At 42.7% G+C, this 144179-nt stretch overlaps 2 protein-coding genes and 2 pseudogenes across 3 annotated transcripts; 1 reads left to right on the forward strand and 3 right to left on the reverse strand.

Annotated features, from left to right (window-relative positions):
• Nucleotides 1-599: 599 nt before the first annotated feature.
• CAGE1 (cancer antigen 1) lies at nt 600-63144 on the reverse strand. Its single transcript, XM_054492786.2, has 14 exons — nt 62624-63144; nt 60810-61027; nt 59605-59692; nt 52420-52829; nt 46597-47655; nt 43435-43584; nt 42214-42324; nt 39327-39407; nt 38991-39098; nt 29607-29711; nt 28626-28696; nt 7939-8007; nt 3770-3809; nt 600-848 (listed from the first exon to the last, which is right to left on the reverse strand). Exons 1-14 carry the CDS (start codon nt 62787-62789, stop codon nt 807-809), a joined length of 2718 nt encoding a protein of 905 aa, XP_054348761.2. The 5' UTR covers nt 62790-63144; the 3' UTR covers nt 600-806.
• On the reverse strand, nt 12696-13513 carry LOC129039214 (small ribosomal subunit protein uS3-like; annotated as a pseudogene).
• On the reverse strand, nt 14723-16714 carry LOC129039213 (probable inactive 1-aminocyclopropane-1-carboxylate synthase-like protein 2; annotated as a pseudogene).
• Nucleotides 63145-63184: 40 nt separating the features above from the next.
• On the forward strand, nt 63185-91625 carry RIOK1 (RIO kinase 1). Of its 2 annotated transcripts, none has more exons than XM_054492784.2 (17): nt 63185-63921; nt 66952-67159; nt 68913-69003; nt 70556-70625; nt 72544-72586; nt 74818-74910; nt 76473-76585; nt 76687-76767; nt 77811-77897; nt 78298-78435; nt 78799-78902; nt 79127-79233; nt 84114-84179; nt 85059-85178; nt 86620-86673; nt 87989-88125; nt 91057-91625. In XM_054492784.2, the coding sequence occupies exons 1-17, from the start codon at nt 63851-63853 to the stop codon at nt 91121-91123; spliced, it is 1650 nt and encodes a 549-aa protein (XP_054348759.1). In that variant the 5' UTR covers nt 63185-63850; the 3' UTR covers nt 91124-91625. The 2 variants fall into 2 exon arrangements, with proteins under 2 accessions (XP_054348759.1, XP_054348758.1); XM_054492783.2 differs by having other exon boundaries at nt 63191-63921; nt 87973-88125.
• Nucleotides 91626-144179: the final 52554 nt, after the last annotated feature.

Genomic DNA, 144179 nt, shown 5'->3' on the forward strand with positions numbered 1-144179 from the left:
CTAATGTTTCTGATTTTTAGTAGAGATGAGCTCTTCCTATGTTGCCCAGGCTCTTTATTTATTTATTTATTTTATTTGAGACAGAGTCTCACTCTGTCGCCCAGGCTGGAGTGCAGTGGCACAATCTCGGCTCACTGCAAGCTCCGCCTCCCGGATTCACTCCGCCTCCCAGGTTCACACCATTCTCCTGCCTCAGCCTCCCGAGTAGCTGGGACTAGAGGCGCCCGCCACCACACCTGGCTAATTTTTTGTATTTTTAGTAGAGACGGGGTTTCACCATGTTAGCCAGGATGGTCTCGATCTCCTGACCTCATGATCCACCTGCCTCGGCCTCCCAAAGTGCTGGGATTACAGGCATGAGCCACCACGCCTGGCCGCCCAGGCTCTTTTATCTGGGTTTTAATTCCAAAGGATTTCAGAGTTGGTGTCTTTTAAAATTTGGCTGGTATTATGAAGAATCTGCCTGGACAGAAAAAGGATGTCCTGCAGAGGAAATAAAAAGTTGAAGTGAAATCCATGACGATTTTTGTGCATCATTAAAGGCCTGATAAAATGGGAGTGGTATTCTGTGACAATATTTGACCAAAAAAACCACTGTATTCTTCTGTTTATGTTAAATAGAATATATTTGATTATTCACAGGAAGAAATTAGAAGAAAAGTAATCACATTTTTGGAATGTAAAACTTTACCCTTTATACAGATTTTAATATATCATCTGCATGGATTGATTTGGCTAGCATATGTAGTAATGACTCTTCCTGGAGTGGTTGACAACAATGATTACTGTTTAATCTTCAGGCTTGTTTAATCTAAATCATTTCTATTTTCTTTAAAAATAGCTGGCATCTAAAAATGAAAGGAAAAATGTTTCGTAAGTTTTGGGGAAAGACTAACATTCAGTGACAGAACCCCTAAACAGCCAATTTTTGATTACATATGGAAAAGGGGTGCAAAGTAAGCCTATAGATAGATGAATTCCACAGATAATACCAACACTATATTTTGTTTGTTTGTTTTGAGACAGAGTCTCGCTCTGTTACCCAGGCTGCAGTGCAGTGGTACAATCTCGGCTCACTGCAACCTCTGCCTCCCAGGTTCAAGCGATTCTCCTGCCTCTGCCTCCCAAGTAGCTGGGATTACAGGCACTCACCACCATGCCTGGCTATGTTTTGTATTTTCAGTAGAGACGGGGTTTCACCATGATGGCCAGGCTAGTCTTGAACTCCTGACCTCAAGTGATCTGTCCACCTCAGCCTCCCAAAGTGCTAGGATTATATTTTTGATAGAGACGGGGTATTGCCATGTTGTCCAGGCTGGTCTCGAACTCCTGACCTCAAGTTATCCACCCGCCTCAGCTTCCCAAAGTGTTGGGATTACAAGTGTGAGCCACCACACCTGGCCTCCAACACTATATTTTAACTGATATTTTTGTTTGTTTGTTTGTTTCAACCTTTTTCCCACTAAGGAACACCATGAAGAACAATGTGGATTGAGTTTCATCTTCCTTGGTTTGGTTGGCAATTGACAGACGTAGAAAAAGGAATAGAAGCAAGAATCTGAATAATCCAAAAGTGACTTACCAGCATGGCATAGTTAAAAATTGATAGTACTGGCTGGGCGCGGTGGCTCACACCTGTAATCCCAGCACTTTGGGAGGCTGAGGCAGGTGGACCACCTGAGGTCAGGAGTTTGAGACCAGCCTGACCAACATGGAGAAACCCCATCTCTACTAAAAATACAAAATTAGCTAGGCGTGGTGGTACCTGCCTGTAACCCCAGCTACTCGGGAGGCTGAGGCAGGAGAATCACTTGAACCCCGGAAGTGGAGGTTGCAGTGAGCCGAGATTGCACCATTGCACTCCAGCCTGGGCAACAAGAGTGAAACTCCGTCTAAAAAATAAATAAATAAATAAACCATTGACAGTATTAAGGCACCCTCTTAGTTCAACTATGAGAAAAGCTGGGTCTCAATGGCAGCATATGGAAGCATGCCCTATTGAGTGTCCCCTCATCCCCAAAGCTATGTTACAAATAGGCCATGGCATTTATGAACATACCCATGTCCTGGAATGGGACAGAGGTGGCAGCAGCTGTGTCTGGTCTTTGGGATCACTCCAGCAAGTGTAGCATTGGTCCTGGGTCCCAAGTCTAATATTCACTCCTACTTAGTATCTTTTATGAGATAGGTACTTGAGGATATCAAAATGAATATGAGACAATTCCTGTACTCAAAGAGTTCTAGTCAAGTCAAAGGACATGCAAGCAGAGAACTGTAATGCTGTGTCATAGGTGCTATCATGTCAAAGGGTATAGTGTGGGCACATGGGAGGAAGCAAGTCAGTTCCATTTGGGAGACAGAGCAGGAAAAGCTTCAGAGAGGAGGCAGAGCTTGAGCTGACAGGCGTTTGTGAGGTGGGAACTGAGTAAGTGAGAGAAAGAGTCGGGGAAGAACATACCAACTAGGAGAAGCTGCATGAGCAGTAACAAGAAAGCACAGAAATGACATACCATGCATAGAGGTAGGAAGTAGAACCATGGTTAGTAGAGGCTGAGAAGGGTAGTGAGGGGAGGATAGGGAGAAGTTGGTGAATGGATACAAAATTACAGCTAGATGGAAGGAATAAGTCCTAGTGTTCTATAACACTGCAGGGTAACTAGAGTTAACAATAATTTATTGGATATTTTCAAATAGCTAGAAGAGAGGATTGTGAATCCTCCCAACACAAAGAACTGATGAATGTCTGGAGTGATAGATTTGCTAATTACACTGATGTAATCATCACACATTGTGCACATGCATGGAAATACTACTCTGTATCCTATAAGTGTGTGTGTGTGTGTGTATATATATATATATATATTTTTTTTTTTTGAGACAGAGTCTCTCTCTGTCGCCCAGGCTGGAGTGTGGTGGTGAGATCTTGGCTCACTGCAACTTCCGCCTCTTGGATTCAAGCTATTCTTCTGCCTCAGCTGCCCAAGTAACTGGGATTACAGGCACACATCACAACATCTGGCTAATTTTCTGTATTTTTAATAGAGACGAGGTTTCCCCATGTTGGTCAGGCTGGTCTTGAACTCCTGAACTCAAGTGATCCACCCGCCTCGGCCTCCCAAAGTGCTGGGATTACAGGTGTGAGCCACTGCGCCCAGCCTGTATCCTATAAATATGTACAAGTAATATGCCAACTAAAAAGAAAAGAAAAAAAATCACTTGTTTAGAAAGCTGCAGTTGGTTAGACGTGGCCAATATGCATGATGAGAAGGAGAAAGCAGTGAATGGTAAGAGTGGATAGGAGGGCCGGAGCCAGATCATAGGCGACTTTATACCATAAAGGAGCTCAGATTTGATCCAGAATGTGATTGGGAACCACTGAAGGGCTTTATGCAACGGAGGGGCATGAAAATATTTTGCTTTTTAAAGATCACTCTGTCTACTCTATGGAGGATGGCATGAAGGGGACCAAAACTGGAGGCAGAAACAATAATTAGGAAGTGACTGCAACAGGTCATATGAGAAACGACAGAGGCTTGAAGCAGTAGCAGTGGGGATGGAGTGAAGGGGGCCCTACAAGGTTAGAGGGAGGGGTTTCCAATTATAGCACCAGCTATGACAGGAGATGGAAAAGCCCTCATCTGAGGACAGACGGGAAGGCTAGGTTGCACAGTATGGAAATGTGACTTCAGGAACTCCTATTAAATCTTGTGTTATTGTCAAATTACATGGAAATGTAAGATTCTTTATCATGATCATCAAGGTGACCTACCATGGTCATGGACTTTGGATGATTTTCTAAGCTTTTCGATCTGTAAGAAATAGAAAGAAAATAATGTAAAAAGGAGGAAGGGGGGACTGAAATAGTGAACGTGGTGAGCAAGTGTGCCATTATTTAGCATATTTTCCCCTCACTTTCAAGGAGAAATTGTCATTTAAGATGGAACTACGAGACCCTCAGAGATTAAGATCAAGCTTTTTGGTATATAACATGTGAATCATTCTCAGTGCATTTAAATAAAAACAATGAGGCAGGCTGCGGTGGCTCACACCTGTAATCCCAGCACTTTGGGAGGCCCAGGTGGGTGGATCACTTGAGGTCAGGAGTTCAAGACCAGCCTTGCCAACATGGTGAAACCCTGTCTCTACCAAAAATACAAAGATTACCTGGGCATGGTGGCACGCACCTGTAACCCCAGCTACTCACAAGGCTGAGGCAGGAGAATTGCTTGAGCCCGAGAGGTGGAGGCTGCAGTTAGCTAAGATCATGCCATTGCACTGCAGCCTGGGTAGCAGAGTGAGACTTCATCTCAAATAAAAAAATACATAAAATAAAATAACGATGAGGCACACTCTCACTACATTTAACATTTTCATAGATTTACTTAGGATATGATTCTGACTTGAAAACTTAACGAATTTCCTTGAAAGTCATGAAGAACTAGAGGCAAAAATAAAACATCTGAGGCTATTAAGATACTCGCTTTTATATCCTTATTTCCCACTATTTCCACTACTGAAGACAACTGGCAAAAGCAATGCCATAATTTTGAGAGGCTGCAGAGTAAGCTGAAGCTTGTTTGAGTGCCGAATATACTGAGATCAATTGGGCCAATCATCACAGGCTTCACAGAGGGTGGTGGCTGAAAGCTGATGTAGGTCTGGAGTTTTCTAACAAATGTCCTTCTTGGCTGGAAAGGGCTTTGAGAGCTCTCCTGCCCATCTCACCCCCTGGCTTCTAGGCCAGTCTAAATCTATATAAATGGGCCTAGACTCCATTGTGAAAATAGGCCAAATATAAGTAAACAGAGGTCTGAACTGGTGAAACACATGTAAATTCATATTTAAATTTTCTTATTTTAAAATAAGCCTAGGAAAAAAATTCCATTGTTTCTCTCAGCAATTCAGAGAAGATCCATCTTCAGTATAAATTAGCATTTACTGAGCATCTGTGGTATGCCAAGGATCAGATCACATTTTTTCATTCTGGGGAAAAAGTCATAGTTAACTTATCACTTGCAAATGCTAGTTTAAATCTGCCAAGGGTTTTCTATTTTCTTTCTCTCTTTCTCTCTTTCTTTTTTTACATCTTTAATGAAATGACCTTGGAAATAACAAAGATTTCCATGACACCAACACTATGGTTTTTGGGGTCGCAGTAAGAGACACAGAATTACATCTGTAATTAATATGAATACCAACATGTCAAGCCGTGGTTTATTACATGGCAAACAAAATCAAGAAAGCAACCATCAAACAAAAGAGACCTGTTAAGTCTGGACAAGGCAAATCCCAGGATAGCATATGAGAATAGCTGCTACTTCAGTGCAGGGTTTCTGGCGTAACCAATTATAAGGCTACCAAAGACTGTTCCAATATCAGCACCAGAACCAGCCACTCCTAATGTTGCAGTGCCTGCACCATTATATTTCACACCAGTCTCAATGTCTCTGCTGATTGCACTGGTTTGAAACTCCCTTTGGTTTAGCTGAGACACACCATTCTGGGCCCCATTAAATACTATAGAGCCCTCTCCAGGTCTGTATGCAACTCTACGGCGTTTAAGATAGAACTTCAGAGCGGGGGTGCAGGCGAGCTTGGCATAGGCAAACATCTTAAACTCTTTGAGGTGGTGCGGCTGGAGGACTTGGGTGACAGGAGACTTGGGCTCCTCTCCCGCTTCCTCTCCCCCTGGGAAGTGGCAGTGGTAGCGGTGGTGGCAGCAGTGGCAGCAGAGGTTGAAGGAATGGGCCTCCGATTTTCAAAACAGTTGTATTTGCAAATGGTATGTTGAACAAACGTGACTTATGACAAAATCAAAATGCAACTTTAATTTTGGTCTTCCATTTCTACTTTAAGCTTTTTGCACTCAGAGAAGCTTTTCCTTTGCCCTTCCTTGGATGAATACACAGCAGGGCCAATGCTTCTTTTGCTTACTCTAAAGTAACAGTCTTCACCGTGAGGCATAAACAGTCTCAATTCATTAGGTATACTGTACTCTCTTAATATTAATCAATCCTTTACTCTTCACTCAAAAGCAGGGCTTCTCCTTCCCATCTATCAGTTCAGATCTGTAGCTGATGGACACCACTGTCTTTGGAGGCCAGTTTCCTCTTTTTGCTCATTTCCCTCTCCATTTGTAGGAGGAGGGCAAAGGCCACAGGACAGCTCATACTTGGCTGGGTGGCTTCAGAGTCTCGGCTTGGCAATTGGCTAATGCTGATTCTTTCTCTTTGGAGCTTGCCGTTGCTGGGGATCTCTGTCCTGCAGTTCCCTGGACCTACGAAGAGGCATTTCTCTTCTGGGTGATCACTCGATACTCTATCAGCCCCGAAGAATCTGGCATTCTCTTCTAGTTTCTTGCTTCCAGGCCTCCTTGGGCAGAGCTGAAGATAACTCAACTCTCAACTGCATGGTTCTTAAGGGGTTATCACACCCATCCTTTGTCTCAACAAGCTCAGAGAGAAAAGCTATCCAACACAGCCCCTCTGCTGAGCAGCCACAGCTTGCCTTAGTTTTCTTAGGCATGAATGAGTCACCAGTCCTCTGTGTTTCTCAACTTTTAGGGAACACGTTTCAAAGCTCTCTAGGTGATTCCCTGGAAACTCCTCATAAGGCTTTAGGTAAAAGAGGTAGAATTACCTGGGAGACAGGAACTCATGACACGACGGATTCGAAGAAATCCTTCTCCAATCTTCCCTACTCTCCATACTTTTATATCTTGGATCTGGCCAAGAGATAGGAGTCATGGAAGGGGTTCTCTGAAATCATTTATTTCAGAAACTCTGCACATGGGAAAAACTCACTCTCACTTTGGGAACTGGTAACAGTTTTATTAGCACCTAAGGAACTGGGCTAGAAAGAGTCACATTTTAACATACTGCTATGTTCTTTTTTTTTTTTTTTTTCTTTTCTTGAGATGGAGTTTTTGCCCTGTTGCCCAGGCTGTAGTGCAGTGGCACGATCTCAGCTCACTGCAACCTCTGCCTCCCGGGTTCAAGCGATTCTCCTGCCTCAGCCTCCTGAGTAGCTGGGATTATAGGTGCCCACCACCATGCCTGGCTAATTTTTGTATTTTTAGTAGAGACAGGGTTTCACCATGTTGGTCAGGCTAGTCTTCAACTCTTGACCTCAAGTGATCCACCCGCCTCAGTCTCCCAAAGTGCTAGGATTACAGGCATGAGCCACCGTGCCCTACCTATACTGCTATGTTCTTAATCAACCACACAGGGTTTATGCATACATCTTGTAGCATCAGATATTGAGCCTCTTCTAAAATAGCAGACTGTAAGGCTTAATGTTACTGTAAGAAAATATGGTGGTAAAATACAGAGCAGGGCAAGTAGTTTTGTTGTAGACAAAAATCTTAGCCCATAATCTTTATAGTTTCTTCCTTAGAGTGACTGTACATTCCATGAAAGCAGGGAATCTGGCTTTCCATTTCAGGTTCTACAAAAAACATTAATTAAGCAACTACTTTATGCTAGGCAAAACATGAAGCACTTTCATATAATTATCTTGTTTACCTTAAATTGAGATAAGAAAAAGTTTTTTTTAAGTATTATCTAACTATCTATCTATCTATCTATATATACATTTTTTTTTGAGACAGAGTCCCACTCTGTTGCTCAGGCTGGAGTGCAGTGGCACGATCTTGGCTCACTGCAACCTCCGTCTCCCAGGTTCAAGCGATCCTCCTGCCTCAGCCCCCCTAGTAGCTGGGATTACAGGCACGTACCACCATGCCTGGCTAATTTTCGTATTTTTAGTAGAGATGGGGTTTTGCCATGTTGGCCAGGCTGGTCTTGAACTCCTGACCTCAGGTGATCCACCCACCTTGGCCTCCCAAAGTGCTGGGATTACAGGCGTGAGCCACTGCACTTGGCCGTATTACCTATATTTTAAAGACATTATTAATTTAAAAAATAAAGGGAAACTTACCTTGGTTTTCTGGCTTTTTCTCTGGGCTTTCTAATTAAATCCTCTAAATGTTTATTTCTCTCTTCCAAACTGAAAGAAGAAACAATTGAATTTTATGACTAAAATTGACTTTTCTAGACCAATATTTTGTTAGATTCACTGGAGGATTTTAGTAGATAAAAATAGGTAATCTAATTATCTATATGCTATCCAACCACCTAACCATATAGAAACTTGGGATTCTTTCCTAGCAACTAAAAATTATTCTATCAGTTTTTCCCTTTATAGGTTCCAGTGGAGAAGAAGGAAAGTAGACAGTAGCAAATATATAAAGCAGCATTCAGATATTCTCCCATTTGCTTACACAGTGGTTTACTCATACTGATCCTTCTATATGAGTAAATCCAATATGATCCTGGGAGTAACATGTTAAAAACAAAACTCCTGGCTAGACATGGTGGTTCACACCTGTAATCCCAGCACTTTGGGAGGCTGAGGCAGGTGAGTCTCTTGAGCCCAGGAGTTCGTGACTAGCCTGGGCAACATGGTGAAATTGTGTCTCTACAAAAATACAAAAATTAGCCGGGCATGGTGGCACATGCCTGTGATCCCAGCTACTTGGGAGGCTGAGCAGGGAGGATTGCTTGAGCCCAGGAGGTGGAGGTTGCGGTGAACCAAGATCGCGCCACTGCACTTCAGCCTGGGACAGAGCTAGACTCTGTCTCAAAAAAAAAAAAAAGAAAGAAAGAAAAGAAAATAAAAAACCCAAAAAACCCTGAGCTAGAAACAGCTTAACATGGGAAAATATGATAGCATTACAAGACCGTCACAAACCCATTTTTCCATCCAGGGAGGTTGTATGAGCTTCCTGTGGCTGCTGCAACAAATCAACACAAATTCTGTGGCTTAAAACACCATACGTTTATTGTCTTCTGGAGGTCAGAAGTCCAAAATAAGCTTCATCGGCCTGAAATCAAGGTGTTGGCAGGGATGTGCAGCCTCTAGAAGCTCGAGAGGAGAATCCTTTGCCTGGCCTCATCCAGCATCTGGAGGCCGTCCTCATTCCTGAGGGGGCTCGGCCCCACATCACACCACCTTTTCTCCCCGTTTCCACTGCATGTTGACTCTTTATCTTCTGTCATCAAATCTCTCTCTGCCTCCCCCCTCTTATAAGGACCTTTGTGATTGCATTTAGGGCCCACTCAGATAATCCAAAATAATCTCCGCCACTCAAGATGTAATCACATCTGCAAGGCTCTTTTGTTATATAAGGTAACGGTCACAGGTTCTAGTGATTAGAACCTGGATATCTTTGGGCCATTCCTCAGCCTACTGTAGAGGATAAATAGACCTGAGAGGATATGAAATTCTACTGCAGAGGTCTAAACTCAAACGCCTATAGAAGGGTCAGGCAGGTATGTGAAATTAGCGAAGCCAGCTAAATGGTGATTCAGACAAACCAAAAAGCATACACTCCTAGGCCCTGCCTAAAAGAAGCTGCTACTTAGCTCTTGACAAATGTTGCCATGTGAGAATGCTGCAGCCATGAGATCAGATCTTCTTGTTTTATTTATTTTTAAAGTTTTATTATTTAGAGACAGAGTCTCACCCTGTCATTCAGGCTGGAATGTAGTGGTGCTATCACAGCTCACTGCAGCCTCAAACTCCCAGGCTGAAGCAATCCTCAGCCTCCTGAGTAGCTAGGACTGCAGGTGCATGCCACCACACCTGACTAATTGTTTTAATATTTTGTGGAGACAAGAGTCTTGCTATGTTGCCCAAGCTGGTCTTGAACTCCTGGCCTCAAGCTATCTTCCCGCCTCAGCCTCCCAAAGTGCTGGGATTGTAGGCATGAGCCACCATGCTCAGCCTACTCTTGTTTTTAAAGAGGAGATATAAATCTATATTTTTACAGAATTATCTTCCCTTTTCAATTTTGGCAATTAATTTAAAAAATACGTTAAATATTATATGGACAAAACACATATACCCCAGAATATAACTTGTAGGTTGTCATTTTGAAACTTATACTCTTTCTTTCAGAGATATCAGGCTTTTGTCTTAAAGGGATAAAGAGAAGTTGTCAAACCCAGGAACAGAAGATAATGTGAAACAGACTCTGTGTATACCAAAAGCCTGAGTCTATCATGCTTTATTATCAGAGAAACAACATGGAATAAGTCTTCTGTATTTCTAGAATTGAAAAGAATGAGCCCAACTCCTGAAGGAGGGAGATATCCAAGGAAAGAAAGTGAAAAGTTTTTCCAAGTGTGCAACAAGGCAACAGTGGAATATATTGACACTGTGCTCCCGTTTGTAGAGCTGCAGGCAAAAAGCTATAATCTAAGCCTACCTAAATGGAGTCCTTCGTTTATTTTGGAGGAAATCATGTCCTCTGTAGAGGCCACGGGAGAACTCTGCTGAGAGCTAGGCAAGCAAAGCAGCACCACTGAATGGAGTATAATGAGTACTTTGATTTGCATTTAATGACATGAGTGTATTTCTTTCTTTTTTTCTTTTAAGACAGAGTCTTGATCTGTCGCCAAGACTGGAATGCAGTGGCACAATCTCAGCTCATTGCAACCTCCGCCTCCCTGGTTCAAGTGATTCTCATGCCTCAGCTTCCCAGGTAGCTGGGATTACAGGTATATGCCACCATGCTTGGCTAATTTTTGTATTTTTAGTAGACATGGGATTTTGCCATATTAACTAGTCTGGTGTCGAACTCCTGGACTCAAGTGATCCTCTCACCTTGGCCTCCCAAAGTGCTGGGATTACAGGCATGAGCCACCACGCCCAGCTGACATGAACATATTTCATGTGCTTATTTGCCATCCATATACTTTCTTGGTAGAATCTCTACTAAAATCTTCGCCCATTTTTATTGGGTTATTTGTTTTCTTATGACTGAGTTTTGAGAGTTCATTACATCTGGATAGAAGTTCTTTATCAGATACACGATTTACAAATATATGCTTCCAGACTATGGCTTGTCTTTTGATCTGTTAACAGTGTCTTTAGAGAGCAGTTTTAGGCTGGGCGAGGTGGCTCACACCTGTAATCCCAGCACTTTGGGAGGCCGAGGTGGGCAGATCATGAGGTCAGGAGTTCAAGACCAGCCTGGCCAACATGGTGAAACCCCGTCTCTACTAAAAATACAACCAAAAAAATTAGCCTGGTGTGGTGGCGTGCGCCTGTCATCCCAGCTACTTGAGAGGCTGAGGCAGGAGAATCACTTGAACCCAAGAGACGGAGGTTGCAGTGAGCCAAGATTGCACCACTGCCCTCTAGCCTGGGTGAGAGAGTGAGACTCTGTCTCAAAAAAAAAAAAAAAAAAAAAAAGAAGAGCAGTTTTAAACTTTGATGAAGTCAAATTTATCAAAATTTTCTCTAATGAATCATGCTTTTAGTGACATGTCTAAGAAATTGTTGCTTAACCCAAAGTTATAGAAATTTTCTCATATGTTTTCTTCTAGATGTTTTATGGTTTTAGCCTTTATCTTCGGGTATATTATCCATTTTGAGTTTACTTCGTATGTGGTGGAGTGTATAAATCAAAGTTAATTTTTTTGAAAATCGGCAATGATTTCAGCACCATTTGTTGAGAAGGCTATCCTTTTTCCACTTCGTTGCCTTTGTACCTTTGTCAAAAATCACTTGTCCATATATGTATGGGTCCAGGTCTGCATTCCCTGGTCTGTTCCATTGATTTTTATATTTTTACACCAATGCTACACTGTTTTGATTATTGTAGCTCTATAAAAAGTCTTAGAATCAGAGTTTCCCTCCCATTTTATCCTTCTTTATCAGAGTTCTTTCGGCTATTCTATGCCTTTGAATTTCCATATGAGTTTAGAATCAGCTTGTTAAGTTTATTTAAAATTAGAATTGCACTGAATCAATAAATGAACCTGGGGAAAATCTTAACAAAATTGACCCATGAAAGAGATATACCTCTCCATTTATTTAACTCTTCTTTACTTTCTCTCAATGATGTTTTGTAATTTTTAGTTTATGAGTCTTTTACATACTTTCACCAAATTTATCCTTATGTAGTTCATATTTTTGATGCTATCAGAAAGGTGTCTTAATCTCTGATTGTCTGTTGCTAGTATATAAAAATACAACTTTTACATATTGATATTGGATCCTGCAACCTTGCTAATCTTAATAGTCCTAGTAACTTTTTTGTAGATTCCATCAGATTCTCTACATAGATGATCATGTGTCTGTGAATACATGCATTTTTGCTTCATGTCCTATCTGGATGAGTTTTATTTTTCTTGCCTGATTGTACTGGACAGAACTTCCAGTACAATGTGAATGTACTGGAATGTCTTGTTCCTGATGATGAGAAAGCATTTAGTATATCATAATTAAGTATAATGTTAGTAGGCTTTTTGTAGGTGCTCTTTGTCCTTATTGAGACAGTTCCTTTCTTTTCCTAGGTTGTTTAGGTTTTCTCATGAAGAATGATGTTGGATTTTGTCAAACGGTTTTTCTGTCTGTCAAAATTATCATATGCTTTTTCTTTTTTAGTTTTTCACATATGCTAACTAACATTGTGTGGATACATAAAGCTGGCCCTTTTTTGCTATATAAGGTAACATTCACAGATTCTAGGGATTAGAACATGGATTTGCCATTTACTTTTACCTGCCATTTTTAGCAGTATACACTGTACCCAATTTGTAATCTTTTATCCCTCACCCCCTTCCACCCTTTCCCCCAAGTCCCCAAAGTCCACTGTATCATTCTTTCTTTTCTTTTCTGTCTTTGTACAGTATTTTATTAAAGGTCTTTACAGAGCAACATCCAGACTCCAGAATACAGCTGCCAAGGAGATCCTGTTATGCTGTGGGGACTGGCTGGGGCACGGCAGGAGGCTCTGGCTTCCCACCCTTCTGTTCTGAGATGGGGGTGGTGGGCAGTATCTCATCTTTGGGTTCCACGATGCTCACGTGGTCAGGCAGGGGCTTCTTAGGTCCAATCTTACCAGTTGGGTCCCAGGGCAGCATGATCTTCACCTTGATGCCCAGCACACCCTTTCTGAGCAACACGTGGCGCACAGCAGTGTCAACGTCGTAGTTAACAGGGTCTCTGCTGTGGATCATCAGGCCATCCACAAACTTCATGGATTTAGCCCTCTGTCCTCAGAGTTTCCCAGACACCATGACCTCACAGCCTTTGGCCCCACTTTCCATGATGAACCACAACACACCATAGCAGGCCCTCCACACAGCAAGCCCTCCTAGGAGTTTGTAACGCAGAGACTCTGCCTGGGCAATGCACACAGACCCCTAGTGGCCACCTTTTCAGCATAAAGCTCTACACTGCCCTCTGGAGAGCCAAACCTCTTCTGAACTACAGCAGTCAGTTCCCGAATCCGCCGGCCCTTCTCACCAAGAACATTCTGTGTTCTGGTAGCTAAGATAATGATTTCTGTCCTGGTTGGTGTAACTCGCACCTCAACTCCAGAGTAGCCATCTTCAGCCAGCTCCTGAGTAAGAAACTCATTCATTTCAGCTTAGAAGATGCCATCAATGACAAACTTCCTCTTCTTGGAAATTTGTATGGCCATCTTGCCGCCATGCTCCGCTGAAAGGAAAGGCACTGTATCATTCTAATGCCTTTGTGTCCTCATAGCTTAGCTCCCACTTACGAGTGAGAACATATGATGTTTGGTTTTCTATTCCTGAGCTACTTCACTTAGAATAATGGTCTCCAATTCCATCTAGGTTGCTGTGAATGCCATTATTTCATTCCTTTTTATGGCTGAATACTATTCCGTGGTGTATATATATACCACAATTTCCTTATTCATTCATTGATTGATGGGCATTTGGGCTGGTTCCATATTTTTGTAATTTCAAATTGTGCTGCTATAAACATGCATGTGCAAGTATCTTTTTTGAATAATGACTTCTTGTCCCCTGGGTAGATACCCAGTAGTGGGATTTCTGGATCAAATGGTAGTTCTACTTTTAGTTCTTTAAAGACTCTCCACACTGTTTTCCATAGTGGTTATACTAGTTTACATTTCCACCAGCAGTGTAGAAGTGTTTCCTTTTTACCCCATCCTTGACAACATCTGTTATTTTTTGATTATGGTCATTCTTGCACGAGTAAGGTAGTATCACATTGTGGTTTTGATTTGCATTTCCCTGATCATTAGTGATGCTGAGCATTTTTTCATATGTTTGTTGGCCATTTCCATATCTTCTTTTAAGAATTGTCTATTCATGTCCTTAGCCCACTTTTTGATGGGATTTTTTTTTCTTGTTAATTTGTTTGAGTTCCTTGTAGATTCTGTATATTAGTCCTTTGTCAGATGTACAGAGTGTGAAGGTTTTCTCCCACTCTGTGGGTTGTCTGTTTACTTTGCTGATTATTGCTTTTGCTGTGCAGAAACTTTTAATTAAGTTCCACCTATTTATCAGTTTTTTTAAGAGAATATAGAACTTATTAGATATTGAATATAAAAATCAACCATCTAAATAGGGGCCCAGGGAGCTTCCTTTATTTCTTTAGGTGCCTCCAGGCCTTCCCACCCCAACCCCAATAAAAAAATTTTGCATATATAATGGCTAGCAAAGACTAAAAAGATGCAAAGCTTCCAAAGACAGCAGGCACTCAGCTTAAGGAGGGTGATGACTGGGTCAGATGAGATCTTCCTGGAGGAACCCACCATTTTCTTAGTCGCAGCACCGACAAAAATACACCCCAGCCTTCTGAACCAGGGGCTGACATTAGGGGGTCCCTGAGCAAGTGACGGGCTGGAGCTACTCATTGGGAGGCAGACAGTCTACTCCCTCAATGCATCCTCCAACTGCTTCACTATCAAAGCCTGCTTCTGTTCCTGTAGCACACCACAGAACTGACGCATGGCCAATTTTAGCCGGGGGAGCTTGTCTGCAAAGATGAGGTGGAACCGGCCTGGCTCCTTATACATGCAGGCTTTGCCACGGGATAACAACAGCTTGTTGTCCAGGAAGCAGAGAGAGGAGCTGTTGCTCTTCAAATGTACAGGGATCCAGGTACTTTTTCAAGTTGATCCAGATATAGAGGCCAGAGCTGCAGCTGTGAAAGGGGATCTCCAATGCCTTTAGCTTGGCAGTGATGTACTTGTGAGCTTCCCACAGCCGGTAGTTATTGGTGGGCAAGTATACTTTGTCAATCCATTCTGTGTTCTGGAGCAGTTGACACAGCTTGTGCTGGGTGAAGCCAGAGATACTCTGGAGGTAGCCAAAGATGCTCACAGCAGAAGCCATCTCCTTGTTGTGGGTGTAAACAGAGCACCAAAGCAGAAGCCAGAGATGCCAAAATCCTTACTGGTGTCCCAGATCACATGGGTCCTGTTGTGATCAGGCAGACTTTTCATGCTTAGGACACTGTGGAATGTGATGGATTCATCAAAAACACAGACAGCATGTAAATCTCACTATGATCACATGTAGGTTATACCTCTTGGCAAATTCCAGGTATTCCATCGCGAGTCTGAGGAGTAGATGTCACCCAGAAGATTCTGAGGGTTGATTAGCACAAGGCCTCGGACCTTTTTCCCCTCAAGCCTAGCTTCAAGCAGGGCTTCCTCTAACTTGTCCATAGTGAGGTGGAAAGGATGGGTGTTTGTAACAGTGATCTCACTCTCCAGGTGGACAGGAATCAACTCAACCTTCACGTACAGGCAGGAGCTAAAGTCAAAGCCACTATAGAAGGGAGCAGGGACCAGGAAGGCCTTGCCTGGATCACACAGAACCATGGCCAGTGCAGAGAAGACAGAGCAGCAGCCATTTAGAACAACCACATTTTCTGGATCAAGTCGGGCAGGTGCCTTGCACTAGTAGGTCAGGAACTGGGCCACTTCTTCTTGCAGGAACGGGTGCCCTCTCCAATCAGGGTACTGCAGCAAGATGTCCTCAATGCAGTTCATGTCACTTTCTTTCAATCTTTCAGTCATCAGATCTATGCACAGCTTGTTCTCACTGGTGCCAAGGTTAACGAAGCTCAAGGTGTTCTTGTCCTTATGCTATTTGTCTTTTTGGTAGGCATTGTAGTCCTGGAAGCTCGACTAATAGAAGACAGAGATGTCAATCCCACAGTTGGATAGGTCACGGCTGATGAAGGCAGCTTCACAATCACTCAGTTGGGGAACTGGATCAGGCTGCCTGGACAGTTGGGCCCCCTGCCCATATCTGACATCACCCCTAGAGTCCTGGGAAGGAAGAGGCACTTGGAGCTCCAGGCCACTTATGGTCCCAGACTATAGGAGCTGGATCATCTGGCACATTAAGCGACCCAGAAGGGCTTCATGCTCACGGATGGCCTGAGTGTGCCTCCATTCTTCCAGCGGCAGGCCCTGCCTGCTCACCAGCTGCACGAAGTACTCCCTCATGGTCTGCCGCAAGTGCAGCATCATCTCAACAGCTGGGTATAGATGCTCTGGTATCTGAGGACCTGGCCTCTCATCTGGCCAGACGGCACAGGAAGGGTGTCTGACTGATGACTCATACTCCGGGTATCTGTAGTGGCCCCTGCAGGCTGGCTGGCACCTCTGTCTCTGTTTTCACTTATTTTCTCTCCAGTCTAAAGCCTGACTGAGAAACTATCCTTGACTGTCAGTGCTCAGGGACCTGCTCTGCCACCCTTCTCCTCAATGAATGTGTTAATCATTGTTTTTGTTGCATTTGCTTTTGGGTTCTTGGTCATGAAGTCTTTGCTTAAGCCAATGTCTAGAAGGGTTTTTCTGATGTTATCTTATAGGATTTTTATATTTTCAGGTCTTAGATTTAAGTCCTTGATCCATCTTGAGTTGATTTTTGTATAAGGTGAGAGATGAGGATCCAGTTTCATTCTTCTACATGCGGCTTGCCAATTATCCCAGCACCATTTGTTGAATAGGGTGTGATTTCCCCACTTATGTTTTTGTTTGCTTTGTTGAAGATCAGTTGGGTGTATTTATGCCAACCTTTTTTTCATTAAAAAAGAAGCCTGGCCAACATACTGAAACCCTGTCTCTACTAAAAATACAAAAAAAATAGCCAGGTGTGGTGGTGCACACCTGTAATCCCAGCTACTTGGGAGGCTGAGGCAGGAGAATCGCTTGAACCCGGGAGGTGGAGGTTGCAGTGAGCTGAGATGGCACCACTGCACTCCAGCCCAGGTGACAGTGTGAAACTCTGTCTCAAAAAAAAAAAAGAAGTCAAAGAAATACAATGGGATTGTGACTATAAATAAGGGCAGTACTAATGTTATTTTTACTATATACTGAAATGCAGCTTTCCGTGGGGTTTACAAGTTTTAGGGGTAAACAAATGTTCACCTTATTCTCTGTGATCAAGGTATAAAATCACACGGATTTTTAAAAGAATGTTCAATCCAATCAAACTTTTTGATCATCCTGTACTCAAACTATCATGAAACTTAGAAAGAAAGGTTGTGGATTTACACTGAAATTTTCTGTGATTTTTGATATGGTTTTGCATGGAAAAACATTTACAGGGGCTTCATGTGGGTGGAAAGCACAGTTGCCATGAGAGGGCAGTGAGTTGTCATTTATGAATTCAGTGTTGTCTGTAGGAGATATGGCATGGAAGTATCCTTCTAGGACTCTGTTGGTATTCTGTGGATGGTGAATAGTAAATAAGTTAATGCAGAAGACTTTGATGAGTGACTTCAAAAACTACAGATTATGATCAGGGATCATATGATGGGTAGGAATGGAATAGAAGATCACCTTGAATAACAAGGTAGCAGGGCTTGATAAAATGGGAAGCCAGGACAGGAAATGAACTGGGACATTTTTATAAGAGGATCCATCTCTCACCAGGATGATGTAATGATTGTGATGGGGACAAAGATAGAACAAGTCTCACATTTTGTAGGCAGGTGTTCCTTCCTACAAAGGAAGGAATGGGATAGATTCATCAAAAACACAGACAGTACATAATGTTGTTTGGAGCAGGGACTTCTACATCTGAAACAGACAGATCTGCACATAAGTGTTAGAGAGAAAGTGGTGAGAGGTGACAGCGTGCTGGCAGTCCTCATAGCCCTTGCTCGCTCTCGGCGCCTCCTCTGCCTGGGCTCCCACTTTGGTGGCACTTGAGGAGCCCACCGCTGCACTGTGGGAGCCCCTTTCTGGGCTAGCCAAGGCCAGAGCCGGCTCCCTCAGCTTGCAAGGAGGTGTGGAGGAAGAGGCACGAGCGGAAACCGGGGCTGGGCGTAGCGCTTGCGGGCCAGGTGGAGTTCCGGGTGGGCGTAGGCTTGGCGGGCCCCGCACTCGGAGCAGCCAGCCCTGCCCGCCTGGGCAATGAGAGGCTTAGCACCTTGGGCCAGCGGCTGCGGAGGGTGTACTGGGTCCCCCAGCAGTGCCAGCCCACAGGCGCTGTGCTCGATTTCTCACCTGGCCTTAGCTGCCTTCCCGCGGGGCAGGGTTCGCGACCTGCAGCCCGCCATGCCTGAGCCTCCCACCCACTCCATGGGCTCCTGTGTGGCCCAGCCTCCGCGATAAGTGCCGCCCCCTGCTCCACGGAGCCCAGTCCCTTGCTCCACAGGGCCTAGTCCCATCGACCACCCAAGGGCTGAGGAGTGCGGGCGCACAGCACAGGACTGGCAGGCAGCTCCACCTGTAGCCCCCGTGCGGGATCCACTGAGTGAAGCCAGCTGAGCTCCTAAGTCTGGTGGGAACGTGGAGAACCTTTATGTCTAGCTCAGGGATTGTAAATACACCAATCGGCACTCTGTATCTAGCTCAAGGTTTGTAAACACACCAATCAGCACCCTGTGTCTAGCTCAGGGTTTGTGAATGCACCAATCAACACTCTGTAACTAGCTACTCTGGTGGTACCTTGAAGAATCTTTGTGTTGACACTCTGTATCTAGCTAATCTGGTGGGGATGTGGAGAACCTTTGTGTCTAGCTCAGGGATTGTAAACGTACCAATCAGTGCCCTGTCAAAACAGACCACTCAGCTCTACCAATCAGCAGGATGTGGGTGGGGCCAGATAAGAATAAAAGCAGGCTGCCGGAACCAGCAGTGGCAACCTCCTCGGGTTCATCTTCCACACTGTGGGAGCTTTGTTCTTTTTCTCTTTGCAATAACTGTTGTTATTGCTGATTTTTTTGGGGTTTACACTGCTTTTAGGAGCTGTTAATACTTACTGTGAAGGTCTGCAGCTTCACTCTTAAAGCTAGTGAAACCACAAGCTCATTGGGCAGAACGAATAACTCCAGATGCGCTGCCTTAAGAGCTATAACACTGACCACGAAGGTGTGCACCTTCACTCTTGAGCCAGCGGGACCACAGACTCACCAGAAGGAAAAAACTCTGAACACATTCGAACATCAGAAGGAACAAACTCCAGACGTGCCACCTTAAGAGCTATAACACTCGCCATGAGGGTCTGTGGCTTCATTTTTGAAGTCAGTGAGACCGAGAACTCACCAATAGCAGACACATAAATGACATATTTATATTTCAGAAAGCACTCTGGTTGTTTATACAGAGTGGATCATTACCAAGTAGTTTTTTCTAGTCTCTTAGAAAAATAAAATGTAACTAATAGCTTTCCTAGTAAACAGCTGTTTCTATAAGTCCAAAGCCTATGGATGGAAAAATTACAGGCCTGGTGGGTTGGCTCATTCCTGTAATCCCAGCACTTTGGGAGGCTGAGGCGGGCGGATCACAAGGTCAGGAGGTCGAGACCATCCTGGCTAACAATGAAATCCCATCTCTACTAAAACAAAAAAATTAGCCAGGAGTCATGGCAGGCGCGTGTACTCCCAGCTACTTGGGAGCGTGAGTGAGGCAGGAGAATGGTGTGAATCTGGGAGGTGGGGCTTGCAGATAATTTTTTTTAAATTTTAGGTGAACCTATAAAGTGAGAGCAAGCTTATCAAGAAAGTAAAGGAATAAAAGAATGGCTACTCCATAGGCAGAACAGCCTGATAATTTTTGAAGCAGTGTATACCTTTTAATGAGACTAAAGCTAATTCACTATAATTAAACAAAAATACTGTTCTTCATGGATATAACAGACTAGATTTGATTTTTTTAAAAGTAAATCAGGGCCGGGTGCAGTGACTCACGCCTGTAATCCCAGCACTTTGGGATGCCAAGGTGGTAGGACTGATTAAGTCCAGGAGTTCAAGACCAGCCTGGGCAACACAGCGAGACCCTGTTTCTAAAATAAATTTTAAAAAAAGTCACACGTGGTGGTGCATGCCTGTAGTCCCAGCTACTTGGGAGGCTAAGGTGGGAGGATCATTTGAGCTCAGGAGATGGAGATTGCAGTAAGCCAAGACTGCGCCACTGCACTCCAGGCTGGGTGACAGAGCCAGACCTTGTCTCAAAAAAAAAAAAAAGCCGCGCACGGTGGTTCACTGTAATCCCAGCACTTTGGGAGGCTGAGGTGAGTGGATCACTTGAGGCCAAGAGTTAGAGACCAGCCTGGCCAACATGGCAAAACCCTGTCTCCACTGAAAAAACAAAAAAAAAAAAAAGAAAAAAAATAGCCAGGTGTGGTAGCGCACACCTGTGGGCCCAGCTACTCAGGAGGCTGAGGCAGGAGAATTGCTTGAGCCTGGGAGGCAGACATTGTGCTACTGACTCCAGCCGAGATTATGCCACTGCACTCCAGCCTGGGCAACAGAGCAAGACTCTATCTCAAAAAAAAAAAAAAAAAAAAGAAAAGAAAGAAGATTCTAATAAGCAGTCACAGTTGACAATGCTTATGATAAAGCCTAAATTCAGATTCTGACCTATGGTCTCTTCTTCAACACAAATTGGATCAACCACTCAACTGAAATACACATTAAAAAAAATTTTTTTTTTCACCCAAGCCCTGCAGAACATTTACATTTTTTAATTTAAAAATAACTGGGACAATCATCATGGTGGACGGGAGGCAGGACTATATTGCAGTTCTGACTAGGATGGACAGACCAGTGTGTGGAGGCTCGCGTCATGAATTTTAGCTCCAGAATGACTGCAAGAACAAATCAGGAACCCTGAGAGGACTCACAGACCCTCTGAAGGAAGCGGACTGCTCCTGCAGGAGCTGGGAGACACCCCAAATACTGTGAGTGCCCAAACTGCAGAAGTGGGAAAGGGAGACCCTCTGCTCCCAAACACACACCCCAACTGAAGAAAATGAAGGTCTAGTTTGCGAGAAGTTTCCGACCTTACCTGGAGCTGAGTCAATTTAGAGAGCCAAGCAAAATACAGGGGTAGAGGAAGCAGCGGGAAAGGCCCTGGGAGCTTGCTGGGTCCCCAAGCAGGCCCTTCCTGCCTGGCCCCACAGGGATCCAAAGTGGGGGGTTGGGGGGGTGGTGGGGGAACTTTGTAACAATTTGAATTGAGCAAGAAGCCTCCTGGCCAGAACGTGGGGGAGGGTGGGAAATCTATCTGGTTTGCAGACTCCACAGGAGGGAAAAGAACCAAAGCCCTGTTCTTTCACAGCTGGGAGGCGGGTAGCCTGGGGCAAGTTCTCAAGCCCTGCTCACCCACTGCCTGGAAACAGACTGTAAAAGGGGGCATGGTGAGAGTGAGATAGGCCCTTTGGATTGTGTGGGAGTTGGGTGAGGCCTGTGACTGCAGGCTTTCCCCCACTTCCCGAACAACCTGCATGACTCAGCAAAGGCAGCCATAATCCTCCTAGGTACACAACTCCAGTGACCTAGCAATCTCAACCCCATCCCCCACAGCAGCTGCAGCAAGACCTGCCCAAGGAGAGTCTGAGCTCAGACACATCAAGCCCTGCCCCTACCTGATGGGCCTTCCCTATCCACCCCTGGTAGCTGAAGACAAAGGGCATATATTCTTGGTAGTTCTAGGGCCCTGCTCACCACCGGTTCCTCTCCATACTACCACAGCTGATGCTCTCTGGAAAGTGCCACCTCCCCGCAGGAGGCCAACCAGAACAAAAATAAAACATTAAACCACCCAAGCTAAGAACCCTCACAGAGTCCATTTCACCCCCCTGCCACATCCACCAGAACAGGTGCTGATATCCACAGCTGATATCCATAGACAGTTCACATCACAGGACTCTGTGCAGACAACCCCCAGTACCAGCCTGGTGCCAGGTAGACTTGCTGGGTGGCTAGACCCCAAAGAAAGGTAACAATCACTGCAGCTCGGCCCACAGGAAGCCACATCCACAGGAAAAGAGGGAGTGCACCCCATCAAGGGAACACCCCATGGGACAAAAGAATCTAAACAACAGCCTTCAGCCCTGGACCTTCCCTCTGACAAAGCCTACCCAAATGAAAAGGAACCAGAAAACCAACTCTGGTAATATGACAAAACAAGGCTCTTTAACATCCCCCAAAATCACTCTAGCTCACCAGCTATGGATCCAAACCAAGAGGAAATCCCTGATTTACCTGAAAAAGAATTCAGGAGGTTAGTTATTAAGCTAATCAGGGAGGCACCAGAGAAAGGTAAAATCCAATTCAAGGAAATCCAAAAAATGATACAAGAAGTGAAGGGAGAAATATTCAAGGAAATAGCACAAAGAAAAAAATAAAAACTTCAGGAAACATTGGACACACTTATAGAAATGCAAAATGATCTGGAAAGTCTCAGCAATAGAATTGAACAAGTAGAAGAAAGAAATTCAGAGCTAGAAGACAAGGTCTTTGAATTAACCCAATCCAACAAAGACAAAGAAAAAAGAAAAAGAAAATATGAACAAAGCCTCCAAGAAGTCTGGGATATGTTAAACGACCAAACCTAAGAATAATCGGTGTTCCTGAGGAAGAAGAGAAATCTAAAAGTATGGAAAACATATTTGGGGAATAATCGAGGAAAACTTCCCTGGCCTTGTAAGAGACCTCAACATCCAAATACAAGAAGCACAAAAAACACCTGGGAAATTCATCGCAAAAACATTATCGCCTAAGTACATTGTCATCAGGTTATCTAAAGTTAAGGTGAAGGAAAGAATCTTAAGAGCTGTGAGACAGAAGCACCAGGTAACCTATAAAGGAAACCTATCAGATTAATAGCAGATTTCTCAGCAGAAACCCTACAATCTAGAAGGGATTGGGGCTGTATCTTCAGCCTCCTCAAACAAAACAATTATCAGCTAGGAATTTTGTATGTAGCAAAACTAAGTATCATATACGAACGAAAGATACAGTCTTTTTCAGACGAACAAATGCTGAGAGAATTCCCCACCACCAAGCCACTACTACAAGAACTGCTAAAAGGAGCTCTAAATCTTGAAACAAATCCTGGAAACACATCAAAACAGAACTTCTCTAAAGCATAAATCACACAGGACCCATAAAACAAAAATACAATTTAAAAAACAAAAACAAAAAACCAAGGTACACAGGCAACAAATAGCATGATGAAAGCAATGGTACCTCACATCTTAATACCAACATTGAATATAAATGGCCTAAATGCGCCACTTAAAAGATACAGAACTGCAGAATGGATAAGAACTCACTGGCCAGGTGCAGTGGCTCATGCCTGTAATCCCAGCACTTTTGGAGGCCAAGGCGGGTGGACCACCTAAGATCAGGAGTTTGAGACCAGCCTGGCCAACATGGTGAAACCCCATCTGTACTAAAAATAAAAAATTAGCCAGATGTGGTGGTGCATGCCTGTAATCCCAGCTACTCAGGAGGCTGAGGCAGGAGAATCACTTGAGCCTGGAGGCCAAGGTTGCAGTGAGCCAAGATCTCACTGTTGCACTCCAGCCTGGGTGGCAAGAGTGAAACACTTGTCTAAAAAAAAAAAAAAGAAAGAAAAGAAAGAAAGAAAAAAAGAAGAAGAAGAAAAAAAAGAACTCACCAACCAACTATCTGCTGCCTTCAGGAGACTTACCTAACACATAAGGACTCATATAAACTTAAAGTAAAGGGGTGGAAAAAGGCATTTCATGCAAATGGACACCAAAAGCAAGCAGGGGTAGCTATTCTTATATCAGACAAAACAAACTTTAAAGCAACAGCAGTTAAAAGAGACAAAGAGGGACACTATATGGTAAAAAGCCTTGTCCAACAAGAAAATATCACAATCCTAAACATATATACACCTAACACTGGAGCTCCCAAGTTTATAAAACAATTACTAATAGACCTAAGAAATGAGATAGATGGTAACACAATAATAGTGGGGGGCTGGCTTCAATACTCCACTGACAGCACTAGACAGGTCATCAAGACAGAAAGTCAACAAAGAAACAATGGAGTTAAACTATACCTTGGAACAAATGGACTTACCAGATATATACAGAACATTTCATCCAAGAACTGCAGAATACACATTCTATTCAACAACACATGGAATTTTCTCCAAAATAGACCATATCATAGGCCATAAAACGAGCCTCAATAAATTTAAGAAAACTGAAATTATATCAAGCACTCTCTCAGACCACAGTGGAATAAAACTGGAAATCAACTCCAAAAGGAACCTTCAAAACCATGCAAATACATGGAAATTAAATAACCTGCTCCTGAATGAGCATTGGGTCAAAAATGAAATCAAGAAGGGAATTTAAAAATCCTTTGAACTCAACTACAATAATGACAGAACCTATCAAAACCTCTGGAATACAGCAAAGGCGGCAATAAGAGGACAGTTTATAGCCCTAAACGGCTACATCAAAAAGACGGAAAGAGCACAAACTGACAGTCTAAGGTTACACCTCAAGTAGAGAAACAAAAACAAACCAAACTCAAACCCAGCAGAAGAAAGGAAATAACCAATATCAGAGCAGAACTAAATTAAATTGAAACAAAAAATACAATACAAAGATAAATGAAACAAAAAGCTGGTTCTTTGAAAAGATAAATAAAATTGATAGATCATTAGTAAGACTAACCAAGAAAAGAAGAGAGAAAATCCAAATAACCTCATTAAGAAATGAAATAGGAGATATTACAACTGACACCACTGAAATACAGAAGATCATTCAATGCTACTATGAACATCTTTACACACATAAACTAGAAAACCTACAAGAGATGGATAAATTCCTGGAAAAATACAACCTTCCTAGCTTAAATCAGGAAGAATTAGATATCCTGAACAGACCAATAACCAGCAGTGAGATTGAAATGGTAATTAAACAATTACCAACAAAAAAAGTCCAGGACCAGATGGATTCACAGCAGAATTCTACCAGACATTCAAAGAAGAATTGGTAGCAATCCTTTTGACACTATTCCACAAGATAAAGAGAAAACCCTCCGTAATTCATTCTATGAAGCCAGCATCACCCTAATACCAAAACCAGGAAAGAACATAATCAAAAAAGAAAACTACAGACTGATATCCCTGATGAACACAGACGCTAAACTCCTTAACAAAATACTAGCTAACTGAGTCCAACAACATATCAAAAAGATAATCCACTATGATCAACTGGGTTTCACACCAGGGATTTAGGGGTGATTTAACATATGCAAGTCAATAAATGTGATACACTACATAAAAAGGATTTAAAACAAAAATCATATGATCTTCTCAATAGATTCAGAAAAAGCATTTGACAAAATCTAGCATCCCTTTATGTTTACAATTCTCAGCAAAATTGGCATACAAGGGACATACCTCAATGTAATAAAAGCCATCTATGACAAACCCACAGCCAACATAATACTGAATGGGGAAAAGTTGAAAGCATTCCCTCTGAGAACTGGAACAAGACAAGGATGCCCACTCTCACCACTCCTCTTCAACATAGTACTGGAAGTCCTAGCCAGAGCAATCAGACAAGAGAAATAAATAAAGGGCGTCCAAATTGGCAAAGAGGAAGTCAAACTGTCACTGTTGGCTGAAGACATGATCATTTATCTTGAAAACCCTGATGACTCCTCCCAAAAGCTCCTAGAACTGATAAAAAAATTCAGCAACATTTCCTGATACAAGATAAATGTACACAAATCAGTAGCTCTTCTATACACCAATAGCGACCAAGTGGAGAATCAAATCAAGAACTCAAGCCCTTTTACAATAGCTGCAAAACAAAACAAAACAAAACAAAACAAAACAAAAACCTAACCACAGAGTCGAAAGACCTCTACAGGGAAAACTACAAAACACTGCTGAAAGAAACCACAGATGACACAAACAAATAGAAACACATCCCATACTCATGGATGGGTAGAATCAATATAGTGAAAATGACCATACTGCCAAAAGCAATCTACAAATGCAATATAATCCCCATCAAAACACTACCATCATTCTTCACAGAATTAGAAAAAACAATTCTAAAATTCATATGGAACCAAAAGAGAGCCTGCATAGCCAAAGCAAGACTAAGCAAAAAGAATAAATCTGTAGGCATCACACTACCTGATTTCAAACTATACTATAAGGCTATAGTCACCAAAACAGCATGGTTCTGGTATAAAAACAGGCACATAGACCAATGGAACAGAATAGAGAACCCAGAAATAAATGCAAATACTTATAGCCAACTGATCTTTGACAAAGCAAACAAAAACATAAAGTGGGGAAAGGACACCCTTTTCAACAAATGGTGCTGGGATAACTGGTTAGCTGCATCTAGGAGAATAAAACTGGATCTTCATCTCTCGCCTTTTACAAAAGTCAACTCAAGATGGATTAAGGACTTAAATCTAAGTGCTGAAACTATAAAAATTCTAGAAGATAACATTGGAAAAAACCCTTCTAGACATTGGCTTAGGCAACAATTTAATGACCAAGAACCCGTAAATGCAATAAAAACATAGATAAATAGTTGAGACTTAAACTAAAGAGCTTTTGCATGGCAAAAGGAATAGTCAGCAGAGTCAACAGACAACCCACAGAGTGGGAGAAAATCTTCGCACTCTATACATCTGACAACGGACAAATATCCAGAATCTACAAGGAACTCAAACAAATCAGTAAGAAAAAAAATAAACAATCCCATCAAAAAGTGGGCTAAGGACATGAATAGACAATTCTCAAAAGAAGATATACAAGTGGCCAACAAACATGACAAAATGCTCAACATCACTAATGATCAGAGAAATGCAAATCAAAACTACAATGCGATACCACCTTACTCCTGCAAGAATGGCCATAATAAAAAAATCAAAAAACAGTAGATGTTGGCATGGATGCAGTGATCAGGGAACACTTCTACACTGCTGGTGGGAATGTAAACTAGAATGTAAAGAGCCACTATGGAAAACAGTGTGGAGATTCCTTAAAGAGCTAAAAGTAGAACTATCATTTGATCCAGCAACCCCAATACTGGGTATCTATCCAGAGGAACATAAGTCATTATATGAAAAAGATACTTGAACACCCATGTTTATAGCGTCACAACTCAAAATTGCAAAATCATGGAACCAACCCAAATACCCATCAATCAAAGAGTGGATAAAGAAACTGTTATTATATATATGTATAGACACACACAGACATATATATGATGGAATACTACTCAGCCATAAAAAGGAATGAATTAATGGCATTTGCAGTGACCTGGATGAGACTGGAGACTATTATTCTAAGTGAAGGAACTCAGGAATGGAAAACCAAACATCGTATGGTCTCACTGATATGTGGGAGCTAAGCTATGAGGACGCAAAGGCGTAAGAATGATATAATAGACTCTGGGGACTTGTGGGGAAGTGTGGAAGGGGGATGAGGGATAAAAGACTATAAATATGGTGCAGTGTATACTGACTGGGTGATGGGTGCACCAAAATCTCACAAATCACCACTAAAGAACTTATCTAACCAAATATCACCTGTACCCCAATAACCTATGGAAAAAAATAAAAAATAAAATAAAATAAAAATAAAAATAACTGAGGCAAAGCAATATCAGCAAAATGATAGTTTGATATTATTTTTTAAATATTAATTTTTTAATTTTGATATTTCATTGGCCTATGATCATTGAGCATTGGCTGAATTTCCTTGGTTATAAGCTGAAGAGGAATCAAATTTTATATTTCCTGAGTATACAACATCCTCTCCCCTCTTCAAATTTAAAACTTGCCTGCATTAATTTGAAAAAATGGAAAAACTGTTTGACATTTGTTCTGCTTAGAAACAATTGTGAAAACCAAAAGCAAACTTTCTAAGATACAAATGCATGCACTTTTAATTATTTTGGGTGAGGCAGGCTTATAGAAAGCTCATATTTTGGGGGCGCTGTCTCTATAAAATTAGACTTTTTGTTAAGCTCCAGTGATAGCCAGCACAGCATAAATGAAATTGGGGGAAGGATGGAAGAAGCAGCATATTAGAAACAAGTATAATGAATAAATAAGAACTATGCGGAGTTTAGGAGCACAGATTTTGCAGTGTTTCATGCTGAATCCCATTCTCATGAGTTTATTTCCTTCTTGATATATGTATGAATATGTTTAATTTGGTGTGCATTCAATATCTTTTTGTGAGTAATTTCTAAGCACTACAAGATTTTACTTGAATACTACGATAATGTCCTCTAAAATTGTTGAATGTTTTTTATTAATTCCTTCATCACCCCTTTAAATCAAAGGGAGCTCTGAGAAAGGAAGATGAAAATCTGGTTGCTTCACTGTTGAAGTAGTCCAGACATTAAGCAGTCTACCTATATTAATAAAGAATGAACTTAATTAATAAAACTGCACATTTTTCTTCTTTCTAGGAGTCTGAAAAAAAGAATTTAGAATCCAGAGAATAAGGTATTAGTAAATATTCACAAAATTAAGGATTCGTTTTTTCAACTTACTGTGCAATCTGGGAGTGGGATATTGCGAGCCTTTGGTCAGCACATTCAATGATTTCTTCATATGATGTAACCTTGAAAAAAATAAGCTAAACCAATTATTTTTCATTCTAGAATTTTTCTTTTTTCTTTTTTATGACTACAAGTTGAAGTTTAATTATCTGACTATTAATGAAAGTTTCATAAAAGGCAAAACACCTTCCTTACATTTTGAAATCAGGAACATGAAAAAAATAATTATAACATGCCCATTAATCATGCAGAAAACATGAAGTACCAAAAAATGGACAACAGTAATGAGTCAACTATAATCCAGTTGTCTTCTAAAAAGTACTATATGCATCAGCTAAGGATTATAGTTCATTTGGTTAAAGTTAATGCAGTTTTAATAAGGTGAACTAGAACACTAAGTTGGCAAGATTTAGAATTATCCTGAAAGTGAAGTAGCAATACTAAGATTTTAAATTGCCAACAGCAGAATGGATAGACACACACAACAATCTTTGATAGCTTTCAGCTAAAAGGATAATGGGGGTGTTTTATAATGTCATTATGAAGTAAAAGGGATCAATATAAATGTGCTACATCATCCCACAGACCCTTTTTAGCTCTAAAATTCTATTAATATTTGGCATAGTTTTTAAAAGGCACAAATATTTCCGTAAGACAGTTTGTACCAGGCCGGGAACTGTGTCTCAGGTCTGCAATCCCAGGATTTTGGGAGGCCGAGGCAGAAGGATTGCTTGAGACCAGGAGATTGAGACCGGCCTATGCAACATAGTGAGACCATGTCTCTACAAAAATTTTTAAAAATTAGCCAGGAATGGTGGCACATGCCTATAATCCCATCTACTCATGAGACTGAGGCCAGGAGGCATGCTTGAGCACAGGAGGTTGAGGCTGTAGTTAGCACTGCACTGTACTTCGGCCTGGGTGACAGAGTGAGATCTTGTCTCAAAATACAAAAGAAAAAAAAATTTGTACCTTCTTTATTAAGTTGCCTAAATGTCTTTGATACTTGTCATTTTCTTCCATGAGTCTGCTGCAGTGGTTTTCTTTTGACTCTAGGAGATGTCCCAATTTTGTGATCTATGGAGAAATATCAGTAAACATACTAACCTGGAACCTGCCAGGAAAGCTATGCATGGATGCCAAGAACAAATGAGAAAACTGAGCAATACTTTATTCCAATATTCTTCTAAACTGAGTTGTACTGTAGGTGAAGCATGAGAGGCTATGAACCAGATAATGGTTAGACTGCACTTAGAACAGATAAACAAAAATTATAATGCGGTTTTACCTTTCCTCTTTATACTATAAAACAGCATGGCAAATAACTGAACACCTATTGGTACATACAAATATTTATCAGCCCCAAATCTTCCTTATCGTCTTTCCATATATAGCCAATGGGTAGACATATTTGACTCTATATGAAGCACTGATTTTTCAGGTTTGAGAAATACTCTCCCTTGCATAAATGATCGCAAGTTTTTAAAAAGGTTCAGCTTAATGTATTTCATTTTCTGACCTATGGTCCAATTTTTATTTGCAAGAAAGCCATTAAAAATGAAAAATTATGTGACATCTAAAATTAATTATCAGGAAATGGTATTCACAAGTTCCCCTAGCAGTTACCTTAATTTTCAAAGCAATTATAGAAGAAAAACTATAAACATGAAATAACAATGTTACATGACTTTTAATCATCTAATGTTTTATTTTTTAATTATTTATTTGAGATGGAGTCTCACTGTCGCCAAGGCTGGAGTACAGTGGCGCGATCTCAGCTCACTGCAACCTCTACCTCCCAGGTTCAAGCAATTCTCCTGCCTCAGCCTCCTGAGTAGATGGGATTACAGGTGTGCACCACCATGCCCAGCTAATTTTTGTATTTTTAGTAGAGATGGGGTTTCGCCATGTTGGCCAGGCTGGTCTTGAACTCCTGAGCTCAGGTGATCCGCCCCCCTCGGCCTCCCAAAGTGCTGAGATTACAGGTGTGAGCCACCGTGCCCGGCCTAATGTTTTAAATATACTTATGTGTCTGTGGTGAAGAACCCTAGAGGAATCAATAACAGAGCAAATTTTCAGCAGAAATAGCAACTTTCTTTCTCTTATATGAATAAATTAATGAGGACAATATCAAATCAGTGGTCCCACTTCTCTAACAACATACATTATTTAAGGTACTTAATCCAGTTATTATTACCTCAATTTAACAGTTGGAACCAAAGTGAAGAGAATTTAAAAGATTTTTGAAGTAGAAAATGCTAGAATCCCTATTTCTCAGCTATTAATGTTAGGCTCTTTTCATCCCATCTCCTCACTACATCCTGGAGTGGGGGTTGCACTCTGCTTCATGGCACTTGACTGAAGCAATGTGGAATTCCCTCTCAGTTTCTCTTTTTCATTATAGATTTCATGGCACGCTTTGAATTCTTTAATAGCTTTCAAGATCAAAATAACAACCCTTTTAAGTCTGCAGATTGATTTTTTTTAATTTGCTAACCTCAGATTAAAGAAAGAATAGCAAAAGCTTCCTTACAGAATAATATTTATTTTAGAGATAAAGGAATTGCTCTGCAGAAGCCGGGTTTTTAGATTATTATGAAAAGAAACACAACACTTTAAGTTTCTGCTAACATACACATTTTAACTGCTTTAAGGGTATAAGTGACATACGATTAATAACACATATTTAAAGTGCACAGTTTGGTAAATTTTTGTTGTTGTTGTTTGTTTTTATATTTGTTTTTGTTTTTGAGATGGACTATCGCTTTGTCACCCAGGCTGGAGTGCAGCGGTGCAATCTCTGCTCACTGCAACCTCTGCCTCCAGGGTTCAAGTGATTCTCCTGCCTCAGCCTCCCTAGTAGCAGGGACTACAGGTGCATGCCACCACGCCTGGCTAGTTTTCGTAGTTTTAGTAGAGATGGGGTTTCACCATGTTGGCCAGACTGCGGTTAGGTAAGTTTTGATATATATATATGCCTCCAAAACTATCACCGCCATCAAGATAATGAGCCTGCCCATCACCCTCCACAACCAAAGTTTCCTCTTGCCACTCAGCAATCCCTCCCTCCTGCCTGTCTGCTTTCCTTGACCTCCACACTGTCTGCCAGTCCCAGGCAAACACTGATCCACTTTCTGTCATCATAGATTACTTTGTATATTCTAGAAGGTTATATAATGGAACCAAACAGCATTTACTCTTTTTTTGTCTAGTTCTTTTCACTTGGTATAATTATTTTGAGGTTCTTCTATGTTGCATGTGTTTCAGTAGTTCATCCCTTTTTTATGACTGAGGAGTATTTTCATCGAATGAATATATACAATGTATTTACCCATTCACCTGTAGACAGACATTTGGGTTGCTTTCTGATTTGGGCTATTTATTATAAATAAAGCTACAAAGACCTCATACATATTTGTATGAACATATGCTTTCATTTCTCTTGGGTAAATATCTAGGAGTAGGCCAGGCACAGTGTCTCATGCCTGTAATCCCAGTGCTTTGGGAGATGGAGGCGGGAGGATTGCTTGAGTTCAGGAGTTTGAGGCTGGCCTAGGCAACATAGCAAGACTCCAGCTCTACAAAAAAATTTTTTTTTTAATTAGCTAGGGCTGGTAATGTGCACCTGTAGTCCCAGATATTCTGGAGGCTGAGGTGGGAGGCCACAGTGAGCCAAGATTGCACCACTACACTTCAGCCTGGGTGACACAGCAAGTGATACCCTGTCTCTTAAAAACAATAACCCAAAAAAACTAGGAGTAGAATAACGGTAGGTGTGTGTTTAACTTTTAAAGCCATTGCCAAAATGTTTTCCAAAATGGTTGTACCATTTTACATCCCAACCAGCAGTGAATGAGAGTTGCATTTGCACCACATTCTCTCCAAGCCTTAGTATAGTCAGTCTTTTTAATTTTAGACATTCTAAAAGGGGTGCAGTGGTATTCTTTGTGGTTTTAATTTGCATCTTTTTTTTTTTTTGAAACAGAGTTTCGCTCTTGTTGCCTAGGCTGGAGTGCAATGGCACAATCTCAGCTCACTGCAACCTCCACCTCCCAGGTTCAAGCGATTCTCCTGCCTTGGCCTCCCAAGTAGCTGGGATTACAGGCATGTGCCACCACGCCTGGCTAATTTTGTATTTTTTAGTAGAGATGGGATTTCACCATGTTGGTCAGGCTGGTCTCAAACTCCTGACCTCAGGTGATCCACCCACCTCGGCCTCCCAAAGTGCTGGGATTACAGGTGTGAGCCACCTTGCCTGGCCTAATTTGTATCTTAATGATGTTAAGTATCTTTCCCACCTCTTCAGCACCTCCTTTCCTGAGTGGCCTGCCCATGTGTACTGCAGCACAGAGTGCAGACACAGACCCACAGAAGTTGTGATGGGCCTCACTGACTGCCTTGAAGATGTAGGCTCTAAGGGCAGGGGTGAGTTAGGCAGAGGCTGAACACCCATGTTGGGTCATGTTCACAGCAACAGACATTTGACATAGCAGAGGAGGAAGTCCTTTTGGAGAGCTGCTCCCCTGGCAGTGTGGACTACAGCCAGCAAGAGGCAGAGAAGCCAAGATGAGGTTCACTCAGTCCAGGTGGGACTGCTCAGTCTTGAGCCCTCCAAAGATATCCTGGGTTTGGTCCTCTCTGTATCCCAAATTTGTGGACACAGTTCCAAGTTAATAATATATTAACTTGCTTCAATATATTATGAGGCACTGAAATCCAAATCACTAAAAAACTGAGGTCACACATCTTATATTCACTTTCTGTCGCTGCTGTAACAAATTACCACAAACTTAGTGGCTTCACACAACACAAAGTGATTATCTTATAGTTCTGTAGGTGGGAAGCCTGGCACAGGTCTCACTGGGCTAAAGTCAAAGTGTCAACAGGGCTGCGCTCCTTTCTGGAGGCCTTAGGGGAGACTTTCCAGCTTCTAAAGGCTGCCCACATCTTTGGCTTAGGTCCCCTCTCTTCATCTTCAGAGCCAGCAAGTGTTGTAGCTTTGAATATTCTTCAGTAGTCAAATCTCCCTCTGACATGTCTGGGAAAGATCCTCTACTTTTAAGAACTCATGATTATTGGACCCACCCTGACAATCCAGGATAATGTACCCCTGAATCTCAAGGCCCTTGATTTAATCACATCTGCAAAGTCCATTCTGCCATGTTCTGGGGACTAGGGTGTGGGAATCTTTGGGGGTGCCATTATCCTGCTACCACACACCTGTTATGAGGGTTACTGAGGCCCTCCATGATTTGAGGTGCAGGTAGCCTGGCCATGAGGTGAAGCCAGGGTATTTAGCTCTATCTAGGTCATAATTCAAGGTTTCCTAAGAGGCTTTTACTTGCATTAACACACTTTCCTCATATAGGGTTGTCTTACACTCTGGTAGTGTCAACTTAGAGGGAAAGTATGTCAAGGTAGACATAACATTCACCATGAACAGTGAATAAATCAGCCATCATTATTAATAGCCTTGCAGATTGAGATATGAGAAGAAGATTGGCTGATTGAGTTTCCAATTCTCTACACAAAGGTTTTGAGGTTGTGTACATACAATACAATATAAACCTGGCTGGGAGAGATGGCTCACAGCTGTAATCCCAGCACTTTGGGAGGCCAAGGCGGGCGAATCACCTGAGGTCAGGAGCTCAAGACTAGCCTGTCTAACATGGTGAAACCCCGTCTCTACTAAGAAATACCAAAAAATTAGCCAGGTGGGGTAGTGCATGCCTGTATTCTCAGCTACTTGGGAGGCTGAGGCAGGAGAATCACTTGAACCCCGGGAGGTGGAGGTTGCAGTGAGCCGAGATCACGCCAGTGCACTCCAGCCTGGGTGACAGAGCAACACTCTGTCTCAAAAAACAAACAAATACAATATCAATCAGAAACTAAACATTAAGCCAGAATACATAGAGCAAGTGAGAAACAACATGCAGATATGAAGATAGCTAAGACCTACACTCCAGTGTCATATTTGCTAATAAACTTCTTTGTAGCTAGAACGAAATGGAAATCTGGTCAGTCACATAAATAATGACAAATCTGGTTGTCATTATTTATGTGATGAAAATATACCTGCTTCTAAAAGAGAAGCTTGTCCTAGTGGGCCCGAGATCCTCTAAGGAAGTTCTCATCCAAGTGAAACAACCATGTCTCTGTAGCAAATGAGAAGGACGTTTCCTAGGATTGTTGAGGGTCTAACACCAAAGCACAACTCAGTAAAAGCAATTCTGCAAGGGCCGAGATAGTATGTTCCAAGCAGCAGCTTTCAGATCATGAACATGATTCAGGTTATGACTCTTTATGAAGTGGTAAAATGAATTTATAACCAACATAAAAAATGAAATGGAATAGAACAGAACAGAATTTTAAAACCCAATGTTTTAGCTGTGTGTGTGTGCATATAAGTATTCCATCAAGATGTAAAACGTATTTTTTCTAAACTGAAGATTACTACTAGAGGAACAAAAGAACTGCAAAGATAATCCTTCAGAGATACAAGAGCTCTTAAGCTCTTGCTAAGAGCTGGTCAGGAAATAGATTGATGTGATATCCTTCAGTAAGGACCTGTAGTGCAAATATCGTTTCCCACCCTTGCTTTAGAATGGAAATTCAGAAAATCAGAACCAGGAAGGTGAGAGATAGGGTCAGAGTATCAGAAGCACTACTGTGAAATGCCAGGATGCTTGAGAGAACAAGAAAACAGCTGGTAAGGTTGACATCTATGTAAACTAAGAATGTAAGATTCCACCTGGCTGGACAGCCCTCTCACCTGTGTGACCCAAGTTTTAGTGATGACCCTAGTCTCTTCCTTAGGAGGCTGATCAGTGGCAGAGAGGCTGGCAAACTATAAAGTATACTCAAGGTAATACCGTGCCAAATCCAGACACAGGTGGGTCCGTTTCATCATTCAGGTGGACCACAAGATACTGGGTTTTGATTGTTTTCTTTTGGCTCACTTGGAAAATTTTTCCTAAAGCAGTAATTTTCTACTTTGCCTGTTCCTTTCTTATTCTTGTGACTTCTTTACAATTTAACAAGCTGTTAATTTTAAAGGCTACCAAAATAATAAATTAGGTAAATGTTTTACGTAATATATGATTGCCATATTGAAGTGGTATGTTTTAAGACAGATTTTGGTTTTTAAATTTTAACTACTCCGTAATACTGGTTAGAGATATCTTATCTGTATTAAAAGTTATCTATTTTACTGAAGATGGGATCTAGGAGGAACTTACTATGAGCCTCTTTCAACTCTGAACATCAATACCGTTAAGTGGACTTTTGCCTTGTTCCCAGTGATCAAATCCCTGACTGTGTCAGTGTCTTTCTGGACCAGGAGACATTTTGCACTTGACAGTTAAACTCCCAGGATGCTTGAGTCAGCAGGAAGGCAAAGCTGAAGTTAAGGACCCTGTCTCAGGATGGAGGAGGTCAGGCTGTGAATGGACCAGATGGCAGGGTCAGAACCGGGAAGAGGAGCCAGTGGCAAGGGGTCAGAAGGACATGAGAGAAGCACACAATGATGTGCCAAGGGGAGCATGAGCATCACCCTGCACTCCAGCGGCCACACCTTGCTGGCCCAGAGTTCCTTAGAGAATGAGGTGTGAATCTTCTGGAGTACATTCTGCACATCCAAAAAATAAAAACAAAATCCTTTTTATCTTGAAAATTTTCACGCAAGTCTAAAGAATAACATAATGAACCTCCATGTTTCCATCACATAACTTCAACAATTATCCACCTTTTCCATTACTGTTTTATCTTTCTCCAACCCTGCCCCTACCCCTACTATGCCACCTATTTGCTCTCCTGGAGTACTTTAAAGCAAACCTTGTCATCATATTAATTCACTCATAAATACTTTTCAAAATGTAATACTAACAGGCTGGGCATGGTGGCTCACACCTGTAACCCCCAGTACTTCCCAGAGACTTTGAGAGGCGGGCGGATCACCTGAGCTCAGGAGTTCGTGACTAGCCTGGCCAACATGGCAAAACCCCGTCTCTACTAAAAATACAAAAAATTAGCTGGGTGTGGTTGGTGGGTGCTTGTAATCCCAGCTACTTAGGAGGCTGAGGTAGGAGAATTGCTTGAACCCCAGGGGCAGAGGTTGCAGTGAGCCAAGATCGTGCCACTGCTTCAGCCTGGCGACAGAGCGAGGCTCCATCTCTAAAAACAAACAAATGTAATACTAACAGATAAGGGCTTTTAAAAACACAATGATACCACTATCACATCTATTAAAATCAAGAATAATTTCTTAATATTATCTAATATGCTGAATTCAATTTCCTATTATCTCACAAATGTCTTTTTATAGTGGTTGGTTGAGTTTCATACACTGCCTCTGGCTGATTTGTCCTTTAAATCTCTAGCCTCTCTTAGTCTATAACAGTCACTCCCTGTCCTTCCCTTCTCTCGTGCCAATCATTTATTTATGAGAGGCCTCCACATTCAGGGTTTGTCATTATGGTGTGACCGAGTACCTTTCTTTACCTACTGTAGTTCCTGTCTGCTGCTAGTTAGGTCTAGAAGCTAGCTTTTGGATTCAGCAGTTTTGGTAAGAAGCCTTGTGGAGGGTGTTGTGTGCTTCCTCTGCACCATGTCAAGGGGCAGGGGTCTGCCTGTCTCACCATTAGCGGGGTTGAGATTCATCGGTGTGTTCAAGTATTGGTCAATATGACTCATTCATTAAAAACTCCTTATTAATCTTGAACCTAAAGGTTTTAGCAGCCATTATAACTGCTTACATACCTTAATTTATTCAGGAGTGCAAAATATAATTTTCTAAACTTATCTTTTCTTCAGCTTTTAATAGCTTACATTCTTCAATAAAGAACTCTCCCTCATCAATTATTTGGATACTCTGAGATAGGGTTTGTACATCAAAGCCTATAGTGCATTTTAAAGGTGTGTCTGACACTCTGCCATTTGTGGCCTTGTTCCCATTCCAGCTCCCACTGCTGGGAACACTACTGTTCACTCTCATCATCTTTGCATCACCAGGGCCTGAAGCATAGGTACTGCTAATGGACAACAGAATGTATTGAGTGCTGTCCTCTTAGCTCCCTATGCCCAAATTTTACTGGTCTTTAAGACCCAACTGCCATCTCCTTCATAACCTGCACTTAGAAATAATCTCTTCCAGTCCTCAGACAAGTATCCACTCTGTTAGATGCCAGCTATTGTACCTCTTCTCTAAAAACTTTCCCTTTCCTCCTGATAAACAGTTATTTATGTATCTTATCTTCTTTTCTAGATTCCTTAGTACCAGGGTTTATGTTTTGTTTCGCTTTCTAGCTCCTTAGTGATTAGCTTGTTTAATCTTTTCTGGGAAGTCAATAATAATTACTGTTGTTTTTTTTTTTTTTGAGACAGAGTCTTACTCTGTCACCCAGGCTGGAGTGCAGTGGCACGATCTCAGCTCACTGCAACCTCTGCCCTCTGAGTTCAAGCGATTCTCCTGCCTCAGCCTCCCAAGTAGATGGGATTACAGGTGCCTGCCACTGCACCTGGCTAATTTTTTGTATTTTTAGTAGAGACGAGGTTTCACCATCTTGGCCAGGGTGGTCTTGAACTCCTGATCTCATGATCCACCCACCTCAGCCTCCCAAAGTGCTTGGATTACAGGCATGAGCCACCACGCCTGGTCAATAATTACTTCTTAAATGAAAAAAAAATTAGAAAAGAGGAAAGCTTTGAACCTTCACGTTATTAGACACTTTTCTATTAAAGGTGAATTGTATGTAATGAATTTAGTATAGAATGCTGCTTTTTAATCATTTAAAAAATATGATGGTAGACTTAGCTAATTAACTTCTATAAAAATTCATTATGTTAATTAGTCGTTTTCATTTTAGTGAGATCCAACTGAATTCCTAAATTGCTCTATAACTATCTAGATTCTAAGATCACATTTTCATTTTCTTCTAACATATTTTTCCTATTTTATCTGCCTTTATCTTTAAAACACCATCTAAAGTACGTTATGAGTGTTATTGCCTAAAGCACACCTTAACCATGGTTGTTGTACACAGCTATTACTGTAGTATATGCAACAGTATTAGTGTACTTCATCTACTATGAAAAACAGCACTTTTTAAATTTCTGCATTTGGAAGGAAATAAATCTGATTAATCTTAACAGAAACGAGGTAGGACAATATTTAAAATTTCAAAACCCCAAAATGCAAACTTCAATTCTATATTATTGTGGGTAAATAATAATGCCATGATGCCAGTGTGTGACCCTTTTTATAAGCCAGTTTTTTGAAGGATGATAACTTCTTAAACTTGCTAGTAAAATAATGTTGTGTACAAAAATAATAGCAAGGTAAGAAAAGGTCTTTCTTACCAAGAAATCAAGCTCCTCATTTAGACTGTGGTACTTATCCAGTTTGGCTCCCAGAAAGGTAGGTACATCTCTGATACTCTTGGCTTCATCTGAATCACAGTCTATGACCTGAGATTAAATATATTTGTTCTTACTTTCAATCATTTCATACTCCTTGGAATACCTGACAATAAATACTTTATTAGTTTAAAAATCAAAGAGATTATCAGTGGCTGGAATAATAAAAGTGCAGAACTTAGAACTAGAAGGACTTCAACAAATTTACCAAAAGAACATAAATACCTGAAATTGTATATTTTTATGTTAAAGATAGTACATAGTAAATATTAAGCTCACCTTAATAGCATGATCTTGAAATGCTTTTTCCTTAGCAATTAACTCTCTAAAGGTTGTGATTCTATCTTTATGTTTCAGTAGCTAAGAAAAGGAAAACATTCCGTATTTTAGAGAAAAAATACAACTATACTCTAATATTTATAATAAAATAATCAAACCGGGCCAGGCATAGTGGCTCATGCCTATAATCCCAGCACTTTGGAATGCTGAGGCCGGTGGATCACCTGAGGTCAGGAGTTCAAGACCAGCCTGATTAATATGGTGAAACCCTGTCTCTACTAAAAATACCAAAATTAGCCGGGCATGGTGGCTGGCACCTGTAATCCCAGCCACTCAGGAGACTCAGGCAGGAGAATTGCTTGAACCTGGGAGGCGGAGGTTGCAGTGAGCCGAGATGGTGCCACTGCACTCCAGCCTGGGCGACAGAGCGAGACTCTGTCTCAAAAAAAAAAAAAAAAAAATCAAACCATGCAGTGTAACAGTCTTCAAAAAACATATAAAAAATATGTTTTTATAGCTCTTGTGAGGAAAAGAATTCACACAGCAGGTCCAAGACTGCTAGGCTTAGAGAGGCCTGCTGGCAAGGCTGCCCCATGACTGGCATTTGGAAAGTTGGACTGCAGGAAGTTTTCCACCACTCTCTGATGTAAATGGCTTATGGTGCTTAACCTACTTGCCCAAAGCATGGGACTTAAGCTGAGCATCTACTTTCCTTCCAGGGGTCTGGAATTTTGGTACGCACTAGGCAGAGGGTGCTTATGTGAACAGCTCCTGATAAAAACCTGGGGCACCGGGTCTCTAAGAAGCCTCGCTGGTAGATGACACTTCCACACCAGTAGTTGCAACTCACTGCTGGGGGAATGAAACGCATCCCATGTGACTCCATGAGGACTCTTGGAAGCCTGAGTTTTGCTTCCTCTAGACGATGCCCCTGTACCTTTCCCTCGGCTGATTTTGCATTGTATCCTTTGCTGTGGTAAGTCATAGCTGTGAGGACGACTCACAGTCCTTCAGCTCAATCATCAAACCTGGGGGTGGTCTTGGGGTCTCCAAGGAGTTATCCTAACATACGATTGTTGTTACAATCAGGCTATTAAAATTTTTCCTTAAAGAAAAAAATTAGCCAAATCTGGGTGTAATTTATAATCATTTCTTATTTATTCCTTCAGTATAATCATCATCTTAATATCCAATATTCAAACTGGTTAGTGAAGTGTGGTGCACAAAATATTTTTTATTCTTTATTGCAAACATTTTCCAATATTTAAAATGGAGAAAAAACTTTAATGAACCCCATGTAACTATCATTCAGCTTCAATAATTAACAGCTAATGGTCAATGTCATTATATCCTCAATCACTTCCCTCTTCCCTCTATCCCCCTTCACTGAATCAAACTGCAGACATCATATCACCTGTCAATACTTCAGTAATTACACAGAAGAAATTAACCAAAAGAACATAAATATCTGAAAGAAATATTTTGGGGATTTTTTTTCTTTTTGTTGTTATTGTTTGTTTGTTTTGAGACAGGGTTTTGAGACTTGCCTCACCACAGCTTCGACCTTTCTGGGCTCAGGTGACCCTCGCACCTCAGCCTCCGGAATAGCTGGGATACAGGTGTGTGCCACCACGCCTGGCTAATTTTATTTTTTGTAGAGACGGAGTTTCCCCATGTTTCCCAGGCTGGTCTCAAACTCCTGGGCTCAGGCCATCCACCTTCCTCAGCCTCCCAAAATGCTGGGATTACAGGCATGAGCAACTGTGCCCAGCCTGAAATTGTATTTTTGTAACAACCTCAGTTGGGCTTATTTTTGAAAGCTGTTTAGAGGAGTAGAGGCCAGTCGTTTCTCTGCATGACTGTGCTCATACTTTGGTCCTGTCCTCTACAGGCTGGCTAGGAGGCAGAGAGATTCTTCAGGATACCCGCAACACATCAGTTCAGATAAGTGTTACAGAATGAATTTGTTATAATCCAAGATTCCAGGTTTGAATACGTTTTGATTCCTTTAGCCAGATAAAATTGTCATGTCTGCATTCCCCTCAGATTCAAAATGGTACAATTTGACATCCTGTTATCACCTTCCTTATTTAATTCTCTTCACTTTATCCTTCAATCTCTATACTACCACACCTAGAAAAGAGTACTTGAGGCCGGGTGCGGTGGCTCACGCCCGTAATCCTAGCACTTTAGGAGGCCAAGGCAGGTGGATCACCTGAGGTCAGGAGTTCAATGGCTGCATTTCATTAAATTCGGCCTGGTCAACATGGTGAAGTCCTGTCTCTACTAAAAATACAAAAAATTAGCTGGACATGGCAGCACACGCCTGTAATCCCAGCTACTTGGGAGGCTGAGGCAGGAGAATCACTGGAACCCGGGAAGTGGAGGCTGCAGTGAGCCAAGATCATGCCACTGCACTCCAGCCTGAGCAACAGAGCAAGACTCTGTCTCAAAAAAAAAAAAAAAAAAAAAATTAAAGGAAAGAGTAACTAAAGACAATCCAAGAACCTCTGCCCTCGTCCTTTACCCACGTGAGAAATAAAATTGTTTTCAATGTTTCTATTATTCCAAAGGATGAAGTTTGAAATCACTATAGGAAAGTCAAAATAAACAACCCTTCAGGAATCAGTAGTGCCGTGCAAAAATGAAAAAATTTATCATACTAAATTTTTTGTAGGTGAATGAGATTTTCCCATACAGACAGACAATAAAACAAGTCAAATGTTGGGACATTTTATCTCTTTAGTGAGGGGCACAGTAAAACTAATCTGGTCCCCCAAAATAATTTTTAAAATGATTCCAACTTTAAGAGTTACTTCTTCACTACCTTTTAACTATTTTTTCACTAAAAATAATACAATTTTTAGATGAAGAATAAATATAGTACCTCTTTATCTAAATTTTTCTTTTTAAGATGGAGGCTCTTCAGTTTTTGCAGCATTATATCACTAACCTTCTCACTCTCTTTGAAATGTTCAGCATCAGAATTGGTGATGTCCTAAGGGTAAGAGTTTCAGAAGCTAGATGAAAAAGTTTTTACTAAAGCTAAAATGAGGCCAAAACTATGCATATGAAACAAAAACAAATCTTTCAATAAGTAAGCAAATCAAAAGAGGTAAAATCATATTGAACTCCATTCCTCAATTACTTATCAGAAGGCATCTAATAAAGGGTTAGTACAGAAAGACTTCATTTTTTTAATTTTAATTTTTTTTTTTTTTTTTGAGATAGAGTTTTGCTCTTTCGCCTAGGCTGGAGTGCAGTGGTGCGATCTCTGCTCACTGCAACCTCTCCCCCCAGGTTCAAGCGATTTTCCTGCCTCAGCCTCCCAAGTAGACGGGATTATAGGCACCTGCCACCACGCCCAGCTAATTTTTGTATTTTTAGTAGAGATGGGGTTTCACTATGTTGGCCAGGCTGGTCTCGAACTCCTGGCCTCAGGTGATCTGCCTGCCTCGGCCTCCCAAATTGCTGGGATTACAGGCGTGAGCCACCGCACCTGGCCGTGCATGTCCCTTAATTGTTTTTTTCATTAAATGCAGTGCTTATAAGCTCCCAGGACAGAGCATCGTTTTCCCATCTTAAAGATAAGGAAACTGAAATGGAGGTTAGGTTACTTGGTCAAGTTACACAGCTAGGAAATGATAAGCCAGCATCTGAACTCATCTGACAGCAACTTCACTTTTCATTCTACTAATGTACACAACTCTACACTGCCCTTCCCCTACTCCTAACCAAACATGGCATTTTAGATTGGGCAAACAGCTCATTAATGTTAACAGTCACTAATCACTAGGCGCAGACTGACCAGAGCATAAGACTACTGATCTGGGAGGGCATCGCTGAAATGTAGGAAGTACTTAATAGAGGGTTCTTTTTATCTTATTACATCTTATCTATCTGTACACTTGTGAGGATTAGGTGTTCAAGAAAGATAAGCAGAAAGAAGACATGGGGCGAAGAAGGGCTGGATGGATGGCTTAGGGGTCTGTATTTTATCTTCAATTCTTCATTTTCTTCTTCCACAACTTAATTCCTTTTATTGCGTCTCTTTTAGTCCAACCCCAGTATTTATTCCTCCCCTACTAAAATATCTATGTTTTATTACCTGGCACGTGAGAAGTCCCACCATCAGAACCAGAAGACTGTGCATTTTGGAGGCCAGCTGAGAAGCTCTTTTTATATCTGCAGGATTCAGGCTCTCTTCTTCACAAAGTGAGCAATCCGGGAGCAGATTAGACTGTGTCGTTTTTGTATCCTACGTGCACATAATTCAGATTTGTCAAAATAATGATGAAGAACCTGAAATATCTTTTAAGTAAAATGCTGGATAAAATGCCACTCTTAAAAACCTTGGGCGATAGTTCTCAAACTTTTTCATCTTAGGATCCCTTCAGAAATTAAAACTGAGAATATTTTAAAATATTTGTTTACCAATTCTTTTAAAGTAGCAATAACTCCATTATGTAGAAGCATAAATAACAATTTATTTATTTATTTATTTTTGAGCCAGGGTCTCACTCTGTCACACACGCTGGAGTGCAGTAGTGTGAACCTGGCTCACTGCAGCCTCAAATGCCTAGGCTCACACAATCCTCCCACCGCAGTCTCCCCAGTAGCTGAAACCACAGGTGCAGGCCACCACACTCGGCTAATTTTTCAAATTTTTTGTAGAGATGGGGGTCTCACCATGTTGCCCAGGCTGGTCTTGAACTACTGGACTCAAGCAATGTTCTTGCTTTAGCCTCCCAAGTGCTGGTATTGCAAGTGTGAACCACTGTGCCAAACCAATAATAATTTTTTAAAAAAACAATTATCACATTTTTCAGAACAAAAAATTTGTGAAAAGAATGGCACTGCTTTCATTTTTTGCAAATATTTTTAATGCTGGCTTAATTGAAGATAGCTGGATTCTCATATTTGCATCACACATTCCATCAGCCATGAGAGCAATTACATCATCACACATCATGTAGCTTCTGGAAAACTCCACTGCACACTTGTGAAAAATGAGAGTAAAAAAGGCAATAATGTCTTAATATTACTATAAAAATACTTTTGACTTCACAGATACTCCCAAACCATACTTGGAGAAAACAGAACTAGAATTCATGAAAAGCAAAACCATAAGCAGAGTAAGTATGAATTCAGAGTGTTAGAGAAATTGATTAATCAAAATATAAAATAAGGAACTTGAAGAAAATTATATACTGTGCTAAATGTGTACAATTAAACTAATTCATTCAGAGCTTACCAATTTAAAATTCGTCATGATTTGGTTAGGAGCTCAAGTTAAGGTGGCTTAGGTCAGTGGTTCTCAAAGTGTGGTCCCAGGACCAGCAGCATCAACAACAACTGGGATCTTGCTGGAAATGCACGTTCTCAGGCCCCACACCAGAATTACTGAATCAGAAACTCTAGGATAGGGCCAGCAATCTGTGTTTTAACAAGCGTTTTAGGGAATTTTGAAGAATGTTCAAGTTTGAAAATCACTGGCTTAGATAATCCTTTTTTCTTAGATCTTAGATTTTTTTTTAATTTAGGAAAAGAATATTTTCCTAAGAATCCTTAAAAACAGTAAAATCATTTACTTGTAAAGAATACTTAAAATGATTACAGATTCATAAAAGAGGGTCCACTAAGGACATCTTAAGGTAACATCAGCTCAGTTCAAGTTATTAAAACAAATATAAACACATCCAGGTGCAGTGGCTCACACTTGTAATCCCAGCACTTTGGGAGGCCAAGGAAGGTGGATCACCTGAGATTGGGAGTTCGAGACCAGGCTGGCCAACATGGTGAAACACTGTCTCTACTGAAAATACAAAAAAATTAGCTGGGCATGGTGGTGTGTGCCTATAATCCCAGCTACTCGGGAGGCTGAGGCAGGAGAATCGCTTGAACCCGGGAGGCAGAGGTTGCAGTGAGAGGAGATCACACCACTGCACTCCAGACTGGGCAACAGAGCGAGACTCCGTCTTAATAAATAAATAAATAAAACAAATACAAAAAATAAACTTACACATTTTTCTAGTTCATATTAGCCTTTTTTCTAAGTAATCAGTTAATAAGATTTTACTATACATACTTTAAGGCAGGCCTACACAACTGAAATAGATGTCCTCTGTCTTCTGAAAATTATCACTTCCAGAATGTGTTTCCAGGTTCTTGGCTGCCAAAAAAGCCTTTTGAACTACATATAATAAAAGATTACAGCTTCTTCAAACATATTGATATGGTTCTGATGCTGTTCTTAAATGTATAAAACTAGTATATCATACAGGTTTGTTTTGCCTTGTAAATCAAACATACAATTGTATTATTTTGTTTTGTTGATGAATAGAATTGAGAGATGACTTAGAAAATCTTTTCTCAAAGGAACCCTGGGGTTGGGCGCGGTGGCTCACACCTGTAATTCCAGCACTTTGGAAGGCTGAGGCAGGTGGATCACTTGAGGTCATGAATTCGAGACCAGCCTGGCCAACATGGTGAAACCCCATCTCTACTAAAAATACAAAATTAGCTGGGCATGGTGGCGCATGCCTGTAATCCCAGTTACTTGGGAGGCTGAGGCAGGAGAATCACTTGAACCTGGGAGGCAGAGGTTGCAGTGAGCCAAGATCGTGTCACTGCACTCCAGCCTGGGTGACAGAGCAATACTGTCTCAAAAAAAAAAAAAAAAAAAAAAAAAGTAACTGCTGGAAGATGCTTTTGATGACTGGCAATGAGTACCCACAAAATTCCCAGGTTAACTGCCACCTCTACCAAAATAACCACAAGAAGGCAGGAATAGCTGTTCTTTGAATGTTCATGAACCAAAAGAAACTTCTCCAAACCTGTGGTGTATTTTCCTTTCCATATCTGATTTTCGTTTTTCTTTTTTTGAGACAGAATCTTGCTCTGTCACTCAAGCTGGAGTGCACTGTCACAGTCATAGTTCACTGCAGCTTCAAGCTCCTGAGCTCAAGCAATTCCCCCATCTCACCCTCCCGAATAGATAGGACTATAGGCGCACACCACCATGCATGACAGATTGGCTGATTTAAAAAATGTTTTGTAGAGATGGGGTCTCACTATGTTGTGCAGGCTGGTGTCAAACTCCTAGCCTCAAGAGATCCTCCTGCCTCAGCCTCCCAAAATGCTGAGATCTGTTTCTTTCTTTAATAATTCTTTCTGCAAACAAATATAAGTGCCATGTCTAAATATGCATCACCAGACCACTAGAAACTCTTGAAATTCCACATTAGAGATTTAGAATGTGTATCAATACCTTGGTAATATCTGACTTCAAGACTTCCTCTAATTGATCCTTTAACTGAGCTGTCTCAAATTTAGGGACATAATTTTGCTCTTTACTCCTTGCAACCTGCTGTTTAAGTTTTGCATTCTCATTTTTTACTTCGTTGATTTGCTGCTGAAGTTTTATATTCTTCGTTCTTTCATTTTCAGACATAAATTGCAAATTTCTAACTTGAGTGAGCAATTTCTCAAGTCTAGATTTCAGTTTCTGTCTTTCTTCCAGGTTTTCCTTTTCACGTTTCTGGAATTCCTCCTGTAAAGACAAGAACTCTTGTTCTTGGGTCTCTTTTTCCCGTTTCAACAAGTCCAAAGCAGAAGCTGTGGCCTTTTCCAGTTCTTTTTTGAGTTGTTGTAGTCTCTCTACCTCTTCTTCTTTCTTGCTTAAGGTTTTGTCCATCTCTAAATACTGACTTACAGATTTATTTTTTTGTTGCATTTCAGTCATGTACCTTTCCTGTAAACGCATATAATTAGCCTTGATCTTCTTAAATTGAAGCTGTAACATTTCCTTGTCATTCCTGGATTCCTGAAGATGTTTTTGGGTGTTAGCTAAAACCTCTTCCAAATTCTGCAATGTCTTTTTAGTATCATTCTTCTCTAGGATTATTTTGTATTTGTCTTCAATTAATTCTTCAACATTCTCCTTTAGCTTATTGATGACATCAATGAACACTTGCTGTTTGGTAATCTTCATCTGTAGTTCTTTAACCCTCTTCTCTAAATACAGGTTACTACACTGGAGTTCTTGGATTCGCGCTTCCTGCTTTCTGTTAGTATGTTTTAATTTCTGCAAGACTTCATTTAAAGCCATGTCCTCTTGAACAGGTTGTAAGCTTTCAGCACTTTGCTCCCGGTCAGGCATCTCACAGTTCTCCCGACATGATTCGCTCCTCCAGGAAATGCCTGCCGAAGACCAACTTGAGATAATTTCTGGCCTCTCCACACCCTCTGCTGTGACTTCCTTTTCATAACTGACTGACATCTCAGGAATCTCCCCATAATTCTGTATTTCTTTTGAAGGAACTGCAGTCTGTAAATTATAGTAAACAAAGTAAGTGTGAACGAGTAGAAAGATCATGAACTTTCAAGTCAGATAGGGCTGGCCTTGAATTCTATTAGTAGATCCCCTATTTGGCTTCTTCCGCTATAAAGTAACAATAGTGTCTACTTCCAATAATAATGCCTATTAACAAAAGTTAATACCTATGTATTAATTGCTAAATGTACAGCACCTAACAGACAGCAGGGCACAGGCAGTAGGTATATGACAGATATACATCCCATTTACTTTGACAAAAGGAAAATTAAACTTTCATCCTCTTACCATTTTCTATTATGCAAACTTCTCTGAACACATATAAGATGCTTTGACTTCAAATGAATTCAGACAAATAAATGTGTCAATTACCTTACAGACTGCAAGGTTGCTCTCTTTTTTTTCTTTAACATGTTATTACTGGGCCAAAAGTTTGGATTTTTAGGTAGGAAAGGTCTCTTCTCTTTTGAATATTTTCTGTTCCACATTTAGACCATTATCTCATTATTCTGTGACTCTCAGGAACATTAGAATGGCAGAAGAACATGTCTCATGATTGACTTTATGCTGCCGATACAGGTTTCGAGGAGGTTATAAAAAGACAGTAGGCTGGGCGAGGTAGCTCATGCCTGTAATCCCAGCACTTTGGGAGGCCGAGGTGGGTGGATCACCTGAGGTCAGGAGTTTGAGACCGGCCTGACCAACATGATAAAACCCCATCTCTGCCCAAAATACAAAAATTAGCCAGGCGTGGTGGCACATGCTTATAATCCCAGCTACTCGGGAAGCTGAGTGAGGCAGCAGAATCACTTGAATGCAGGAGGCGGAAGTTGCAGTGAGCTGAGATTACACCACTGCACTCCAGGCTGGGCGACAGAGCGAGACTCTGTCTCAAAAAGTAATAATAATAAAATAAACAAATAAAAATTTAAAAAGACAGTAAATTGTAAGAAATGGTGAAATGAATATGACATTAAATACTCAGGGCCGGATGCAGTGGCTCATGCTTGTAATCCCAGTACTTTGGGATGCTGAGGCGGGCAGATCACCAGGTCAGGAGATCAAGACCATCCTGGCCAACATGGTGAAACCCCATCTCTACTAAAAATACAAAAATTAGCTGGGTGTGGCGGTGTGCTCCTGTAGTCCCGGCTACTCAGGAGGCTGAGGCAGGAGAATTGCTTGAACCCTGGAGGCAGAGGCTGCAGTGAGCCGAGATTGCGCCACTGCACTCCAGCCTGGGTGACAGAGCGAGACTCTGTCTCAAAAAAACAAAAAACAAACAAACAAAAAACAAAAACAAAACCCAGGCCAGGCACAGTGGCTCATACCTGTAATCCCAACACTTTGGGAGCCCAAGGTGAGAGGATTCCTTGAGACCAGGAGTTCGAGACCAGCTTGGGTAACATAGTGAGACCCTATCTCTACAAAAAAATATTTTAAAAATCAGTCAGGCGTGGTGGCACGTGCCTGTAGTCCTAGCTCCTTGGGAAGCTGAGGCAGGAGGATTTCCTGTGGGCCAATGATCACACTGCTCTCCAATCTGAGTAACAGAGCAACACACCTTGTATCTACAAAAAATAAATAAATAAAAACCCAGTAAAAGGTATCTGTAGTGGTGTGCTGTATAATTCTCTGGAATTTAGAGACAAGGACTTCTGTATTTTGCTTTTTTGGCTCATCCTTCTGCAGAACCTTGTATCTTAATGGTTTTTCATTGTTCTGGGATAAAGACAACTATCATTACTAAGACCTATAAGGTCCTAATACCTTGCTCTTGATATCTGCTATGCTTTAAATGCATCCCCTAAAGTTCATGTGCCGGAAGCTTAATCCCCAATGCAACAGTGTTGGAAGACGGGGCCTAGTAAGAGGTGAATAAAAGTGACTAAATGTTGTTATCGCAGGAGTGTGTTAGTTATCACAAGTGGATTTGTTACAAAAGTGAGTTTGGGGGCTGGGAGCGGTGGCTCACACCTGTAATCCCAGCACTTTGGGAGGCCGAGGCAGGCGGATCACAAGGTCAGGAGATTGAGACCATCCTGGCTAACACTGTGAAACCCCGTCTCTACTAAAAATACAAATAATTAGCTGGGCGTGGTGGCACACACACCTGTAATCCCAGCTACTCAGAAGGGTGAAGCAGGAGAATTGCTTGAACCCAGGAGGCGGAGGTTGCAGTGAGCCAAGATGGTGCCACTGCACTCCAGCCTGAGCGACACGAGCGAGAATCCATCTCAAAATAAATAAATAAATAAATAAAAGTTAGTTTGGCCTCCACTTGCTCCCTCGATCTCACCCTCTTTTGCCCCTTCACCTCCCACCATGAAATGACAGCACAGAGACCCTCGCGTGATGCTAGCACCATGGACCTAGCCTCCAGAACCATGAGCCAGATAAATTTTTATTCATTATAAATTGCCCAGTCTGTGATATAGTTGCAGCAGTATGAAATGAACTAAAGCAGTATCTGACCCATACCACCTCTCTGTCTTCATCTGCTATACCCCTCCTCCTTCCTCCAACTCTTATCTTCCTGGACTCAGGGCTTCCTTCAGGTCCTAGTAGGTACCATGCTTCCTGTGGCCACAGGGTTTGCAGACGTTATTCCTTCTGTATGGAAAGCTCTCCTACCATACCTGCCTAATTAACTCCTACCCATCCTTTAGAGCTCAGCTCAATGATCATTTCTTCAGGGATGCCTTCCCCAGACTCCCTGATCAGGGTAGTATCCTTATCATAGATGCCCATCCTACTTACATGTGCAGCACTTATGATAGTTGCAAGTTTATATGTAACTTTATATAGCATCATAGCATCAATAGAAACTTTATATAACATGTTCTACATATACTTTATATGTAACTTTATTCACCTAACTTATTGATCTTATTATAGTTGCAAGTTCACATTTATTTGTGTGATTATTTGATGAATGACTACCTCCTCTAGTAGGATGTTGTCTTCATGAGGACAACAAGTACATCTTTTTGTCTATTTTCTAACCATTACCTAATATGTAGTACAGACCTGGCATGTAATAGATGCCTAAAAGTATCTATTGACTGAATGAAAAATGGCTAAATGCAATGGAAAGAGGAAAGAACAATCTTGCGAAACCCTATTTAAGCTGATTTTTTAAATGTTGTTTTCCAGAAATCAACATGGACAAATAAAGTTCTTTTAAATGCTGTCATCTACTTTCAAAAAAATGAAAATGCTCATACTTGTAAATAAGACATTATAGTCATAGTGTTTCCCATCAAACTCACATTGAAAACGTATTATTGGCCAGGTGTGGTAGCTCACACCTGTAATCCCAGCACTTCGGGAGGCCAAGGCGGGTGGATCATTTGAAGTCAGCAGTTCAAGACCAGCCTGACCAACATGATGAAAACCCTTCTCTACTAAAAATACAAAAAAAATTAGCCAGGTGTGGTGGCACACGCCTGTAATCCCAGCTATTCAGGAGGCTGCAGCAGGACAGTCGCTTGAATCCAGGAAGCAGAGGTTGCGGTGAGCCAAGATCATGCCACTGCACTCCAGCCTGGGCAACAGAGTGAGACTCCGTATCAAAAACAAAACAAAACAACAAAAAAAGAGAAAAGGTATTACCTATACTATTCTTGAATTTTACCTATTTTCCCATACCAATTCCTAGTATTTTTAATTTTTTTGTTCAGAAAGTACACAGAATATATACTGTCGGTATCTTCAGTGCTCTTAGGATACTACATGTCTGCTCGGAATCAATAAACCAAACGATAAACTAATATTTTCACTTTAGTAGAAAAATTAGTATTTTTTGCTTGTCAATAGAAGTCCAATATGACAGAGAAATCTTGTTTTTCTTGAAAAATGAATTAGTGCCTCTGCACTCCTTCCTCTTCTTAACCTTTCCATCACTGTAAACTCTGCTACTTCCAGCCATTTTGATTCAACAAATTTAAAATATTATATTCAGACTGCTCTGTCTACACAGTAGCCATTCTTTTGTTTCTTTACTTCTCTTTTTTTTTTTTTTTTTTTGAGACGGAGTGTCGTTCTGTTGTCCAGGCTGGAGTGCAGTGGCGCAATCTCGGCTCACTGCAAGCTCCGCCTCCCGGGTTCACGCCATTCTCCCGCCTCAGCCTCCCGAGTAGCTGGGACTACAGGCGCCCGCCACCACGCCCGGCTAATTTTTTGTATTTTTAGTAGAGATGGGGTTTCACCATGTTAGCCAGGATGATCTCGATCTCCTGACCTCGTGATCCACCCATCTCGGCCTCCCAAAGTGCTAGGATTAAAGGCGTGAGCCACCGCGCCCGGCGTTTCTTTACTTCTCTAATAAACTTGTTTGTGGTGAAAAAAAAATTATAGTAAAAAAAGCTTATTATATTCAAGGAACCATATAGACGCTGTGGGGCATAAGAGGGTGAGTAAGACAGTCCTGATCCTTAGAGAAATTACCATTTGGTAGAGCTAATCCTCAAGTATGGACTTGATTTTACTAGAAAAATTTATTTCTGAATTGACTAAGATCTCAGAATGCATTTTCCCCAGAGAAGCAAAGTCCCTCATGCTAACTGGGTGATTTAACACTACTTGGAAAAGTCTCAGATTATATATATATATATAATTTTTTAAATGCATCCTTTAATACTCCACAGGCTTTACTGACCATCACAATCGTACCTCCTCTGCTTTATAATTAACTCTCAGATGAACTAGGTTAGAACTATTCTCTTTATCAAATGGTTTTACAATATGATTGTGTACACTTTCCTTATATAAGAAGCTTGGAGGTTGGCTAGGGTTGAGGGCAGATTCCTTGGCAATACTTTTAGCCAGTGACTTTTCTGTAAATTTCAGCGTCTCTCCACTGCAGTGGATTAGAGGTGGGCTTCTAGGAGGAGGCTGTCTAAAATACTCGTTACCAAGTTGGTCTGTATTTGCAGAAACACTAGTTTCCATTGGATTTTCTTCCTTAAATGAGTCTTGCTTTATATTGTTGTCTTTTGCATAATTATACACTTGACTTTGAAATTCTGGCTTCTCTGTCATTTCATCATCAAATGCTTCTACCCAGTGAAATTTGCAAACGGTTTCAAATTGTCTCAAGGAAGATATGCTGATGGTGTCAACTGGCTGAATTAGTACATTCTTTGAGTAATTTTCAATGTTGTTATCTCATAAGAAAGAGAAAGAAGGAAATAAAAACGAGTAGGCCATGAACTTGGATGGTAACAGTTATATTTATCAAATAAACCGCTGTAGCCACTTAAAAATTATATATTATTTCAACCTTATTTACTGTGTGAATTTTAGCATGGTTTTGTGCTAGCAAACAAAACAAAACTTTTTACATGGGGGAAAGAACTCCCCAAATGACTGCTAGGAAAAAGTGTGTTATATGTAATTCTGGTCAAATACAATTACAATAAATTTCAAGATAACTTCAAAATTCTTTTGTTGTACTGTAATTTTAAGATGTTTTAAATTATACAATGTTCCAAAAGGACAAGGATAGTATAATAGAAAACACATATAAACTTGCTTAATCTCACAAAAATCCCATGATGTCAGTACTGTTATGATCCCTATTTTACAGATAAGGAAACTGAAGTGTAAGAGATGTTAAAGTCACTCGTCCAAGGTCACAGAGCTGCTAAGCAGTGCTGCTGAGATTCTACACTACTACTTCTAAATGCTATGCTATACTATTTTTCAATATGACAAATTATGCAGACGTAATGTTTTTTTAAAATCAGGAGCAAATAAGAAAACAAAATGTTACAAATTAATGATCCCTTTTATCTAACTTTCCTCCTCCCCAGAGATAACCAGTGTACTGAAGCTCATATGTATTCATTTTTCCCATTCCCATTGTACTTTTACTACTGATTTATGTATCTTAAATAATAAAATCAACATAATCTTCCCAAAGAATAAAGTTCTCAGATTTCCTCATTTTCTGACACCCTTAATGTCTCAGTACTTTTTTTCACAGTACCTCTGGACCAAAAGGAGTACTTAAGTTCCATTTAGTAAATAATTAAGTTCAAACTAGTATTTGTCCTAAGTTATTAGCTGTTTGAAAACACACATAAACTAAAAGAAAAATATAAGATTTTATTCTTAAACAACCACACTTTACTACTTGGATGTACACTGTTAGGCACCGTACAGCACCTCAAACCGTGGAATCAGATTGGAGACTACCACTCTCACTTCCTATTCTACAATGATTTTCACACAGGACTTGCTTTTTATTATAGCAACCTCCAAAAACCTACCTTTACAAATAAGACATCATAGGAAGGACTATAGTATGGGTTTATAGTGAAAACTACAGCTAACAGATTGTGGGGGTCTGATAGATGTCCAGTGTCACTGTTTCCCTCAAACTCCAAAATACCCTGCAACACTTTAGGTGAATGATTAATGTATAGTATTGTTTTATGTGCTTTTATATTTTACATAAATAGCATCTCACTCTATTTATAGCCATATAAAAGTCTTGGATGCAGTGGTTTACACCTGTAATCCTAGCACTTTGGGAGGCTGAGGTGGGTGGATCACCTGAGGTCAGGAATTCGAGACCAGCCTGGTCAACATGGTGAAACCCCATCTCTACTAAAAATACAAAATTTAGTGGGGCGTGGTGGTGCACACCTGTAATCCCAGCTACTCGGGAGGCTCAGGCAGGAGAACCACTTGAACCTGGGAGGCGGAGGTTGTAGTGAGCCGAGATCATGCCACTGCACTCCAGCCAGGGTGACAGTGCAAGACTCCGTCTCAAAAAAAAAAAAAAAGTCTTTATTTCACACAAAATTTTGCTTCTGAGGCTTAGCCATATAAATACATATATATGTAGTTCATTTTACTGAAAGATTACACTTCATTCCTTTTTTGTTGGCTATTTAAGTTGCTTCTAATTTTGCCCTTAAAAACAGCACTGCAGTGAACATGTTTCCTTCTATGCCAATGTAAAAATTTTTGGCTAGGCTCTGGGGATACACCTAGAAGTGAAATTGCTGGATTATAGAAAATACATATCTTCAACTTTACTAGATATTGCAAAATTACTCTCCAAAGTGTTTGTACCAATTTATGGTTCTACCAGTAGCCCCAGGGTTCCTTTGCTCTACACATCCCTCCAAAACATGTCAAATTCATATGTATGAAATGGTATGTTACTGTGACCTTCTTAATGTACATCCTTTCATGTATTTAATGGTCTTACAGGTTTCTTTTTCTGTGGTCTGCTTGTTGTATACTGTTATGGGCTCAATTGTGTGCCCCCAAAATTCATATGCTGAAGCTCAAACCCCTAGTACCTTAAAATATGACTCTTATTTGTAGACAGGGCCTTTAAAAAAGTAATTGAGCTTAAAAGAGGTCACAAGAGTAGGCCCTAATCCAGTATGACTGGTGTCCTTATAAGAAGAGGAAGAGACAGCAGCGAGGCGTACACAAAGACAAAAGGCCATGTGAGACACTGCAAGAAGCTGGCCATCTGCAAGCCAGGGAGGGAGGCTTCAGGAGAAAGCGACCGCGCTGGCACCTTGATCTTGGACTGCCAGCCTCTCAGAATGAGAAAATGAATTTCCGTTGTTTACACTACCCAGTTTGTGGTGTTTTGTTATGGCAGCCCTAGCAAACTACTAATACATATACTTTGCCTGTTTTTCTATTACGTGCCTTTTTTTTTTTTTTGAGACAGAGTCTCTGTCACCCAGGCAGGAGTGCTGTGGCACGATCTCGGCTCATTGCAACCTCCACCTCCTGGGTTCAAGCGATTCTCATGCCTCAGCCTCCCAAGTAGCTGGGATTACAAGCATGCACCACTATGCCTGGCTAATTTTTGTATTTTTAGTAGAGATGGGATTCCACCATGTTGGCCAGGCTGGTCTTGAACTCCTGACCTCATGTGATCTGCCCACCTCAGCCTCCCAAAGTGCTGGGATTACAAGTGTGAGCCACTGTACCCAGCCTGAATTATGTGCCTTTTTCTTTTCCTTTCTTTTCTTTTTTTTTTTTTTTTTTTGGAGACGGAGTCTCACTATGTCCCCCAGGCTGGAGTGCAGTGGCGCAATCTCGGCTCACTGCAAGCTCTGCCTCCTGGGTTCACGCCATTCTCCCAAGTAGCTGGGACTACAGGCGCCCACCATCACACCTGGCTAATTTTTGTATTTTTAGTAGAGATGGGGTTTCACCGTGTTAGCCAGGATTGTCTCAATCTCCTGATCTCGTGATCTGCCCATCTCGGTCTTCCGAAGTGCTGGGATTACAGGCGTGAGCCACCATGCCCAGCCATTATGTGCCTTTTTCTAAGTGACTTGTAGTTCGTTATTTTAGATACCAAATCTTTGTCAATTATACATATTGCATGTATCTTCAGTCCATGCTTTTTACTTTATTATACTTTGGCCATACAGACGTTTTCTTAATGTAGTCAATGCATCGATTATGGATTGCATTTCTCCTGTCTTTTTTTTGAGACGGAGTCTCACTCTGTCACCCAGGCTGGAGTCAGTGGCGTGATCTCGGCTCACTGCAACCTTTGCCTCCCGGATTCAGGTGATTCTCCTGCGTCAGCCTCCTGAGTAGCTAGGACTACAGGCACGCGCCACTATGCCCAGCTAATTTTTGTATTTTTAGTAGAGGTGGGGTTTCACCATATTGGCCAGGCTGGGTTCGAACTCCTGACCTCCTGATCTGCTTGCCTCGGCCTCCCAAAGTGCTGAGATTACAGGCATGAGCTACCATGCCCAGCCCTGCATTTCTCATGTCTTAAGAAATCTTAGCCTGGGCGTGGTGGCTCATGCCTGTAATCCCAGCACTTTGGGAGGCTGAAGCTGGCAGATCACAAAGTCAGAGGTTCAAGACCAGCCTGGCCAACATGGTGAAACCCTGTTTCTACAAAAATACAAAAACATTAGCCGTACATAGTGGCAGGTGGCTGTAGTCTCATTACTCAGGAGGCTGAGGCAGGAGAATAGTTTGAACCTGGAAGGCAGAGGTTGCAGTGAGCCGAGATCGCTCCACTGCACTCCAGCCTGGGTGACAGAGCGAGATTCCATCTCAAAAAAAAAAAAGAAAAAGAAATCTTTTCTGTTGTCACAAAGGCATTTGATATGGTTTGGCTCTGTGTTCCCACCCAAATCTCATCTCCAATTGTAATCCCCACTTATTGAGGGAGGGACCTGGTGGGAGACAATTAAACCATGGGAACGGTTTTCCCCATGCTGTTCTTGCGATAGTGAGTTCTCACAAGATCTGATGGTTTCAAAGTGTTTGGCGGTTCCTCTGCCCCTCCTGTCGTCATTTAAGATGTGCCTTGCTTCCTGTTTGTCTTCTGCCGTGATTCTGTTTCCTGAGGCCTCCCCAGCCGTGTGGAACTGTGATCCAATTAAACCTCTTTTCTTTATACATTACCCAGTCTCAGGTAGTTCTTTATGGCAGTGTGAAAACAGCCTAATACAGCATTTTCTACACTTCTTTTATAAGTTAGAACTTTGCAGTTCACATATAGGCCTTTACCCACGTGGACTTTATTTTGTATTTGGTGTGAGGTAAGGTTCTAATCATTTCCTACATTGAGAGAGCCAACTGTTCCAGCACAACGAAATGAACTCCCCCACTGGTTTATAATGACACCTCTATCAAATACCAGGTGTCCTCATATATAAATGGATCTACTTTTGGACTTTGTCTTTTATTTATCCTACTGGTTTGTTACCCTTCTGCCTATAATACATTGTTATAATTACTATAACTAATAACTCTTGTTATCTAGCAGGGTAAGTCTCCACATCTTCTTTTTCAAAATTGTATTGGGTATTTTTTTTTAACTTTTTCACTTCTGAATGGGGATGTTAGGATTAAGGTAGGATACATGAAGTTGCATTAATCAATAGACTTCAGGAAAACTGACATCTTTACAATCTGAACATGAAACATTTAATTATTTTTTATGGCCTCCAGGAAAGTTTTATAATGTTTTTTAATGGAAATCTTACACTTTTTGTTAGATTTATTCTTAGGTACCTTAGTTTGTGCTGCTACTGATAATAGTAAGTTTTTAAGAATTACTGTTTTACATTTGTTGTTGCTAGTACATTGAATGCTATTGGTTTTTTAATATTAATTTTATATCTAGCTTTCTTCTAAACTTTCTTATTAGTTTTAATAGCTCATCTGTAGGTGCTTATGACTTTTCTATGTAGAAAAGTACATATTTGCAAATAATGATAATTACTTCTCTTCCTTTCTAATCCTTATAGCACTTATTGTCACTCAGGCTGGAGTGCAGTGGCGCCATCTCGGCTCACTGCAAGCTCCGCCTCCCGGGTTCATGCCATTCTCCTGCCTCAGCCTCCTGAGTAGCTGGGACTACAGGCGCCCGCCATCATGCCCTGCTAATTTTTTGTATTTTTAGTAGAGACGGAGTTTCACCACGTTAGCCAGGATGGTCTCGATCTCCTGACCTCGTGATCCGCCTGCCTCGGCAGCTCTTATTTTTCTTACACCTGCATGTATTAAATTCCATAATTTCAATAAGCCTTGTCGAATCTTTTCATTTTAGTATTATTTACAAGTATTAAAAATAAAGACATTTGTATACAGCATTTAGATTTACTTTAATAAACATGATCAATGTAGGGCCTGGTGTGGTGGCTCATATCTGTAATCCCAACACTTTGGGGCACCGAGGCAGGAGACTCACTTGAGCCCAGGAATTTGAGACCAGCCTGGGCAGCATAGTGAGATCCATTTCAAAAACAAAACCAAAAACATGATCAATGTATCTCATTATATGATTAAATCCTAAATAGCTTTCATCTATCAATTTAGGATTAGAATAACAGATTTGGGGTTACATCAACACACAGCTCTCTTTTTTTTTTTTGAGACAAGGTCTCACTGTGGTTGCCCATGCTGCAGTGCAGTGGCGTGATCTCAGCTCACTGCAGTCTCAGCCTCCCGCGCTCAGGTAATTCTCCCACCCAGGCCTCCAAAGCGGACCACGACGCCTGGCTAATTTTTTGTATTTTTAGTAGAGACGGGGTTTCGTCATGTTGCCCAATCTGATCTCAAACTAGTAGACTCAAGCCATCCTTCTGCCTTGGCCTCCCAAAGAGCTGGGATTACAGGTGTGAGCCACTGTACCTGGTGTTTTTTGTTTGTTTTGGTTTTTTTTGAGATAGAGTTTCGCTCTTGTTGCCCAGGCTGGAGCGCAATGGCGCGATCTCGGCTCACCACAACCTCCACCTCCTGGGTTCAAGGGAGTCTCCCGCCTAAGCCTCCCAAGTAGCTGGGATTACAGGCATGCACCACCACACTCGGCTCGTTTTGTATTTTTAGTAGAGACGGGGTTTCTCCATGTTGGTCAGGCTGGTCTTGAACTCCCAACCTCAGGTGATCCACTTGCCTCGGCCTCCCAAAGTGCTGGGATTACAGGTGTGAGCCACCATGCCTGGCCCCTCTTTTTTTTTAAGAGGCAGGTTCTCCTTCTGTTGCCCACTGGAGTGCAGTGACATGATCATAGCTCATAACAGCCTTGGACTTCCTGGCTCAAGCAATCCTCCCGCCTTGGCCTTCCAAAGCACTGGTATTATAGATATGATCCACCACACCCAACCTCAATACATATTTAAAGATATTTGTATAGTAGAAAATTTTTGTGTCTGAGTCTGAGACTTGATCACGGCTCATTCATTTAAAGCTACACAATCCTGGGCAAGTTACTCTCTGAGCCTTATTTTCCTTATCTGTAAAATGAAGATAAAAACAGCCCTTACTTCAATTTTTTAAAATCCTCATTTCAATAAGATTTTTTGTGGATTAAGTGTTATGATGTATATAAAGTGCTTAGCACAAAACCTGGCTATTGTTATTATCACGGAACACAAAAAAAAGTTTCTCTCTTTTGCATATTGCTAACAAGTAGATACTTACCATTTAACAAATTGTCTAGTGTGCCATAAGCATCTTCACAAAGTGTGGATTCATACTCATTTTCCCTTTCAAAATTCTTTATTTCATTCTGTATTAATAAAAAAGGCATTAATACTTCAAGCAAACATCACAAGCTTTTTCTAAAGGTATTTGCACATTGCCTAATTCTGCTATTAGAATATTTCATTACACAGGTAAAACGTGCTTTCTAGTATCTTTCCCCAGCATATACTTGGCTCCCTTTTAGTAAAACTATGCTGACAGAGTCCCAATATTAAACAACAATGTAACAAATAGCTTGCTATTTTAATATTTTGGTTTTTTGGTAAGTCAAATCATGTGACTATAAACTTAGGGATACGTGATAGCATATTTATGTATTGATAATTATTTGATGTTTATTAAATCTAGTCTAAACAGCATTAAGATGGTTGTTATTCCAGTCTTTTAACACTGAAAATATATAAAACAGGCATATATCTGTGATGTATTTTTATAAATTCCTATTTAGTGGAATCAGATGTCACTGACTATCAAATGTTTAGCACAACACTCATGAAGATATTGGGACATTACAATCTTTTATTTTTTAATAAAGGGAGGTAGGCATTTTCATGAAGACAGGAAAGTTGTCATTTACATGCAGGGTGCTGTCAATGTCATTACGAATGACAACTGAATCATTTGCATACTGATTAAGTGGAAGATGCATTAGAGTAGAAGTCAGGTTCCTGGGGCTCTTGTCCTGCCTCTGACTGAATTGGTCACGTCCCCTGGCTGCACTCCTGGGACTTCATGAGGCTAGAAAGGATCAGTTTTAACACTGTGTGTAAAAATGTACCTTGCTCTCTCGCATAGGCTGGAGTGCAGTGGCTCGATCTTGGCTCCCTGTAACCTCTACTTCCCAGGTTCAAGTGATTCACCTGTCTCAGCCTCCACAGTAGCTGGGATTACAGGTGCTCGCTTCCATGCCTGGCTAATTTTTATATTTTTAGCAGAGATGGGGTCTCACCATGTTGCCCAGGCTGGTCAAAATGTATCTTACGCTAGTGAAACTGGGAAAAGCAGACCCTGTATTCCCCTCCTTTATGTGTCCACTGAATATTGTTTTATTGTTCCTTATATTTTTGAAGAAATTTTCATATGGAAGACAATGTGAATTCTGAATACATCTGAGCCTCTTGGAACTTATAAGCAATGCACACCTGAGGCAAGTCACAAGTGGTACTGGTGGTTTCCATACAGATTGGAGAATCTGAAAGCGTTACACCTTGAGAAAGATTGCTGACATTCATGGTATCCGATTCTGACATGCTTTCTACTTTTTCATGAGAAGTATCCACTTCAAAATGTACAGGATCTGAAGGTGATGACCAAAATTTTTGATAGTCCTTGTTCATAACTGTTGAACAATGGAAGGCTTCTTTAAAAAAAAAAATTGTGTCTATTAGTAGGTACAAACAAAAAGTTTTTTCCCTATCCCTCTTCTCATTAAGAAAGTAGCAAAGTTCACTGCCCTTATTTGAAATGTCAATTGTCAAGTTATTAGAAAAATTAAAAATTTTAGTCTGAGTATACCGTAATTTGGTATGGTAGTAAATACTGATTTGGAGAAAAACAAACAGTATTGGCTACTATCCAATAACTCCCTAGAAGGCTTTGGACCTAGAAGTAAAGGGATCGCTATGTTATTTAATCAAAGGATATTTACAGAATGTTATCAGAGACCTATTAGTTTCCACAAAATCCTGGATTTTTATTTACTTGATACCTTCCACTTGAACACCTCACTACCAAGTCAAACCCAGCATTGTAACTCAGTTTTCCCTCCTCACTTTCCTATACTGCGCCTATTCCCTCAGGTACATGTGTTTGAAAACTGGACTTGTCTTGGCATCCCTCTACCTCATCATGCATGGCTATTCAGATACCAAGTCCCATCCATGTCTCCTTTAAAAATGTCTTTCAGGGCCGGGCGCGGTGGCTCACGCCTGTAATCCCAGCACTTTGGGAGGCCGACGCGGGCGGATCACGAGGTCAGGAGATCAAGATCATCCTGGCTAACACGGTGAAACCCCATCTCTACTAAAAATACAAAAAAAAAAAAAAAAATTAGCTGGGCGTGGTGGCGGGCGCCTGTAGTCCCAGCTACTCGGGAGGCTGAGGGAGGAGAATGGCGTGAACCCCGGAGGCGGAGCTTGCAGTGAGCCGAGAAGGCCCCACTGCACTCCAGCCTGGGTGACAGAGCAAGACTCTGGCTCAAAAAAAAAAAAAAAAAAAAAAAGTCTTTCAGTAACCTGTGCTTTCTTTCCATCCCGCGTTGCCACACTGGTCCATATTCTCCTGACTTCCTCAGGCCTGTCCAGAGCTGAGAGTGGAAAGGATGGCCACTCACATTGAGTCTATAAATTCTTCTTGTCCTTCCAGGCCATCCATAGCCTGGAGTGACATTACCTACCCAGTACTCCCCTGCTCTACTCAGATCAGGCTCATTTCCCTGCAGACAGATAATGTTCCTTACAAATTAAGCTTCAGTCATCCGCCCTGGCATGTGCTTCTCTCCTAAAACCTTCCCATCTACCCATTCATCTATTTTCAAAATTCCTACAATGTCTTCAGTCTCTAAATCTCCATCTTGTAATTCAGCACTTGGTGATTTCGTTTACTGTTTTAGAGCTTCACCACTGTTTCAAGGGTGCTAGTGTTTGTATTTACAGATCATAAATGTCTTGAGAGGAGCAGACTTAGGGCTTTCCAATATCCCCTACTGCAAATGGACCAGTGCTGTCTACACAGCAAATATTGATTGAATAAAACCTGCATTCCAATGACTTATTTCTATCAAGCTCTCTCAATGTACAGTCACTACTCATCTGCCTGGATTCTTTTACTGAATTTCTGAATGAATAGTTTATTGAAAATTAGTTGTTTTCAAACCTATGTCATCACTTGGTAAAATATAAAAAAGTAAGTCAAGCAGACTAGTCAGGATCAGTGAAAGGCCCAACTTTATGCTCACCTTTCCCTTGTCTTTCAAATAATGCTGCCTGGATTGTGGTGAGATCTGAAAAATTCTTGCTTTGTTTTCCCAATGCAAAAAAAGCGCAAAGGCCTTGTTTCTTGGTTTCCTTGTTTGTGAACCCAGCACTTCCGATTACATTTCTACAACTTTGTTCATCCCTCATGTGGCACTGCACAATCTGCCAGTTTACCTTTTTAATTTAAAGTTAGGCTATTTTTTCCATCTTCCATTTGTCCTTACAGGTTTATGTTAGATTTTTAACGTATTTATCAAATGTTTGAATAGATGTTCCAGAGACATTCTAAAGCTGTTTTAAGATAGGAGTTAAAAGAGGTGTCACGAGAGTTACTGGCAAAAACTATAGTTTTGTTTAAAAGCTTTTTCAGTTGTACGACAAACTTTACCTTTTTAAAAAGCACTTATCTCATCCATTTTTCACCTCGAAACGAGACACCAAACTTTTTAAGACACAAAAGTGTGCTCACTTCCAGGATCCATAGTTTCTTGGACCCACGCTACGGAACTGGCGCTCCCTCCCTCTGCACCGGGTTTTGTGGGAGGGAGAACGCTTTCCAGCCTCCTCCACCGAGGACTCTCACAAACTCTCAATCGGGCTCCCGGAGTGCTGGAACGCCCCTGTGTGACGTCCGCCCGCGCCGGGGGCTCTCCGCAGGGACAGGTGCAGCCCGCGAGGCCCGAGCGACCCCACTGTGGGTGCGGCGGGGGGCGGCCTCGGGTCTGTCTTCCCAGAGAGTGGTGAAGTTAGGAGGGTACGACCCCCTAGGCCGAACAGCTCGTGGGCTAGCTGGCGCCTCCTGCTGCAGTAAACACACAGTGGGGTACGGAAACGAAAACTCCGGGAAGAAACGGCCAGCAGGGGCCTCGCCGGGCCGGCTACTCAACACGCCTGCCTGAGAGCACAGAACATCCACAGGCCTATACAGCGCGCCATCCAGAGAGCTCCGGACTCCCAGCTCGGCGCAGGGGCGGGACTTCCGCTCAAGTCAGACTTCCGGGCGAGGCGTTGAGGGGCTTCCGGTTGGGGTGGCAGGGTGGTGGATCTGTTGGTCCCGTTTTCCCGTCGCACGTGGCGGCCACCGTTGGCTTCTGAATGGTTTGCAAGGCGGAGATCCACGCCAAGGCCGTTGGATCGGCCGTGGGTACATCCGTCTGAGCCGTTCCTTTCCATCGTAGAGCGGCGGCCTCCGGCGGCGCTCTCCAGTCATGGACTACCGGCGGCTTCTCATGAGCCGGGTGGTACCCGGGCAATTCGACGACGCGGACTCCTCTGACAGGTAGGCGGCCGTACAGTGCCCTGGCTCTGGTTACTGCTCTCTCCTTGTCCGCCCCCTTGGGGCGTGGACTCTTGTTTGCGGTTTAGAGGGAGACTAGTGGTTCATCACTCAGCGTCTCTCTTGACAACCCTTTGCCTGTTTCTGCATCCCAGCCGGGTCTTTCTCCCAGTTCACGCGGCAGTTAAGTGAAAGCTACTTGTCAAGGGAGTCTGCGGTTCTCAGGTCGGTTAGCGTCACTGGGAGGCAGAGTTGGGAATAGCGATTAGGAAACATGGGTTTTTGCGTTTTAACCACATTTAGCTTTCAACAAATACTTACTAAGCACTTAATATGTACCACGTTCTGTCCTGGGCTCCGGAGATAACAAGACAAACCAACTTCCTGCTGTCATGGAACTTTACCTTCTACGTGAAAGAGAGGGCACACCATTTAAAAACCAAATAATGATGTAGACTATGCAGATCGTTTGATATACCAAGTGGTGACTGAATGGGTAGGGAAAGGTTAAATCCAGATTTGAATGACAAGGAGCTAATCCTGGCAAGAGCAGAGGGAACAGCATTTCACACAGAAGGGACAGCAAGAGCAAAGGCCCCGAGGCCAGAGTGCCTAGAGCACAGTGGAGGTAGTTGAGAAGATTGGTAGGGTGATAGAGAAGTAAGAAGGGGGGCCAGATCATGGAGACCTTTACAAGTGATGGTGAAAAGTTCCGATATTAATGTGGGTCTTATGGAAAGCCATAGGAGGGATTTTAGCAGAAGAATGACATTATTTGATTGGTGATTTAAAGGAATCATTCTTCTAGGTGGATGATGTTCATGGAGGGTGGGAGTGGAACAGAGAGACCAGTTCAAAAGCAATAAGGTAATCAGATTCAAAGATGGTGGGGACTAGAGCTCAGATCCTAAAGATATGACTTGGAGGTAGAAGTGGCAGGGTTTGGTGGTAGACTGGACGTGGCGTCTGGGGAAAGAGGGATGAAGGATAACTCCTGTCTAAAAGCAAAATGAAACATATTGGAGTTATTTTGGAATTCCAAGAAAACAGTTTGTACTTTATGTTTACAGTAAGGATTCATTACATGCGGATTTTTTTAATTATTGGGGATGTTTTTAATATATGTATGTTGACTGCTTTCTGTGAGTCAGATCTAGTCTTAGGTGGTAGGGAGGCATTGGTAAATACCATCCTGAATGACACAGAGCTTGCACCCTAGCAGGGGAAACCGATATTATTAAATAATTAGACTGTTTGTATTCGAATTGGGTAAGTAGTACAAAGGAGAAGTGGGTGAAAAATAGGGAAGACTTCCTTGAGCAAGTGATAGTGAGCTGATACTTGATGGATGAGTAGGGGTTAGCCAGAGAAAGAGGAAGGGCATTCCAGTTTTATGGTTACACAGAAGTATACAAAAAGCTTTAGGGCAGAAAAGCAGCAGAAGAAACACAGCCAGCATAGCTAGTGGGTAGTTAATGGTAATGAGAGGGCACTAATTTACCATCCACCCCAGGGTATTGTAAGGATACACCAGTGATTTTCCATCGGGGAAGATGTTGCCATCCCGACTTCTACCCAGGGGACTTTTGGCAATTTCTGGAGACGTTTTTATATGTCACGACTGGGGGTGGTGGTGCATTAGTGGCATCTGGTAAGTAGAGGCCAGAGATATGCTGCTAAAAATCCTACAATGCAGAAGACAGTCCCCCACAACGAAGAATTATCTGGCAAAGTTATAACTTTAACATGCCACTCTAGGCAATTATATATCAATCTGTGGAGCATATGTATGAAGTCCTGGTAAATAGCAAGTGTTTGATGATTATCTGTTTTCTTCCTCCACATGTCCATGGGGAACCCTCAGAGCCATGGCTAATTAATAAATTGGGATTGATAATCTGAATTTACTTAAACTCATTGTCTGTTTTTCAGCTGGTATCTCATATTATCAGCTGCTTTTTTATGGTTTCTGTCCTTTTCTGTACATGAGAGGTAAAAACTGAGTCCTCTGTTGAATTTGGCCTGCAGACATGTTTTGTTTGGTATGCACAGTTATTTGTAAAAATTGACTATGCCAATGAAGGGATAGATTTTACACAGAAATTCAGACTTACAGCTTCACTTGAAAAATTAAGATCTGGTAACATTAGGCCTGAATTCTAATATGGCAAAAAAAAAAAAAAAAAGAAAAAGCCCTGACTAGTTGTGCTCCCTTTACCTTGGACTTCTTCTCTCAGTTTGCCAGTCCCCACTTCTATTGTACAGCCTACTTCTCTCATTTGTAGTGCCTGGCCCCTGTATTCACCATTTCTTCCCATCATGAACAGGGATGATTTGGATTTCTTTGTGGAACACAAATCTTGATGTAACTTCTTTTATTGCAAAGTGTTATCGAGTTCAAAGTAAGACTGCCTTAGACTTATTCCCAAATTTTTTGTCAGAAAGCTTTTTTTTTTTGAATTACAATTTTTTTAGAGACAGGGTTGCCCAAGCTGGAGTACAGTGGCATGATCATGACTTATTGCAGCCGTGAATTCCCGAGCTCAAGCAATCCTATGGCCTCGGCCTCCCGAGTAGCTGGGATCAAAGGTGTGAGCCGCTGTACCAGCCTTTTCTCCCCCTGTCTCTTTTTTCTTCTTTTACAGAAAGATTTTCCTAGAGATTTTCTAAAGCAGCTCTGTGAATGATTTTCCTAGAGTCAAGTCTGGTATACTGGTCTGAGTTGTTTATTCAGCAGAGAAGATAACAATGTAATTTCTAACTTCAACAAGGCAGAAGCAGATTTAACTTGATGTGCTTCTTGAATAATAGGCTTTGGGCATGGAGAATGAGCAAACAACTGCAACAGAACTAGAAAACAGGAGAACATGATTTTAAGGAGATGGAGCTTATCGGAAGGTGTATTTTATATAAATATATAATCTATTTTAGATTTATCAATATTTTAATATCTTACATCATAAATAAATATGTGAGATCAGTTAGGGTATGTGGAAATATTGTTATGAAATAATAAAACATTGTTATTTCTAGTGAAAACAGAGACTTGAAGACAGTCAAAGAGAAGGATGACATTCTGTTTGAAGACCTTCAAGACAATGTGAATGAGAATGGTGAAGGTGAAATAGAAGATGAGGAGGAGGAGGGTTATGATGATGATGATGATGATGACTGGGACTGGGATGAAGGAGTTGGAAAACTCACCAAGGGTTATGTATGGAACGGAGGAAGCAACCCACAGGTATTTTATAAAGGATCCTGCACATCTTTATATAGTCTGCTTATGTCTACTTTTTTAAAAGGCTGTTTTGTGATTCTGAAATTGAATAACTAAAAGATTTTCTTCATGTTATATTGTCCTGTAGCCTCAGCCTTTACTGATTTTCACTTTTCATCCTTTCTGTATTTCTGATAATTTCCTGGGTGTGGATTCTTTCCAGAATCTGTAAATTTAAAAAGAGTTACAAAGATTGTGAGCTTAAAATCTTCATGGGAAAGGGCATGGATTGGCAGTTTACTACAAATAGTTAAGAAACATGATAAAAAAGTTCAGCCTCATTGGTAATTAAAGAAATGCAGATTAAATTTGTAGAGATGTCGTTTTTTCACCTGTGAAACTGTTAAAGACAAAACATATCATTGATGGTCGAGTAAATAGGTACACTTACTTGTAGGATAAGCTGGTATGTGATAAGAACTTTAAAAGCTTCAAAATACTTTGACTTAGCGATTCTGTGAGTGTTTCAAGACTTAGTTACAAGAATGATCCTCCAGGATTGTTTATGGTAGAGGAACATTGGAAGCAACCTTGAACTGGATTAAACCTGCTATGGGACTGATTCGCGTTATACAATGAGGCGTTATACAGCCATAAAAGATGTTGTAATGGAAGACTGTATTAATGAGATAGGAATATGTTTGTGATTATTTACCATGTACAAAAAAAGTTACCAAACCACGTACAGCTGCTTTTCATACTGGAAGTACCAAGTGTGTTAGGAGTTTGTAAGGCCATAGGATTAACGTGGTACATCTTCCTTGAGCATAAAGGTTAATCCAGCAGTCTTCCTTTGACCATTAAAATGGCTATATCGGCTGGGCGCAGTGGCTCATGCCTCTAATCCCAGCACTTTGAGAGGCCAAGCTGGGTGGATCACCTGAGGTCAGGAGTTCGAGACCAGCCTGGCCAACATGGCGAAACCCTGTCTCTACTAAAAACACAAAAATTAGCCAGGCGTGGTGGTGGGCGCCTGTAATCCCAGCTACTCGGGAGGCTGAGGCTGGAGAATCGCCTGAACCCAGGAGGCAGAGGTTGCAGTGGGCCAAGATCACACCACTGCACTCCAGCCTGGGCAACAGAGCGAGACTCTGTCTGTAAAAAACAACAACAATAAAATGGCTATATCATGGACCAGAATGTATGCATTTTAAAATAACCACATTGTGAGTGACAAGAAATTTCGCATTTTTATATCGTCTTGTTTTGGTGACTCCTTCATTGATTCGTAATGAGGCTTTGAGCAATTTCATTATTTAAGTTTGCGCATAGCACCAGTGTAAGTGCTAAGCCTCGTACTTAATATTTCCCTCTCTTGAGACATTGGGCCCAAAATGAAATTCTGAACCAGCTTAATGCTGGTCTTAGCTCTTTATTATATACTTTGGGGGTAAATGAACATTCTCAAATTTTAAGTCTATAAACCAGTCAAATTAGAAAACTACATTTAATTTTAATCTGTTACTTATAATAAGATGAATCATAGAGAAGTTAAAAAAACAGATTTTGCAGACTCTTTTAGTCAGTAATTTTAACCTTCTGTTTCAAATGCTCTTTAAAAAATTTTTTGAGCCAATTTGATTGACTCTTATCTTTCCTTAAGATACTCCTCTAAGTATTGATGCTTTAATAGCTAAGTATGAACTAAGGAAATGTGATGATGAATCTTAGGTTTGTTTTCACAACTAGTGCCTTAGACTCTGGAATTCCCTTCTAGGCAAATCGACAGACCTCCGACAGCAGTTCAGCCAAAATGTCTACTCCAGCAGACAAGGTCTTACGGAAATTTGAGAATAAAATTAATTTAGGTGAGTTTACAAAATACATCACTGGGCTAAGAAGACATTTTTCAAAAACAATGAAGTGTTGTATAATTTTATTAGATCAAGAAATGAAGGCTGGCCATGGCGGCTCACGCCTGTAATCCCAGCACTTTGGGAGGCTGAGGTGGGTGGATCACCTGAGGTCAGGAGTTTGAGACCAGCCTGACCAACATAGTGAAACCCTATCTCTACTAAAAATACAAAATTAGCTGGGCGTGGTGGCACATGCCTGTAATCCCAGCTACTTGGGAGGCTGATGCAGGAGAATCCCTTGAACCTGAGGTGTAGGTTGTGATGAGCCGAGATTGCTCCATTGCATTCCAACCTGGACAATAAGGGCAAAATTCCATCTCAAAAAAAGAAAAAAGAAATGAATGTATTCAAGTGTTACTAACTCAATAATGTTTAGAGAAAATAAAAATCATAATAATTTAAAAACATAACTTTAGGAAAAGACTTAAGTTTATGCTATTTTGGTTGTTTTCCCACTTGCCATAGGAATGTAATGTTACAAAAACCCATTTAAGTATTGTCTGTTCTGTTTTAGGTTTTTTTTTTTTTTGAGACAGGGTCTCACTCTGTCACCCAGGTTAGAGTGCAGTGGCACGATCTTGGCTCACTCCAACCTCGATTTCTGGGGTTCAGACGATCCTCCCACCTTAGCCTCCCAAGTAGCTAGGACCACAGGTGCACACCACCACACCTGGCTAATTTGTATTTTCTGTAGAGACAGGGTTTCTCCATGTTGACCAGGCTGGTTTTGAACTCCTGAGCTCAAGTGATCTGCCCGCCTCAGCCTCCCAAAGTGTTGGGATTACAGGTGTGAGCCACTGCGCCTGGCCTGTTTTAGATTTTGTAATAGGGTTATCTCATAGTAGGATGTTGAAAATAGTAGAGTATTGAATATAGTTACATATGGTTTCACTAGAGGTTTTTTGTGTAGGTGTTAATTATTTAGTGACCTGTTCGATGCCAGGCATCAGAATGTTAATTTGAATCATCACCTCTTAGAAAATGCAAGAGGGATGGAGGGAAGGAAGGAAGGCCATCTTTCTATTCTTGTGGATCTTCACTCTAAACCTAGCACAGTGTTTCTCATATAAGCTGTCAATACATGCTAAATTAATATAAGTATTTTAGGGCCTTCTTTGCCTATCATAGACTTATAACTTGAAGTGAAACAAGTTTTTAGAATTAAACTTGAAATTCAGGCAGTTATATTAGTCATGTGGAGTACTAGCAAGTGTCTGAAATATATTATGCAAATTATTATCTTTGAAGAATTTCTGCGTCTAGAATTCTGTGGCTCAAATATGACAGCTGTAGTGATGAAAGTGACACTTACAAAGGAAACACAGTTTAGTGCCTACTTTTAAAAACATTACATTGTTTTCATTACTAAACTGTATTCTATCTACAATAAAATATTTAGAAAGTATAGAAGAGAAGGAAGAGGGGAGAAATACCCTGTTCAGCAACTCTGTTAGTGTCTTTTTGTCTTACGTATTGTTTACATTGTGGGTTTCTTGTATTTTAGATAAGCTAAATGTTACTGATTCTGTCATAAATAAAGTCACCGAAAAGTCTAGACAAAAGGAAGCAGATATGTAAGTAATATTTTAATGATATGCATGGGTGATAAGGGCTAATCTAGATTAAGCAGCACCTTGATCATAATTCTTTTACAGAGCATGTTCATTTGTATACTTAAACCAATCATTATTTTGCGGGGGGTGTGTGTGTGTGTGTGTGTGTGTTTTCCTTAGCTTAAATCAGGATAGCCTATGCCTTTGTGAATTAAAAATATTAATGAATCTTGGCTGGGTGTGGTGGCTCACGCCTGTAATCCCATCGCTTCAGAAGGCCGAGCTGTGGGGATCACTTGAGGCCAGGAGTTTGAGACCAGTCTGGCCAACATGGTGAAACCACATCTGTACAAAAAATACAAAAATTAGCCAGACGTGGTGGTGCACGCCTGTAATCCCAGCTACTCAGGAGGCTGAGGTGTGAGAATCGCTTGAACCTGGGAGGTGGAGGTTGCAGTGAACCAAGATCGTGCCACTGCACTCCAGCCTGGGCCAGAGCAAGACTCCGTCTCAAAAATAAATACATAAAATAAAAATTAATGAATTTTAAGAAATACATAGTAAAACTATAATCTCATGAAATTTACAAATGTGTTCTCATAAGGGGAACAGTGTAGATTTCAGTTTAAACTAAAATGTGCAAAAATGTTCCCTTAAAGTTTATTAAGAATTATTCTTTCCCATGAGGTATTTTTAAAAATTTAAGGGAAGACTATGAACTAATGATATAACTGAGAACTGTTTCTGTTTACACTTCCGTTCTCAAAGCCAATTGTTTAAGATCTGGCTAACTTCTCTTATATGCTAATAACTCTAAAGTATTATCACTATATTATAGAAAACGACACTAAGATCATACAACTAACTGTGAGAATTGAACTTAAAAGCCAACTTTCTTCCAATTTATTGCTATGTCCAAGAGGTATCAGCTTTTTGAGATACACCATAGTCATTTGTTATTTCACTGGTATCTATTTGAATCTTTGTGTTTAAACCTTTATTAGTTTAGGTTAGTGTGCTAGGTGGAGTCACTCAGTGTATAAACAGAAGCAAATCACAGTCTGCATTTGAATACTGTCTTGAAACGATTTTAAAAAACAAAAAACTGCCAGGTGCGGTGGCTCACGCCTGTAATCCCAGCACTTTGGGAGGCAGAGGCGAGCGGATCACAAGGTCAGGAGATCGAGACCATCTTGGCTAACAAGGTGAAACCCCGTCTCTACTAAAAATACAAAAAATTAGCCGGGCTTGGCGGCGGGTGCCTGTAGTCCCAGCTACACGGGAGGCTGAGGCAGGAGAATGGCGTGAACCCAGGAAGCGGAGCTTGCAGTGAACTGAGATGGCGCCACTGCACTCCAGCCTGGGCGACAGAGCGAGACTCCATCTCAAAACAAACAAACAAAAACAAAAACAAAAAAGCTTGTGTCTTAGAAAATGACTGTAAACAGAAAGCCTTGTAAATGACTAACTCTATGTGGAGGCTGAGGCAGGAGGAATACTTGAGCCCAGGAGTCTATGCCTAGCCTGGGCAACATAGTAAGATGCTGTCTCTTTAAAAAAAAAAAAAGACAAGACTTTAATTCTGTGCTAACAGAATCATTAAAGATATGAAGGACAGTACAAATATACTCAATGTTTTCTCTTTTTCAGCATAGTTCACTTTACCCTGGCGGCTCTTTGATGCTTCTGAGATAGGAATAGATTTTTCTTTTTACTGTATACGTACTCCTTTTGCCAAAATACAGAATTGAATTTTGCGTATTCAGGGGAAATGAAGAAAGTTTCACTGAGTAATGAAAAATCTACAATCATATCATAAAATCTGTTATTTAAAGAAACTACCTACTTAGGAATTTTCATGAAATTATCTATATTTAGAAGATTTTGGCTTCTCACTGAATTTTGAATGTGTCAACTATACGTTTTTGTTTTTGGTTAGGTATCGCATCAAAGATAAGGCAGACAGAGCAACTGTAGAACAGGTACTAATTTAAATGTGTTGCAAACTCTTCTTTTTAATTAGCATTTCTTTTCTCTTTGAATTGTAGTTTGCTTTTATCCTTTTTGCTTAATGCTAATGTTACCTAAAATTACTCCTATATAAAATTATTCCTTTTTATAGTTTCGAGTTTAGAGCCCTACATCGTGCTTTTATAGGACTATTGGATGAATTAGAGTCATGGTCCTTCAGTGGCCTTGCAGGGCCACCATGTGATGCTTCCCCTTCTTGGAGAGATTATCAGACCAGCAATCTTTTAGAAAAGGTCCGTAGGAATTTTGTGAGCTTTCCCAGAAGATAGGTAGGGTGTCTGTCACAAAGCAGGAAGTGTGGGTGTAAAAGAGAGAGGGGCAGATAATGTCTTCAAATTTCCAATTAGGAATCCTTTGTTTAGAAATTATGCTTGTTTTATTCTTTCTATTCAAGAATGGGGAAAAATTGGCCCCTAATTTTCCCACATTCAGAAGAATGTGATTGGATATTAGCCTTGGCCCAGATTTTTGATGTGAAGAAAGTGATAAAAAGAGTCAGAACATTTGCTTGCCTCTGCCACCTACCACTCCTCTCCACCACCCCTCTCCACCACCCCCACCCATATACACAAACACATGTTCTGAATTCCACCATTAGACAGAAGCCGGGTCTGGGGTCTGTGTCTTCATTGTCCCTTAGTTTATTTTGTGATTTATTTCTGTAATTGAAAACAAAGTATGGTTCACCTCAGAAAAATGAGATAGCCTTAAGTTTCAAAGACCCTAAATAACTTTAGGGTTATGGCAGGAAATTCTTTTTCTCTTTCAAAATTAATTTTGAATGATAGAGTACATAGCTTGAATCTTCAGCTGTCTATATAAAATATATGCTTGTGTGTAAATTTATCATTTCTCTTTCCCTGTTTTGTTCTTAAGCCATTTGGTTTGTTACTTCTTCCTATGCCCCTTACTTGTCTAACTGCCAACTTTGCAGAAGCACAGTTCTGTACCTAGAGGCCCATACTCAGCCAGCTGACTTCCCCTCTTTGCTTACCTGTGCAGTAGAGAAGGAATGGAAACTAGTGCCTTTTCATTCTTCTGTAGTTGCAATGGTCGTGATTTGGTTTTTAGTCCTGTAGTCTTCCCAGGTGGTTTTGTTTATATTAACCTTAGGTTTCTGGTGTGACCCCAACCACTTCATTGAAGGTGGACCCTAAAGTATAGTTGAGTTTGGCTAGTTTATAATACCGTCTCACCCCATGGGGGATAGAGGGCCTGCCTGAGCCACAAGGAGCTATTGGTTGGTATCCTTAGAAATTGCATACAAATATTTGGCTGCTTTAGTTTCAGAGATAAACAAGAACAGCCATTAAATTCACTGCCTTCTGTGTGTTAGAGAAGACTTTGAAATCCTTTTTACTGAAGATTGACTACTCTGACTTGAAGGAAAAGCTTACCGTGATTTACTCATCTATAATGGCAGGGGTCTGCAGACTCTTGAAAGGGCCATCTAATAAATATGTGTGAGCATTGTGGCCCACATAGAGTTTCTGTTGATTGTTTTTTCAAAGCAATCCTTTAAAAGTGTAAAACCCATTCTTAACTTGCAAGCTAAGGAAAAACAAGCTGCGGCCTGATTTGGTCCATGGGCCGGAGAGTGCTGACCCCTGATTTAAAGCTGCCTGTCCACAGCAGTAGCCACCGGGCACTTGAGATGTGGCTAGTCTGAACTGAGATGTGCTTTAAATGCAAAAGACACACCGGAGTTTGGAGACTTAGTGTCAAAAATAAGGATTATTTCACTGATGACTTTTTATATTGATACAGGTTGAAATGATAGTGTTTTAGATATTTTGAGTTAAATAAAATATATTAAGATAATTTCACCTGATTCTGTTTACTTTCAGTGTAGTGACTAGAACATGTAATACTATTTATGTAGTTTGCATTATATTTCTATTAGCTAATAGCCTAGAGTTCTGTTTCCCTTGAACTTGGTAGCCTTTGATTTCCATGACTGGATGAACTTGTTAGTTGGTTGCCTTTGGTTCCTTTGGCCTTTACCTGACACTTTACTGATTAACAATTAGAGTGAATAAAAGCACCAAATAGTGACTCTCATTTAGTCAACCAGGATAGCGTAGTACAGTTAAGGTCTGCTGTTTATTGATTGTCACAGATTTTAATGAGGAAAATTTGGTACCGTCTTTTGGAACTTTTTAATTTTTGCATTTCTTTTTAGGTGTTGGATCCCAGAACAAGAATGATTTTATTCAAGATGTTGACTAGAGGAATCATAACAGAGATAAATGGCTGCATTAGCACAGGAAAAGAAGTGAGCTCTTCTTTGGATGATTGGATATTTAATTTTCTTATTTCAGATACCAGATGAAACTGGCACTTAGAACTACATTATGCCTTTAAGAAGAAAGAAAAACAAAGCCATACACATTAATATTCATGGTTAGAGAGGAAATTGTACATATAACTATGCCCTTTTCACTACCGCTATTGCATTGGATCATTGAGTCTAACTAGTTGTGCCCAGTAGTGAGTGAGATGGCCAGATTATTACAGGCCTGAGTTCTAATAAAATAAATTACTCATGGGGACAGGGGTTTATGGTTATGTTTCTATGAGTCAGCAAGTCTTTCTTATTTTTTTCTTTACATATGGGTATACTGCCTTCTGTTTGTTAGAGAAGACTTTGAAATCCTTTTGACTTAAAATTGACTACTCTGGCTTGAAGGAAACTCTTACTGTGATTTACTCATCTATAATGGCAGGGGTCTGCAGGCTCTTGAAAGGGCCATCTAATAAATATGTGTGAGTGTTGTAGCTCACATATAGTTTCTGTTTTTGTTTTTGTTTTATTTTAAAGCAATTATTTAAAAGTGTAAAACTCATTCTGCTGGAAGCAATTCTCAGTAAAATTCAACTTATAAATCACTGGATTTTTAAATTTTTTTTAAAAAGAGTCTTGACAGAGTCTTTTTTTTTTTTTTTTGAGACAGTCTCCCAGGCTAGAGTGTGGTGGCATGTTCTCAGCTCACTGCAACCTCTGCCTCTCAGGTACAAGCAATTTTCCTGCCTCAGCCTCCCGAATAGGTGGGACTTCAGGCGTGCACCACCACACCCAGCTAATTTTTGTATTTGTAGTAGAGGCAGGGTTTTGCCATGTTGACCAGGCTGGTCTCAAATTTTTGGCCTGAAGTGATTCGCCCGCCTTGGCCTCCCAAAGTGCTGGTATTACAGGCATGAGCCTCTGTGCCTGGCCTAAATCACTGGATTTAAGAATGTCTATAATTCTTTTGCATATACTTGAGATATAAAAAAGTTTGAAACCACTTCTCCCCTATATTTAAATTGGATTTTACTGTACAGTCTTGCATTGCTTAATGAAGGGAATACTTTCTGAGAAATGCATCATTAGGCAAATTTGTCATTATGCGAAGAACATTATAGAGCATACTCATACAAACCTAGATAGTATAGCCTACTGCACTCTCAGGCTGTATGGTAGTTCCCAATCTGTACAAAAGGTTTCTGTACTGAATACTGTAGCAATTGTAACACAATGGTAAATATTTATCTATCTAAACGTAGAAAAAGTACAGTAAAAATACCTGTTACAGTCTTACGGGATCACTTCATATATGCGGTCTGTCACCTGTCAGTAACTAAAACGTTATGTGGCACATGACTGTATTTGTATATTGGAGCTATGTTTACTGTCCTTTTGATGTAATGTTTTATATTTTAATTCACATATTCAAAAGACAGTGGTATTCCTTATGCATGTTATTTCAGTTCACTTGACTTTTGAGGTTAGAAAAAAGATTGAAAAAGTAGTTATTTAACATAAACTTCATTTTCTTTGTTTTTGACTTAAAATAGGCTAATGTATACCATGCTAGCACAGCAAATGGAGAGAGCAGAGCAATCAAAATTTATAAAACTTCTATTTTGGTGTTCAAAGATCGGGATAAATATGTAAGTGGAGAATTCAGGTAAGTTCACATTTTCCCCTCCAGTTGGTTTAATTTCTATTTCCTAAAACATTAAAACAATAATGGAATGATTGAAATAATAAACACTTTTCTTATTCAAGATTTCGTCATGGCTATTGTAAAGGAAACCCTAGGAAAATGGTGAAAACTTGGGCAGAAAAAGAAATGAGGAACTTAATCAGGTGACTGTCTGGGATGTGTGTATGTCTGTCCTATGCCCTGTATATGAACATCAGCCCTTCCTCCCAGCAGATCCCAGTGTGGTTCTGCCCAAATGTAGGGACTTGTTAGGGCCTTTGTTTCTATTAGGTCTGCTGAAGTAAGCAGAAGAAACACATTTCTGGACAAATAGAGATTGTTTCCTATTCTGTTGTTTTCTATTCTGAGAATCCATTACAAAAGAATACTGCCACAGTTTATATTTATTCCACAAAGCTAGATCATTTGGAAGGCCTTGTAAGCCATTGAAAATGTTTAGAATTTATACTGAGGATAATAAGGAACTGCTAAAGGATTTTAAGCAGGAAAGTGATACAATCAGGTGGTTATAATGCTCTGTCATGTTTTCGTAGGTATTGGAGTTTTCGGCTAATCTTGTTAGGTCGTGAACTCTTTGTTTATCATAGTTTCCTTTTCTTAGTCCAGTTTTGGACACTTTTTTATATTCTTTGTTTGCACTAACACCTTTTTATCAGGTAAAGGCCTCATCTAGTTGAGATCAAGTTTTCTGAAAATTATGGAGTTTTTAAAAATGTCTTATAACTTTTTATATGGTGTACACAGGTGACACATTGGATAGTGTAGTACTGAGCAAGTACTACTCATTTTGAAAGTCTTTTGTGTTCAACAAGCTATTAGGTGTGAGTCCAACTACTTTTATGAAGCATTTTTCAGGCTAATCAACACAAAAGATACTTGTGGACCTATCTCCTCTATTTCCTCAATTGTAAGATGCACTTTTTTTTCAGTTTAACATCTCTGGAATTGCTTTGGGTATTACAGGTTATGGGATGTAATAGTTGAATTGCTAGTGTTTTGTCATTCTCAGTGATACATAATGGTGCCATTTAAAATTATCTTAGAGTTTATGAAATATTATAACACACTTGGGAGGCCTTGGTGCTATTTCTTAACAGCAATATTAATCTTGTGACTTGCAGTTGTAATTTATTTAGATGCCCTTTTCAACTTTTCAGTTGTCCTTTTATTTGTTATAATATCACAGGCTAAACACAGCAGAGATACCATGTCCAGAACCAATAATGCTAAGAAGTCATGTTCTTGTCATGAGTTTCATCGGTAAAGATGACATGTAAGTACGTGGAAGGGCTAATAATTGCATTCTCAGAACTGTATTTTTAAGTTCTTTGAGTTTATCCACTATATGAATATTTCCCATTTGAATAACTTCTTTTATTAATCTTTCCCACTGTATTAGTGAATAAGTGTGATCAACGTATTCTGCCTTTTCAAGTCTGAAAATGCTTCAGAATGAGGAGCAAGTTAGTCCTGTGTGGGAGGGTGGTCTTACACAGTGTGTCGGGAAAGCATCTATTTGCTGGTACCTTCTTGGTTTATCTGCAGTGAGACGGATTGTCCCACATACAGCTCACATGATGAGCTGTAGAAGAGAAGGGCATGTAACAGTATAGTAAGAAGCGAGAAAGCTTGTTCTTGGTCATTTTATCTTAGTTCTTTTCTTTTCTTTCAAGGCCTGCACCACTCTTGAAAAATGTCCAGTTATCAGAATCCAAGGCTCGGGAGTTGTACCTGCAGGTCATTCAGTACATGAGAAGAATGTATCAGGATGCCAGACTCGTCCATGCAGATCTCAGTGAATTTAACATGCTGTGAGTGTATTTTGTCTCTTAAGAACTGCCTGTAAGTTGTTTCGTGTCCTTTAAAATGATAAACAAAATCCCAATCCAAGAAGTCACACTAACTTCTGAAGTTTTATTGTTGACTTCCAAATGGTATAAGATAGGATTCCTTTTCTCAGTGACCTTAGTCACAGAATTGACTGCTTGGATCATTAACAGTGAATGGATTTTGGAAATTTTCCCAGTTTCCATCTGTTACTCAAGATTGCCTCATCTTATCTACCTTGGTGATTTTGTGAGCTACTTCCCTTGCTCTTAAGAGTAGAATTTATTTTAAACAAAAAACACAGTAAAGTAGTACCATCCCGCAGCTTCTGTGTCTCTGGCCTGTAGGTACCACGGTGGAGGCGTGTATATCATTGACGTGTCTCAGTCCGTGGAGCACGACCACCCACATGCTTTGGAGTTCTTGAGAAAGGATTGCGCCAACGTCAATGGTGAGGAGAAACGGCAATTTTCGAGACAGCTCATTGGTCTGTTTTGGTTTTGTATTCAGTTAAGCTGTTGGCATAAAATTTTCTCACTAAATTGTTTGGTGCAGTGGTGCTTAAACCATTTGCTGGGAGATGGTATGTAATTTTATCTCCTTGTTTCTCTATAAGGTAGTTGGAATAATCTTTTTCCTCATAAAAGCTGTCATTAACGTTTTTCCTTCTGACAGATTTCTTTATGAAGCACAGTGTTGCTGTCATGACTGTGCGGGAGCTCTTTGAATTTGTCACAGATCCATCCATTACACATGAGAACATGGATGCTTATCTCTCAAAGGTAAGATGGGGAGAGGAAGGAGGAATAGAAAATAGCAGTACAGGTTCAGTATCTCTTATCTCAAGTGCTTGGGACCAGAAGTGTTTTAGATTTTGGATTTTTTCCAGTTTTGAAATATTTGCCTTGTACTTACCCTAGTTGAGCATCCGAAATATCAAAATCCAAAATCCTCACTGCTCTATTTCACATTTTATTTGAGTATCATGTTGGTGCTCAGAAAGTTTTGGATTTTGGAGTATTTCAGATTTTTGATTTTTGGATTTGGGATGCTAACCAGTAATTGCATTTGCTTGACACTTCTGAGGGACCCAGATTGCATAGTGTAGTTTATTCATTTTGACAGCTTCCTGAGACCTTTTCCTTCCTACTTAACAGATGAAGAATCAAAAATATAGCAAAACAGCCAACAGCCAGTGGTAAAGCCAGGTGTTTTTTTTTTTTTCCTTTTCCTGAGTCAACTTGATATCCAAGCTTTTTACTTTAATTATCTGGCAAGATTACATAGACTGTCAAAGTTTGTGAAAGTTTAGTAAGAAAACTGTCAGTTTTTTGGTCATTAATTCTTTTCCTTTGTTTCTCAGGGGCCTTTCTCTTTTTTCTTTTCTTTCTTTCTTTCTTTTTTTTTTTTTGAGACAGGATCCCACTGTGTCACGTAGGCTGGAGCATAGTGGTGCAATCTTGGTTCACTGCAACCTCTGCACTGCAGGGTCAAGTGATCCTCCTAGCTTAGTCTCCGAGTAGCTAGGACTACAGGCACACGCCACCACACCTAGCTAATTTTTGTATTTTTTGTAGAGACAGGGTTTCATCATGTTGCCCAGGCTAGTCTTGAAATCTTGGCCTCAGGTGACCCACCTGCCTCAGCCTCCCAAAGTACTGGGATTACAGGTGTGAGCCACGATGCCCAACCTCAGAGGCCTTTCTGAATATAGAATTTTTTAGAATTCTGGTAAAAGACATAATGTAAAATTTACTGCTTTAACCATTTGAATGTATGGTTCAGTGGCATTAAGTACATTCACATTGTTGTACAAACTATCACCACTGTCTGTCTCCACACCTGTTACATCATCCCAGACTGATATTCTGTACCCATTAAATAACAACTTCCCATCCCCTGGCAATCATCATTCTACTTTCTGTCTTTGAGAATTCACCTACTCTAGGTACCTGTTATAAGTGGAATCATATAGTATTTGTCTTTTTGTGTCTGGCTTATTTCACTTAGTATGATGTCTTCAAGGTTCATCCATGTTGTAGCATGTGACAGGATTTCTTCTTTTTTTGTTTGAGACAGGGTCTCACTCTGTCACCCAGGCTGGAGTGCAGTGGCGTGATCTTGGCTCACTGCAACCTCCGCCTTCGGGTTCAAGCGATTCTACCACGTTGGCCTCCCTGAGTAGCTGGGACTACAGGCGCAAGCCACTACACCCGGCTAATTGGTGTATTTTTTGGTAGAGACGGGGTTCCACCATGTTGGCCAGGCTGGTCTCGAACTCCTGGTCTTAAGTGATCCGCCTGCCTTGGCCTCCTGAAGTGCTGGGATTACAGACATGAGCCACCACGCCTGGCCTAGGATTTCTTCTGTTAAGGCTGAATAATAGTCCAGTGTGTGTATATACTACATTTTGTTTATCCATTCATCTGTGGATGGACATACAGGTTGCTTATACCTTCTGGCTATTCTGAATAATGCTGCTATGAACATGGATGTATAAATATCTCTTCAAGATGCTGCTTTCAGTTCTTTCGAATATACACCCAGAAGCAGAATTGCTGGATCAAATGGTATTTCTATTTTCAAGTTTCTGAGGAACCCACCATACTGTTTACTATATAGTGGCTGCACCATTTTACATTACCACCAACAGTGCACAAGGGTTTTAATCGCTCCACATCCTCACCAGCACTTACTAACCTCCATACCCTCACCAACACCTATTATTTTGTTTTTTCTTTTGTTTTGACAATGAGAGACCCCCTAATGAGTGTGAGGTGTATGTTATTATGGTTTTGGTTTGTGTTTCCCTGATTACTAGTGATGTTGAGCATCTTTACATGTGCTTCTTGGCCATTTATATATTTTCTTTGGAGAAATGTCTCTTTTTTTTTTTAAGAGACAGGGTCTCTCTGTTACCCAGTCTGGAGTACAGTGGTACAATCCTGGCTCACTACAGCCTCAACCTTCTAGACTCAAGCAGTTCTCCTGCCTCAGCTGCCTCAGCCTGCTGAGACTATAGGTGCACACCGTGACACCCAGCCAATTTTTTTTTTTCTTTTTCATTTTGTTGGGACAGGGTCTCACTGTGTTTTCCAGTCTGGTCTTAGACTCCTGGGCTTAAGCACTCCTTCTGTCTCGGCCTCTCAAAGTTCTGGGGTTGCAGGCATGAGCCACAGTGTCCAGCCCCATGTCTTTTTTTAATCGGGTTTGGTTTTTTTTGTTGAGTTGTTGTTTGTATTTTCTGGATATGTCAGATACGTGATTTGCAAATGTTTATCCCCATTCTGTGACTTGTCTTTTCACTCTGTTGATTGCAAGCTTTGATGCACAGAAGTTTTAAATTTTGATGTGATCCAGTTTATCTATTTTTATTTTTGTCTCTGAATCATAGAGTTTTGAACACATGGCATGTATGCCCCCTACACAGGTTTTCAGGTTTGTTTGTTTTTGAGATGGAGTTTTGTTCTGCTGCCCAGGCTGGAGTGCAATGGCGCCATCTCAGCTCACTGTAACCTCCACCTCCTGATTCAAGTGATTCTCCCACCTCAGCCTCCTGAGTAGCTGGGATTACAGGCACCTGCCATCATGCCCAGCTAATTTTTGTATTTTTTGTAGAGACGAGGTTTCACCATGTTGGCCATGGCCAGTCTCGAATCCTGACCTCAGGTGATCCGCCTGCCTCGGCCTCCGAAAGTGCTGGGATTACAGGCATAAGTCACCTTGCCTGGCCAGGTTTTCAGGTTTTATCCTGTCTTTTCCTCTTTTTCCATTTCCTTGCAATACCTTCCCATTTCTGCCTTTGCTCAACTTTGCTCCGCCTGGTGAACTTTAAAGCTCCGGTTAGAAAGCTCTCTGGAGGGGGATTTCAGCAGAAATTGTTTTCATAGGTATAGTCTCATATAACTATAATAGAAGTAGTCACACTGTGTCACTTATTATACTAAGTTCTTAATTCTGTCACCCTCAGTTATGAACTTTTATGGAACAGGAGTTTTCTGTATTGCCAAGTACCCAATATCTGGCCCATAGTAGGCAATCACATCTGTTAAAGGAATAAATAAGTGTGTCATTTTTATTCCTCAACTTTTTAACTTAGCACTGATTTTCTTTTTCTTTTCTTTTTTTTTTTTAAATGGAGTTTCCGTCTTGTTGCCCAGGCTAGAGTGCAATGGGGCAGTCTCAGCTCACTGCGACCTTTGCCTCCCAGGTTCAAGCAATTCTCCTGCCTCAGCCTCCCGAGTAGCTGGGATTATAGGCATGCGCCACCATGCCCAGCTAATTTTGTATTTTTAGTAGAGATGGGGTTTCTCCGTGTTGGTCAGGCTGGTCTTGAACTCCTGACCTCAGGTGATCCATCTGCCTCGGCCTCCCAAAGTGCCGGGATCATAGGTGTAAGCCACCGCGCCCGGCCTCTTTTTTTTTTTTTTTTTGACGGAGTTTTGCTCTTGTCACCCAGGCTGGAGTGCAGTGTGCAATTTTGGCTCACTGCAGTCTCCGCCTCCCGAGTTAAAGCAGTTCTTCTGCCTCAGCCTCCCCAGTAGCTGGGATTACAGGAGCCCACCACCATTCCCTGCTAATTTTGTGTGCTTGTGTGGTTTTTTTTTTTTTTTTTTTTGAGATGGAGTCTCGCTCTGTCATCCACGCTGGAGTGCAGTGGCACAATCTTGGCTCACCACAACCTCTGCCTCCCGGGTTCAAGCGATTCTCATGCCTCAGCCTCCCGAGTAACTGAGATTTCAGGTGCGTGTCAGCATGCCTGGCTAATTTTTGTATTTTTAGTAGAGATGGGGTTTCACCATGTTGGCCAGGCTGGGCTCGAACTCCTGACCTCATGATCCACCCGCTTCAGCCTCCCAAAGTGCTGGGATTACAGGTGTGAGCCATCGCACCCGGCCTAATTTTTGTATTTTTAGTAGAGACGGGGTTTCACCATATTGCCCAGCCTGGTCACAAACTCCTGATCTCAGGTGATCCGCCGGCCTCACCTCCCAAAGTGCTGGGATTAGAGGCGTGAGCCACCGTGCCTGGGTCAGCACTGATTTTCATGTCTAAACTTGAAAAAAAAAAAAAAAAACTCTGCTCCCACTATTTTTTCCTTTCTTCTATATGAGAAGAGAACAGACACTCAGTTTTACAAACCAAAAGAACCCTTTGGAATCTTTGTCACCCTCGCTTCAGTCATTGTTTGCTCAGAGAGCTTTCTTTGGTGGTTTATACTGCAGCAGCAATAGAGCCGTATATTCAAGATTTACAGCCAGCCTTCTTTGCAATTCCCTTCACCGACTGCTCAGGATTTAAGGAATGGTTCTTTCATTGTTTAGGTCTCTGTATTCCTTTAGTAAATACTAAAGCATTTACTAAATGCAAAAGCTAATTATTTAAATTTAGTAAAAGTAGCATAACTTTTGAAAAAGGGGGGCTAGGGATCCCCCTAGGCTAGAAGAGTTTGATTTATTGTTACTTTTGGGTTGATGGCAGCCTTTTTGGTGAGGTCTGTGCTAGAAAGCTAACTTGTACCATTAGAGCTCACTAAATGCTTTCATAAGTGTGAGGAGGTGATACTTATAAAGATTGGAACAAATTTATACCAAAACTGGGACATGGATATGTCTTCTGCAGTTTGAATATAAAAGAAAGTCATTTTTGTTTACTTTCCAAGGCCATGGAAATAGCATCTCAAAGGACCAAGGAAGAAAGGTCTAGCCAAGATCATGTGGATGAAGAGGTAGGATTTATTATCTATTCACAGCCTTTGGAAACACTTGTGTTTTGAGGGTTTTTTTTTTTATGTTGCTAGAGCATAAACTTGATTTAAATAGATAAGCAGCTTTTTCAAATGATGGTAATATTTCCGTAAGATATATTACAGTAAATGATTTAAGTGAACCAAGTTGGATAGTTTACATTTCACTGTATTGGTCCACTCAGCAACCTGTTAGCCCATTGTCCTAGATGGAGAAAATTTTTAAAGATCCTGTTAGGATATAGGCGTCAAGAAGGAAAAGCCTGTTTTTAGTTTGCAAATGTGAGTTTTTAAATGACTTAAATATTGATTCTAGAAATGTTATAGATTTTAAATGTTAGGCTTTGATAAAAATGAGTCAGGGTGTTTTTTTGTGAAGGAGCCATAGTAGGCTTTTAAAAAAAGTTCTCGCAACTCTTAATGGTTGACTGTGGGTGCCCTGTGTTTGTCGGCAGCTCTCCACCTTTTTCACTGTAGCAGCTGGGTATGTTTTGTAAAGCATAGCCAGGCAGCGCTTGCCAACTGTAATTCCACCCCTTTCCCTCCTGCTCAGAAAAGCTTTTTGGAACAAAAATGAAGGAGAAGTGTTATTCTAAGGATAATCTTGAATCAGCTCTAATGTTTTCTTTCCCTTCCTTAAAATAAGTCATATGCAAAATTTAGTGTTCTATCATTAGTAGTGTTACTTTTGGGACACCAAATCACAGATGGGATACCAGTGTGTGCAGACAGCTTAGCCAAGCATCGGTGTTGGGGATGAATGAATATATAGATTCCCCTGTAACCTGATGGAGGAGTATGCTGTGTGAATGTGAGAAGTGTATGAGTAACAGTTTTGATTTTGCTTTTCCTCTCTGTTAGGTGTTTAAGCGAGCATATATTCCTAGAACCTTGAATGAAGTGAAAAATTATGAGAGGGATATGGACATAATTATGAAATTGAAGGAAGAGGACATGGCCATGAATGCCCAACAAGATAATGTAAGTAGCTTGGTTTGTGTGTAGCAAGCAGCTCTTCAAAAGTAGTAGGGGACTGTCCCAAACCTATCTGGGCCTTTTAAGTTCCCCTAATCTTGAATATTGGCTTCTGAGCTAGCGAAGTGACTAACTCTATCTGTGTTAACTTGTGTGCACATTGAACGCAAAGGGAATTCATTGGAATTTATGAGAGGAGGTGACACATTTGAATGAATCCAACAAGCTGTAATTGTAGAAACAAGATTCAGATAGAAGTCTAGGCTATTAATGGCTATTATATTAGGTCCATTAACATATATTTCTTTAACATACATCATTCAGGAACAATTTCTTTTTGGTAAAGGGCCAGATAGTAAATATTTTAGGCTTTGCAAGCCAAGAAACAAAATTGAGGTGATTACATAGGTCCTTATGTAACAAGAGAGAAAAAAATTCACCCTCAATTTTTATTCGTGAAATTAGAAATACTTTCATAATAATTGAATACACTTTTGTGTAATACAAGTATACTAAAGAAGAGTGGAATTATTTGATGTGGGGCAGATAATATTTCACTTAATTGGGGCTCAAAGTTTGTGTTTGCTATCTTCAAATTGATTGCAAATGTTTATCTGTAAAAACTACCAGGTAGGCTGGGTGCAGTGGCTCACACCTGTAATCCCAGCCCTTTGGGAGGCCAAGGTGGGCGGATCACTTGAGGTCAGGAGTTCCAGACCAACCTGGCCAACATGGTGAAACCCCGTCTCTACTAAAAATACAAAAATTAGCCAGGCATGGTGGCGTGCTCCTTTAATCCCAGCTATTGGGGAGGCTGAGGCACGAGAATCACTTGAACCTGGGAGGCGGAGGCTGCAGTGAGCTGAGATTGCGCCATTGGACTTTAGCCTGGGCTACAGAGCAGGACTCTGTCTCAAAAAAAAAAAAAAGGCCCAGTACGGAGGCTCACACCTGTAATCTCAGCACTTTGGGAGGCCGAGGCGGGCGGATTACCTGAAGTCAGGAGTTCGAGACCAGCGTGGCCAACATGGTGAAACCTCGTCTCTACTAAAAATACAAAAATTAGCTGAGCATCGTGGCAGGCACCTGTAATCCCGGCTACTCAGGAGGCTGAGGCAGGAGAATCTCCTGAACCCTGGGTGGTGGAGGTTGCAGTGAACCAAGATTGCACCACTGCACTCCAGCCTAGGCAACAAAGCAAGACTCCGTCTCAAAAAAAAAAAAAACAACTACCAGGTGGCTGGTTGGATTTGGCCAGTAGATCTGGTAGACAGAAATAATATCAATATTATAAACTTCCTTTGTTACAGCGAGATTAATTTTAGATACCTTTTTATAATCATAGGAGATATTATTTAACCCACATTGTTCTTACTAGTGCAATATGCATATTTCATTGTCTAGTTTTATGTTGATCCTTATTTTTTTTTTTCCTTTTGGTTATAAGATTCTATACCAGACTGTTACAGGATTGAAGAAAGATTTGTCAGGAGTTCAGAAGGTATGAAGAACATGTGTTACTGTTTGTTTATGTGAAAACAGTTTTAAAGGATATAAAACTCTAGTCATATTATTTTGTATTATTTATTATTTAATATTATTAGAACTAAATGCTATTTTATATTGTTAAAATTTTATAATTGCTTTCAGAGTCTGTGGACAACTTCAGAAATGCCATTTTTGTGTTCTTTCTAAACATAGCACTGAAATTTGGAAATTAATTTATTTTTCTTTCTGTCTCTGAATTGTTCAGTGATTGCAGGTGAGGTATTTATCTTTTTGTATCCTAGTCGTCATTTGTGGAGTTATTAATGATAGCCATTGTGCTTCTTGATGGTTTTTACAACCAGCTTAGGAAAACTTTGGAATGTGGTCTCCTACCAGGGTATTACTTGTTAAAGAACAATCTCATGAGTTCAGCAAGTCCTGCTGTGCTGGATTCCTGTAATGTTCTTTTTTCTTAAAACAATCTTGTTTTGTTTTACATTTTAGAAGGGTAGGGATTAAGTAATTCTAACTTAGGCAGTCATAAAAGCAGTCTTTATTTTTTTAAATCTTCCTAATTGAAGACTTAAATAAAAGATCACAGTTTGCTTTCTTAAAATCATGTCTTTTCTGTGGAAAGAATTGAATTAGGGGAATTCTGGTATTTTGCATTTCTGAGTTACAGTAACAGGTGTCATAAGGAAGTTATGCTTTGGATTCCAGAATATGAAGCTTTTATTGCAGCAAGCTAGAAAATCTTGTTGTACAATTGACTTCTAAAGTTTTTTTTTTCTTATAAAAAGGAAACCTCACTCTTAAAAACTGCTAGGAAGTGCTGCATTAGACAACTGCTAAATTTCAGGAAGTAATGAAAATTTCTCTTCTTTGAATATTGTTTTCCCTCCCAATTGGATTAATTTATTGCTAGAAATGTGGTTCACAGGAAAACAGCTGTGAAGTTATCCATATAAATCTTTATTTTCTACCTCTATGTATATTTCGCCTCTTGCCCAATCCCAACTAAATGCTCCTGATTAGCTGAAAGAAGCAGAACAGCTCTGTCGTTGGTCTAGGTCACGCAGTAAAGCCCTGGTTCCTTCGTTTGAGTATGTTCTTGAGCCTTACTTTGAGTGGCTACTTTCATGTTTCCCTCCTGATGTTCATTCTGGTGTTTTGATGTTTCAGTACAGGATGTTAGTTTTTAACATATATTTGTGAGCCTAAAATCTGAATTCTGGCATTAACACATTTAACAACAACACATAACTTAGTTTATGTGTTGTTTAGAATAACATGGTTCTTCAATAATTTCAAGGTCCCTGCACTCCTAGAAACTCAAGTGGAGGAAAGTACTTGCTCTGATTCAGAAGATATTGGAAGCTCTGAGTGCTCTGACACAGACTCTGAAGAGCAGGGAGACCATGCCCGCCCCAAGAAACACACCACGGACCCTGACGTTGATAAAAAAGTAAGCAATGAAATACCTTCCCCTTTTCTTTAGTGTGGGAGCACAGCCGCTCTTATTTCTCTTTGCTCAAGGATCTAGCTAGATATGATGGCTGAAAACATTATTGATAAGTACCTCTAATTACAGTTTTAATACCTAAGTGTGAACTTGACTTTTGGTGGTAACATTATCTTGAGATTGGGCTGCTCATCGGAGCACCTTGGGCATTGCCTAGAGAGAGCACGCACTAAATTCAGTACATTTCACATGAAGTACAAGTGATGTTAGAGCTGACCCAGGGTAAATACTGAAGAGCCATTTCAGGGGGATTTATAGCCCAGCTTGATGTTTCTGGAATCTGAAAGACCATATAATAGTCCCCCCATCCATGCTTTCACTTTCTACTGTTTCAGTTCCCTGCAGTCAGCCTTGGTTTGCAAATATTAAATGGAAAATTCCAGAAGTAAACAATTTATAAGTTTTAAATTGCTCACTGTCCTAAGTAGTGTGATGAAATTCATGCTGTCCTCCTCCATCCTGCCTGGAATGTGAATCATCACATGGTCCAGCGTCTTCACACTGTCAACACTCCCCACCCGTTAGTCACTTAGTAGCCTTCTTGGTTGTCAGTTCAGCTGCTGTGATGTTGTGGTGCTTGTGTGCAAGTAACCCTTACTTTGCTTAATAACAGCCATAAATTACAAGAGTAGTGATGTTGGAATTTCAGGTATGCTTTAGAGAAGCCATAAAATTCTTCTTTTAAGTGGAAAGGTGACCATTCTTGACTTAACAGGGAACTCATGCCTGTAATCCTAGCACTTTGGGAGGCCAAGGAGGGCGGATCACTCCAGACCAGTCTGGGCAACAGAGTGATACCCCGTCTCTATTAAAACATTGGTGATGAGCACCTGTAGTCCCAAATACTTGGGAGGCTAAGGCAAGAGGATCCCTTGAGCCCAGAAGTTTGAGGTTCTAGTGAGCTGATCATGCCACTGCACACCAGCCTGGGCGACAGAGTAAGATTCTGTCTCAAAAAAATAAATAAGAAAAGGAAAATCATATGCTGAAGTTGCTGGTAACAATCTTTTATCCGTGACATTGTGGAAAAGGAAAAAGATGTTTGTGCTGGTTTTGCGGTCTCACCCCAAACTGCAAAACTTAGGACCATAGTATGTGATAAGTGCTTAGTTAAGATGGAAAAGGCATGAAATTTGTGGGTGAAAGACGTAAACAAAAACATCTTCCAGTTGACGGCACGATGTTGCACCAGAAAGCACTGAGCCTATACAAAGGTTTCAAAGGTTTCAGCAAGGGTTCCCCTGAAATGAGTGACACCAGGCCATTTACCGTAAGGAACAGTTACACAGATTCAGGAATAGGTTTGGACTAAAAAATAGAAAAATTACCGGAGAGGCTGCATCTGCCAATGAATAAGCTCCTGTCACATGAATATGATACTGTGGGATATTTTAAGAGAGAGACCACATTCAAATAACTTTTATTATAGTATATTGTTACCATTCTATTATTAGTTATTATCTCTTACTGTGCCTAATTGATAAATTAAACCTCATCGTAGGTATGTATGTATAGGAAGAAACATAGTATATATAGGGTTTGGCACTATCCACAGTTTTAAGCATCCACTGGGGGTCTTGGAACATATGGATAAGAAGGGACTCTTGTATTTCTTTAATCCCTAGCCATAGACATAAGAGACACTGCTGACTGAATGCTATGTAACTATTATTATTCCATCTTAGTCTAATCCTTTAAACCTTGTACAATGTGGGTCCCAAGACTTCTGAGGGACATACTCAGCTGCTAGCATATTTTCTCATATGTCTACTAGAAACACATATTTTGTCTCTTTCCAATGTCTATTTCTGTTAGAATATGGAACTTGTAAAGAAAAGTATTTGCAAACATTTAATAACATTCTTAGGGATATTTCTGTTTGGCTGTCTTCACACTTCTATTAAGGAAGCTCAGCTGGCTCACGCCTGTAATCCCAGCACTTTGGGAGACCGAGGCGGGTGGATCACGAGGTCAGGAGATCGAGACCATCCTGGCTAACATGGTGAAACCCTGTTTCTACTAAAAATACAAAAAATTAGCTGGGTGTGGTGGCGGGCGCCTGTAGTCCCAGCTACTTGGGAGGCCGAGGCAGGAGAATGGTGTGAACCCGGGAGGCGGAGCTTGCAGTGAGCCAAGATCGTGCCACTGCATGCCAGCCTGGGTGACAGAGTGAGACTCCGTCTCAAAAAAAAAAAAAAGAGGAAGCTCAAGGCCATTTATGGTGGCTCATGCCTGTAGTCTCAGCTACTAGGGAGGTCAAGGCAAGAGGATTGCTTGAGCCCAGGAGCTTGAGGCTGCAGTGCACAATGATTATGCTACTGCCCTCCCACCTGGGTGACAGAGTGAGTCCCTGTCTCTAAAAAGAAAAAGCTCAAAGACAGTTTTCACCCCAAGTTCCTCCACTAACCATAATCATTTTCTTTTCTTTCTTTTACATTACACTCACTTTTATTCTTCTATGTGTGTATTTTATTTAGTTATAATAATAATAAGAATACTCCAGGTGGGTGCAGTGGCTCATGCCTGTAATCTCAGCATTTTGGGAGATCAAGGTGGGCGGATCACTTGAGCCCAGGAGTTCGAGAGCAGTCTGTGCAATCTGGCGAAGCCCCATCTCTACCAAAAAATACCCCAAAAAAACCTAGCCAGGTGTGGTGGTGCACACCTATTGTCCCAGCTACCCAGGAGGCTGAGGTGGGAGGATTGCTTGAGCCCAGGAGGTGGAGGCTGAAGTGAACCATGATCACGCCACTGCACTCCAGCCTGGGCGACAAAGCAATACCCTGCCTAAAAAACAAAACAAAACAAAAAACAAAAACAAAAAACGCATACTCCAAATGAATGAAAGTTGGCTTTTTTGTTTGTTTTTTACAGGAAAGAAAAAAGATGGTCAAGGAAGCCCAGAGAGAGAAAAGAAAAAACAAAATTCCTAAACACGTGAAAAAAAGAAAGGAGAAGACAGCCAAGACGAAAAAAGGCAAATAGAATGAGAACCATATTATGTACAGTCATTTTTATCAGTTACTTTTCTCGCCTGAACTCTAAGCTGCATCTGGAAGATGGCTTATTGGTTTTAACCAGATTGTCATCATGGCACTGTTTGTGAAGACAGATTCAAATGTTTTCATGTAACTATGTAAAAAGCTCTAAGCTCTAGAGTCTAGATCCAGTCACTGACTCTGTCTGGTGTTGACAGAGGATTTATTTAAGCTATTATTTTAATAAAGAATTTTGTACATTTTTATTTTTATATTTTTTTCTCTTACAAATATGTTTTTGGAAGCATGATAAATGTTTAAATGTAGTCAGCATCTGTAACTCTTACATGAGTGTCCAGAGGCACTCATGGGAAAATTGGTTTTGCTTTCTTTGTACACACCAGAGACCCATCTGAGGTCATCTGATTATAAGGCCATGTTTATATAAAGAGAATTTCACCCACAGTTCAGCTGGTTGTTGATTTAATCATTCACTGCAACTCTGCCTTTGTGTGTATTGGTGATCATTTGTAATGCTCTTACATTTCGTCTTCAATGTTCTTTTTGGAGCTAGGACCTCTCAGTTCATAAAGTTTTTTACATTCAATCATTTGGCATATTCATTCATTCATCAAAAATTTTGAGTATTTTAGTTGCTGGGGATACAGCAGAAAACAAACTAGACAAAAATTACTACCTTTGAGTAGTTTACATTTTGATAGGAAGATAAGACATTAACCAAAATTAGTAAAAAGCGGTGTATCAGCAGGTGATAAATTCTATGGAGAGAAATAATGCAGAGATGAGAGGGCGCCTATAGATGGAGGAGTTGGCAGTTTAAAATAGGGTTCCTGGAAAGGCCTTACTGAGGGCTGATATTTGAGCAAATACTTGAAGAAGGTGAATCGTTTGCATAACAAGAAGGAAGAACATGGCAGGCAGAGCAACCAGCAGTTGCAAAGCCCTGAGGCAGGAGTGTACGTGACATCTTCCAGAAACAGAGCTGAGACATCATCATCAAGGGAGAAAGTAGTAGATGCAATCAGATACTGTACGGCTGTGGGAGGGTTTTGGCAGGGGAGTGATACGATCTGACTGCTGTTTTAAAAGGATTACTCTGGCCTCTGTGGAGAATTGACCAGGAAGCAAGGGTGGGAGACCAGTGGGTATGTTCATTGAAGTAAACCCAAGCAAGAGACGCTGATGGCTTGGTATAGGATGGAGGCAGACATGAGAGAAGTGGTTGCACATTCTAAGGGAAGAGATGAGATTGCATGGAGTGAAGGGTGACTTCAGGGTTTCTGACCTGAGCAGCAACTGAGATGACTGGAGTTGCCACTTAACTGTGACGGGAAAGACTGTGGGTGGGAGCAGGTTTGGGGAGGGTAGGAGGGTGAGATAAAATACAACCTTACATCACAACATAGTACAGATTCTAAAATTACCAATTTAATTTTTTTAATGATATACTTTATGTTGGAAGTGACTATTGTAGTCATTGCATTTAGAAATAATTTCTATAAATCAATCCCTAGTTTTCACTTAAACTGAAGCTTGCCCCTGCTTACTTGACAGTGGGTTATTGGGGGAAATCATTTGAGCTCTTTTAAGTTTATTTTGACTTTAAAGTTCAAAATATGAAATATAATTTCAATGAAACACAAAAATAGTCCCTCTAAAATAGTCTACAGTTAGCACAACAAAAGAAAAAGCAAAAGCAGATATCAATCCTGCACACATTTGGGGAGTTTATCTTCAGGATCTTCTAATTCTTGTGTTTGTTCTGGTCTTACTCTCTGACATGATATGTTTGCATTAGGAGGTCAAGCTCCTCAGTGCTATCTTTTGCTGAATCTCATGCAGTTTCCAAGCTTGGAATCAGTGCCACTTGGCCAGGTGTAGCAATAGCCAGATTGTGGGGCAGTTCATTCTCTTACATTGCTACTGGGAGGAAGTGACTCGTAAAACATCAAGAGTTGGTAATGAAGATTCTAACCTGAGAAAAGCTTTTCTGATACCCCTCTCACTGATGTGGCTGTATCCTTGGTTTGGATTCTGGGTCATAAGGCTATGGCTGGTTAATAGCCACTCATCGTATTCTTGCCAACCTTGTCTGAAACTGTCCTCATCAGAAGGCTTACAAAGAGCCTAATCTTAAGCAAACAACTAGCAGGGCTGCTTGCTGACTTTGATAACAATTGAGTTTTGATTGTTTGGCAGGTTTTAGTGTTAATGGATTATTGGTTGTACAGTTACTTTCTATTTGGAAAGGTGAAGTTTGGGTCTCTTGGCCCAAAGCTGGGGACGTTATTTTGTTGGTTGTAGATATATCTGATTTCATGTTTTGTTGATTTTTCTCATCCATCAAAATAATGCAGATGTTTCTAAAAGTTTACTATGAGAAATCTGGGTAACTTCTTTGAAGCACAAAATTACAGCTCTTTCCTATGCTGCTGTCACTCTCATTCTTCCTTTGATAAACCTGTTTAGGAATAGAATGTTTCTTAGCCTGAAAGTACCACCATTTCTTTTTTGTTTTTTTTTTTTCTTTGTTTGTTTTGAGATGGAGTCTCACTCTGTCACCCAGACTGGAGCACAGTGGCGCGACCTTGCCTCACTGCAACCTTCACTTCCCAGATTCAAGTGATTCTCCTGCCTCAGCCTCCCAAGTAGCTGGGATTACAGGTGCCTGCCACCACACCTGGCTAATTTTTGTATTTTTAGTAGAGACAGGGTTTCACCATGTTGGCCAGGCCGGTCTCAAACCCCTGACCTTAGGTGATCCGCCCACCTCATCTCCCAAAGTGCTGGGATTATAGGCATGAGCCACCACTCCCAGCTAGCACCACCATTTGAGACCATGTGGTCTTTTAGTGAAGAAATGAGAACAGTGGCAGCTTTTTGCCCAGGTCTGTCTGGTCAAGTATGAATCCGTGGTTCTTGGCTAACATCAAGTTTTCTTCAGCTTTATCGCTAACTTGATGAAGACAGACCCAAGATGTTGAAAAACTTTATAGCTTGGTACTAAGAGTTGTTTGAGATCTCTCCTTTTCATGAGTATTCTGTTTAATTCTGTGCTAGCAGCTTGTTTCTTGGCTGTGGGCCCATCCTGTTTTGTGACTGTGATTTCATTAACCTTTTGGCTCAGAAAAGGAAGAGATTAAATGAAAGTTCCTCCAGATGCAGGTAAAAATGAAATTTAAGGACATCTCAAATGTCAGGCTCTGAATGCTATCTCTAAAAAATCCTTTTCATTTTCAAAAGCTTGATATGCTCTCTAATTTCCAGTGGTCTATACACATCGTAAATAAAGACCTTGACTGTTCAGAGCTTTACTTTGATTTCTGAGGTTTACTTTTCTGATGGAAGAGCTAAAAGGATCGGCAGTGTGAGCAGATTCTCCTCAAGTATAGTTTCCCATGAAGATTTCAAGCACAGGGATCAAAACCAAGAACTCTCCACATTCTGTCTCCTAAATGGGATTAGGGTGTCACATTCCCTGCATTTTGGTTGGAGTATTTAACTTTCATATCCCTTGGGTTTGTGTTGCCTTGGACATGAAGGCTTTTAACTGTTTCAAGGGAAACCATAATATTGGTATGAAATCATTAAAGCCAGTTTTGTAAGGAAAGAAGTACTATCTTGCATCTAGCCTTCCAGAGATCTTAGTCCCAGTTGATGGTGTTGCAGAAGCCTCTGACTTTGGAGAATATAGACTGCATTTGTGGAATTCTTGACTTTGGTTTTTAGCTTTCTTTCTTTTTCGGCGTCACTGCACGTCCTGCTTTGGTTGCTGGCTGGTCATGATCATGAGAAGGTGGCCCTTACAGCTAGAGTAGCTCACTGCCACAAAATCCTTTTTTCTTTCTTTTCTTTCTTTTTTTTTTTTTTTTTCAGAATGGTAAGAGTTTCTTCTGGCATAAAGCAGAGCCATCTCCAGATCTCAGAGACAGGTTTCCATTGCCTTTTATTGGTGCTATGTTTGGGTTTGTTTAAAGGCTGATTAACTTTTGTCATCTTTGGGTGAACTTGTAGCCATTACAAATCCTGTACAGTATATATCTGGCATAAGTCATATAACTTGGCAGTGAAAAAGTAGTGGCTTTGGGGCCAAAACATTGTTGGAGTCAGGATGCTAGAATGCTAAGTTGGAGAGGCTGCGGTGAGAGAATGGGGTGTAGGAAGTTGTAGTATGGAGGTTGCCCTTGCTGGCGGTGTCTAGGGTACAGCCACGGGTGTGAGTGGCTGCAGTAGAGTAGCAGATAAAAGCACTGAAGGCTAGAAGGGCAAGGACCAAGGCAGAATTGTGGAGAGTCATTCGAGTTCTGATGGGCGTGGTTTGAGAGTGTCAGAGACAAGCTTAAAATGTTCAGAGTGAGAGGTAGTGCACTGCAGGAGGGGACAGCACCCACGCCCATGATGGAGGGGAAGTGAGTGGCATCTGATGACCGGGGCAGAAGAGGGCAGCAGGGAAGAGGCGTCCAAGAGGAAAGCCAGAGTGTAGATGCAGTGAGGAGAAGGGAACCCTCAGAAGAGAAGTTGGGGATAAAGGGTTTTCTGGGGTTTTTTTTGATGGTGCATGACCATGAGAACTATGGGAGTGTTTCAGGAATCAGAAAGGTGAGAAGAGGGGTCTATTTTTTATTGGACCTCAGGTGCAGCTCCCATTGTGGGGTTGGGACCCTGACACCATTAAGAAGGCAAATGCTGTAACCACTGTGGAAATAATAGTAGCACCTCCCTCATAGATTATTGTGAAAGATGCTGAGAAGAGCTGGTGGGAAAGTTTGCAATGGATGGATCAGGCTGATAGTACCCGAACCCATTGCTTTGTCATTAAAAGCGGAGCAGCCAGCCCCGTAGGTGCTCCCATTGTGATGTAAAAGGAAGTACACAGAACCATCTGTAAAATACCTCACCTGCCCCTAAAAACATTGAACCTGAACTATGTGGCCACGAGATGTAACTAGCAGTTTACAGGAAATACAGGACACAGGAACAGGATAAATGATCCTATGAGGACACAACCAAATCTGGAATAAGGGAGAGTCCATAAGAAAAAAAAAATGGAAGGCAGGGTGCGGTGGCTCACGCCTACAATCCCAGCACTTTGGGAGGCCAAGGCCAGCAGATCATGAGGTCAGGAATTCAAGACCAGCCTGGCCAACGTAGTGAAACCCCGTCTCTACTAAAAATACAAAAATTAGCTGGGCATGGTGGCACCGTGCCTGTAAGGCTGAGGCAGGAGAATCGCTTAAACCCGGGAGGTGGAGGTTGCAGTGAGCTGAGATGGTGCCACTGCACTCCAGTTTGGGCAACAGAGTGAGACTTCGTCTCAAAAAAAAAGAAAGCACAAGTGGTTTCAGACCACATATCCCAATGCTGGGTACTGCATTTGGATCCTGATGAAATCAAATGATTTGTAGAAAAATTGGGGTGGTTTTTTAAAAATAAGGAAAATTAAAAAATGAAATATGTATTAGATGGCAGTAAGGAATTATTCATCTTATTGGATATGATAGTGATATTGTGGTTACATTTTTAAAAAATGTGTTCCCTCCAAGTATCTACTGAAGTCTTTATGAATAGGATGTCTGGGATTGCTTTAAATACTCCACCCTGTCTCTAAAGAAAAGTGGCAGTAGATGAAGCAAGATTTGCAGAACGTTAATAATTGCTAAAGCTGGGTAATGGATATGTGGGGATTCATAATACTGTTCTCACTATTTTTGTATATAAAAATTTATCTAAGAAAAAGGTTTTTTAAAACAATTTTTAAGAGTGTCTCACTCTCTTGCCTTGGCTGGAGTGCAATGGCACCTTCTTAGCTCACTGAAGCCTCGACCTCCTGGGCTCAAGTGATCTTCCTGCCTCAGCCTCCCTCGACCGTCTGGGCTCAAGCAATCCTCCTGCCTCGGCGTCCCAAAGTGCTGGGATTACATCCACCACACCCAGGCAATAAAACGTTTTCTAAAAATGTGTTAAAGTATATTGAGCACTCAACATGGCTTATCACATAGTAGTGCTGTATTATACAAGTGTCTATGTATTTGTTATTTTACTTACTATTTTTTTTCTTTTTTTTGAGACGGAGTCTCGCTCTGTCGCCCAAGCTGGAGTGCAGTGGAGCGATCTCCGCTCACTGCAAGCTCTGCCTCCCGGGTTTACGCCATTCTCCTGCGTCAGCCACCCAAGTAGCTGGGACTACAGGCGCCCGCCACCACGCCTGGCTAAATTTTTTTTTTGTATTTTTTAGTAGAGACTGGGTTTCACCGTGTTAGCCAGGATGGTCTCGATCTCCCGACCTTGTGATCCGCCCGCCTCTGCCTCCCAAAGTGCTGGGATTACAGGTGTGAGCCACGGTGCCAGGCCTTACTTACTACTTTTAAGTGACTTCTTTTGCGTAGGCATCAGGTTTAACTATGTGGGCTAAGAAGATAGGTCTAGGCAGAATTATAATGCCAGTACTCACCTAGCTTGGTGTCATGAAATGCCCTTTTGGTTCTGAAATTTAGATTCTATTAGTGGGTGCAGTAAGATAACTTGTATATTGAACAAATGCAGATAGAATTCATTTTGCCAACCTGATCCTTGTTTTAAAAGACAATTATCAGCCAGGCGTGGTGGCTCATGCCTGTAATCCCAGCACTTTGGGAGGCTGAGGAGGGTGGATCAGCTGAGGTCAGGAGTTCAAGACCAGCCTGGCCAACATGGCAAAACCCTGTCTCTACTAAAAATACAAAAATTAGCCGGGAGTGGTGGTGTGCATCTGTAATCCCAGCTACTCGGGAGGCTGAGGCAGGAGAATCGCTTGAACCTAGGAGGCAGAGGTTGCAGTGAGCCGAGATTGTACCACTGCACTCCAGCCTGGGCGATAGAGTGAGACTCCATCTCAAAAAAAAAAACAATACCACTTCTGTGAGACCTGTCCTAACCACTGTATTTGAAATTGCCATCCTGCCTGCTTCCCGAAGGCCCCACATGCCTTGTCAGCTCACTTGCATTATTTTTCTATAGCTCTTCTAACAAACTAAACTAACATGTTGAATTTACTTATTCATACCGTGTCTCTTTCCTCACCTTCCACCTTGGTCTGTAGTGTAAGCTCCACAAGGGCAGGGATTTCTGTCTTTGTTTTGTTTTGTATCCCTGCTCCTAGCATGGTGCCTGAAACATAGTCAATGCCCAATAAATACTTAACTGAATAATATGTTGTGTTTCCTAAACAAAGATCAGGCTATTCCATCCATGGATCACACCCCTCACGTTCATAAAAATGAAAATAAGGAGTCGACGTGGGTTGATCTGCACCTTCTAGTCACACCCTCCCTGTGACCAGCGGCCATGTTTTCCAATGGCAGCGAGAGTCGGGTCTGTGGGCTCAAGTGCTACACCCTGCAGCAGAGCCTGTTTTGCCATTGACCCTTGGTGCGGAAGGCACTCAAGCCAATGGAACTGATTAGACTAAGATTAAATTAGACTAAGATAATCGAGGAATGTTGCTATTTTAATCTTGACCATGTGAGACCATTTGACTATCATCCAAAGGGCTCAGCCAAAAAAAGATTACCTAATGAGTTAATCCTAAATCATCACAATATGTGAGAAAATGGGGCCAGGCACGGTGGCTCCCAGCACTTTGGGAGGCTGAGGTAGGTGGATCACCTAAGGTCAGGAGTTCAAGACCAGCCTCGCCAACATGGTGAAACCCTGTCTCTACAAAAATAGAAAAATTAGCCGGACACAGTGGAGGGCGCCTGTAATCCCAGCTACTCAGGAGGCTGAGGCGGGAGAATCGCTAGAACCCAGGAGGCAGAGGTTGCAGTGAGCCGAGATCATGCCATTGTACTCCAGCCTGGGCAACAGAGCGAGACTCTGTCTCAAAAAAAAAAAAAAGAAAAGAAAATAGGAAAATGGGAAGCTTTATGAAATCAAGACGTGTGTTCACACGTCATCATCTCTTCCCAAATGTTATAGCTGAAAAATTTAAAGAGCTATTGATTCCAAGAGATGGCCCTGAGTTTAAACAAGACCTCGGCCTACTTGACAGCCTGACAAATTCCCACAGTGACACTGCCATGATCCTTTCCTCCAACAGGGTGTGAAATAGTGCCCCAGCCCCACGGGACTGATGTGATTGTTAGTGGGTACTTAGTCTTGTCCAATCTAATTTTTCCTTAAATAGTACCAATATGACAGCAATGTTGGGAGGTTGTCTCCTGCTGCCTCTGCATGTAAACATTGTCAACCTTGCTCAGGGGAAATGGGGTTGCCGACTTTAGTCCAAGATCCCTCTCTTGGCTATTACTGGCAACCTGCCATGGAACTGGGCAAGACTCTTTCCTTTCGGGGGAAACTGCTCATCTGTAAATTGAGGGAATTGGGTTATCTAGTCCAACTTGGTCTAGATGGTCATAACATTTCGTCTTTAAAATTGTTATTAAAAAAAAAAATAACAAATGATTTGGAACAGCCAGGTTGGAATTACAACTCCCGAAAGGACTTGTTCATTAAAAATAAAATGGCCAGGCGCGGTGGCTCATGCCTGTAATCCCAGCACTTTGAGAGGCAGAGGCGGGCAGATCACAAGGTCAAGAGATTGATACCATCCTGGCTAACACAGTGAAACCCCGTCTCTACTAAAAATACAAAAAATTAGCCGGGCGTGGTGGCGGATGCCTGTAGTCCCAGCTACTCCGGAGGCTGAGAGAGGAGAATAGCATGAACCCAGGAGGCGGAGCTTGCAGTGAGCCGAGATCGCGCCACTGCACTCCAGCCTGGGTGACAGAGACAGACTCCATCTAAAAAAATAAATAAATAGATAAATAATAAATAATAAATAAAATAAATGGGTTGAAAGTGTCGATCACACAGGTCAGGTATGCCTTTTCTATGAATCATAATCTCATAAGGCAACTGTTACCCTGTGCTATTTTAATTTTGCAATAGGAATTGTTCATTGGCTTTGCAATAATGTTTGCTTCTCTAGAGGGAGGTGTGCTCTTGGGTTCCGATTACTAGCTTGTACTCAAGCAAGCGGAGGAGAGGCTGCTGAGGGCCAGAACTGTAGACTGTGCAGGACAGCAAGCATTCCCCTCAAAGAAGGATTACATCAACAGACCCTGGTGGTAGTGTGGGCATGTTTGGTGGCTGATTTTTTTTTTTTTTTTGAAACAAAGTCTCGCTCTTGTCTCCCAGGCTGGAGTGCGATGGCACGATCTCGGTTCACTGCAACCTCTGCCTCCCAGGTTCAAGCGATTCTCTTGCCTCAGTCTCCCCAGTAGCTGAGATTACAGGCGCCTGCCACCACGCCCAACTAATTTTTATATTTTTAGTAGAGACGGGGTTTCACCATGTTGGCCAGGCTGGTCTCAAACTCCTGACCTCAGGTGATCCGCCCGCCTCAGCCTCCTAAAGTGCTAGTGAGAGGTGACAGGGTGCTAGCAGCCTTCCGCTCTCTCTGGGTACCTCCTCTGCCTGGGCTCCCACTTTGGCGGCACTTGAGGAGCCCTTCAGCCCGCCTCTGTGCTGTGGGAGCCCCTTCCTGGGCTGGCCGAGGCCAAAGCCGGCTCCCTCAGCTTGCGTGGAGGTGTGGAGTGAGACGTACGGGCGGGAACCAGGGCTGTGCGCTGCGCTTGCGGGCCAGCGCGAGTTCCGGGCGGGCGTGGGCTTGGCGGGCCCCGCACTCGGAGGCCAACCAGCCCCGCCTGCCCCGCCGGCTCTGGGCAGTGAAGGGCTTAGTGAAGGGCTTAGCACCTGGGCCAGCAGCTGCTGTGCTCGACTTCGCGTCTGGCCTTCGCTGCCTCCCGGCAAGGGAAGGAAAGGAGAGGAGAGGAGAGGGGCTCGGGACCAACAGCCCACCATGCCTGAGCTGCCCCCCCACCCCCGCCATGGGCTCCTGCGCGGTCCGAGCCTCCCCGACGAGTGCCGCCCCCTGCTCCACGGCGCCCGGTCCCATCAACCACCTAAGGGCTGAGGAGTGCGGGTGCACGGCACGGGACTGACAGGCAGCTCCACCTGAGGCCCCAGTACGGGATCCACTGGGTGAAGCCAGCTGGGCTCCTGAGTCTGGTGAGGACTTGGAGAATCTTTATGTTTAGCTAAGGAATTGTAAATACACCAATCAGCACTCTGTCTCTAGCTCAAGGTTTGTAAACACACCAATCTGCACCCTGTGTCTAGCTCAGGGTCTGTGAACACACCAATGGACACTATCTAGCTACTCTGGTGGGGACTTGGAGAACCTTTATGTCTAGCTAAGGGATTGTAAATACACCAATCAGCACTCTGTATCTAGCTTAAGGTTTGTAAACACACCAATCAGCACCCTGTGTCTAGCTCAGGGTTTGTGAATGCGCCAATCAACACTCTGTACCTAGCTACTCTGGTGGGGACTTGGAGAAGCTTTATGTCTAGCCAAGGGATTGTAAATGCACCAATTGGCACTCTGTATCTAGCTGAAGGTTTGTAAATGCACCAATCAGCACTCTATGTCTAGCTCAGGGTTTGTAAATACACCAATGGACACTCTGTATCTAGCTAACCTAGTGGAGAGGTGGAAAACTTTTGTGTCTAGCTCAGGGATTGTAAACGCACCAATCAGCACCCTGTCAAAACGGACCAATCAGCTCTGTGTAAAACAGACCAATCAGCTCACTGTAAAATGGACCAATCAGCAGGATGCGGGTAGGGCCAGATAAGAGAATAAAAGCAGGTTGCCTGAGCCAGCAGTGGTAACTTGCTCAGGTCTCATGTGGAAAGTGTTATAAGTTTGTCTTTTTTAGTCTCTACAATAAGCTTTGTTACTGCTTAGTGTTTTGGTGGACACCGTTTTTGTGAGTTGTAACACTCACTGTGAAAGTGTTGCGGCTTTCTTCTTAAAGCCTGGGAGACCACGAGCCCACCAGAAAAAGCAGACAACTTTTAGATGCGGGCCCTTAGAAACCCGTAACACTTAGCGCAAAGGTCTGTAGCTTCATTTGAGCCGGTGAGACCATTAATCTGCTATGAAGAGTAAAACTCAACGCATCCAAATGCCGGAAGGAACCAACTCTGCACACGCTGCATTTCAGAAGTGTAACACACCATGAGAGTCTGTGGCTCCATTAAGTCAGTGAGACCAAAAACCCCCCAATTCCCCACACTGTGATTACAGGCGTGAGTCGTCACACCTGGCCTGTTTAGTGGCTGATTTTAGAATTAATCGTTACTGAAGAACTCCTGAGGAAGTAACTCCTAAGTAATATTTTTCAGAAGTTGTAGTTCATCCTATCAGGATTTGGTTTACTTTAAAATAAAGCCGGGTTTTGTGACTCACAGTTCAATCCCAGCGCTTTCGGAAGTTGAGGCGGGCGGATCACCTGAGATCAGGAGTTTGAGATCAGCCTGACATGGAATCCCATCTCTGCTAAAAATACAAAATTAGCCAGGTGTGGTGGCACATGCCTGTAATCCCAGCTACGTGGGAGGCTGAGGGGGGATCACTTGAAACCAAGAGGTGGAGATGGCAATGAGCCGAGATCTCACCATTGCACTCCAGCCTGGGCAACAAGAATGAAACTCCGTCTCAAAAAATAACATAAAGTAAAACGCACGCTTTAACAAAAGAATAACGACAAAAATAGACGTTTAAAGGGCTTGAGACTGCGAGGGTGAATGCTGATGAACTTGCTGAGGCTCACGTCATCTTTCTGGGCCTCAGCTTTCACGTATGTAAAATGAAGACCAAACTGAGCTGATAAAGCCTCTGACAGGTCTAGAGCTCACCTCTTCAGTAGGGAATCAGGAGCCACATGTGACTACTGAGCGTTTGCATGTGGCTAGTTTGGATTGTAAGTGTAAAATACACACTGGGTTATGAAGATAGTATGAAATAATGTATAGAATAATTTTTAAATGTTGGGTACATGTTGAAATGGTAATATTTTGCATATACTGGGTCAAATATTTACATTAATTTCACCCACCTTTTGGTAGGATAGGAAATTTAAATTCCGTTAGTGGATATGTGATATATAGGATAAAACCACATACAAAGGAAGGAACTTTCCCCCAGAATCTAAGTTAAACTTCACATGAGATACTTTTTTAGCTGGATGCTGTGGTTCACACCTGTAATCCCAACACTTTGGGAGGCCGAGGATCTCCTGAGGCAGAGTTCAAGACCAGCCTGGGTAACAGAGAGACACCACTTCTACCAAAAATTTACAAATTAGCTGGGTGTGGTAGTGACTGCCTGTAGTCCCAGCTACTTAGGAGGCTGAGGTGGGAGGATCGTTTGAGCCCAGGAGGTTGAGGCTTCGTGAGCAGTGATCGCACCATTGCACTCCAGCCTGGGCGACAGAGTGAGAGCCGGTCTCACAAAGATTCTTTAAAATTTCATATTCAGGAATATTAATTCTGAAGAACAAAAACAACAAAAAGTTAAAATTTCCATTCCAATTGGTTTAAATACAGTTGATATACAGAGTATGGGGAAAATGAGACTTCTTAAGAATAAATAAAAGGAGATATAAAATACTTGTTTTTTTCCCCAACAATATTTTGTTAGCTTAGTTTGTTCCTCAAACTTTTCTGCCAAAGATGGAAGAACATCGCTGAGCTGCTTCTACTCCACCTCCAGGCGTGACATTTCTTTCAAATCTCTTCTTTCAGCTTGAAAAAAAGTCCATGTGAATTTTTCATTCCTTTTCATACTAAATTCCTGTTAAATTGTTTTAATTTATTTTTAAAATTGGCCGGGCACAGTGGCTTACGCCTGTAATCCCAGCACTTTGGGAGGCTGAGGTGGGTGGATCATAAGGTCAGGAATTCAAGACCAGCCTGGCCAATATGGTGAAACTGCATCTCTACTAAAAAATACAAAAATTAGCTGGATGTGGTGGCAGGCGCCTGTAGTCCCAGCTACTCGGGAGGCTGAGGCAGAAGACTTGCTTGAACCTGGGAGGTGGAGGTTGCAGTGAGCCAAGATCATGCCACTGCACTCCAGCCTGGGCGACAGAGTGAGACTCCATCTCAAAAAAAAAAAATTGATACATATCAGATGTACATATTTTTTGGGTACATGTGATAATTTGATATATTCATATAGTCAAATCAAGGCAATTGGGATATTTATCACCTTAAATCTTTATCTTAGGCCAGGTGCAGTGGCTCATGCCTGTAATCCCAGCACTTTGGGAGGCTGAGGCGGGTGGTTCACTAGAGGTCAGGAGTTCAAGACCAGCCTAGCTAACGTGGTGAAACCCCATCTCTACTAAAAATACAAAAAATATATATATATATTGGCTGGGCACAGTGGTGCACACCTGTAATCCCAGCTACTCGGGAGGCTGAGGCAAGAGAATTGCTTGAACCCAGGAGGTGGAGATTGCACTGAGCCTAGATCGTGCCACTGTACTCTAGCCAGGGGAACAGAGCGAGACTGTGTCTGGAAAAAAAAAAAAATATATATATATATTTTCTTTACCCTAGGAACATTTGAATTATTCTAGCTAATTTTGAAATATACAATCAATTAACATTAACTATAGTCACCCTACTGATCTATCAACACCACGTCTTATTTCTTCTATCAACTTAAAACAAAATTCATGCGAATTTTTCACTCCAGTTCATAATAAATTTCTGTTATGTTTGAAGTTTTAAACTCACATCAAGTGATGATGCTCCAGAAAGTAGTTCCCCACGTTTAACCTGTAGTTTTCTTGTGGCACATCAGGATGACCATAATTGTATTGTATATTTTGTTGCTCCTAAAAAGAGAGTGTGGCAAGATTTTTGTCAATTGGAGGACAATGGTATCCATTATATTGCAGTTAGGATGAAATGAGATATAATGCAGGCATGTCATTTAGCACGCAATACGCTTTAATAAAAATAAATACCGGTTACTTTTCTCATTTGGTTCCTAATAGGTGCCATTTCATATAAAATGAAGAATAAGGGCAACAGCATTTTTTCTTAGACTTGGACAATATTCAATGTACTAGAGAAGCATACTTTAAGGTATGTGCATGGAGGCTGCTGTAGGACATATAGGTACCCATTCATTTACAGTTTTTTGTTGTTGTTGTTTTTTTGTTTTTTGAGATGGAGTCTCACTCTTGTCATCCAGGCTGGAGTGCAATGGTGCAATCTCGGCTCACTGCAACCTCTGTCTCCCAGGTTCAAGCAATCCTCCTGCCTAAGCCTCCCAAGTAGCTGGGATTACAGGCATGTGCCACCACGCCCGGCTAATTTTTTTGTATTTTTTGTAGAGACGGGGTTTCACCGTGTTAGCCAGGCAGGTCTCGAACTCCTGACCGCAGGTGATCCACCAACCTCAGCCTCCCAAAGTGCTGGGATTGCAGGTGTGAGTCACCGCGCCCGGCCTACAGTTTCGTTAATACTTATGCAGGTGTTAGTAGGCAGTCATGTGCTGTAATTGAAAAGTCCCAGATTTGAGTTAAGAGAACCTGATTCTAGCCCAGGATCTGCTACTCCTTTTTAATTTTTTAAAAATAATGTATACCTTGCCTATTAATAATTTTTAAGACCAGGTACAGTGGCTCACACCTGTAATTGCAGCACTTTGGGAGGCTGAGGCAAAAGGATTGCTTGAGCTCAGGAGTTCGAAACCAGCCTAGGTAACATAGAAGACCTCATCTCTATTAAAATATAACTAAAAAAAAATTAGCCAGGCATGGTGGCATGCGACTATGGTCCCAGCTATTCAGAGGCTATGGTGGAAGGATCACTTGAGTCTGGGAGGTTGAGGCTGCAGTGAGCCATGATGGTGCTCCAGCCTGGGTGAATGAAATGCTGTTTCAAAAGAAAAGAAAAGAAAAAAAAAGAAAAAGAAAAACAACACAACCCAAACACGAAAAAACAAAAAGAATTTTTAACTAGTCTTCATTAAGCAACATTCTCAATACTATCAGTAAAAAGATCAAGAGGAAAAAAGATCAAATTTAGAGGAAGGGAGAAGGTGTTATAGCCAAGGCAAAATAGGCTGCCATAGCTGGTGCCTCGCTGAATTTCCTGAGTTGTTGAGCACAGGGTCAGTGAGCTTGGGGAAGTCATTGGACATTTCCCACCTGGCCTGGGTCCGCTAACCTCCACAGTGCAGTGGTTGGATGCCGCCTCCTGCAGTATTAACTAACTGGGCGAACGTGGGCAAATCCAACTTTCTGAACATACTCCCTTATCTGAACTGAGGACGGTGTGGAAGGTGAATGTGCTGCCAGTGAAAGCTCAGAGCTTGACACTAGGAAGCACTCAATTAATGCTGGCTTCCCCTACGAATTCTCAGCGTCTAATACAAATTCACTTGCGGTGTCATTCTGTCGTGCTGTTACCCTGTTCCAAAATGAGGAAGTGAGTGTTCTTGGATGAACAGGCTCCTTTGGATTTGAAAACAGCACTCCAGAGCAAAGTGGTCTTTCCATCCTTAGCACAGCCCGTGGAGAAGGAAGGAGGATCACTGTGGAAATCGTCCTCACCTCCCACGCCGCTCCTGGGAATATGTCTCAAGAGCAGATGAGGGCCTTGACCTCAATGGCAGCTCAGTTCACCCTACATTGTAAATGGCTCATATACGTAGAGTAAACGGTGATGGGTGGAGGGCAGTGGAAGGGGCGTGGTAGGAAGTCCAGAGAAAAGTCCAGAAAAGAGAGGGTGGAGAAATCCAAAAGCCAAACTTACTGACTTCACAGTTTTACCTGGGCCAGCCCTGCCTTGGCCTAAGCCGGGGGAGGAGCTGGTTAGCTTTCAGGGCCTCTTCATCGCGTCAGGAAGCCACGCCCCATTTGGGACATGGGACCGCAGTGCACAGCTTGTGGCCTCAGGTGGAGCTGGGAACGGAACTGCGGCCCACACCGGGCAGCCTGAGTCCCATAGGGCGGGACAGCAGGGCGGGGGCTGTGGCACCAGCCGAGCTCCCGACCCTGCGCCACTTGAGACCCCAGATTTCCTCTGGCATGTAAGCCAAGTGGTCATTTGGATTCTGGAGGAGAGCCAGGTTGTTGTTTTGGGTGCTTATGTTTGTTTTGTTAGTTTGTTTTCTGTTCGTGGCAGCCTCATGGAGCATGTAGTTAGTTGCTCAGCTTGGTGCAGTGTGGAAAGCCCGGAGCTGCGGCTTTGCTGGAAAGCCGGCTCCGGTTAGGATCTCTTCAGTAGCGTCTTTGCTGCGGTGGTTTCTGAGCAAGGACACCGTGCTTGCTGCCTTCAGTCTGTGGCCGGGAAAGAAAGTGTCTTGACCACAGGATCAGCGGGCAGTCCTGAGGCATTCGCTGGATTGCTCTCCCAGCATCTCTCTAAAATACCGTGACCTTGGGAGCGGTTCTGAGTCCTGGGGTGGCCGAGTGGGCTTACATGCTTCTGCCTCTGGAGGCAGGGGATGGGGAACAAAGAGAAGATTCTCTGGGGACGGCTTTCCAGAGTGAGAGGCAAAGTTTCCAGAGGTGTCACAGAGACAAAAATCCAGCCCTCTGACTAGATGGGCTTGCTGCAGACAAGGCAGTTCTGGAAATAAACAAACAAAAAACTTCAAATAGGTTAACAATGGGAAAATATTTTTGCAATGAAGAAAAAACAAGCCCCAACGAGAAGGCAGGTCCAGAAAAGATCGCTGCATGATTATATTTTGGGTTTGAAATTTCAGCTGCTTCCATCTTCAAGCCCAAGGGAGCCCCACCCCCAGCCTCGGCGGGCTCTCCCTGGTCTAGGGAGGGCCACACCAAAGGGGCCTCACCCCTTTTGGTGTGGGCTTTGTGGCAGCCACTGTCAGCATCCCAGCAAGCACAGCATTTGTTTCCTAGAACTATGTGTTTTGAAGGGGAGAAAGATTATATTCGGCACATTATGGGGGCTTTGGATCCTGCGGGTGGAGGCTGGGTGCGGGTAGGGCTGGCTGTGCTGTGAGAGGCCAAGTGCTGCCCACTGGAGCTGCAGGGGTGTGAAGGCAGCGCATGCACCGCCTGTGCTAGATGGAAAACGAAGTGTCTGCAAATACTAACAGATATGAAAGAAGGCTGCTCAGCGTGTGGAAACGGGTGGGTGCTGGAGCCATCGGAACCCTGTGGCTTTTAGGAATGTGGTTAGCCAGTGCTTGCAGATGTTCACAGAGTGGAAACTGTGGATGGACCAAGAGGCCAGACCTCACAGCTTGGGTTGCCCCTGGGAGGGCAGGTGAGAATCGGGCAGCTCTTGGGTTTGATGGCCCGGACCCTTGAAAGGCTGCTGTTAGTGTTTGTGTCTCTTCCTCAGTTAACACCTGGAACCAGGACAAGGAAGGCCCAGAGGAGCTCCTTTGGTAGTTCTCCAGCATAGGGGCAGAACTGTCATCTGATCTGTGGAAATGGGATCCACTTTCTGTTGGCCTATTAGGGCGTTTCTCTGTCACACATAATTTCAAGAAGAGGAGGGGAAATTGAAAAGTGGTTGCCTTGACTGTCAGCATCCTGCCCTAGTTTGGAAGTCAACAGTCTGTCCTTCTCCGGGAGTGGCTAGTGCTGCTCTGGGGCTGCTTCCTGCACCCCACAAGCTGCAGAACTGCAAAGCCTCTCAGCCTCCCATGAGTCTGGTCTGATTCTTTTTTTTGAGATAGTCTCGTTCTGTTGCCCAGGCTTGAGTGCAGTGGTGCTGTCTCGGCTCATTGCCACCTCCGCCTCCCAGGTTCAAGTGATTCTCGTGCCCTAGCCTCCTGAGTAGCTGAGATTACAGGTGTGCACCACCATGCCCAGCTAATTTTTTGTGTTTTTAGTAGAGATGGGGTCTCACCACGTTGCCCAGGCTGGTCTTGAACTCCTGAGCTCAGGCAATCCACCTGCCTTGGCCTCCCAAAGTGCTAGGATTACAGGCATGAGCCACCACACCCAGCCTGATTTTTCTTTCTTTTTTTTTTTAAGTAGAAAATGTGAACAGCAGAATGAAATGCCACCCAGTTAACCCATTTATGCCAGAGGTTGCAAATTTTTTTGTGTGAAAAATCAGACCTTAGCGATGACCTTGAGCAGTAGAATATAAATAACTCCCATACACTTAGCATTCCAATAATGGAACACTAGGCATAAATGGGCTAATGATCTCTTTCCTTCCTTGGGCTCTTTTTAGGTAGCTTTTATGCTGCATTTTTTTTTTTTTTTTTTTTTTTTTTTTTGAGACAGTCTTACTCTGTCACCCAAGCTGGAATGCAGTAGTGCAAACACGGCTTACTGCAGCCTCAACTTCCCAGGCACAAGGGATCTTCTCACTTCAGCCCCCTAAGTAGCAGGACTACAGGGGCACACCACCACACCCGGCTAATTTTTTTTTTTTTTTTTTTTTGGTAGAGATGGGGTTTTGCCTTGTTGCCCAGGCTGGTCTCAAACTCCAGAGCTCAAGCGACTTGCCCAGCTCAGCCTTCCGAACTGCTGGGATTACAGGCGTGAGCCACCGTGCCTGGCCTCATACTGCATTCATAAAGAGACTTTTACCACACGGAATCAGATTGGAGGTTGCAACAGAGGTTTGAAAGCTAGGAGTAAATGTTTACGTTAAACATAGACTTATGTGGCTTAGATTCTTTTCCCAACATCCCATCCTCCTATCAAAATAAAATAAAACTTCTTCCCTAGCAATAGAAAGTTGATGAAAATCAAAAGTAACCATATAGTTCATTCACTGTATTATTTTTCTAAATTGAATATTATTCTAAGCCTATCAACAGAATGCTATTGGGGAATATACAAGGGTTATATGTTATCTCCTTTCCTTAATGTTGCTGTTTCTTATGCAATAACACACACGTGCGCATGCACACACACACACATGTTCACACTCACACACAAATGATTTGGAAAGAATGTGAGGTTTAAGTGCTAAATTGTGTAGCCCAGAGGTACATGCCATAGATGTACAGGGAAAGGAGCAAATGGCATGGATTGGAGTGGTTGGGTGGGACTGGTAGGACCAGAGCCAGACTGAGGGATGGATAGGTTTGGGTGGGGAGTGGGAGGGTGAAAAGCTGAGCTACATGCCAGAAGTAGATCATAGAGAACCTGCTCTGCCTGGAGGGAAGAGGGCATCAATTGGTGTGCTTCTGGTTGCAAGTAACAGTAAACCCTGACTTGCACCAAGCTTATCACCAGAAATATCCTAGAACTAAAATATGAAGATAAGACAGTTTTCAGGGCCACAAAGAGGTGAAAAAAACCCGAGAAGATGGTAAGATAATCAGATTTCCACATCTGTGACACCCCTCCCCTCATTCTACCTGGCAGCAAGTGTGTGGAAAATTTCCTCCCAACTCACTGTTCTACACTGGTGTAAGTAAGATCAAGGTCAACAAACAGCTCCCCTACCATCTTGGGTTCCCTGGCAGGAGATCCGTTCCTTCCTTAACCCACAGGAAGCACAGCGAGTACCTAAAGGGAGAAATATCTCTGAGAACAGGCAGAGACAAAGGGAGGAGGTAGGACTACCATCCACACCCTGGAAATTCTGTTCTGTAACTCAACCAAAGGAGGCACCAAATCAGAGTGACTATTTAGCAGCACCACACTGTAGGGGGTTCAGCTTACAGGTCCCCTGGGCACAAACTCCTACCAGGAAGGGCAACATACTGATCAGTTACTAGAGTCAAAGTGAACTTGGGCTTTAAGGTGCCACCCAGAGCCGAAAAGGGGGCAGTGGCCTAGCAGTGAATAACTTCTAAGCGAATATATTCAATAAAAACCCAAACAAGCTAGAGAAGACTGGAATACATCATCTTTCAATGCAAAGACAGACATACATCCAGAAGAAACAGCAGCAAACAGGGAACAACAATCCTCCCAAACGGACAAATCAAGGAACCAGTAACTGACCCCAACAGGATGGTGATATGTGAGCTCTCTGACCAATAAGTCAAATAGTAGTTTTAAGGAAACTCAGTGATCTCTAAGATAATACAGAAAAGCAATTCAGAAATTCATCAGAGAAATTTAACAAAGAGATTGAAATAACAACAACAAACAAAATCAAACAGAAATATTGGAACTAAGAAATACATTTGCTGAATTAAAAAATTCATTAGAGGCTCTCAACAGCAGAATGGATCAAGTTGAGCCAAGAATCAGTGAGCTAAAGACAAGCTATTTGAAAACACACAATTGGAGGAGAAAATAGAATAAAAAGCAATAAAGAGGCCGGGTGCAGTGGCTCATGCCTGTAATCCTAGCAATTTGGGAGGCCAAGGTGGGCAGATCACCTGAGGTCAGGAGTTCAAGACCATCCTGGCTAACATGGTAAAACCCTGTCTCTACTAAAAATGCAAAAAAAATTAGCTGGGCATGGTGGCACGTGCCTGTAGCTCCATTTACTCAGGAGGCTGAGGCAGAAGAATCGCTTGAACCCAGGAGGCAGAGGTCCAGCCTGGGCGACAGAGTGAGACTCTGTCTCAAAAAAAAAAAAAAAGAAAAAGAAAAAAAGATTCCAGGGTATTTGGGCAGACAGCTCCTGTCATCTATCTCCTCTGCCTTCTGCATTATCTCCACTCTCTTCCAAAGTGCAGATTCCTCCCTTTCCTAATTAAAGAGTATGCTTGATAGCTTTTCCCACACCTTGCCCATCATTTCCTCTCTCCTTTTTTTTTTTTTTGAGACAGGTCTCACTCTGTTACTCAGTCTGAAGTGCAGTGGCATGATCTTGGCTCATCACAACCTCTGTCTCCTGGGTTCAAGCAATTCTCCTACCTCAGCCTCCTGAGTAGCTGGGACTACAGGTGTACACCACCATGCCTGGCTAATTTTTGTATTTTTAGTAGAGATGGGGTTTCACCATGTTGGTCAGGCTGGTCTCGAACTCCTGACCTCAGGTGATCCACCTGCCTCGGCCTCCCAAAGTGCTGGGATTACAGGCGTGAGCCACTGGGCCCGGCCTATGGTGCTGTGTTCTTACAGTTCTAGAGGCAGCCTCTGGTTCAGAGGAGAAAGAAGGGTCGGGTTCTACAGAGTTTCTCAATCTTGTTCTATGAGCTACTTCTTTGAGAAACAGCTTGAGCTACAGGTGTGTGTCTGTAAGCTGTTGAGATGGGCAGCTGCATGAATAGAAAGGGGGTGGGCCACTCAGATAAGGGTGACTATGAGATAAAGAAATGACAGGTCTCTCGGGGCTGAGTGTGGTGGCTCATATCTGTAATCCCAGCACTTTGGGAGGCCAAGGCGGGAGGATCACTTGAGCCTAGGAGTTTGAGACCAGCCTAGGAGTTAAAAACATAGTGTGAACCCCATCTCTACAAAATTTTTTTAAAATTAGCTGGCATGGTGGCACAAGCTTATAGTTCAGCTGCTAGTGAAGATGAGGGGGAAAGTTTGCTTGAGCCGGGGAGATACAGGCCGCCATGAGCCAAGATCGCATCAGTGCACTCCAGCATGGGAGACAAAATGAGACTGTCTCAAAAAGAAAAAAAGAAGAAGAAAATAAAAGAAAGAAAGAAAGAAAGAAAAGAAAAAAGAAGAAGAAAATAAAGGAAAGAAAGAAGAAAGAAAAAGAAAGAAAAGAAAGAAAGAACGAAAGAAAGGGAAAGGGAAAGAAAGAGGAAAGGGACGGGACGGGACGGGAGGGGAGGGGTGGGGAGGGGAGAAAAAAGAAAAGAAAAGGACAGACAGCCACAATATGACCGAGAGAGGGTAGATTTTGACTAGATGTCTGAGCTAGGAAAAACCGTGAGGAGAGGAGACAATAAACTCCAAACCCAGTTTAAGATGGAAGTCTGGCTGGGCGCGGTGTCTCATGCCTGTAATCCCAGCACTTTGGGAGGTCGAGGTGGGCAGATAACTTGAGGTCAGGAGTTCGAGACCAGCCTGACTAACATGGAGAAGCCCTGTCTCTACTGAAAATACAAAATTAGCCGGGCATGGTGGTGCATACCTGTAATCCCAGCTACTCAGGAGGCTGAGGCAGGAGAATCACTTGAACGTGGGAGGCAGAGGCTGCGGTGAGCAAAGATTGCGCCATTGCACTCTAGCCTGGGCAACAAGAGCGAAACTCTGTCTCCAAAAAAATAAATAAATAAAAAGGAAGTCTTGAGAATAATCTGCTCATTTAAAGAAAAAGGAAAAGGGGAGGAGGTGGGCTTTAGTTCCATATGTGTTGTGGCCTGGCTGGTGAATGTGCTATGGGTTTCCACAATAAAGTCCTGGCCAAGGACTCGTCATGCCCCAAATCCTAGATGAGAAACTTTCATAAGTCAGAGGGCCTGGCCCTTCTGACTCTCAGATTCTGAAAATTAGTTTTTACCTTGATTTGGACAAGAAGATTTTTTGGGTGGGGGGTTTTCCTACAAATTTGAAAACTTCTAAAAGCCATTTGAATTTTACATTTATATTGAAATATGGGAAACTGGCCTTTGTAAAGATGTTTTTCACTTCTTTTTTTTTTTTTTTTTTCCGAGACAGAGTCTTGCTCTGTCACTCAGGCTGGAGTGCAGTGGTGTGATCTTGGCTCACTGCAACCTCTGCCTCCTGGGTTTAAGCAATTCTCCTTCCTCAGCCTCCAGAGTAGCTGGGATTAGGTGTGTGTGTCACCATGCCTGGCTAATTTTTTTTTTGTATTTTTAGTAGAGACAGGATTTCACCATGTTGGCCAGGCTGGTCTTGAACTCCTGACCTCATGATCCACCCACCTTGGCCTCCCAAAATGCTAGGATTACAGGCATGAGCCACCATGCCCGGCCTTGTTTTTCACTTCTATAAAAAGCATTGGTAGGAAGGATGCATACTTGCATGATTTAAACTTCCTATGAATGTCTCATGTAATTAATATCATTGCTTCAAAGATGAGTTATGAATTTCTTATGGAAATTAAATAACTCTACCTGTTTTGGATGAGAAATTTCATTCATTTTAGTGTTAGCCTACTATAATGATAGCCAGGGGATTCTATTCCTTTATTGTGAAAAAAAAGGTCTAAACTTTATGTTAATAATTTAGAATAAACATTTTTTCCACTTGCAAAAACATCCAATATTGCTGTTTCACTTTTTGTCAAATGTATATGTATGTACTTATTTTTCTTTTTTAAAAAGTTTGATGAGACAGGGTCTCGCTCTGTCACCCAGGCTGGAGTACAGTGGCTCGACCTCAGCTCACTACAACCTCTGCCTCCTGGGCTCAATCTTCCCACAACAGCCTTCTAGGTAGGTGGGACTACAGGTGCACGCCACCACATCCACTTAATTTTTGTATTTTTTGTAGAGATGGGGTCTCACTGTGTTGCTCAGGCTGGTCTCAAATTTCTGGGCTCAAGCCATCTGCCTGCCTTGGCCTCCCAAGTGCTAGGATTACAGACATGAGCCACCATGCCATGCCCTTATTTTTCAAAGTCAATCAAATTATTAAGTTAAAAAAAACACTTCCGGACCACTTCCCCTATACCCACTTCCCCAGTTTCTCCTTTGCTAGTGTCAGTTATGTTCTTTTGACTGATTATTTTGGTATTTACCTGGATAAATTTAATTAACAAGCTTGCATTGCTTTATTTTTCAGTTGAAAACATTAGTTATTTTCTTCTATGAAAGTTGAAGATTTAGTTCTTCATTCTCCACATACTTTCACTTCTGTCCTCTTGCCTGTCTTCCCCAGTTATGTTTTAATTTTTATTACTTTTTGTTAGAGACAGAGTCTCCCTATGTTGCCCAGAGCGGATTTGAACTCCAGGGTTCAAGCCATCCTTCTGCCTCAGTCTCCCGGGTAGCTTGGAGTTTTCACATCAATTTCCATTATTTGTGTCAGTGTGACTATCTGTGTTCAGAGCCAATCTTGTAATATTGCAACTACTTTTTTCTTTTGTGCTTAGCTATTAATTTTCCCCCAAATTAACAACTGTCCTTTTTTTTAAAAAATTGCCTACTTTTCTGTGTGGCTGTGGCTAATTCAATTCCAAACTTTCTGCTCATTGTCTGGGTCCTGTACCAATAGGTTCATTTTCATCATATATCCTCCCAGTTTGGTCTCCATGCAGACCCTCCGGGCTCGTTGCTCCCATGCTGGTGTCCAGCAATCATCTGGCAGGCCCCTTTTCCCGTCACACGGGGATTCTCTTCATCTCTCTTCCATCAAGTCTCCAGTTCCTTGACTTATTTTTCATCTCCTTGTCATTTTACTCTGGGAGATTTCCAATTTTACCTTGAACTTTTCATTTCTATTATATTTTTAATTTCCAATAGATCTTTCTTTGTTCTCTTGAATGCTACTTTAAAAAAACTCATTGCGGGCCGGGCGTGTTGGCTCACGCCTGTCATCCCAGCACTTTGGGAGGTTGAGGTGGGCGGATCACGAGGTCAGGAGATCGAGACCATCCCTGGCCAACATGGTGAAACCCCGTCTCTACTAAAAATAAAAAAATTAGCCTGGTGTGGTGGCGCGTGCTTGTAATCCCAGCTACTCCGGAGGCTGAGGCAGGAGAATCACTTGAACCCGGGAGTCGGAGGTTGCAGTGAGCTGAGATCACGCCACAGCACTCCAGCCTGGCAACAGAGCGAGACTCCGTCTCAAAACCAAACCAAAACCAAACCAAACCAAAAAACCTCACTGCATTCTTCACTCTCTTTTCTCTATATTGCTGTCATCTGGCTTTAAAAACATGCTGTCCTGACTTGGTTGAGTCTCCAGCTAGAGACAGGTCAGTTTCTCTTATTAATACCCGAGGGGGTTCTGGAAGTTATCTTTTCCCTGGGGTGTCCCATTTCCCCAAGTTGCTTTTCCCCTTTCCTTGGGTCTCCTTGATATTAGAGACTTCGGTGGTATGCTGCTGCATTCTTTAGGGTGTAAACATTCACACCACCCTCCCCACTGACTCTCGGCTCCTCCCCTGCAGCTGTGCCGCCGGTCCCCAGTGCAGAGACCTTCTCCTTTCCCCTCTCCTGAGAATATATCTGTCCCCAGGCTTGTGCTGCAGTGGGAAAGGGCCCGTCCAGGAGTCGGGGAGGGATGCTGGGACTTAAAAGCATCTTTAACAGCTCCTCCTCAGGAACCCAGTCACAATTCCTTCCCCGCTAGTGAGAGGTGCCAGCGTGCTGACAGCCCCCGCAGCCCTACGCTCGCTCTTGGCGCCTCCTCGGCCTCGACGCCCACTCTGGCCGTGCTTGAGGAGCCCTTCAGCCTGCCGCTGCACTGTGGGACCCCTTCCATGGATGGCCGAGGCCGGAGCCGTCTCCCTCGGCTTGCTGGGAGGTGTGGAGGGAGAGGCACGGGCGGGAACCGGGGCTGCGCCGTGGCGCTTGCGGGCTAGCGCGAGTTCCGGGTGGGCTTGGGTTCTGCCGGCCCCGCCGGCCAGGGCAGTGAGCTTAGCACCTGGGCCAGCAGCAGCTGTGCTCGATTTCTCGTGGGACCTTAGCTGCCTCCCCTACAGGGCAGGGCTCGGGACCTGCAGCCCGCCATGCCCGAGCAACCCCCTCCTCCTCCTGGCACCGTGGGCTCCTGCACAGCCCCAGCCTCCCGAGGAGCGCCACCCCCTGCTCCACAGGGCAGGATCCCATTGAGGGCCCAAGGGCTGAAAAACGTGGGCACACGGGCGGGACTGGCAGGCAGCTCCACCTGCGGTCCCAGTGGGGGATCCACCGGGTGAAGTCAGCTGGGTTCCTGAGTCTGTTGGGGACTTGGAGAATCTTTATGTCTAGTTAAGAGATTGTAAATACACCAATCAGCACTCTGTATCTAGCTCGAGGTTTCTAAACACACCAATCAGCACCCTCTATCTAGCTTGGGGTTTGCGGATGCACCAATTGGCACTCTGTATCTAGCTAATCTGGTGGGAACTTGGAGAACCTTTATGTCCAGCTAAGGGATTGTGAATACACCAATCAGCACTCTGTATCTAGCTGAAGGTTTGTAAGTGCACCAATCAGCACCCTGTGTCTAGCTCAAGGTTTGTAAATGCACCAATCTGCACTCTGTGTCTAGCTGATCTGGTGGGGACTTGGAGAACTTTTATGTCTAGCTAAGGGATTGTGAATGCACCAATCAGCACTCTGTATCTAGCTCAAAGTTTGTAAATGCACCAATCAGCATTCTGTGTCCAGCTCAGGGTTTATAAATACACCAATTAACACTCTGTATCTAGTTAATCTAGTGGGGACGTGGAGAACTTTTGTGTCTACCTCAGGGACTGTAAACGCACCAATCAGTACCGTGTCAAAACGGACCAATCAGCTCTCTGTAAAACAGACCAATCGGCTCTCTGTAAAATGGACCAATCAGCAGGATGTGGGTGGGGCCAGATAAGAGAATAAACGCAGGCTACCGGAGCTAGTGGTGGTAATTTGGTTAAGGTTTATTCCTATGGGGGGAAACGTTTGTTATTTTGTTTTTTAGGTTGTGCTTGTTTTTGTGTGTGCTAGTATTTGTTGCAAGAAGTCTGCAGTTTTTTTTCTGAAGTTATAATGGGTTACAGTCATTTCGGGTTAAAACAAGGGAGTTCAGATATGGTGCCTTAAGGGTTGTAATACTCGCTGTGAAGGTCTGTGGCTTTACACTTGATTCAGTGAGACAACAAACTCACCAGATGAAAAACTGGGCAATGCTGTGTTTGCCAGTTGTAACACGCAACTGTACAATTAAAACATTTTAGGGTCCATTGTTTCATTCTTGAAATCAGTGAGATCAAGAACCCACAAATTCCAGACGTACTAGTTCTCAGGGCTACCTGGTGCTGTCTCTTTCTGAGAAGCTGAGGATTCTGGGCTGTTACCTTTCCCTCTCCGTAGCATTCAGCTTTTCTCAGGTTAGTTAACTTATCCTAGCACTAACGTGTGTCTTGTACGTTTTTCTGCAGTTTTATTTCCTTTTAAGTTCTCCCTATTCTTGTGGGTTGTTTTGCTTTTAGTAGTTCAGGAGGGAAAACGAGGTCTGTGCGTTCGTTACCTATCCTTTCCCTGAACTACAGATGAGTGGTGTGTTCGTTACTTATCTTTCCTCTGAACTACATAGTAACAATGTGTAGTAGTTCAGGCTACACAGACACTGAAAACGACTAGAAATCTTACTTCATTGGTATATGCTCTTAAAATTCAAGAAAACATTTAAATAAGTGCCTAATTCTTCCATGTCTATATTCTCAAAATCTTGTCAGGCCAAGGAAGGTAAAGGAGAAAGTAGTATTCAGTCATCGATAGCGTTTTCTAATCAATCTCATTGATAAAGCTTTAAAAATCGTACAGGTCCCTCAGTTCATGACAGTGATAAAAGGAATCACAAGAGGGCAGGTTTACTTGGTGAGCAGGATGGGAAGCATTTTATCTCTTGACATTGTTCGGAATTGCCAGCCCATGATAAGAAAAAGCAGAGAAAGTTTTGATCAGTCGATTGATTGATTTTGAGACAGGTTCTCACTCTGTCACCCAGACTAGAGTGCAGTGGTGAGATCTCGACTCACTGCAGCCTCAGCCTCACAGGCTCAACCGATCCTGCCACCTCAGCCTCCCGAGTAGCTGGGACTATAGGAATGTGCTACTTATACCTGGATAATTTTTTTTAATGTTTTGTAGAGACGGGGTCTCCCTATGTTACCCAGGCTGGTCTTGAACACCTGGGCTCAAGTAATCCTCCTGCCTTGGCCTCCCAAAGTGTTGGGATTACAGGCATGAGCCACTGCGCCTGGCTCGGTTTATTATTGTCTTTTAAATCTCCCTTGTCTGCATCTGTCTGGTGGTTTTAGTTGAGGATCTTGGGACAAACAGGCTCATAACAATGATAGATTTTAGATTTTAGGCAGAAAATGGAAAGTTTCTGGGGTTTCAGAAATTTTCAAACTTCAGAAACTGTAACGGTTGTTTCTAGCTCTTTATATTATTCCATCTTTATAAAATTCCATATGTGGAAATAATGTGTGTTCTCATATTTAACTCCATCCAGTCATGCATTTAATACGTATTCATTGAAGACCAATTACATGCCAGTGTTGCTGAACAGGGGAAGGACGCAAAGCTATTAAGACTTCCCAGCCAGGCGCAGTGGTGCATGCCTCTAATCTCAGCACTTTGGGAGACCAAGGCGGGTGGATCACTTGAGGTCAGGAGTTTGAGACCAGCCTGACCAACATGGTGAATGAAACCCCATCTCTACTAAATACAAAAAACTAGCCGGGTGTGGTGGCGCATGCCTGTAATCCCAGCTACCTGGGGGGCTGAGGCAGGAGAATCTCTTGAACCCGGGAGGCAGAGGTTGCAGTGAGCTGAGATTGTGCTATTGCACTCCAGCCTGGGCATCAAGAGCGAAACACTGTCCAAAAAAAAAAAAAAAGCCAGGTGCGGTGGCTCACGCCTGTAATCCCAGCACTTTGGGAGGCCGAGGCGGGCAGATCACAAGGTCAGGAGATCAAGACCATCCTGGCTAACACGGTAAAACCCCGTCTCTGCTAAAAATAAAAATACTAGCTGGGAGTGGTGGCGGGTTCCTGTAGTCCCAGCTCTTAGGGAGGCTGAGGCGCGGAGAATGGCGTCAACCCAGGAGGCAGAGCTTGCAGTCAGCCGAGATTGCGCCACTGCACTCCAGCCTGGGCGACAGAGTGACATTCCGTCTCAAAAAAAAAAAAAAAGACTTCCCTTGGGGAGTGTCTGTAATCTAGCTAGAGAGATATCTTTTTATTTACTTTATTTATTTATTTATTTTTGAGAGGGAGTCTCGCTGTTTCGCCCAGGCTGGAGTGCAATGGCACGATCTGGGCTCACTGCAACCTCCGCCTCCCAGATGCAAGCAATTGTCCTGCCTCAGCCTCCCCAGTATCTGGGATCACAGGCGCATGCCACCATGCCCTGCTAATTTTTGTATTTTTAGTAGAGAGACAGGTTTCTCCATGTTGGCCAGGCAGGTCTGGAACTCCTTCCTGACCTCAAGTGATCCACCCCCCTCAGCCTCCCAAAGTGCTGGGATTACAGGCATGAGCCACCATGTCCGGCCGAGAGACATCTTTTTAAAAACTGCAATACAGGGACAGCGTGATGAGAGGTACAGCAGAAGTTTTCCTGACTATGAGCTACAAAAGAAGCCCAAAGGAGGATGGAACTGATCTTGCCTGGGGGCATCAGGGAAGCCTTCAGTTGGAGAGGACATCAGATAGCACAACAGCTCTTGCAGAGAGTGGGGAGATGAAATCATTCAGTGTGTCTGAAGAGTAGGATGTGTGGTGAGGAAGCGGCCTTTGAAGGGATCTGAAGATGATTCTTCAGGCAAGGAATTTCAAAATCCGCTCCACAGCAGGAATGACCTCCTAAGACTCCCTGGAGATCCTGACTCAGCCCTTCTTGGGTCCTCAGAATCTCTGTTTTTTTTAAAGCTCCCAGATGTATCAATCAGACTTAGAAATCACTGCTCTGGGCAGTACGATTCCACTTTAGGAATTTAAGTAGGGGAGAACATAATCAGATTGGCATTTTAGCGATATCCCTTCAACCAAAATGTGGAAATTGGACTGAGAGAGTGAATGGAGGCAGGGAAGCCCCATGGGAAGCTTGTGAGAAAGTGGGGACAGGAGCCAAGGCCCTGGGAGCTAGGGTGGAAAGGATAAGACCCGACAGCACACGGCGGTTGTGTAGCTGTAGAGAGGGGAGCAGAGTCGTCACATGGCGCCCAGGTTTCGCCTGGGACAGTAACTGGGTAGGCAGTGATCAAGATGGGAAATCAGCGGAGGGTCAGAACTGGAGACAGAATGAGATCCTTTGGGAAACAATGAGTCTGAGCTATCAGTGGGCAGATGTGGGAATGGATGTGAAGATTTGGGGTCACCCTTACGGGGTGCTACCGAACATCATAGGAATAAGTGAGTCACCCAGACAGAGGGTGAGGAGTCAGAAGGGAAGACAACAACGTTGTCAACCTTCAAGGTAGGTAGGACTGTGAGCATGGGGGTGGGTGGGAAAAGGTGGTAGGGTCAGAAAACTGGCAAGGAGGAGAGTCGGGAGGAAAAGGAAAACACGGTGTCCCCAAACTGGGGAGGAGGACAGCCATAAAGAAGAAGGGTGTGGTCACCCAGGCCCACTGCCCTTCCTGAAAGCCACCTCCCACCCTGCACGGCACCTCCTGGGAGCAGGCAGCTGCAGCCCTGAGGGAAAGGCGAGGGGAGCAAAACTGAGAATCTCCCTCAATTATTTTTAATCTCTTTGCAGATTTCGTCAGTGCTCAGCAGCATTTTCTCCCAGAAACAAAAGCAGGAGGGTGCTGGGGGCCTGGGTGTGGCTCCAGGAGCCGTAACTGCTGAGTGAGACACTCCTCCGTCCTCTGGTGTCCTGGCGAACGAGTTGGGGGAGCCGCCCGCCCCACCCTGCAGGAACAGGCCAACTCAGAGCTGTGCATTACTTTGTACATTTCTTCTGATTTTTCTTCTTATTTTTTGAAGCATATGCACTGTTCAGAGATCATTTGAGACACTGCAAGAAGACAAAGATATCTAAAGAGGAAAAATGAGTTTTTCTCCCTCGTTCTGGGCTCTCCACTGCTTATATTTTGAGTTTAAAGGAGACATTATACACACATTAAAGAGATTCATGGAGGCCCTTATTCCTGGGTGAAATATATTCTGTAAGCCAGCCGTCCCCAGCCTTTTTGGCACCAGGAAGTGGTTTGGTGGAAGGCAGTTTTTCCATGGATGGGAGGGTGGGGATGGTTTCAGGATGAAACCAGCACCTCAGATCATCAGGCATTAGTTAGACTCTCATAAGGAGCACGCAGCCTAGATCCCTCACACGCGCAGTTCACAATAGGGCTTGTGCTCCTATGAGACTAATGCCACCGCTGTTCTGACAGGAGGTGGAGCTCCAGCGGTAATGCTTGCTCACCCTCCGCTCACCTCCTGCTGTGCGGCCCAGATACTGGTCAACGGCCGGGGGCTGCGGACCCCTGCTGTAAGCCTTTTCTTCTTCAGCCAGCAAGATTTAGTGTTTTTCATCTGAAGAGCTCCATTCTTACTATGGACACAAATGAATTGATCTAACCAGCAGCCCTGGGAAGTGAGAAAGACTAATTACCCTAGGTTGTAGTTATTTCTTGGATGGATGGCTTTGGATGGATAGCCAGGTGCTGTGAGTACATTCATTCACTATTCATTCAGCAGATATTTTTATTGACTGCCTATTCTGTACAAATTAGTGTGGATGAAACTATGCCCTGCCCACAGGAACATGTCCAGCTGGGGAGCAAGATGGAACACGCATGCAAAGGTTTAGAAACACTGCAAACGTGGCTACCTGCCGTTCCTGGCCCAAGGAAACAGAATGGAAGAGCCTCTGTTCCCCAGAATTGGTCACTTAGGGTTGCCCTGATCTGGGAAGGTTCTGTGTGGAGGTGGCCTCGTGAGGTGCAGTGTGGCACATAGACCTGTCACCAGTGGAGGGTGTCCAGGTTCTTGACATCTTGAACAAAGAATTGGACAAAACGCACAAACAAAGCAAGGAAGAAATGAAGGGGGTTTTTTGAAAATGAAAGTACACTCGGGCTGGGCGCTGTGGCTCAAGCCTGTAATCCCAGCACTTTGGGAGGCTGAGGCGGGCGGATCCGAGATCAGAAGATCGAGACCATCCTAGCTAACATGGTGAAACCCTGTCTCTACTAAAAATACAAAAAACAAAAAAAATTAGCTGGGCATGGTGGTGGGTGCCTGTAGTCCCCGCTACTCAGGAGGCTGAGGCAGGAGAATGGTGTGAACCCGGGAGGCAGAGCTTGCAGTGAGCCGAGATTGTGCCACTGCACTCCAGCCTGGGCGACACAGCAAGACTCCATCTCAAAAAAAAAAAAAAAAAAGTACACTTGACAGCGTGGGAGCAGGCCTGAACATAGGGGCTCAAAGGCCCCGTTACAGAATTTTTGGGAGTTTAAATACCCTCTAGAGGACTTGGGGTATGCCCTATGTAAATGAAGAGGTTGAAGTAATGTTACAAAGTCATCTACTAGGGAGAGGATATTTTCTGTCATAGCGGAAGTGTGAATTAGCCTTATATTCCCTCTGCCTCTAGACCTTGGTCACTCGCTGGCTCTCTGTGTCCTTTTCAGACCTCCAGTATCTATTCCTAACTAACAGTTGTTAGAAAGTGCTTGGCAAGTGTAGCTGAAGTTACCTTTCTTTGTCCAACCCCCAACTCTGCTCTCCAGCCCCCTGCCCCATACCACTTCTCACGGGGGTCACAGCTGCCTGATTCCGGGTCGGCCGCCCTCATGAGCTGTCTCATTGTAAAGTCTGCCTCCTGGTACATAGTGAGGACTTTGTAAATGTTTGTTGAATGAGGAAATGAAGAGCCTTCTAGACAGACAGTAGAGAGTGTGGGGCTAGCATGCGCTTGTAGTGTTCAGATGAAAGTGAGTCAGCCTGTTGGGTTGGAGTCAGGTGTGTGTGGGAGGACAGTGAAAAGATAGCTAGGGTCCTGTCTGTCCACACACTAGGCTGAGAATTGGGACTTTGTTCTGTTGGTACCAGAGAGTCACAGAATGTTCTGGAGCAGGGGATTGACAGGGCAATGTGGGGGGAAGGTCAGCTTGTGCCGCTGTGTAGGGTGGACTGGACTGGGTTAGATGAGAGGAGGAGAGGCCAATTAGGACTGTCCCAGTGGTACAGGGGAGATGACACTGCCACTCCCAAAGCAAAAGATGCAGTTTAAAAAAATGTGTCTATCTTCCATTAAAGAATACTTTAGCCACTGGCTGGGCACGGTGACACACGTCTATAATCCCAGCACTTTGGGAGGCCGAGGCGGGTGGATCACTTGAGGCCAGGAGTTTGTGACCAGCCTGGCCAATATGACGAAACCCTGTCTCTACTAAAAATAAAAAAATTAGCCGGGCGTGGTGGTGGGTGCCTGCAATCCCAGCTAATCGGGAGGCTGAGGCAGGAGAATTGCTTGAACCCTCGAGGCAGAGGTTTCAGTGAGCCGATATTGTGCCATTGCACTCCAGCCTGGGTGACAAGAGCGATACTCTGTCTCAAAAAATATATATAAAATAAAAACAAAAACAAAAAATTAAAAAAAAATTTTAGCCACTGATAGGGCAATGACATGCATAATTTATTTTTTTGTTAGTTTTTTTTTTCTTTTGAGACAGGATCTTGCTCTGTTGCCCAGGCTGAAGTGCAGTGGCACAATCACGGCTCACTGCAGCCTCAATTGTGTGATCCTTCCACCTTAGCCTCCTAAGTAGATGGGATCACAGGTGCGCACCACCATGTCCAGCTAACTTTTTAATTATTTATAGAGACAAAGTCTCACTATACTGGCCAGGCTGGTCTCCAACTTCTGGTCTCAAGTAATCCTCCTGCCTTGGCCTCCCAAAGTGTTGGGATTACAAGTATGAGCCACCACGCCCAGCTACCATATATAATTTTAAAACCCACATGAGTTTCATTCAGGCCATAGTAGAATGGCCTCATATTCTGAACAGGAACTGACCTGAAACTGACCTTTCACTCCTAAGGATGCCTTTCTTGTAAATTCGGCCTTCTCTCCCCCTGTGAGTGGAATTCTCTGGGGAAATCAGATGGCAATGAAAGACTGGGAGCCCTTATCTTTTGTGTTAATGATTTGGTTTTGTTTACTCTAACTCCCAGGAGAGACTCCCAGCAGGGATTCCTCGGGAGGGCTCATGTATGTGCATGTGTATGTGTGTGTTGTGTGTCTGCACATGTGTGTGACTGACTTTTCCTAGACCTCCTCCAGATGTGTTTTTGTTTTTGTTTCTTTTTTTTTTTTTTTTTTGAGACCAAGTCTCCCTCTCTTGGCTAGGCTGGAGTGTAGTGGTACGATCTTCGCTCACTGCAACCTCCGCCTCCTGGGTTCAAGTGATTCTCCTGCCTCAGTCTCCTGAGTAGCTGGGATTACAGGTGCGCACCACCACACCCGGCTAATTTTTGTGTTTTTAGTAGAGACAGGGTTTCACCATGTTGGTCAGGCTGGTCTTGAACTCCTGATCTTGTGATCCACCCACCTCAGCCTCTCAATATGCTGGGATTACAGGCATGAGCCACTGCGCCCAGCAGCTCCTCCAGAACTTATGTGGAGCTAAACATTGTCCAGTTGCTGCTGACCCTAATCTCTGTTAAGAGAGTCTTGGTTCTCCACCTGCAGTGCTCCACTTGACCAGCTTCAACTAGTCTTAAAAAAAAAAAAAAAAAAAAAGAGAGATTGAGTTTCTTGGCTCTCAGTAAGCCAGGGCTTGAAAAATACCACAGCTTCACACTTCCCCAAGACTGGGGGCAGGACGGGTTTCAACAAACCTCTTGGCCTACAGGCAAAGAGCTCATGGCAAAAATGACTGTTTAAATAAAGCTTGGGTGGGCCAGCTTTTTAATTTTTCCAGGATGACTTAATTTGGCAATGATGATTGTGCATCTTGGCACACAGACGGGAGAATGAAAAAATGCATGGTAAAGGTGTTCTGTAGGAGGGAGAGGAGAGAAGGATTGGGAGAGAGAAGGGGCATCTGAGGACAGCAGCAGCAGCAGCAGCAGAAGGAGAAAGGAAAAGATGAGAAGACCCAAGGAGAGTGGGTGAGAGGTGTATGGAACAGGAAAGAAAAGATTTGCCTTAAGTGAAACTTTGACTCTTTGCTTTCTTTCTTTTTCCTTTTTTTGAGATGGAGTTGTGCTTTGTCACCAAGGCTGGAGTGCAGTGGCACGATCTCGGCTCACTGCAACCTCCACCTCCTGGGTTCATGCAATTCTCCTGCCTCAGCCTCCCGAGTAGCCGGGATTACAGGCATGCGCCACCACGCCCGGCTAATTTTTGTATTTTTAGTAGAGACAGGGTTTCACCATGTTGGCCAGGCTGGTCTTGAACTCCTGACCTCAAGTAACCCACCCACCTCAGCCTCCCAAAGTGCTGGGATTACAGGTATTAGCCACCGTGCCCAGCCAACTTGGACTCTTCATAGCTAGACCAGCATGTATATAGAACGTGTTTTAAAATGTATATAGAAGAGATCCATCATGTGGCAGTAATGCCACCCAATTCTTGTTTTGAGTATTAGGATATCTTCGAACGGATGTGGATCAAAATTTTGCATTTCTGAAACATTATTCTCCCTTTTTTGTTTCTGAGACTGAGTCTTGCTCTATCGCCAGGCTGGAGTGCAATGGCACAATCTCAGTCACTGCAACCTCCGCCTCCCGGGTTCAAGTGATTCTCCTGCCTTAGCCTCCCGAGCAGCTGGGGTTACAGGTGCATGCCTGTAACAGGTGCTACACCTGGCTAATTTTTGTATTTTTAGTACAGACAGGGTTTCACCATGTTGGCCAGGCTGGTCTCCAACTCCTGACCTTAAATGATCTGCCTCAGCCTCCCAAAGTGCTGTGAATACAGGCAGGAGCCACCGTGCCTGGCTGAAACATTATTCTCGATAGCTGAAAAGTAGAAACAACTCAGATGTCCATCAGCTAATAAGTGGATGTGGGTATTCAAACAACAGATTATTATTCAGCCTTAAAAATGAGTAAGTTCTTTTGCAACATGCAACAACATAGCTGAATCTTGAAAACATTATGCTAAGTGAAAGACACTACTGCAGGGCTGGAGCCCAAAGTGCTAGCTCTGGCTCCTGCACCTGCCCATCTGCATGCTTCCCCTCCTGCGAGAAGTTTGAGCTTGCAGTGGGCGGTCGAACAGAGAGCCGCACCCTTGTCACATGCCCTGTGAGGGGGGCCAGGAAACTCTCCCGTTTACCTCCCAGGCTCAGGTGATCCTCCTACCTCAGACTCTCAAGTGGCTGGGACCACTGGCACATGCCACAATGCCTGGCTAATTTTTAAAAAATTATTTGTAGAGACTGGGGTCTCCCTGTTGCCCAGGCTGGTCTCTAACTTCCGAGTTCAAGTGATCCTCCTGCCTCGGTCTCCCAAAGTGCTGGGATTACAGGTGTGAGCAACCATGCCCGGCTTAACTGGCCCAGTCTTGATGGAAATTTGGTTCTTTCCAATCCTTTCAAACTTCAGTGAATAATTTCCTTCATACATGATTTCACCCATCCAGGAGGTTATCTGTAGGCTTAAATTCTTAGAAGTGGGATTGTGATTAAGGGGTATGTGCACTTGTAGTTTTGGTGGATATTTTCTAGTCTCCTTTCATAGATACAGGCGTGGGTTTACACTCCCACCAGCAATGGATGAATGCTCCTCTCCCCAGATACTGTCAATATGCTGTTAACATTTTCATGCTGCCAAACTAAATGATGAATAAATGTGTCTCAGTTGGGGGGTTTTAACTTTGTCTTTTCTTTTCTTTTCTTTTTTTTTTTTTTTTGAGACAGAGTCTCACTCTGTCACTCAGGCTGGAGTGCAGTGGTGCGATCTTGGCTCACTGCAACCTCCACCTCCCAGGTTCTAGCGATTCTCTGCCTCAGCCTCCCAAGTAGCTGGGACTACAGGTGCACACCACCACGCCCAGCTAATTTTTGTATTTTTTGTAGAGACGGGGTTTTGCCATGTTGGCCAGGCTGGTCTAGAACTCCTGGGCTTAAGTGATCTGCACACCTCGGCCTCCCAAAGTGCTGGGATTACAGGCATGAGCCACCACATCTGGCCATTAACTTGGCATTTTATTGTTATGAGAGAAGTTGACAGATTTTCTGATGTGAAGAGCCTTTTCTATGAGCTATCTTTGCCCATTATTTTATTGAGTTTGTTCAGTTTCTTATTAATTTTCAGGAGCCCTTATATGTCTTTGTCTGTGATAGGGATTTGGAAGATAAGTTTTCCAAGGATCTTTTAACAAAAAAATTTTTTAAGAGGTTGGATTGATTGATTTTTTTCTTCTGTGGTTTCTAGGAATCTTACTTAGAAATAATTTTGGTTGGGTGCAGTGGCTCACAACTGTAACTGCAGCACTGTGGGAGGCTGCTGTGGGGTCAAGACAAGCTTGGGCAACATAGTGTAACCCCATCTCTACAAAAAATTAGCTGGGTGTGGTGGCACACACCTGTAATCCCAGCTACTCAAGAGGCTAAGGCATGAGAATTGCTTGAACCCAGGAGGTGGAGGCTGCAGTGAGCCATTAGCTGAGATTGCACCACTGCACTCCAGCCTGGGCAACAGAGCAAGACTCTGTCTCAAAAAAAAAGAAAATCCTTGCTTTTTAATTTTCAAATATTAACCAGTATTTAATAATTGTGTGTTCGTGATCCCCAGACACTAGTTCTCTCTGTGTCTTCTTTGGAGCATTTCATTAAGTCTTTGATTTAATAGCTTTATCATACAAGACCTTCTGATATGTTCCCAATTTTTTCTAAAGAAGACTACCATCCACTAATTTTTTTCTGATTCCCTCCCGCTCTTGAAATCAAGCATCTAAGTATCTCACCAGACTTGGCCTAATGCATAATTCCAGGGCTGGTGGTTTGGATGCCAGCCTCACTGATGGCTCTGTTTGTCCCCCCACTTTCAGCACTGTCAGCGTTAGCACCTCCTCCTCCCATTTTCCCTCCCTCTTCTCCCTTAGCATGAGAAAGAAACTGGTCCCTGTGGGGTCTGCATATTCTTTGATACTCTTTTCTCTAATAGATGGAGCTTAATTCCCCTTGTGTTTGGCTTGGACTTGGTGACTGACTGCCACTGAGTAGAGTATGCAGAAGTGAGGATGTGTGGCTTCCCAGACCAGGTCACAAAGGCATTGCAGCTTCTTCCTCGCTCTCTCAAACCACTTGTTCTGCGGTAAGTCAGCTGCCATGTTGTGAGGACACTCAAGCAGCCTTATGAGGAGGTTCACATGTGAGGAACTGAGGCCTCCTGCCTGTAGCCATACCACTGAGCCATCTCGGAAGTAGGTCCTCCAGCCCTAGCCAAGCTTTCAGATGACAGCAGCCCTGGTTGATTCTTGACTGCAACCTCATGAATGACCCTGAGCCAGAACTGCTTAGACAGGCCATTCCCAACTTCCTGATCCACAGGAATCATGTGAGCTAAAAAGTGTTTATTGTTGTTTCAAGCTGTTCGGTTTTGGGGTAATTTGTTAAACAGCAATAGAACAACACAGTCTCTGTAGAAATTACAGTTGGGATGAATCTCAATCACTCAAAGCCCTTGTGCCGCTGGCATCACCCATGGTTGGGTGCAAATGTGCCTGGAGTATAGCAGTACCCCAAATCTCTTTTCTTTCGGGCTGGGCGTGGTGGTTTATGCTGTAATCCCAGCACCACAGGAGGCCAAGACAGGCAGATCACCTGAGGTCAGGAGTTGGAAGCTAGCCTGGCCAACATGGCAAAACCCCGTCTCTACTAAAAATACAAAAATTAGCTGGGCATGGTGGTGGGTGCCTGTAATCCCAGCTACGCAGCAGGCTGAGGCAGGAGAATAGCTTGAACCGGGAGGTGGAAGTTGCAGTGTGCCAGGATCGTGCCATTGCATTCCAGCCTGGGCGAAAAGAGCAAAACTCTGTCTCAAAAAAAAAAAAAAAAAATTATTATTATTATTATTTTTTTTTTGGTGGCAGTGTCTCGCTGTCACCTGGGTTAGATGACAGGCTTACTGTAGCCTCCCTTGACCTCCCAGGCTCAAGTAATCCTCCCACCTCAGCCTCCCGAGTAGCTGGCACTACAGGCATGCACAACCACACCTGGCTAATTTTTGTATTTTTTGTAGAGACAAGGTTTCGCTATGTTCCCCAGGCTGGTCTCCAACTGCTGAGCTCAAGGAGTCCACCCTCCTTGACTTTCCAAAGTGCTGGGATTATAGGTATGAGCCACTGCATCCAGCCACTCCTAATTTTGAGAGGTGACAGCGTGCGGGCAGTCCTCACAGCCCTCGCTCGCTCTTGGCGCCTCGGCCTTGGCGCCCACTCTGGCCATGCTTGAGGAGCCCTTCAGCCAGCCGCTGCACTGTGGGAGCCCCGTTCTGGGCTGGCCAAGGCCAGAGCCGGCTCCCTCAGCTTGGGGGGAAGTGTGGAGGGAGAGGCGCGGGTGGGAACCGGGGCTGCACTGCACTTGAGGGCCAGCGCAAGTTCTGGGTGGGCGTGGGCTCAGCGGGCCCCTCACTCGGAGAGGCTGGCCGGCCCCGCCGGCCCTGAGCAGTGAGGGACTTAGCACCTGGGCCAGCAGCGGCTGTGCTGCATTTCTCGCTGGGCGTCAGATGCCTCCGCACGGGGCAGGGCGCGGGACCTGCAGTCCGCCATGCCTGAGCCTTCCCCCTCCCCCGCCGTTGGCTCCTGCGCGGCCCGAGCCTGCCCCACGAGCGCCGCCCCCTGCTTCACGGCGCCCAGTCCCACCAACCACCAAGGGCTGAGGAGTGCGGGAGCACGGCGCAGGACTAGGCAGGCAGCTCCACCTGCGGCCCCGGTGTGGGATCCACTGGGTAAAGCCAGCTGGACTCCTGAGTCTGGTGGGGACTTGGAGAATCTTTATGTCTAGTTAGGGGATTGTAAATACACCAGTTAGCACCCTGTGTCTAGCTCAGGGTTTGTGGATGCACCAATCGACAGTGTGTATCTAGCTAATCTGGTGGGGACGTGGAGAATCTTTATGTCTAGCTAAGGGATTGTGAATAAACCAGTCGGCACTCTGTATCTAGCTCAAGGTTTGTAAATGCACCAATCAGCATTCTGTGTCTAGCTGATCTGGTGGGGACTTGGGGAACCTTTATGTCTAGCTAAGGCATTGTGAATGCACCAATCAGCATTCTATATCTAGCTCAAGGTTTGTGAATATACCAGTCTACACTGTATCTAGCTAATCTAGTGGAGACCTGGAGAACTTTTGTGTCTAGCTCAGGGATTGTAAACGCACCAATCAGCAGCCTGTCAAAACGGACCAATCAGCTCTGTGTAAAACAGACCAATCGGCTCTCTGTAAAATGGACCAATCAGCAGGATGTGGGTGGGGCCAGATGAGAGAATAAAAGCAGGCTGCCCGCCCTAGCAGTGGGAACCTGCTGGTGTTTTCCTCGACGGTGTGGCACCTTTGTTCTTTTTTGCTTTTTGGTGTTTGTTGGTGTTTGGGTTTATGCTTACTTTATGAGCTGTAATACTTGCCGTGGTAGCCTGCAGTTTCACTCTTGAAGCTACTGAGATCCACGAACCTACAGGGAGAAATGAACCACTCTGCACGTGCTGTCTTAAGAGTTGCAGTATTTACTGTGATAGGCCTATAGCTTTATCTTTGAGCTAGTAAGACCATGAATTTATCAGAAGGAAGAAACTGAACACACCCGAATATCAGAAAGAACAAACTCCACACGCACTTCCTTTAAGAATTGTTAGCACTCACGGGGAGGGTCTGTGGCTTCATTCTTGGAGTCGGTAAGACCGAGAACCCACTAATTCCTGACAGTTATAAAGCTCTCAAATGCTATCTGGGTAGTGATAGACAGGAGACAAATATTGGGCAGAAGAGGGAGGTTCCCTGGCAAAGACCCCATCTTCAAGTGTGGATATCTGCTGCCCTAAGTGAGGCCAAGCATTCTTGTTTTTATGTCCACAAGCTGTCTTGGCTTGCCACACCCGTCTATCCTGTACCTATTAAACCCCAGGCTCCTGAAGCAGACAAGGAGATGAGCAAATGGCAGAATGGCGAGAAGGTGCATCTAAATGCTGAGGAGTTTGGCTGGGGATGGTCAGAAGATTGGCTGCTGAGAGGCCAAACTCCAGGGGTAGACCATCTTTCCACGCTGTCCCGTTTCCAGGTCCTCATCTATCCTCCTGGGAGCCACCTCCACCACTCACTAAGACTCCTGCATTCATCCTTCAACTCTATGTGTGACCTGACTTCCGGTACACTGGACAAGAGCGTGGGATACAGAAAGCTGTCACACCGGTCCTCTGCCCTTGCAAAAAGGCAGAGGGTCCACTGAAATGGTTAACATCTACACCATCCATCTGCAGATGGCAATGCTAAAAGGGCACTGTGGGGCTCTGCATGGTGGCTCATGCCTGTAATCCCAGCACTTTCGGCGGCCAAGACAGGTGGGTAATCTGAGGTCAGGAGTTTGAAACCAGCCTGACGAACATGGTGAAACCCCATATCTACTAAAAATACAAAATTGGCTGGGTGTGGTGGCAGGTGTCTGTAATCCCAGCTACTTAGGAGGCTGAGGCAGGAGAATTGCTTGAATCTTGGAGGCAGAGGTTGCAGTGAGCTGAGATGACGCCATTGCACTCCAGCCCGGGCAACAAAAGTGAAACGCTGTCTCAAAAAAAAAAAAAAAAGATTTACAATTGTAAGCTTTTTTTTTTTTCAAAGTAAATGCACTAAGAAAGGGAGGTCAGGGGCCTGTCATCAGGTGCCTGGAATAGTCAGATCAGTTGTCAGCCTTGAGTTTTTCCAGACAGGAACTCAAGGGGGGTTGGATTTTCCCAGGGGTCAGGCTGTAGGCTGCTAGACGCCATGTCAGAGTTTGGTCAAAGCCCTGAAGAGAGGTTTAGATGAAGTTTTTCAGGCTGAGAGTTCTTGGGGTTCTCACAAGACAGTGGCATTGAGTACATTCACACTGCTGTACAACCATCAAAACCCTCCATTGCCAGAACTTTTTCATCTTCCGAAAGTGAAAATGTGTACCCATTAAACAATAGCTCCCCATTCCTCCTCCCCTTAGCCCCTGACAACACCAATTCTACTTTCTGTCTATGAATCTGACTGTTCTAGGAACCTCATATAAGTAAAATCATACAGTATTTGTCCTTTTGTGATTGATTTATTTCACTGAGCATAATGTTCTCCAAGATTCATCCATGTTACAGACTGTAAGAATTTCCTGCCAGGTGCAGTGGCTCACGCCTGTAATCCCAGCACTTTGGGAGGCCGAGGCAGGCAGATCATGAAGTCAGGAGATCAAGACCATCCTGGCCAACATGGTGAAACCCCTTCTCTACTAAAAATACAAAAATTAGCTGGGCATGGTAGTGTCTGCCTGTAATCCCAGCTATGCAGGAGGTGAGGCAGGAGAATCGCTTGAACCAGGGAGTCGTAGGTTGCAGTGAGCCAAGATTGTGCCACTGCACTCCAGCCTGGGTGACAGAGCGAGACTCCGTCTCAAAAAAAAAAGAAAATCTCCTTCCTTTTATAGTCTGAAACATTTCAATATTACATTTTGAATACAGTACTATCCATGTGTAACACTTGGCTTGTTTTCATCTTTTGGCTACTGTGAAGAACGCTGCTGTGAACATCAGTGGACAAATATCTCTTTAAGACTCTGCTTTTAATTTTTTTTTTTTTTTTTTAGACAGGGTCTTGCTCTGTCGCCCAGGCTGGAGTGTAGTCGTGTGATCATGGGCTCAAGTGATCCTCCCGCCTCAGCCTCCTGAGTAGCTGGGACCACAGGGGCACACTGCCATGCTCAGCTAATTTTTCCTATTTTGTAGGGATGGGATCTCACTATGTTGCCAAGGCCGCTTTCCAACTTTTGGCTTCAAGTGATCCTCCTGCCTTGGCCTCCCAGAGTGCTGAGGTTAAGGCATGAGCCACTGCCTTGGGCTTGCTTTCAATTCTTTTGCTTATTTACATTTGCATCGTTAAGGCTGATCATCTGTTAGCTCCTAAAATCTTGTCAAATTAGTTTCTTGGAAACAGCAATGGTCACGGCCGCTTGGCCGAGGCCCACCTTGGCGATGAGATCTTGGGAGGGCCAGGTGGAGATGAGGGGCCTTCAAACAAGGAGGCAGTGCCATGGGGATCACAAAGCTGGCTGCACTGCTGGTGAACTGGGGCTCCTTGGCATAGGCTTGGGAGCTGTGGTTCAGCCCAGGCAGCAGCACGTTGACTCTCCTGCTGGCTTTGAAAGCCTTTGCAGTTGCTGTCAGCCTCTGCCTAGCATGCTCATCCTCCAGCTCCTTCCCCACCTTTAGCTCTCAGATCTCATATCTTCTCCTCAAAGAGTCATTCCCCAAACACCTTAGACTGAGCATCTCCATGGCCAAGTGATTCTCTAGCCTAACACCTGTTTAGAACCATTAGAGCCTTAGCCTATATTGCAACAATTTCCTTTGTTTACTTATTTATTGTCTGATCTTCAATGTTAAAAGGTAAACTGAAGCACACTAAAATATTAAAAAGTTTATTTGGGCCAGGTGTGGTGGCTCACGCCTATAATCCCAGCACTTTGAGAGGCGGAGGCAGGTGGATCACGAGGTCAAGAGATCAAGACCATCCTGGTCAACATGGTGAAACCTCGTCTCTATTAAAAATACAAAAATTAGCTGGGCGCGGTGGTGGGTGCCCATAATCCCAGCTACTCGGGAGGCTGAGGCAGGAGAATTGCTTGAACCCAGGAGGCAAAGGCTGCAGTGAGCCAAGATTGTGCCACTGCACTCCTGCCTGGCGACAGAGTGAGGCTCCGTCTCAAAAAAAAAATTTATTTGGCAAACAGTAATTCATGAATCTGGCAGTTCGAAGACCACAAGTAATTTGGGGCTTCCCCCAAAGAGGTACTAGGGGAAGGCTTTTACAGGGTGAACACAGAAGCAAGACAAATAAATTCATTTCTGTGTAAAATCTTGTTAGAGGTTAGTTGGCAGTTTATGATGCCTAGAATATGACCATTTACAGAGAGTTCGGTTTCAGTTTGCTAGGTAGGAACCCAGGGTGCTGGAGTCTCCTCAGCCTAATGACCTCCCAATGAATTATTTTAGCATCAACCATGCTGTAAGCACCGTGTGTGTGTGGGTCTTATCTGTCTGCATCCAAGCAGTGCTTGGCACATAGTACATGGTATACAAATTGTGGAATGACTATGATTATTTTGTGCACATGAGGAATGTCGGCACCTCTAGTTATAGTCTAAACAGCACTGGGGAGGAGGCTGTGACCCCAGGACCCTGGTCACCTAAACCCAGGAAGTAGGCTTAGGAAAGATCTCTGGCACAAGCAGTTGGAGAAAGTCCTGGCAGGTGAGTAGAATGAAGATAATCATGATCTGAAGAGGGCTTACGGAGGGGTCCAGGCACAGGAAACAACCACACTCAATCCTGGGATTGAGTTCAGGTACAAGACTCCATTCATTAGAAGAATCCCTGAGAACAGACAGGCTCAGCTAAGAGCAACCGGGCCTGACATCAGAGTTACTTGACTAGGGCTGGACCCAAGGAATGCTGACAGGAGAGGCTGATTAGTGGACCCAGGACATGAGGCTTGAGTGTGACTAGCCACTCTGTGGCTAATGAGCTCTGTGTTTGCCAATGGGCTCATGGCTGTGAGAGCAATGCTGTGATTCAGCCGGCATTGGTCTAGATCCTGAGTTGGGGGTAAATAGTCTCAGCATCATGACTATGGGGCAATGGGAACCAGAAACCAGGCAGGCCATCCGAGCAAGCATGGTGCATTTAAAAATGATGTTTTATGGGACATAAAAAGCACAGACCATCAAGGAAAGGGTAGAAAAAGTAAATGTGTTAATATTATTTTATTTATTTATTTATTTATTTATTTTTATTAAAAGAGCATAAACAAGGCTGAGGAGGATCACTTGAGCCCAGGAAGCAGAGGTTGCAGTAATCTGTAATCACACCACTGCACCCCAGCCTGGGCGACAGAATGAGACCCTATTTCAGAAGAAAGAAAGAAAAAAAAGGCAGCAGAAACTCAAACAGATACTGTATGCCAATTTTTATAGCAGCATTATTCCCAATAGTCAAAAGGTGGAAGCTGCCCACAAGTCTGTCTATTAATAGATAAATGGATAAACAAAATGTTCTATACACATACAATAGATTTAATATTCAGCTTTGGGGCTGGGCACGGTGGCCCACACCTGTAATCCCAGCACTTTGGGAGGACGAGCCAGAGGAATGCTTGAGCCCAGGAGTTTGAGACCAGCCTGGGCAATATAGGGAGGCCTCTCTCTACAAAAAAAATTAATTAATTAGGGCGGGTGCAGTGGCTCACGCCTATAATCTCACCACTTTGGGAGGCCAAGGCAGGTGGATCACTTGAGGTCAGAAGTTCGAGACCAGCCTGGCTAACATAGTGAAACCCTGTCTCTACTAAAAATACAAAAACCAGCCAGGAGTGGTGGCAGGCACCTGTAATCCCAGCTACTCGGGAGGCTGAGACAAGAGAATCGCTTGAACCTAGGAGGCAGAGGTTGTAGTGAGCTGAGATCGTGCCACTGCACTCCAGCCCAGGTGATAGAGTGAGATTCCATCTCAAAAAAAAAAAAAAATTATCCAGGTGTGTTGGTTCACGCCTGTATTCCCAGCTACTTGGCAGACGGAGGCAGGAAGACTGCTTGAACCGGGGCAGATCAAGGCTGCAGTAAGCTATGATTGCACCACTGCACTCCAGCTTGGGCAACAGAGAGACTCTGTTTCTAAAAAAATAAAATAAAAATAAAATTATTCATCCTTAAAAAGAAATGAGCTGAGGGGAAGGGAGAATGGGGAGTTCTTGTTTAATGTTACAGTTTCAGTTTTGCAACATGAAAAAGAGTTCTGTGGATAGCTAGTGGTGATGGTAGCACCACAGTGCGAATGTACTTAATGCCCCTGAAATGTACATTTCAAAATGATTGAGACATACATTTTATGTGATGTATATTTTACCACAGTTTTTTAAAAAGCAAGGAAATTCTGACACAGGAATTCATCTATGACATGGATGAATCTTGAGGACATTATGCTTAGTGAAAAAAGCCAGACACAAAAGGACAAATACTGTCATTCCACTTAGATCAGGTCCTTATAGTAGTCAAACTCATAGAGACAGAAAGTAGAATGATGGTTGCCAGGGGACTGTGGGGAGGAGAGAAAGGGGAGTTAGTGTTTAATGGGGACAGTTTCCGTTTGTGAAGAAGAAAAAATTGGGGAGATGGGTGGTAGTGTTGGTTGCACAAAATTGTGAATGTACATAACGCCACTGAACTGTGCAGTTAAAAATAGTTAAGGCCGGGTACGGTGGCTCACGCCGGTAACCCCAGCACTTTGGGAGGCTGAGGCAGGTGGATCACCTGAAGTCAGGAGTTCAAGACCAGCTTGGCCAACATGGTGAAACTCCATCTCTACTAAAAAAACAAAAATTAGCCAGGTGTGCTGGTGTGGGCCTGTAGTCCCAGCTACTCGGGAGGTTGAGGCACAAGAATCGCTTGAACGCAGGAGGCAGAGGTTGCAGTGAGCCAAGGTGGTGCCACTGCAGTCCAGCCTGGGCGACAGAGCGAGTCTCAAAAAAAAAAAAAGTTAAGATGATAAATTTTATGTATGTATATTTTACCACAATATTTTTAAAAAGACAACACAAACAATGGGAAAAGACAAGCTATGGACTAGGAGAAGACATTTGTTTGGTTTTTATATCTATATTCATTGATTTATCCTGTTTGGAAACACAAGGTTTCTGGATCAGAAAACAGACCAATTATTTGCTCGAATAGCAGTCTGATTGCCAACTCCCCATCCCTCAATTTCCCACAGGGCAGCACAGTGTGACCCAGATGTACCCTGCAGATACAGGCCTCTGTGGCACAGGCAAGACCTTGGAAATGATGCATCTCAGAGCACAGCCAGATGCTGCTGGCATGTCTGGGCCTCTCACTCACTCTGGAGGCGGAGGGAAAGACCTTTGATCTCCAAGGCAAACACAAATCTATTCTGGGGAAAGGAGAGGAAGGTCTCTGGGGTTTTACAATCCTTTGGAATGCAAGCAAATGGTTCTGGGGAAAAGGAGGCATTCGTTATCTTTTTAGCATGTCACTGTTTCTCAGAAAGGTCCAGAAGTTTCAGGAACACTGAGAACTCCAGGGAGGATGGCCTTCCAACAAGAACTACAACATACATAACCAAAAAGGATTAATATATGATTAATTAGCTAATTTCTACAAATAAGGAGAAGGTAAGCAATCCTATCAAAAATTGGATAAAAGAATGTAAATTGGCACTTTATAGAAGAGGAGGCTGGGTGCGGTGGCTCATGCCTGGAATCCCAGCACTTTGGGAGGCTGAGGCAGGTGGATCACCTGAGGTAAGGAGTTCAAGACCAGCTTGGCCAACATGGCGAAATCCTGCTTCTACTAAAAATACAAAAACTAGCCCAGTGTGGTGGTGTGGGCCTGTAGTCCCAGCTACTCGGGAGGCTGAGACTCCCGGTGGGAGGATCACTTAAGCCTGGGAGGCAGAGGTTGCAGTGAACCAAGATTGTGTCTCCAGCCTGGGTGACAGAGTAAGAACCTGTCTCAAAAAAAAAAAAAAAAAAAAAAAAAGGAATTCCAAATGGCCAATAAACATTTGAAAACATTGCTAGACTTAGCTAGCAGTTAGGGAAATGGAAATTCAAATTAAAATAGGTACCAATAAAATACTGAAATATTTCCCAATATTTACAAAAAGATGTGTGATGTGTTACATTTCAGGTTATAGGAATTTGTGAAGAAAATGAAAATATAATTCTACTTATATAAAAAGTCCAGAATAGGCAAATCTATAGCAACAGAAAGTGGATCAGTGGTTGCCTAAGGCAGGGGAGACTTCAGGAGAGGAGAGAGGAATTGCAGGTGGCAGCTAAGAGGAATGAAATTTCTTTTGGGGGTAATGAAAATATTCTACAATTAATTGTGGTGATGGACGCATAACTCTGTGAATATACTAAAAGTCACTGAATTACACACCTTCAATGGGTAAATTGTATGGTATATAAATTATATGTCAATAAAGCTGTTTTTAAAAAGTAGAGGATGGAAACCATATATACAGGATGCTGACATAGTTAATAATACTGTATTGTATACTTGAAATTTGTGAGAATAGATCTTAAGTGTTCTCACCACACACACAAGGATAACCATTTGAGTTGATGGATAGATTAATTAGCTTGATAGTGGTAATCATTTCACCATATGTATCATGTTGTTTACCTTAAATATAGACAATTGTTATTTGTCAAGTATGTCTTGACAAAGTATAAAGCTGAAAAAATTAAAAATAAATAAATACGCTGGGCACAGTGGGTGATGCTTACAATCCCAACACACTGGGGAGGCTGAGGAAAGCAGATCGCTTGAGCTCAGGAGTTCTAGACCAGTCTGGGCAACATGGCGAAACCCTGTCTCTATAAAAAACACAAAAATTAGCTGGATGTGGTGGTGCGCATCTGTAGTCCCAGCTACTTTGAGACGATTGCTTGAGACTGGGAGGCTGAGGCTACAGTGAGCCATGTTCATTCCACTGCACTCCAGTCTGGGCAACAGAGTGAGACCCTGCCTCAAAAAAAAAAAAAAAAAAGATAAAATAAAATACATAAATTAATAAAAGGGGTAGGGATGGAATTTGCTTCCCACTAGACTACCAGAAAATAAAAAGTCTGACTATTCTAAGTGTTGGTAAAGATGTGGAGAGATAGGAGATAGTTACTCTCCCTACTGCTGGTGGGAGTGTGAGTTGGTAGATGTTGGAAGAGCAAATTAATTGGACCTTAAAAGGTCCAGAAGTTTCAGGAACACTGAGAACTCCAGGGAGGATGGCATCTAATTAAGTTAAAGATATACCTACATTGTGTCCCAACAATTCCACTCCTAGGTAAGAAACTTGGGGACATGGGCACAGGGAGACATTTACAAGTATGTTCATGAACACCTTATTTGAAAGAGTGAAAAATTTAAGCAATAACTAACTTATCCATTAGAACATGGCTGTTAATTATGTGGAGTGCAACCAGAGATAATACTGTCTCCTTAGTTTGTATAGGCTTTTAAACAAGTATGACTTTCTTACCTCTATACAGTGCCGTGATGTGCTAACATTAGCATGGTTTGCAAATTAGACTCCAAAGAATGAGAATTTAAATGCCCTTGAATGGGAGAATGAACAAGTAAATCATTTTTCTTCATACAATGGATTATTATTCAGCAAATAAAAATGAATGAACTCGGCGGGGCACGGTGGCTCACACCTGTAACCCCAGCACTTTGGGGAGCCAAGGCAGGTGGATCACTTGAGGTCAGGAGTTCGAGATCAGCCTGGCAAACATGGTGAAACCCCATCTCTACTAAAAATACAAAAATTAGCCGGGCATGGTAGCGGGCGCCTGTAATCCCAGCTAGTCGGGAGGCTGGGGCAGGAGAATCGCTTGAACTCGGGAGGCAGAGGTTGCAGTGAGCGGAGATTGCACCACTGCACTCCAGCCTGGGTGACAGAGCGAGACTCCCTCTCAAAAAAAAAAAAAAAAGAATGAACTAGAGTTACATGTATCAACATGGATACATCTCACTAACATAATGTTGAGTGAAAAAAATGAAGTTTGCAAGTGGATGCATACAGTGTGATACTGTTTCTATAAAGTCATGCAAAACAATAACACATTTTTGTTATCATATAACATATGAAGCAATAGCATAAAATATGCACGGGAATGATAAATAGCAAAGTCAAGATAGTAGTTAGCTCTGGAAAGAGGAAGAGAAAGAGGATTGGGAGGGACACCCAGAGAATATTAACAATACCCATACAGGTTGGTTTCTTTTAAACAAAATCAATGTTTGATAAAGCTGGCACAGACATATTTGCAATATTAGCTGCACTTTTCAGTACAGGTGAAATATTTCCCAATACTAAAGAACGAAGTGAAGTTTTATGTTGTCGGGCTGTAGGACTTTGTGCAGAGAATGAAAATCTGCGGTACAGATGAAACCAGAGCCAAGAGAGCTGCTTACTCACCCCTCAGCCTCCTCCTCCTCTTCTACCCACTTTGGGGTGGAACATGATGGATGAGTTGACAGCCCTGTCTCCGTGGTCCTCACCATGCAGACTCATCTCAGGAGGTGCTGTTAGGCAGTAAGATGCTGCCGGATGCAAACGTTGTCCTTATTCTAGGGGCTGCACAGTTGGTATCTGTGCCAGAAGGGCACAACCGAGGCTCCTCCTTTGGTAATGGTCTCCTGTTCTGGGCCTTGAGGTCTTCAGTCAGGGGAGGCTCCTGTTTTACCATCTACCCTCTTATTTAGAAAGTGTGCCTCCGAGCCTCAACTGCCTCTTAGTTTATAGGGTGACAAGCTGGAAGACTTAAAAAAATGAGATTGCTTTGATGACTCTGGCATTCCTTGGGCATTGAGAAGCTGGTTATCAGTGTTGCCATGACAACTGCGGGGCCCATAAATAAAACGGTGGAGGTGAAAGGTCATGTTGGACACTAACAATATTGTAAAACCTCTTAGATGCCTGGACTATGTACTTGAGACACATTGGATGGTTGTTTTGAAAGGCAATTTTTCTTTTTGCTCCCAAATGACCTCCTATTAATTTTGTTCTTTTTTCAGTCTATTGCATTGGAATGTTGCTTAGCAAACAATTATACCTGGTACTATTCTTCAAAGGAGCATGTCTATTAATTGTGTGGAGTGCAATCAGAGATAATACTGTCTCCCAAGCTAGTACAGGCTTTTAAACAAACATGATTTTCTTACCTCTACACAGTGCTGTGATATGCTAACATTAGCATGGTTTGCAAGACTCAAAAGAGTCAGAAGGATTAAACTTGGAATAATTTAAGGTGCAGAATAATTAAGCTCCCAGAAAGCTGAAAGTGAGGGAAGGAACTGTGAGGCTCCAGATGTCATTTATCAAGAGGAGTATGGTCTACAGGTGGTTTCCTAGGTCCAGCTCCTTGCAACTCAAAGTGTGGTCCGTGGACTAGCAGCAGTCTCTGAGAGATTCTTCAACATCCAGAACCCCAGGCCCCACCCAGACCTACTGGATCAGGTGCTGCAGCTTAATAAGATCCCAGGTGACTTTTATGCACATTTAAGTCTGGGAAACACTGAGTCTTACAACGTGAGTCAATGGCCTTCCAAAATGGTGCTGGCACTGTAAGGAATAAAACCTGAGAGATCAGATACTCCTGGGAGAGTTGAGGAGGAAAAGCTTTGCTAAAAGCTGCTGGAACATAGATTGTCTGGGCTGTCTGGAAGTAGTGGGTGTCTGTTTGTGGATCATATTTTGTACTGAATTGTTATTATGTTTCCCCTACTTATTGAAAATATGAGCTGAATTCCAGAAAATAACAGGAAGAAGGATGAGGACGGAAGGGTTAAAAAATAACGCATAAGTCCTGAGTTCTTGGAGGAGCATCCCCTTGCAAGATACTCATCATGACCTTGGGCCCCATTGCGCCACAGTTTTCTCCACTTTGACAAGCCCAGATCACTTCCTGGGGCCTGCAGGAGGATTCCTAAATTAGTGCTTCTCAAGGGCTCCAAAAGCCTGGGATGAACGTCATGGCGCATGCGTGAAACTTATCAGGTTCGCTCTATGAGTTCCAGGCTGGATCCTAATTCCGCAGCCTCCTTGCAGCTGGGGAGCAGTGTGCCCACTTTTATCTCAGCTCCTGGCTTCTACAGAGGACGAGATGGAGAGGGCGTACGGCGAGGAAGGAGGAGATAAAACAGTTTGGTGCATGGATGAGTCAGAGCCCGGGCACTCCCACCCATGGCTGAAAAGAGCGTGAGTTTCCCACGTCCCTGTTCTGCTGTGAGAGGGGACCGCGTATCCACCTCCCCCAGCTGCACTGTGGGAGGGTTAATTGCAGAAAGACATTATTAAACAGCAGATTGGCTGTCACACATGTGTCAACACGTAGCGATGGAGGTGAGTAAATGACTATGACTCTCAAAGTAATTTTTAGACACAAGCACAAAATAAAATGTCTGTGAATGGGACTATTACAGAATCTCCTTGAGGAAGTGGTTGCAAATGTGCAGCTCCCAGAGCAAAACCTATCACAGGCTCACTATAACCTCAAACTCCTGTGCTCAAGTGATCTCCCCACCTTAGCCTCCAGAGTAGCTGGGACCACAGGTGCATGCCACCATGGCCAGCTAATTTTTTTTTTTTTTTTTTTTTTTGAGACGAAATCTCACTCTTGTCCCCCAGGCTGGAGTGCAGTGGCGCAATCTCGGCTCACTGCAACCTTTGCCTCCCGGGTTCAAGCGATTCCCCTGCCTCAGCCTCCCGAGTAGCTGGGATTACAGGTGCGTACCACCAAGCCTGGCTAATTTTTTGTATTTTAAGTAGAGACGGGGTTTCACTGTTGACCAGGCTGGTCTCGAACTCCTGACCTCAGGTAAACAGCCCACCTCGGCCTCCCAAAGTACTGGGATTACAGGCGTGAGCCACCGCGCCAAGCTAATTTTTTTTATATTTTGTAGAGACAAGGTCTTGCTATGTTGTCCAGGCTGGTCTGTAACTCTTGGGCGCAGGCAATCCTCCTGCCTTGTCCTCCCAAAGTGCTGGGATTACAGGCATGAGCCACCACTCCTGGTATCCTGCCTCTTTTTGATATATATTTTTTTCATTCTAAAAATAGCATCTTTTCTAAGATTATAGAATTAGTAGTATTCACCACAAACATTTAAAATATGAAAAGTTATGAGGAAAATCAAATCACTCCTAATCCCTCCACCAAGAGGTAATCACTGTTAACACTTGTAGTTTATTTCCCTCTAGTATTTTTATGTCAAATCACTTTTTTCTCCAAAAACTATACAGCAAATAAACCAAAAGCAGTTTTCCCATTTGCAATCCATATCCATCTGGCATAAGGCCATGTAAGCTTGGTTTCGAGCTTGTCCCAATAGCCCTACCAGCCCGAGTTTCCCATCCCTGCCTTGTGGTCTATTTCTCCATCCACTCTGACCCAAATGCCACTCACACAGAACTCTAGATTTGAGTTTGCCTTCATTTCTGTTTGACCCCTCAGACCTTGAGAATATAAACTGTAAAGGCAAAACTTCACGAGATTCATTTTTCTCTGAACCCAATATAACAAAAAAACAAGTGAGACTTTGTTAAAATCTACATTCCTTACTGTTTTTGATGCTTTGGAAATTAATCCAGGTTTACTCTGCCTTTTTTCTGAGATGGAGTTTCACTCTTGTTGCCCAGGCTGGAGTGCAATGGCGCGATCTTGGCTCGCCGTAACCTCTGCCTCCTGGGTTCAAGTGATTCTCCTGCCTCAGCCTCCTGAGTAGCTGGGATTACAGGCATGCACCACCATGCCCAGCTAATTTTGTATTTTTAGCAGAGACAGGGTTTCTCCGTGCAGATCAGACTGGTCTTGAACTCCCAACCTCAGGTGATCCGCCCGCCTCAGCCTCCCAAAGTGCTGGGATTACAGCCTACTCTGCCTTTTTCAATGCAGGTATTTCAAAGGA

Source organism: Pongo pygmaeus, chromosome 5 (assembly GCF_028885625.2).
Source record: "Pongo pygmaeus isolate AG05252 chromosome 5, NHGRI_mPonPyg2-v2.0_pri, whole genome shotgun sequence".
Lineage (NCBI taxonomy): Eukaryota > Metazoa > Chordata > Mammalia > Primates > Hominidae > Pongo > Pongo pygmaeus.

Excerpts from the sequence above, each read along its gene's own strand:
- CAGE1 (XM_054492786.2), bottom strand. The coding sequence starts at position 62,789 with ATGAGGGATGAACAAAGTTGTAGAAATGTAATCGGAAGTGCTGGGTTC. Across the intron at positions 39,099-39,326 it reads TTCAAGATCATGCTATTAAG|GTCATAGACTGTGATTCAGA; the intron begins GTGAGCTTAATA and ends ATTTAATCTCAG. Across the intron at positions 28,697-29,606 it reads TAGGCAACTTAATAAAGAAG|GTTACATCATATGAAGAAAT; the intron begins GTACAAATTTTT and ends ATTTTTTTCAAG.
- RIOK1 (XM_054492783.2), top strand. The coding sequence starts at position 63,851 with ATGGACTACCGGCGGCTTCTCATGAGCCGGGTGGTACCCGGGCAATTC. Across the intron at positions 76,586-76,686 it reads TATGTAAGTGGAGAATTCAG|ATTTCGTCATGGCTATTGTA; the intron begins GTAAGTTCACAT and ends TTCTTATTCAAG. Across the intron at positions 79,234-84,113 it reads TGGATGCTTATCTCTCAAAG|GCCATGGAAATAGCATCTCA; the intron begins GTAAGATGGGGA and ends TTACTTTCCAAG.